General features: G+C 46.8%; 1 protein-coding gene across 1 annotated transcript; it reads left to right on the top strand.

The window, feature by feature from the left end:
* Positions 1-28968: 28968 nt before the first annotated feature.
* Positions 28969-81362, top strand: Cotl1 (coactosin like F-actin binding protein 1). Its single transcript, XM_004666037.2, has 4 exons — positions 28969-29193; positions 29392-29474; positions 58054-58211; positions 80723-81362. The coding sequence occupies exons 1-4, from the start codon at positions 29117-29119 to the stop codon at positions 80831-80833; spliced, it is 429 nt and encodes a 142-aa protein (XP_004666094.1). The 5' UTR covers positions 28969-29116; the 3' UTR covers positions 80834-81362.
* Positions 81363-103265: the final 21903 nt, after the last annotated feature.

Below are 103265 nucleotides of genomic sequence, written 5' to 3'. Positions count from 1 at the left end.
GGAGAAAGACAGATAGAGGGAGAGAGAGAGGATGGGCACGCCAGGGCTTCCAGCCACTGCAAACGAACTCCAGACGCGTGCACCCCCTTGTGCATCTGGCTAATGTGGGACCTGGGGAACCGAGCCTCGAACCGGGGTCCTTAGGCTTCACAGGCAAGCGCTTAACCGCTAAGCCATCTCTCCAGCCCAATTTTCCAGTATTTGTTAAGGTTTGCTTTGTGTCCATATATATGGTCTATTTTAGAGAATTTTCCATGTGCTGCTGAAAAGAATGCATACTCTGAAGCATTTGAATGAAATGTCCTATATATATCTGTTAGGTCCATTCCTTCTATGACCTCATTTAGTCCAGATGCCTCCTTATTTTTTCCCTGGTTGACCTGTCAATTGATGAGAGTGGTGTGTTAAAGTCACCCACTACCACTGTGTTTGGTGTTATCTGTGACCTTAGTTCTAATAGCATTTGTTTGGTGAATTTGGGGGCCCCCATGTTAGGTGCATTTACGTTTAGGATTGTAATGTCCTCCTGTTGGATGGTGCCTTTATCAGTATAAAGTGGCTTCCTTATCTTTCTTAACTAATGTTGGACTGAAGTCTACCTTGTCAGTTATTAGGATAGCAATCCCTACTTGTTTTCTAGGCCCATTTGCTTGTAACACCATTTGCTAACCTTTCACCCAAAGATAGTGTCCATCCTTTGTAGAAAGGTGGGTTTCTTGGAAGCAACAAATTGAAGGATCCTGCTTTTTAACCCAGTCTGCAAACCTACATCTTTTATTTGGGGTATTGAGGCCATTGATATTAAGAGATATTATTGAAAGGTGTGTATTCATTTTTGCCTTTTTTTTTTTTTTGTAGTTCTTCTGGTTTTACCTTAGCTGTCTTATGTTAACTAGTATTTGAGTATTGTTTGTTTTCTCCCAGTTCCTTATATGTGTGCTTTTCTTTTTCTTCAGCATGGAGGATTCTTTCAAGTATTTTCTATAGAGCTGGTTTTGTCTTCAAATACTACTTTAGCTTCCTTTTGTCGTGGAATGTTCTTATTTCTCTATCTATTTGAATGGATAGCTTTCCAGGATAAAGTGAACTTGGTTGACAGTTATCTTTCAGAACTTGGAATACATCATTTGAAGCCCTTCTGGCTTTTAAAGTTTGTGTTGAGTAATCTGTTGTAATTCTGATAGGCTTGCCTTTGTAAGTACCTTTATTTTTCTTTCTGACTGCTTTCAATATTTTTTCTTTGGTTTGTGTGTTTGGTAGTTTGATTATAATATGGCAAGGAGAGGTTCTTTCCAGGTTTGGTGTGGCTAGTGTTCTAAAGGATTCCTGTATCTCCATTGGCACCTCTTTCCCAATTTGGGGGAAGTTTTCTTTTATGATTTTGTTGAAGACACCTACTATGCCTTTGCAGTGAAATTCTTCTCCTTCTACTATGCCCTGAATTCTTATGTTCGATCTTTTCATAGTGTTCCGAATATCTTGTAATTCCCACTCATACTTTTCTATTAGTTTGTCCTTCTCTTTGTTGGACTGTATTAGATCTGCCACCTGGTCTTCTAGCTTAGGTATTCTGTCCTCTCCTTCATTCATCCTACTATTGAGATTTTCTACAGAGTTTTTTATTTCATTAACTGTGTTCTTTATTGCTAGTAATTCTAACTGATTTTTCTTTATTATTTCTATTTCCTTGTTTATGTCTAGCATTGATCTCTTTATTTCATTAAATTGGCATCCTGTATCTTCTTTGCTTCCTTTGATTTCTTCTTTGAGTTCTTTGAACATATTTATAATCATTCTTTTGAAATCTTAGGCATTTCCTCTAACTCATTCTCACTGGAGGTCATTTATGATGCATTAATGCTTTTTGGTGCATTTATATTGTCTTTATTTTTGGTGTTTCTTGTGTTATAATATATATATTTTTGCATCCTGGATTATTTAATGATTGGGTTTTGTAGTTAGCTGGTATTATTAGATATATCAATCTGATGTTATATATCTTCAGGGTAGGAGTGTAAGGCACTAGGTGTGGCTCTCAAGACTCTCAGATTATCTACAAAAGTGACCCTACATATTGGGTTTGCCTGCTATGAGAGTATTCAGGTAGGCTGAGAGGAACCAAATACATATAGTTTCTAAAATTTAACTAAACAATGTACACTTTCAATGAAAAACAGGACAGAGCATTTATGCAATAATAGGTATTATTACAACCAGATCTTCTGTCTGTCCCTTAGTCTGTATTGTTCCTCACCCACTCCCTTAATCCTGACAACAAGGAGGTTAAGATTTCTGGTCTGTAGAGGGTTCCAAGTCAGCTTGTGACCAGGTGAGACCCTTCCCTAATGTATAACAGAAGAGGAAACAAAGCCACTATAAGTCAAGAAGCAACAAATAACAAGCCCAAAATAAAGCTTATTTAAGAATGGTAAATCTTGGGCTGGAGAGATGGCTTAGTGGTTAAGCGCTTGCCTGTGAAGCCTGAGGACCCCGGTTCAAGGCTCAGTTCCCCAGGTCCCACGTTAGCCAGATGCACAAGGGGGCGCACACGTCTGGAGTTCGTTTGCAGAGGCTGGAAGCCCTGGTGCGCCCATTCTCTCTCTCCCTCTATCTGTCTTTCTTTCTGTGTCTGTTGCTCTCAAATAAATAAATAAATAAATAATGCTTTAAAAAAAACATTAAAAAAAAAAGAATGATAAATCTGACCATCTATCAGATTTAACATATAATTTATGTTGATCGGTACCATTAGCATTTCTGGTTCAGGCCTATATACCAGGTTTATTAGGTGTAATCCCAGTTACCTTTTGGGATGATTTTGGTCTCAGTTATGCTGCTTCTGCTTGGGTCCCACTGCTCTAGTTCTCTCACTGTTCCATGTGTTCTTCTACCTTGTGATCTGCTCCTCCATTGTTCACTGCCGTTCTCCCTTCATGTTTCTTGAGTTTGCAGAGAGCTCTGGTGTGAGTGGAAAATCCCCTCACCTGGCTTTTCCTGCAGCTCAAGCTGAGCCTGGCAGCTGGGTGGCATGCTGCCACTTCAGTCCCGCAGACCTGCTGGAGCTGCTTCTGCCAGCCTGTGCGGGCTCTGGATGCTCTGGATCTCTCCTACTTCTCCGCTGCCATTTCAATCTCCTATACACCTCACTTTTTAGTAAAAGTGTGTATTTTTCTGGGGTTTTTTTTTGGGGGGGCGGGGCCTTTTTCCTCCCTAGGCTGCTTTGGCATGGTACCTACACCACCATCTTAACCGGAAGTTGTTGTGGTTTTTTTTGTTTCTATTTTATTAATTTCTGCTCTAATCTTTATTATTTCTTCCCATCTACTGATTTTTGGTTTGCCTTGTTCTTCTTTTTCCAAGGCTTTCAGGTGAAGCATTAAGTTGTTTACTTTTGACCTTTCTAATTCTTCATATAGGCACTTAAAGGTATAAATTTCCCTCTTAGGAGGGCCTTCATTGTGTCTGAAAGGTTTTGGTATGTTGTGTTCTCATTATCATTTGGCTCTATGAATTGTTTGATTTCCTACTTAATTTCTTCATTATCCCATTCATCATTTAATATGTATTGTTTAGTTTTCATGATTTTGTGTATGCTCTAAGCTTTTCTTGCTATTGATTTGTAGTTTGATCCCATTGTGATCAGATAGAGTGCAAGGAGTTTCCTGTATTTGTTAAGATTTGTTTTGTGTCCTAATAAATGATCTAGTTTAGAAAATGTTCCATGTGCTGCTGAAAAGAATGTATATTCTGCAGCATTTGGATGAACTGTCCTGTATCTATCTGTTAGCTTCATTTGTTCTAATACCTCATTTAACCCAGATGCATCTTTGTTTATTTTTTGCTAGGATGATCTGTTAATGGATGAGAGTGGTGTGTTGAAGTCACCCACTACAACTGTATTTAGTGTTATCTGTGACCTTAGTTCTAATATCATTTGTTGGTGAAGTTGGGAGCCCCCATGTGAGGTGCACATATGTTTATGATTGTAATATCCTCCTGTTGGAGTGTGCCTTTAATCAATATAAAGTGACCTTCCTTATCTTTCCCAGCTAATGTTAGACTTAAGTCTACCTTGTCAGATATTAGGATAGTAACCCCTGCTTGTTTTCTAGGCCCATTTGCTTGAAACACCATTTTCCAACCTTTCAACCTAAGATAGTCTCCATCCTTTGTAGAAAAGTGAGTTTCTTGGAGGCAAAAAAAATTGAAGGATCCTGCTGTTTAACCCAGTCTGAAAACCTGTCTTTTGGTTGGGGTGTTGAGGCTGTTGATATTAAGAGATATTATTGAAAGGTATATATTTATTTTTGCCATTTTTCTTGTTTTGTAGTTCTTCTAGTTTTACCTTTGCTTTCTTATATGAACTAGTATTTGAGTATGGTTTGTTTTTTCCAGCTTCCTTTTATGTGTGTTTTTCTTTCTCTTCATCATGGAGGATCCTTTCAAGTATTTTCTGTAGATCTGGTTTTGTCTTCAAATATTCCTTTAGCCTTCTTTTGTTGTGGAATGTCCTTATTTCTCTGTCTATTTGAATGGATAGCTTTGCAGGATAAAGTAACCTTGATTGATAGCTATTATCTTCCAGAACTTGGAATACATCATTTGAAGCCCTTCTGGCTTTTAAAGTTTTGAATAATCTGCTATAATCCTGATGGGCTTGCCTTTGTATGTGACTTGATTTTTCTCTCTGACTGCTTTCAATATATTTTCTTTGATTTGAAAGTTTGGTAGCTTAATGAATGATTTTGTTGAAAATGCCTACTGTGCCTTTGGAGTGAAATTCTTCTCCTTCTGCTATACCCTGAATTTTTATGTTTGATTTTTTTCATAGTGTCCCAAATATCTTGAAATTCCCATTCATACTTTCCTAGTAGTATGTCTTTCTCTTTGTTGGTCTGCATTAGATCTTCTACCTGGTCTTCTAGCTTAGATATTTTGTCTCTCCTTCATCCATTCTACTGGTGAGACTTTCTACCAAGGGTTTTTTTGTTTTGTTTTGTTTTTAATTTCATTGACTGTATTCTTCATTGCTAGTAATTCTGACTGGTTTTTCTTTATTATTTCTATTTCCTTATTTCTGTCTTGTATTGACCTCCTTATTTCATTAAATTGGTTTCTTGTATCTTCTTTCATTTCTTTGATTTCCTCTTTGATTTCTTTGAACATATTTGTAATCATTCTTTTGAAATCTTTCTCAGGCATTTCCTCTAAATCAGTCTCACTGAAGTTCATTTCTGATGCATTAATACTTTTTGGTGGATTCATATTGTCTTGATTTTTTGTGTTTCTTGTGTTATAATATACATATTTTTGTATCTTGGATTAATTTAATCCTTGTATTCTCTAATTATCTACAGTATTATCAGTTGTATTATTCTACATATATATTTATATATCTTCAGGGTAGGAGCTTAAGGTGTTAGGTGTGGTTCTTAGGACTCTCATAGTAATATAGAAGTGACTCTAGATGTTGGGTTTGCCTGCTATGAGAGTATTCAAGTAGACTGAGTGGAACAAAATACAGGCAGATTCTAAAATTTAGCTAAACATGTACACATTGAATGAAAAGCAGCACAGATTATTTATGCAAGAGTACACATTATAACAACCAGATCCAAGCCGGGCGTGGTGGCGCACGCCTTTAATCTCAGCACTTGGGAGGCAGAGGTAGGAGGATCGCTGTGAGTTCAAGGCCACCCTGAGACTACAGAGTTAATTCCAGGTCAGCCTGGACCAGAGTGAGACCCTACCTCGAAAAACCAAAAAAAAAAAAAAAAAAAAAAAAAAAAAACCAACCAGATCCTCTAACAAAGTCACAGTCCCTTAGGATATGTATTGTTGCTCTATACCCTTAATCCTGTCAAGTAGGAGGCTAAGATTTCTGGTCTGTTGAGGGTCCCAAGTCAGCTTGTGACCAAGTGAGACTCTTCCCTAACGAATGACAGAAAAGGAAACAAAAGCACTATAGGGCTGGAGAGATGGCTTAGCAGTTAAGCGCTTGCCTGTGAAGACTAAGGACCCCGGTTCGAGGCTCGGTTCCCCAGGTCCCACGTTAGCCAGATGCACAAGGGGGCACACACGTCTGGAGTTCGTTTGCAGAGGCTGGAAGCCCTGGCACGCCCATTCTCTCTCTCTCTCTCTCTATCTGTCTTTCTCTCTGTGTCTGTCGCTCTCAAATAAATAAATTTAAAAAAAAGCACTATAAATCAGGAAGCAACAAATGACAAGCCCCAAATATAGCTTATTTTAGAATAGCAAATCCTACCATCCATCAGATTTAACATATAATTTATCCTGACATGGAAGGTGCAATTTGTACTTCTGATTCAAGCCTATATACCAGGCTTATTTGGTGGGTACTGACCTGGTGAAAGCCCGGCTACCTTTGGGGATGGTTTTGGTCTCAGTTATGCTGCGGTCCTGCTTAGGTCCCTGTTTGTTGTGCTGTGGGCTCAGGCAGGCTGGCTGGGTCACTGGATCGCTGCTCTGATCACCTGTGGTGGATGTTGTGTAGGTGAGCTCCCTTCCCCAGGCCTCTGGTGCTTGCTGTGGCGGTGGGGCAGGGGAGGCTGTGGATGGTGGCTGAAGTTTTCCCGCTGGTCCTCTTCCTCAGGAGCTGCTCCTCCGTTCTTCCCTGCCATCCTCCTTTCACATTTCTTGAGTTTGTGAGGAGCTCTGGTGTGAGTGGTGAATCCCCTCACCTCACTTTTCCTGTGGCTCAGGCTGAGCCTGGCGCCTGTGATCAGGCCGATCTGGTTCCACTGCTGCTAGAGCCACTTCTGCCTGCTTCTGTGAGCTCTAGATTCTGTGAATCTCTCCTACTGCTCTACTGCAGTTGGTATTTTCTTATACTCCTCCCTTTTTAGTAGAAGAGTGTATATTGCTGGGTTTGTTTTTGGCTTTTTCTCCCCTAGGATGTTTTGGTGTGGTTCCTTACACTGCCATCTTAACTGGAAATCTACTGTAAGACTTTTAATATGACCATTTAATTTTTTTTTCAATGTAGGGTTTCACTCTAGTCTAGGCTGACCTGGAATTCACTCTGTAGTCTCAGGGTGGCCTCAAATTCATGGCAATCTTCCTACCTCTGCTTCCCAAGTGCTGAGAGTAAAGGAGTGTGCCCCCATACCCAGCAAGTTGTTTTTTTTTTTTTAACTTCTGCTTTTATGGGTTTTTTTTGTCCCTATGGTTAATTATAAATAGGCTCTCTGGGGGCTGGAGAGATGGCTTAGCGATTAAGGCGCTTGCCTGCAAAGCCTAAGGACCCAGGTTCAATTCCCCAGGACCCACATAAGCCAGATGCACAAGGGGACACATGCATCTGGAGTTTGTAGTGGTTGGAGGCTGTGGAACACCCATTCTTTCTTTCTCTCTGTCTCTTTCTCTCTATCTGTCTCTCTCAAATAAATAAAATATTTAAAAATAAATAAATAAATAAATAGGCTCTCTGGATTCTAATTGTTTGTCCTCCATTTTCTTGGGTCAGCAGTCCCTATAGGCTCCCCTCTCTTTTTTTTTTAAAAAAAATTTAGAAGGTCAGTTATATTAATTTTATATTTTGACTTTTATATTACATTTAGATAAGGTTTAAATAAACAAACAAAAATTTATTAAACACGAATCTTGATTTTGTTAAACATTTAGTTTTTTTTCTAGTGGTCAGAGTTTAACAGTAGGAAATATAGATCTAGCTCAATTTAACTTTGATTTGAGACATGACAATATAAATAAATTTACCAACCTATTACAAAGAGTAAAATCTCAGTGCCAGCATGGTGGTTCACACCTTTAATCCCAGCCCTCAGGAGGCAGAAGTAGGAGGATCATTGTGAGTTTGAGGCCACCCTGAGACTACAAAGTGAATTCCAGATCAGCCTGGACTAGAGTGAAGCCCCACCTTGAAAAACAAACAAAAAGTAAACAACCAACAGCAGCAACAACAAAACCCCCAAAGAGTAAAGTCTGACCTATATGAACAATTAAGGTGAGAAGAAATATAAAGAAAGAAAACTTTTAAGTTAACCCATTTTACCACAGGCAACCCAAACCTTTTTTCAGTTTAAGTCCCACAACCTTTCTATACCATTTTCTTATCCTTTTAATAACATACTTCACAACAATCTCTTACCTTATAAAGTCTTTTCTGATCCAAAATTACGTCTCTTTCTGTAGAAGCAAGATTAAAATTTGGTATACAAATATGTCTATTATTGTAGTAAGCATGAATAAGCATGTTGTCAAAAGCATAGAGGTTAATTATTTTAAATATATTATCAACCTGGTTTTAATAATTTAGCATCATCTTAAAATATATGAGCATCAGAACAGTTAAATCACCATGAGTATTAGAACAGTTAATAATCATAATGTCATATATAAGGACAGATCTCATGAAGCATAGAACATGACATGAACGGTTGGTCAACATTAGACTTGACAACATGAAACATGGAGAGACAGCCCTTTAAGATTTTAGTTATATTTTAAATTGGTGAGGACTTAACAGGACAACAGCCATTTAAATTCAAAACAGTGGTTTGAATTTAAAGTTGACATTTTTTCCTTTGGTTGCTTGTAATGAAAAGATGGGGGAAAGGAAAAAAACCTAGAAGCTGTATAGTGATTTTAACTTTTAGCAAAGAGAAAAATTAGATACCCATATGAAGCAGAAGTTAAGGAGGCCCAGCAAAGACAGGAGTTTCCTTAAAAGGCAGTGTTTGGGGCTGGAGAGATGGCTTAGCGGTTAAGCGCTTGCCTGTGAAGTCTAAGGACCCCCGGTTCGAGGCTCGGTTCCCCAGGTCCCACGTTAGCCAGAAGCACAAGGGGGCGCACGCGTCTGGAGTTCGTTTGCAGAGGCTGGAAGCCCTGGTGCGCCCATTCTCTCTCTCTTCCTCTATCTGTCTTTCTCTCTGTGTCTGTCGCTCTCAAATAAATAAATAAATAAATAAATAATTTTTTAAAAAAAAAGGCAGGGTTTGTATTTGATATAGAGAAATGGCTCGAATTTTGTTTGAGTGAGAGAGACCCTGGCAAGTCACAGCCAGATGACAGAACTGTAAGTGACAGTTTTAGAAGGGACAAGATTTTAGAGGCTTTGGGTGACAGAGGAGAATTTGGCAGGTAGAACAAAAAGTACAAAGAGAAGGGCAGGAATTGAGGACAAAGAAGCCCTGAAGGTAAGGAACATCAGACCACTTGACATGTTTTCTGAGAAAGTTAGCAAGATCAATAAAAATATTAAAATCAAAAGTACCAAATTCAGGCCAGCAGTGGCCATTATCTAAGGAATATTGCAGCCAAATTTGAAAAGAGATCTGGAGTAATTTGGCAGGCAGGAGCTCAGGAGGTTTGAGCTTCTTTAAATTAGCCTTTGGACATGTCAATGGAGTGTCTTTTGCAACAGATAATTTAGAGCCTATTTTGGAGGACAAGAACTAGTGTGGTCAAACCTGCCACCAGGAACTTCTCCCAAGCTTAGGGAAGGCAAACAAAACCCAAGAATTAGGAGGGAGTGTCCTACACTCATAATGCTTGGGGTGTCCATGGGAGGTTCTTGGAGTCTCCAATTGTACACAGACTGAAAAGTGAGAAACTCCCAGAGTTTCTAAGGTCTGGGGTGGGGCACCTCTGTCTTGAAGTTGGATTTGATAAGGATGTGGATGCAGCAGATCACATGGCGAGAGGCCTCTAGTCTGGAGTTCATAAGTCTGGTGGGTAAAAGAAGAAAAGGAAGAAGCCTCCATCTATCAAACTGGAAAGACTGGAGGTTTCAGGTCACAAGTGGCTATTTATTTCAAAGTAGTGAGCACAGTGAGATTTTGTGCACCCGAGGGAGTGAAACATTGTCAGGGAGGCAGAGAGGAGAGAGAAAGAGAAAGGGAGGGCATGGCCTGCAAGCCCCGGAGGACTCTGATCTGAGACATGGGACAAGGTAGGACACAGGTCACAGTGTCAGATGATGTCAGCCAGGGTAAGGGACCATAGGTTTGTTGTATAGCAGATTCTTGCACATTAAAATATTCCCTTATAACCAGGCATGGTAGTTCTTGCCTTTAATCTAGGCAGAGGTAGGAGGATCACTATGAATTTGAGGTCAGCCTGGGACTACAGAATGAATTCTAGGTCAGCCTGGGCTAGAGTGAGACCCTACCTGAAAACAAAACAAAAACAACAAACAGGGAGCTAGGGAGATGGCTCAGTGGTGAAAGGCACTTGCTTGCAAAGGCTAATGGCCCAGGTTCAATTTCCCAGTACCCAAGTAAAGCCATGCAGGCATCCAGCAAACCTGCTTCACACTGCCCCTGGCCATTTCCAAAACACCAAACTGTGTTACAAATTCAGTGATCCTCTCCTGCATTTCTTATACTCCATAATACTAAGTACGGTGCTAACTTGTTAATCCAAGTGGGAATAAAGCAGATTTTGAAGAACAGAGCACTTCTTCAGCACTCAGGCCCCTTCAAAAGAGTATACATCCTTAGCCCATAACCCTAAGAACTGATTTCTTGATTCCTTAACAGGGTTTTGGGGGTGAAAATTAAGTTCATATACAAAAGTGTAATGAATATTGTGTAGGAAAGATGTCTCTGTGCTATAAACTTTTTTTTTGCAGGAAGATACTAAGGAACTGTGTCCTGGACTGTGATGCCCTGGTGCCATTAGCCATTCACATGCAGAAAGTCCTGTGAACTTGTGTTTCCTTCGTGTACCCCATGAGGCTGGTTATGATCTGGACCAGCTTAACGTTTTATATTAGGTTACTTCATTAGCTACTATAGTCAATATGATCAAATCTTTGTCTAATAGAAAGTTATTTAAATTTTACTTTTCTACTGACATTTCTAATGCTGGTGTAAATGTTTATCAATAAAGAATTACTTAAAAAAAAAGAGTATATATCCTTCCTGTTGCCCCAATGCAGGTCAGCTAACCCAATCTCAAAGGTTGTAATCTCTCATACAATTGCAGCTGAATGGGCAGAAGTTTCAGCCCAAAGATTTCATTTCATTTTTTTTAATGTTTTATTTTTGGTCGGGTGTGGTGGTGCATGCCTTTAATCCCAGCACTCGGGAGGCAGAAGTAGGAGGATTGCCATGAGTTCAAGGCCACCCTGAGACTACAGAGTGAATTCCAGGTCAGCCTGGGCTAGAGTGAGACCCTACCTCAAAAAAATAACAAAAATAAATAAATAAATAAATGTTTTAATTTTTAAATCTATTTATTAGAGACAGAGAGAGAGAGAGAGAGAGAGAATGGGTGCACCAGGGCCTATAGCCAGTGCAAAGCTACTCCAGATGCATCTGGCTTACATGGGATCTGGAGAACTGAACCTGGGTTCTTAGACTTTGCAGGCAAGTACCTTAACCACTAAGCCACCCCTCAAGTCCCAAAGATTTAATTTCTGTGCCATATCCCTCTGCTCATGCTAGTTCATTTCTGTGCAAAGCAACCCTGCACAAGCTGTCAGGACATGGGTATAACAGCAAACTTCTCATGCAAACCTTCTAGACTGGCCCAGGCAAAGCTATTTCCCATTCTCATTAGCCAAACCTCGCAGTCCTTCTTATTGCATTCAGGTCTTTCAACTCTGACCAGAATAGTCCATCAAGCTGTACTTACAGCACTACAAGGCATCTCTAAGGCCAAGATTTCAAATCCTTCCACATTCCTCTTGAAAATCAGCTCCAAAAGGCCAAAGCCACACAGTCAAGTTTCAAGCAGCAATAATACCACTCCTCTGGTACCAACTTTACTGTTGCAGTCAGGTTCGCATTGCTGGCAGAAATCACCTGGCCAAGAGCAGCTTGTGGGGAAAAGGGGTTTATTTTGGCTTACAGGCTCAAGGGGAAGCCCCATAATGGCAGGGGGAAATGATGGCATGAGCATAGGGTGGGCATCACCTCTTGACCAACATCAGGTGGACAACAGCAACAGGAGAGTGTGCCAAACACTGGCAAGGGGAAACTGGCTATAACACCCATAAGCCTGCACTCAACAACACACTGCCTCCAGGAGGTGTTAATTCCCAGATCTTCATCAGCTGGGAACCTCACATTCAGAATGCCTAAGTTTATGGGGGACACCTGAATCAAACCTCCACAGATGGGATATCTTCCAGTGAGTAGGAGGATGGTCATGAGTTCAAGACCACCCTGAGACTACAGAGTGAATTACAGGTCAGCCTGGGCTAGAGGAGACCCTACTTCAATAAATACAACAACAAAAAAAGAATGATTTGGGGGCTAGAGAGATGGCTTAGCGGTTGAGGCACTTGGCTGTGAAGCCTAAAGGACCCATGTTCTACTCTCCAGATACCATGTAAGCCAGATGCACAAAGGTGAGGCAAGCACAAGGTTGTACATGCCCACGAAGTGGTGCAAGTGTCTTGAGTTTGATTTCAGTGGCTGAGGCCCTGGTGAACCAATTCTCTCCAGCTACTTTTTAAAAAAGATTATTTTATTTTTTATTTTAGAGAGAGCAAGCGAGAAAGAGAGGGAGAGAGAGAAAGAGAATTGGCATACCAGGCCTCAGCCATTACAATCAAACTCCAGACACTTGCACCACCTTGTGGGCATGTGTGACCTTGTGTTTGTCTCACCTTTATGCGTCTGGCTAATGAGGGATCTGGAGAGTCAAACATGGGTCCATAGGCTTGACAGACAACTGCCTCCAGCCCCACTTTAACTTTAAATATGTATTTCTATTTATTTGTATGCAGAGAGAAACAGAGTGAAGACAGTGGGGACAGGGAGAGAGTGGGGGAGAGAGTGGGTGTGCCAGAGCCTCCAGTCACTGCAAATGAACTCCACATGCATGTGCCACTTTGTGCATCTGGCTTTACATGGGTACCAGGGAATCCAATCTGGGACGTTAGGCTTTGCAGGCAAGCACCTTAACTGCTGCGCCATCTCTCCAGCCCCATTTTAACTTCTTTATTGACAGTTTTCATTTATGAACATAATGGCCTTTGATCATGCTTCCTTCCATTACTTTCTTTGGTCCCATCTCCCTCATCCCCTTTCCACTGAACTCCTTCTTCTTTTCTACTAATTCCTATATTTTTATATTTTTAAACATTTTTATTTATTTATTTGAGAGTGACAGACAGAGAGAAAGAGGCAGAGAGAGAGAGAGAGAGAGAGAGAATGGGTGCGCCAGGGCCAGCAGCCGCTGTAAACGAACTCCAGATGCGTGCGCCCCCTTGTGCATCTGGCTAACGTGGGTCCTGGAGAACCGAGCCTCGAACCGGGGTCCTTAGGCTTCACAGGCAAGCGTTTAACCGCTAAGCCATCTCTCCAGCCCTATATTTTTATATTTTATTTTTATATCTTTATTTAAGAGAAGGAAAGAGGCAGAGTGTAAGAGAAAGAGGGAGACAGAGAGAGAGAATGGGCACATCAGGGATTCCAGCTACTGTAAATGAACTCCAGACACATGTGCCACCTTGTACATCTGGCTAAAGTGGGTCCTGGGGAATTGAACCAAGGTCCTTTGGCTTTGCAGGCAAGTGTCTTAACCGCTAAGCCATCTCTCCAGCCCCTTTTGTTTATTTTTTATTAGAGAAAGAGAGAATTGATGCACCAGGGCCTCCAGCCAGTGCAATCAAACTCCAGACACATATGCCACCTTGTACACAAGTGCAACCTGGCATGTTTGCAGCATCTTGTGCGTCTGACTTACATGGTACCTGGGGAGTCAAATACGGGTCCTTAGGCTTTGCAGGCAAGTGCCTTAAGTGCTGTCATCTCTCCAGCCCCCTCTTATTTTTTTTCTAAAAATATTTTATTTATTTGAGACACAGAAAGAGACAGATAAGAGAGAGAGAATAGGCATACCAGGGCCTCTAGCCACTGCAAACAAACTCCAGACACATGTGCCACCTTGTGCATCTGGCTATGTGGGTACTGGGGACTTGAATCTGGATCCTTAGGCCTCACAGGAAGCCCCTTAACCACTAAGCCATCTCTCCAGCTCATCCCTCTTCTATTTTTGTTGTTTTGTTTTGATTTTTGTTTTTTTGAGGTAGGGTCTTATTCTAGCTCAGGCTGACCTGGAATTCACCATGTACTTTCAGGGTGGCCTCAAACTCATGGTGATCCTCCTACCTCTGCCTCCTGAGTACTGGGATTAAAGGTGTGCGCCACTATGTCTGGCCCTCTTCTATTTTTAAAAATATTTTATTTATTTATTTGAGAGAGAGAGAGAATGAGAGAAAGAGGCAAATAGAGAGAATGGGTGTGGCAGGGCCTCTGGCCATTGCAAACAAACTCCAGATGCATGTGCCACCTTGTGCATCTGACTTTACATGGGTACTGGGGAACAAACCTGGGTCCTTTGACTTTACTGGCAAACACCTTAACCAGTAAGCCATCTCTCCAGCCCTGAAGTATTTTTAATTATTTATTTGCAAGCAGAGACAGGAAAAGAGAGAATGGGTGCTCCAGGGCCTCTAGCCACTGCAAATGAACTCCACACTCATGTGCCACCTTGTGCATCTGGCTTATGTGGGTACTGGGGAGTCAAACCTGGATCTTTAGGTTTCATAGGCAAGCACCTTAGCCATAAAGCCATCTCTCCAGCTCACAGATTTAATTTTAATAAAACACCCGAGCCGCGTGTGGTGGTGCACACCTTTAAACCCAGAATTTGGGAGGCTGAGGTAGGAGGATCACCATGAGTTTGAGGCCAGTCTGGAGCTACAGAGTGAGTTCCAGATCAGCCTGGGCTAGAGTGAGACTCTGCCTTGAAAAAGGCAACAACAAAAAATAAAATAAGACAAATATAGCTGACTCTGTAGAGCCATACATTTACACTATCACATTCAAACTACCACATATGGGTGCTGGGGAATTGAGTCCAGGCCAGCAGGCAAGTGCCTTTAACTGCTGAGTCATCTCCCCAGCCCTGTATGTGCGCATTTTAATTTTTATTAGCATGCATTATTTATACATAATGGGTTTCGCTGTGACATTTTCATACATGTTAGGTATTATGATCATATTCACCACCCTTACATTTTCTGCCCCACCCCCCACTCCTGCTGAACACCTTCCTTTCCCAATTAGTCCTCCTACATCATGCCTTGTTTTTGTTGTTGTTATTTTTCGAGGTAGGGTCTCACTCTAACCCAGGCTGACCTGGAATTCACTATGGAGTCTCAGGGTGGCCTTGAACTCATGTTGATCCTCCTACTTCAGCATCTTGAGTGCTGGGATAAAAAGCATGTGCCACCCGCTGCCCAGCTACATCATGCCTTTTAAAAAAAAAATTATTTTTAATTATTTATTTATTTGACAGAGAAAGAGAGAGAGAGAGAATGGGCAGGCCAGTGGCTTCCAGCCACTGTAGATGAACTCCAGACACATGCTCCCCCTTCTGCATCTGGCTAACATGGGTCCTGGGGAATCGAACCTGGGTCCTTTGGCTTTGCAGACAAATGCCTTAACCGGTAAGCCATCCCTCCATCCCCATCATGCCTTTTTTGCCCTTATTAAAAAATATTTTAGGGGCTGGAGATATGGCTTAGCGGTAAAGCGCTTGCCTGTAAAGCCTAAGGACCCTGGTTCAAGGCTGGATTCCCCAGGACCCTCATTAGCCAGATGCACAAGGGGGTGCATGTATCTGGAGTTTGTTTGCAGTGGCTGGAAGCCCTGGCACGCCCATTCTCTCTCTCTCTCTCTCTCTCTCTCTGCCTCTTTCTCTCTCAAATTAATAAAAATAAACCAAAAAAAATTTTTTTTAATTATCTTAGGTCTGGAGAAATGGCTTAGTGGTTAAGGCACTTGCCTGCAAAGCCAAAGGACCCAGATTTGATTTCCCAGGACCCACTTAAATGTGATTCCTGAAGTAGCACATGCATCTGGACTTTGTTTACAACGGCTGGATGTCCTGACAAGCGCATTCTCTCTCTCTCTCTCTTTCTCTGTCTTTCTCCTTCTCACAAATAAATAAAAAAATAGTATTTTAGCCAGGCGTGGTGGCGCACGCCTTTTATTCCAGCATTCGGGAGGCAGAGGTAGGTGGATTGCTGTGAGTTCGAGGCCACCCTGAGATTACATAGTGAGTTCCAGGTCAGCCTGAGCTAGAGTGAGACCCTACCTCAAAACAACAACAATATACATACATACATACATATACATATACATATACATATACATATACATATACATATACATATACACATACACATACACATACACATACACATACACATACACATACACATACACACACACACACACACACACACACACACACACACATATATATATATGATTATTCTACTTATTTGCAAGCAGAAAGAGGGGGGACATGCTGAAGAGCTACTGGCCTCAGGCCACTATAGTCCTCAGTGGACCATAGAACTTTCCTGGACCATAGCATAATAAGGGACTTCTGTTACAAAGCAAGCTCCTAACTCAAAGATCCGGACTCAAGCACCATCAGGCCACCTGGGCATGCAGATAGTCCTTACCATCCCTCCATTCTTCACTCCCAAAGATCCCCATCCCCTTGCACTTTAAAAAGCTCTAGTTCCCTACATTCAAACGCAGTAGTTCCTTCCTAGGAAAGCTACTGTCCCTCCTATAAAGAATAGTCTATGCTGGATTTTGTTCTCTCATATTTCTCACATTGATCCACTCCAAATGCATGCATCCCTTTATGCATCTGGCTTTATGTTTGTACTGGGGAACTGGACACAGACCTTTAGGCTTTGCAAGTCAATGCTGAGCTATCTCTCCAGCCCCATTTTCTTCTCCTCTTCCTCCTTCTCCTCCTCTTCCTTCTCCTCCTTTGTTTTGTTTTTCTGAGATCTCACTTTAGTCCAGGCTGACCTGGAACTCACTATGTAGTCTCAGGCTGGCCTACAACCCATAGGAATTGTCTACCTCAGCATCCCAAGTGCTGGGATCAACGGTGTGCACCATCACACACAGTTCTTTTTTTTAAATTTTAAATTAAAAAATTTTTTTTTTGGTTTTTCAAGGTACGTTTCACTCTAGCTCAGGCTGACCTAATTAGGGTGGCCTTGAACTCATGGAAATCTTCCTACCTCTGCCTCCCAAGTGCTGGGATTAAAGGCGAGCGACACTACACCTGTTTTTTCTTTTGTTTGTTTGTTTGTTTGTTTGTTTGTTTGTTTGTTTAGGAAGGGTCTCTGTTGCAGTCAGCTTCATATTTCATGCAGAAAACACCCAACCAATATCAGCTTGTGGGAGGAAAGTGTTTATTTTGGCTTACAGACTTGAGGGGAAGCTTCATGGTGGCAGAAAAAACAATGGCATGAGCAGAGGGTAGACACCACCTCCTGGCCAACATCAAGTGGACAATAGCAACAGGACAGTGTGCAAAACACTGGCAAAGGGAAGCTGGCTATAACACCCATAAGCCCACCCCCAGCAATACACCACCTCCAGGAGACTCTAATTCCAAAATTGCCACCAGCTGAGGATCCAGCAGTCAGAACAGGTAAATTTATGTGAGACACCTGAATCAAACTACCATGCTCTGTTCCTGGCCCCTATAAACTGATAACATTCTGAAGCAGACAGCTTCAGGTCGCTGGGATGCACCTCCAGACCAGACACAGTTTATAGGAGGAATGGAATTTATTGAAGCTTACAGATCCAGGAGAAATTCCATAGTGGCAGAAGAAGTTGGCCCCTTTCACTGGACCAAGCAAAGAGAGAAAGAAACCACCACCAATACCATAAGCAATCACACTCTAGGAACCCCATAATGGCAGAGCTCAGGCACTTTGCATAGCTTTAGACTAGAATTCCAAATTCACCCCCACACCTTAGGAATGGACCTTAAGATCCACCCACAGTGAACCTCGTCCAGCCATATCCCTCTGCTCACACCAGTCCATTTCTCCACAGTGCAACCTGCACAAGTTGTCAGGACACAGGCATAACAGCAAGCCTCTCACATATACTGCTTCTAGCTCAGTCCAATCTTTCTTACCCTTGTAAGCCAAACCTCACAGTCCATAGTTCTTACTGCATTCAGGTCTTTCAACCCTGACCAGAATGGTCCATCAAGCTGAACTTACAGCACTGCAAGAAGTCTTTTAGGCCAAGGCCTTCAATATTCCTCCCTCAAATCAGTCCCAAAAGGCCAAAAGCCACACAGTCAGGTTTCTAGCAGTAACAACCCCATTTCTCTATACCAAATTTACTGTTGCAGTTAGCTTTGTGTTACTGGCAGAAAACACCCAACAGAGAGCAGCTTGAGTGAGAAAAGGGTTATTTTGGCTTACAGACTTGAGGAAAAGCTCCATGATGGCAGAGAAAACTATAGCATGAACAGAAGGTAGACATCACTTTCTGGCCACCATCAAGTGGACAATATAGAAGCAGGAAAGTATGCCAAACACTGGCAAGGAAAAGCTGGCTCTAACACCCATAAGCCTGCCCCCAACAATATAGCACCTCCAGGAGGCTAAAATTCTCAAATTGTCACCAGCTAGGGGACCTAGCATTCAGAACACATAGTTTATGGGGACATCTGAATCAAACCACCAGAGGCTTGCTCTAGGCCAGGCTGACCTGGAACTAATTCTATAGTCCCAGGTTGGCCTTGAACTCACAGTGATCCTCCTACTTTTCCCTCCCAAGTACTGGGATTAAAGGTGTGCCCACCATGCCTACCCTCAATGGTTTTTGGTCTGTTTGTTTGTTTGTTTTTTTCTTGAGGTAGGGTCTTACTCTAGCCCAGGCTGACCTGAAATTCACTATGTAGTCTCAGGGTAGCCTTGAACTCATGGTGATCCCCTTACCTCTGCCTCCTGAGTGCTGGTTGTTTTTTGAGGGAGTGTCTCACTCTAGCTAGCTTAGGCTGACCTGGAATTCATTATGTAGTCTCAGGGAGGCCTGGAACTCACAGTGATCCTCCTACCTCTGCCTCCTGAGTGCTGGGATTAAAGGCGTGCGCCACTACACCTGGCCTGTTTTTTGTTGTTGTTGGTGGTGTTGTTTTTCTTTTTTTAAATTTCTTTTTATTTTATTTTATTATTATTTTTTGTTTATTTTTATTTATTTATTTGAGAGCAACAGACAGAGAGAGAAAGAGGCAGATAGAGAGAGAATGGGCATGCCAGGGCTTCCAGCCACTGCAAACAAATTCCAGATGCATGCACCACCTTATGCATCTAGCTTATGTGGGTCCTGGGGAATTGAGCCTTGAACCAGGGTCCTTAGGCTGCACAGACAAGCGCTTAACTGCTAAGCCATCTTTCCAGTCCTATATTTTATTTTTTAATATTTTCTTATGAAAGAGAAAAAGAGAGAGAGTTGGTGTGCCAGGGCCTCAAGCCACTGCAATCAAACTCCAGATGCATGCACCACATTGTGTGCATGTGTAATGTTGAGTGCATGTACCTTGAGTCCTTAAGCTTTTCAGGCAAATGCCTTAACCATTAAGCCATCTCTCCAGCCCTTTTTAACAATTTTATTTAGATGCTGAAGAGATGGCTCAGTGCTTAAAGACGTTTGCTTGCAAAGCCTAACTGCCTGGGTTTGATTCCCCAGTACCCACATGGAGCCAAATGTCCATTCTCTCTTTCCTCTCCCTGTTTCTCTTTATCTCTGATTGCAAATAAATAAAATATATTTTAAATTTTATTTATGGGACACACGTGCCACTTTGTGCATCTGGCTTTACTTGGGTACTGGGAACTCAAACTGAGTTCATCAGACTTTGTAAGCAAGGGCCTTTCATCTCTGAGCCATCTCTCCAGTCCTGATGTCTATTTATTCCCCCCCCCCGCAAGGTAGGGTCTTGCTCTAGCCCAGGCTGCCCTGGAATTTATTATGTAGTCTCAGGCTGGCCTCGAACTCACATGATCTTCCTACCTCTGCTTCCTGAGTGCTGGGATTAATGGCATGTGCCACCATTTTCAGCAGGGGATGGAGAGAATATGGGTATACCAAGACACTGAGGAATTGAACTCTGATCGTTAGGCTTTATGGACAAGAGCCTTAACCACTAAGCCATCTCTCCAGCCTTAATGTCTGTTTGTTTTTTTTTAAATCCAACCACTAGGGTACTTACGGGAGCATGAGTAAGAAGTTTCTGGAAAAACATGAAGTGAATTGATTGTCTTCCCTTCCTTTGGCCTCTCTCTCCTCTCTCTCTCCTCCTCTCCTTCATTCCTTTCTTCCTTTCTTGAGACAGGGTCTCACTCTGTAGTCCTGACCAATGTGGTCTACATTGTGAGGTCTTGGTCTTGTACTCTTGCCTCAGCTTCCTGAGTGTACTACCATGTTCAGCTGGTTTTCTTTTGTCCTCCTTCCCTCCCTGCCTGCCTCCTTCCCTCCCTTTCTTTCTTCCTCCCTCCCTTCCTTCCTTTCTCCTTATTTTTTCCTTCCTTCCTTCCTTCTCTCTTCCTTTTTAAAAAAATATTTATTTTAAGCCAGGCTTGGTGGCATATGCCTTTAATCTCAGCATTTAGGAGGCAGAGGTAAGAGGATCACCAAGAGTTTGAGGCCACCCTGAAACTGCATAGTGAATTCCAGGTCAGCCTTGAGGTAGAGTGAAACCCTACCTTAAAAAAAAAAAAATACAAAAAAACATTTATTTTAGCTGGGCATGGCACATGCCTTTAATCCTAGCACTTGGGAGGTAGAGGTAGGAGGATCACCATAGACTACATAGTGAATTCCAGGTCAGCCTGGGCTAGAGCAAGACCATACCTCAAAAAAACAAAAACAAAAACAAAACCATATATATATTTTAGGGTGCTAGAGAGATGGCCCAGTGGTTCAGCAGTTAAGGCATTTGCCTTCAAAGTTTAATGGTGCAGGTTTGACTCCCCAGTGCCCAGGTAAAGTCAGATGCATAAAATGACACATGCATCTGGAGTTCATTTACAGTAGCTAAAGGCCCTGGTGTGTTCATCTCCTCTTTCTCCTCTCTCTTTCTCTCCTTGCAAATAAATGATTTTGCTTTTATGGGAGAGAGAGAATTGGTGCACCAGGGCCTCCAGCCACTACAATTGAGCTCCAGACACATGTGCCATCTTGTATGCATGTGTGACCTTGTATATCTGGTTTTACATAGGTACTGGGGAATCAAACCTGGGTCCTTTGACTTTGTAGGCAAGCACTTTAACCAATAAGCCAGCTTTCTAACCCTCTTTCTTTATTTTCTTTAGCTTTGATATTTATTTATTTATTTGTATATATTTTTATTTTTTATTAACAACTTACCTGATTGTCAACAATACCCTTTCCCCTTTGAAACTCCACTCTCTATCATATCCCCTTCCCCTCTCAATCAGTCTCTCTTTTATTTTGATGTCATGATCTTTTCCTCCTATTATGATGATCTTGAGTACGTAGTGTCAGGCACTGTGAGGTCATGGATATCCAGGCCATTTTGTGTCTGGAGGAGCACATTGTAAGGAGTCCTACCCTTCCTTTGGCCTTTACATTCTTTCTGCCATCTCTTCTGCAATGGACCCTGAGCCTTGGAAGGTGTGATAGAGATATTTCAGTGCTGAGCACTCCTCTGTCACTTCTTCTCAGCACCATGGTGTCTGTCTTTCTTTTTGAGGCAAGGTCTCATTTTAGCCCAAGGAGCTGACCTAGAACCTACCCTGTAGTTCTAGGCTGTCCTCAGATTCATGGTAATCCTACCTCAACCTCCCTAGTGCTGGGATTAAAGGCATGTGCCACTAAATCTAGCTCTGGTTTCTTTTTCTTTCTTTCTTTCTTTTTTTGTTCATTTTTATTTATTTATTTGAGAATGAGAGAGAAAGAAAGAGGCAGATAGAGAGAAAGAGAGAGAGAATGGGTGTGCCAGGGCCTCCAGCCACTGCAAACGAACTCCAGACGCGTGCGCCCCCCTTGTGCATCTGGCTAACATGGGTCCTGGGGAATCGAGCCTCGAACCGGGGTCCTTAGGCTTCACAGGTAAGCACTTAACTGCTAAGCCATCTCTCCAGCCCTCTTTTTCTTTTTCTTTTTCTTTTTCTTTTTCTTTCTTTCTGTCTTTTTTTTTTTTTTTTAAGTAGGGTCTCACTCACTATGTAGTCTCAGGGTGGCCTTGAGCTCACAACGATCCTTCCATTTCTGCCCCTTGAATACTAGGATTAAAGGCATGCACCACCACACCTAACTATACACACATAGTATTTATATCTAGTGTGCCTTTTGTTTGAGACTGGGCAGAGGATGACCATGAACTTCTGATCTTCCTCTTTCTGCCTCCCGAGAGCTAGGATTACAGGGATGTGCCATTACTCCCGGTATATATGGTTCTGGGAATCAAACCCACGGTGCCCTGCATGGTAGGCAAACACTGCTACCTACAGAGCTACATCCCCAGTCTTTGTGTGTTGACAGAATGTGTTCAAAAGCAAGATTCTCTTGCAAATCGACTCTTACGAAGTCATTCCACTAGGGGGCGCAGCAGCAATGGACAGGACAATTGAGGGAGGTAGAAAGTGAGTTTCCCAGTCCCAACCAAGCAAAGCAGTTCCTGCCAGGTTCCAGGAATGCAAAACAGTGGGGATGGATGGGCTGGCCCAGGATCAGAGACAGCTTTTTTTTTTTTTTTTTTTGTGGTAATTTAATATTACGAATAAATAATGCCTCACAAGGTTAAAAAACAAGCAAAAAATAACAAGCTGGGTGTGGTGGCGCACACCTTTAATCCCAGCACTCAGGGGGCAGAGGTAGGATGATTGCTGGGAGTTCAAGGCCACCCTGAGACTACATAGTGAATTCCAGGTCAGCCTGAGCTAGAGTGAGACCCTATCTAGAAAAAAGAAAAAAAAAACATAAAAATAACCCAACAAACATAAATAAACTCTCCCTCCCATCTCTGTGCCCCTGGCTTGCACTTTGCCTCCTGCAGGTACCACAACATTTTTCTCCTGTATGCCCTCCCAAAGGTTTTTAATGCACCCGTAAGCATGTATGCTTCCTTCACTTTACCCCAAAGTCAGGCCTTCACTTTACCCCAAAGTCAGGCCTGGTCTCAGCATACTGCTGGGTACCTGACCCTGGTTATTCGCACCTTGTAGGATATTCCAGATAGCGTTTATATCGGCACACAGTCCTCTCTTTTGCTTTAGCCTGCCTTTGTGCAGTATCACAGTTACTACGCGTCCAGTCCCCTGTGGATGGGCTATCTGTTAGGTCACGCCTCACTTTCTGCTGTTGGAAGCCAAGCAATCAGTAACCTTGACTGTACTTTGCAGCTGTGCAGGGATGCCAAGAGCAGTGACTTTCAGTCTTAGCTGTGCACCAGAATCACCTGTGGGATTCAAAAACAACTCCCAGCACCCACGGCATGCCCTGGTCTCATGTTAACTTCAGAATCCCTGGTGATCCCAGCATCTGGCCAGGCTGGGTACCACTGATCTCCAGGGAAAATTGATTGGTTGAATCTGTCCAATTTGAAAATGTGGTGGATAGGGTCACATGGCCTTCAGTGGAGCCCATAGCAATCTATACCCCCGACTAGCAGCTCACGCAAGCGCCTTCTTCCCCAGAGCCTTGTCTGCAGGAGGCACTACTCATTGTTGGCATTTAAAATCTTTAAAAAAATATTTATTTATTCTTCATTTGACAGAGAAAGAGGGAGAGAGAGAGAGAGAGAATGGGCACTCCAGGGTCTCCAGCCACTGCAAACTCCAGATGTGTGCGCCCATTTATGCATATGGCTAACGTGGATCCTGGGGAATCAAACCTGGGTCCTTTGGCTTTGCAGGCAAATGCCTTAGCCACAAAGCCATCCCTCCAGCCCCATTGTTGGCTTTTTTTTTTTTTTTTTTTTTTATTGAGACAAGGTTTCACTCTAGCACAGGCTGACCTGGAACTCCTGCTGACTGTCCTACCTCAGCCTCCCTGGGACTGCAGGTGAGCCAGCACTCTCGCTCGTCATTGTCACAGCACCTCAGCCTTGCTTTAGCTTGACTTTGTGTCCGGTGAGGTGAGGCTGGGCATCTTTTCATGTGTTTAAGAGCCATTTGAAAGCTTGGTGGGGTAGCATATACCTGGAATGCCAGCACTTACGAGGTGGAGGTGGGGGATCAAGAGTTCAAGGTTGGGGCTAGAGAAATGGCTTAGCAGTTAAGGCACTTGCCTATGAAGCCTAAGTACCCAGGTTTGATTCCCTAGTATTCACGTAAGCCAGATATACAATATGGCCCATGCATCTGGAGTTCATTTGCAATGGCTGGAGGCCCTGATGTGCCCATTCTTTCTCTATCTGCCTCTCTCTCTCTAATAAGTAAATGTTAAAAAAATAAAAATAAAAGAGAGAGAGCTGGAGAGATGCTTAGTGGTTTACTGCTTGCCTGTGAAGCCTAAGGACCCCGGTTCGAGGCTCGATTCCCTAGGACCCACGTTAGCCAGATGCATAAGGGGGCTGGTACCCCTGGCATGCCCATTCTCTCTCTCTCTCTGCCTCTTTCTCTGTTGCTCTCAAATAAATAAATAAAAATAAATCAAAAAAAAAAGAGTTTGGCAGGCATGGTGGCACACACCTTTAATCCCAGCAGTCTGAGACTACATAGTGAATTCCAGGTCAGCCTGAACTAGAGTGAGACCCTATCTCGAAAAAACAAAAAACAACAACAAAATAAAAAATAAAGAGTTCAAGGTCAACCTTGGCCACATAGTAAGTTTAAGGCCTGCATAGGCAACATTAGGCCCTGTCTCAAAATAAATAGATAAATATATAAATAGGCCATCCTCAACCCATCTAACCATGTCCTGTGCCCATCTTTCTCATCCATTGTTTATTTATTTTTGAGGTAGAGTTTCACTCTACTCCAGGCTGACCTGGAATTCACTATGTAGTCTCAAGGTGGCCTTGAACTCATGGTGATCTTCCTATCTCTGCCTCTTGAGTAGTGGGATTAAAGGCATGCACCACCACACCCAGCTCCATTTTTACTTTTAGGTTGACATAACTGCATGTTATCAAGTTCAGTTCTTCATGAGTCAAGTGAAAAACATTTAACTGTCATATTTTTCTGTTTCACTTTGTAGGAAGTGGTATTTCATTTTTTAAAATAGTTGTCTTTGGGGGCTGGAGAGATGGCTTAGTGTTTAAGGGACTTGCCTATGAATCCTCAGGACCCAGGTTGGATTCCCCAGTACCCATGTAAGCCAGAAGTAAATAGTGACAGTTCAGTTGCAGCGGCTAGAGGCTCTGGTGCACCCATGCAAGTCATTCTCTTTCTCTCTCTTTCTCTCTACCCCTTTTTCAAATAAGTAAATAAAATTTTAAAAACATGCTTTTTGAAAGAGAGAGAGAATGAATATATGTCCACCAGGGCCACTTGTGACTATCAATGACCTCCAGGTGCACGTGCCACTTTGTGCATTTGGCTTTACATGGGTAACTGGGAAATTAAACTCAGACCAGCAGATTTTGCAAGTAGGTGCCTTTAGCCACTGAGCCATCTCTCCAGCTTTTCTTTTTTCTTTGAAGAAGAATACATAAATGTGTATGCCTTGGGCTGGGAAATGACTCAGTGGTTAAATATGCTTACTTTCTAAGCCTGATGGCCTGGGCTCAATTCCCCAGTACTCATGTAAAGCCAGATGCACAAAGTGGTGCATGCATCTGGAGGTTAGCAGTAGCAAAAGGACCTGGTGTGCCCATTCTCATTCTCTCTCTGCTTGCAAATAAATAAAATATTTTTAAAATGTTTTGTTCTTTGTTTCAAGAGTTTCGTATAGTGCAGGCTGGCTTTGAACTTACAATGTAGCTGGGGATGGCTTAGAACTCTTGATCCTCCTGTCTTCAACACCTGAGTGCTAGGATGACAGGCCTGCTCTACATTTGAGGTTTTTTTTTTTTTTGTCTATCTGAGCATGTGCATCTTTCTTTTGCTTTTGTGTTTTTATGTATGTCTGCATATGTGCACATGCATGTGGAGGCCAAAGCATAGCCTTGGGTGTCATTCTTCAGGCGCCATCCATCTGTTTTTCTTTTTGTGTTTTTTCTTTCCAGGACTCTCATTGGCTGGAAGCTCACCATGTAAGCTAGACTGTTGACCATGGAAGCCCTGGGATTGGCCCTTCTCCACCTTCCCAGCACTGGGGTTAAAAGTGTGTATCAGAGCTGGAGAAGATGGCTTAGCAGTTAAGGCATTTGCCTGCAAAGCCAAAGAACTCCGGTTCAGTTCCCTAGGTCCCACATAAGCCAGATGCACAAGGGGGTGCATGCATCTGGAGTTTGTTTGCAGTGGCTAGAGGCCCTGGCATGCCCATTCTCTCTCTAAATAAATAAAATATATTTTTTAAAGTGTGTATCATTACCAAGCATGGTGGCACACACCTTTAATCCCAGCACTCTGGAGGCAAGGTAGGATTGTCATGAGTTCAAGACCAGCCTGAGACTACATAGTGAATTCCAGGTCAGCCTGGGCTAAAGTGAGACCCTACCTCAAAAAATCAAATTTTAAAAAAGTGTCTATCATTACACCCAGCTTTTATTTTTTTTGTTTGTTTTTTGAAGGTAGGGTTTTGCTGTAACCCAGGCTGACCTGGAATTCACTAGGTAATCTCAGGGTGGCCTTGAACTCATGGTGATCCTCCTACCTTTGCCTCCCGAGTGCTGGTGTTAAAGGTGTGTGCCACAATGCCGATTTAAAATACTTATTTGAGAGAGAAAGAGATAGACTGAAAGTGTGAATATGGGTGTGCCAAGGGCTTCCTGCCAAGGCAAACAAACTCCAGACACATGCACCACTTTCTGCATCTGGCTTTATGTGGGTACTGGGGGATTAAACCTGGACTGTCGTGCTTTCCAAGCAAGAACCTTTAATCTCTCAGCCTTCTTTCCAGCTCCACCCCTTTTTTAATGTGGCTTCTGGGAATAGAACTCAGGTCCTCAGGCTTACATAGCAAGCACTTTACAGGCTGATTTTTAGCCCCTTCCTTCCTTCTTTTTTTCCTTCCTTCCTTCCTTCCTTCCTTTTTTTCTTTTTCAAGGTAGGGTCTTTCTCTAGCTCAGGGTAACCTGGAATTCACTATGTAGTCTCAGAGTGGCCTGGAACTCACAGTGATCCTCCTACCTCTGCCTCCTGAGTGCTGGGATTAAAGGCATGCACCACCACACCCAGATTTTAAAAATATTTTTTAAAAATTTATATATTTATTTATTTGAGAGAGAGAGAAAGAGGTGGGGGAGGATGGAAGAATGGGTGCCCCAGGGCCTCTAGCCACTGCAAACGAACGTCAGATGCTTGTGCCACCTTGTGCATCTGGCTTATGCTCTGTACTGGGGAGTTGTGTACTGGGGAATTGAACTCAGGTCCTTAGACTTTGTAGGCAAATGCTAAGACACTAAGCCATCTCTCCAGGGCCCCCTTTGAAATTTTTTATTTATTTTGAGAGAGATAGAGAAAGATGTAAACAGAGAGAAAATGAGTGCACCAGGGCTTCGGAAAACGAACTCCAGATGCATGTGCCACCTTGTGCATCTGGCTTACATGGGGCCTGGAGAATCCAACCTGGGTCCTTTAGCTTTGCAGGCATGCACCTTAATGGCTAAGCTCTACCTCCCGCCCTTTTTGAAAGAGTCTCATTATGCAGCTCAAGCTGGCCTTGAATTCACTATGTAGCTCAGGATGGCCTTGAACTTACAATGCTCCTGCCTCAGCTTCCTGAGTGCTCGGATTTCTGGTGTAACCTAACTTAGTTTTCTCTTTAAGTGCTGTGTCTGGAACTCAGGGCTCTAATAACATTGAGCCATACTCCTACAAGCAAGGGGTCTCATATTCATTCGACATTGTTACCGACCTTTTGAATTTCTATTTAGGATTTATTTTACGTACTTACTTAGCAAACAACAATGATCTTTATAATGTCTCTATTTGCTCACATGCATCATTTCAATTAAAACTGAATGCTCATGGAGAGGCTAACCCTCCAATGGGCATAGAAGGGGAGGAAGCACTCTCACAAAGGGTTCCAGGCCGGCCCAGTAGCCACTGGGCCTGGGGCTGGGTGCCCTTCGAGAGCCTGGCTTCCATGACTAGCCTTTCACCTGCCTGCACATTGGCCATCTACAAGTGGGTGAGGAGTAAATGAACACACAGTGAAGGAGACAGGGATGGCTGCCTGGGTGAGCTCAGGCTCCAGAGGGGGAGTCAAGCCATGCCTGCAAATAACCGCACTACAAAGTCAACAGTAATCCCACCAGCATGTTGGAAGCAGTCCACCTTTTACCCACTCCTTACTTAACAAGCTTCGTTCTTTCCAGAACTAAACACACTGGGGTGGGGGGCCTCGCAGCCAGCCTGGCTCCTCGGATTGGCTGAGTTAAGACTTACACTCGGAGGTGCTCGGAAGGGCCCCGCCCTCTGGGGGGAAAGAGAAGGGGAGAAAGAGGAAGGAGCTGCAACCAGGGGAGGGAAGAGACAAGAAGGGTAGAGAGGGGAAAAGAGGAGGAGGGGCAGGTCACTTGGGAAGGAGGGGATATGGAAGAGGGAGAAAGGGTTGGGAGCAGGATAAGCAAGGAGAAATAGGAAGAGGGGAGAATAAGAGCAGAGGGAGTGGGAGAGGGAGTGAAGGCGGAGAGAGGCAAAGGAGGGCGGGAGGAGCGGAGCGGGGGACGGAGGAGGGAGATTAGAGAAAATCCGAGAAGGTAGGGGGAAGGAGAGGGACTGGAAAGTAAGGAAATTGGCAGGGGATGGAGTCAAGGGAGAACCCTGGAGCGACTGGGAGTGGAGCGGAGGAAGGAGGGAGAGGAGATGCCGGCTGGGGCCGAGGGAGGGGAGACGGCCAGGGAAAAGCCCCCATCTCCAGCCCCCTTCCAGGAGTTGCGCAATCGACCCAGACTGGGATTGGCTGCTGGAGAATGAAGACGTCCCGCCCAATGGCGAGGACGGGCGGGACAGACGATGGCTCTGCGGGCCAATGGCGGCGGAGGGGAGGGGCGGGGCGCGCCACGGACTCGGGTCCCCTTGCGCGCGCTGGGTCCGCGGGAGTCGCCGGCGCCGCGCGCGGAGCTTGCAGGTGCTGTCGCTGTCGCCTTTGCCGCTGTTTGCTCAGCTCGGCGCGTGCCCGTAGCGCTCCGATCCCCGCAGCCGGCCCGGGGCGCGCTCGGTGGCTCCGGGCAGTGTCCCCACAGCAGCACAGCGGCCATGGCCACCAAGATCGACAAAGAAGCTTGCCGGGCGGCATACAACCTGGTGCGCGACGACGGCTCGGCCGTCATCTGGTGAGAACATGTCATTGATGTCCAGCCCCGCGCCCCGAGCCAGCCGCACGGAGGGTCACCCGGCTGTCTCCTGCGTCCTTCTTGCAGCCTCGGGGACCGGCGCTGGCCTCTCTCTAATGGCCAGAGCCTGTGAGATTGTCCTGGGCACCCTGCTCCGGCCAGCGTTGATGTGTGTCTTTTTCTTCTCCCAACCCAAAGGGTGACTTTTAAATATGACGGCCCCACCATCGTCCCAGGCGACCAGGGAGCGGAGTACCAGCAGTTCATCCAACAGTGCACAGGTAAGGGGCCTGCTGGGAAAGGGTGGCACCCCAAGGAGAAGCCGGTGGCCCTCCTGGGCGCCCAGGTGCTTAGGTGTTGGAGGCACCAGATCTAGGCTTCAAACTGTTGTATTGCTTATTTGTTGAGACGGGGTCTCACTTTGTAGCCTGGTCTTAAACTAGCCATCCTCCTGCCTCAACCTGCAAGAGCTGGTTTGATAGGTGTGCATCACCACGCCCTGCTCAGATCTGATCTTTGTAAAGCCTCAAAAAGCTGTCTTCCCTTGTGACCATCCAGGGCAGCAAAAGTGACCCTTTCGTGTCCCCCCTCCCCCTTTGGCAGGCCAGACTGCTCCCTCACCCCCTGTGGTTCACTGATTTCCAGGTCAGCTTCTGTAGCTCAGACTCCAGTGTTCAGCCCCCCACCATCCTCTCTGATTGGTCAGAAAGCCAAAAAAAAAAAAAAAGGACCCCTGGGGGCTGCTTGCTGGAGGAAGACTGTCTGCTGCGCTTTCCTTCCTTTTGCCCACCGTCATTGTCCTGACTGTTTAGGCATATTTTTCAGACTCGGATACAAAAGAGTGGATACCATATCATTCCATTTATGTGACATTCTCAAAAAGGCTGGGTGACCTGTGAAGTCCAAATAGTCATTTCCTTTGAGGTGGTAGCTGCTGACTCAGGGGCGGGCTGAGTCTCTGGGAGGCAGAAATGTCCTGCGTTTGGAAGTTGCAGGGGTTTGCACCGTGTGTGATTTACCGAAAGATCCGTCAGTTGTTTCTTGGGATCTGTGTGAGTACCTTGCTTCCCTGTGGACGTAGACCATGAAAGAATGGGCACGTGGCCTGGGTGGCCTGGATAGCCATAGCCCCTCAATAGAGGGACAAACCTGCGTGGTTGGTTCAGGAAGAGCCAGCATGGTGGCACACACTTGCCATCTCAGCACTCTGGTAGCAGAGTAGAGAGTTTGACATGCCAGCCTGGGCTACATAGCAAGTTCCTGTCTCAAAAAAAAAAAAAAAAAGATTTTTTTTTTCAAGGTAGGGTCTCACTCTAGCCCAGGCTAACCTGGATTTCACTATGTAGTTTCAGGCTGGCCTCAAATTCTGGTGATCCTTCTATCTCTACCTCCCAAGTGCTGGTACTAAAGGTGTGCACCACCATACCCGGCAAGATGTTTTTCAAAAGGATGTTTGAGACTGCCCGCCTCCCTGTCCTTTCCTCTTTGGTCTTTAGCTTGGGAACAAACTTTCAGACAAAGACAAGCCGCTTGGAGGTTAGGGCGGGACTCAGACAGATGGTGTGGGCTTGAATCCCACAGGGCTGCTTCCCAGCTGGGTGGGTTGGGGCAGGTCACTTATGCCCTGGGGACAGAGCTTCTCACCTGTCATCTCAGGGATTATTTTGAGATTGATTGAGCCCATGTGTGCAAAAATGCTCAAAGCTGGTCCTGTCACACCACAGGTTTGTTTCTGAAATAAAGACAAAAATCTTCCCAGAGTGGTGGCATACGCTTTAATCCCAGTACTCAGGAGGCAGAGGTAGGAGGATCGTTGTGAGTTCAAAGCCAACCTGAGACTACTTAGTGAATTCCAGGTCAGCCTGGGCTAGAGTGAGACACTACCTCCAAAAAAAAAAATTTTTTTTTTTAAGCTAGGGTGTCATGTGGTTTCCTTAACTGCTGTCTTTTTTTTCATTTACTGTTCTTCCCTCCTCTCCATTTCTCCCTACCTTTTTTCCTTCTTTTTTTTTCTTTATTGTATTACTACTATTGTAGACCTCTAGATCCCAGCCCTTTTTGATTTTTTTTTTGTTTTTGTTTTTTTGAGGTAGGGTCTCACTCTAGCCCAGGCTGACCTGGAATTCACTATGTAGTCTCAGGGTGGCCTTGAACTCATGGAGATTGTCCTACCTCTGCCTCCCAAGTGCTGGGATTAAAAGCCACCACACCCAGGGTCCCCCCACCCCTTTTGAAACAGGGTTTTAGGAAGTTGTTCAGGCAGGCCTTTAACACTCAATCCTCCCACCTTGGGCTCCTGAGTACTAGGTTTACAGGCTTGTGCCAATAGGCCCGGTTCCTTAATTTAGCTGCATTTTTCTCTTTTATTCGAGGTAGGGTCTCACTGTAGCTCTGGCTGACCTGAAACTCACTGTGTAGTCTCAGGCTGGCCTTGAATTCACAGTGATCTGCCTGCCTCTGCCTCCTCAGTGCTAGGATGAAAGGCATGTACCGCCATGCCTGGCTCTTAACCACTTTCTTGATTGAATTGCCCTTTGCGTTTAATTCAGAGTCTTTATGAAGTGTCTGCTGAGTGGTGGACACTACTAAGATGAGAGAGAGAGAGAGAGAGGGAGTGTTTTCCCAGTTAAGATTTCTCCTGGGAGTTGCCTCTAGACCTCTGTATCCATTGGTTCTGTAAATAATTCACTTAAAGAATCAGGAGCAAAAGTGTAAGTCAGACTAGGCGCAGGAGGCCATGGCGTGGCGTGGATGAGGCGGGCCTGGTTCGCAGACTCTGACTCCCAAGCCCTGTCTCGGCTGCCCTCTGTCCTTCTGCCTCTGCGGCAAACACTTCTGCAACGGGGACAAATGCAGACACAACTTTCTCCCCCTGGTCCCGCTTCACGGGCAGCCTAGCCGGTTATCAGGATTCTGACCAGGCAGTTTTCCTCCCTCCGGGATCCAGCTCTCCTCCAGTGGGTCACCCACCGATGGCCCTCATGGCCTGTGCTGCCTCTGAGCTCTTGTTTTCCCCACCACTTTTGCTGGAGAAGGTGACTGAGGAAGAGCCCGCATCTTGCTTCCTAACCCTGCCAGCCTGGTTGTTGTTTGGGGGAACACTTCCTTCCTCTGGTGGGTGGGTGCAGCTTTCTGTTCAGGCTCCCCTCCGCACACCCTTCGCTGTGGGGAGGGTGGGGATAAGGAACGTCTGGCTGACAGCTAAAAATGCTTAGCCGGCTGCTTGTTGATCCTTGTGAATAAGCCTTGGGATCCGAGGCTGTCTGCTGCAGTCTGCCTTCCCTCCCCAGCCATCTGCTGGACAAATGTCCCTGCAGCCTCTGCTTGCCACGTCTGCTCCTGTTCCCTTCCCTGCTGTGTCCTCCTGAGTCCAGCACCCCTCCGCAGAACTCTGACTGGTGACTTTCCCAGCACCGCACTTGCCCCGCTGGGTGTTAGCCAGCGGTGCCAGGTTGTTTCCCCTTCCACACATGTGCACACCCAGTCCCAGAGGGAGTAATTGCACACCACTGGGAAGTGGCAGGGTTTGGCCTTGGCTCTGGATCCCATACTCTTGGCCTCAAGGAAGTGGTTTCGCCCCTTGTGGGCTTGTTTAAGGGTTAGAAGGACATGTTTGCTCACTTGGGACATGGGAAGGGCGCTGAGTCCTTGCCAGGTGTTCTGGCAGGCCTGAACTGCAAAAGGCTTCTTTCCTCTTGTTTCTAGACTCTTGTCTCCTGCTCTCTCTTTCCGGGAGCTGCTTCCTGTGGGCTTCGGGGAGGTCCCCTCCAGATACTGACACCTCTGCCCCTTGTCTTCTTCCCCTTCACTTCCTCCCCCAACATTCTCCAGCTGCTCGCCCAGCTGCTTTCTCTCAGCTCCAGGCCAGGCCCATAGGTGCTGGCTTCTTCCCGGAAGGGCCCCTCCCAGGAGCTGTGTGTGGCCCCTTCCTTCTCACTACCCATGTCTTGGTGCCCCATAATTCAGCCCCCACAGGACAAGCCTTCAAGGTCTCCTTTGTCTCCCCGTCCTGGAGTGATGGGGGAGGGGGCTTCTTGAGTGGGGACCCAGATGGCTACACCAGCTTCAGTCATGGAGTGGGGTGGGACAGAATAAGCCCCTTGGCCAGCAAGTCCAGGGGTCCTGACCCACCATCCTTGTCCTGCCTGAGTTCATGTGCCTATCACTGAACCGCCAGTACTGAGCCTGGGTCACATATCCACCCTTGGAGTAGGGGAGGGGAGAACCCCACCCATCCAAACTGAGAGTCAGTGTGGGTGAGGGTGGCTTCTAAAAGAGGGCAAGCCTCAAACAGGGACACTGACCCACTGCCTTCCCTATCATCTAGAAATGCTCTGCCTCTCACCTGACCATAGTGTCAGTGTGCTGGGATCACAGAGACCCACCACACCTTCAGGCTTTGCTTGTTTGTTTGCTTGCTTTTTTTTTTTTTTTTTTTGAGGTAGGGTCTCACTGTAGACCAGGCTGACCTGGAATTAACTATGCAGTCTCAGGGTGGCCTTGAACTTACGGCAATCCTCCTACCTCTGCCTCTAGTATTGGGATTAAAGGTGTGCATTGCGACGCTCAGCCAGTATAACTCTTTTTAAAAATAAATTTATTGGGGCTAGAGAAATGGCTTAGTGGTTAAGGCACTTGCCTTCAAAGCCAAAGGACCCAGGTTCAATTCCCCAGAACCCATGTAAGCCAGATGCACAAGGGGGCACACGCATCTGGAGTTCGTTTGCCGTGGCTGGAGGCCCTGGCATGTCCATTTCTCTCTCGCTCCCTCTCTCAAATATATAAAGGAAAATAAAATATTTTTAAAAACTAAATTTATTTATTATTTACTTGCAAGCAGAGAGAGTAAGAGAATGAGAGAGAATGACCACTTGTCACTGCAGACAAACTCCAGACACGTGCCATTTTGTGCATCTGGCTTTCCATGGGTTCTGGGAAGTCACACCTGGGCCATCAGGCTTTGCAAGCAAGCACCCTTGAACCATTGAGCCATCTCCCCAGCTCATAACTTTTAAGAAATGAATCTTGTGTCCTCTCCCAAAATTGTTTCCCTTCTGAAGCTTTCAGTGTGTGCCTGGCTTTGTGCACAGTAGGCCCGCCCCAGGCAGGTGTGCAGTGGCCTCTGGCCTGCATGGGAGCGCACGCTTCTTGGCTTGGGTCTGCTTGCAGTAGCTGCTTGGTCCTGGGGAGAAGTAATTGCCACAGTACTGAGGGATGCAAACTATGCCAATGCCGCAGGTTCAGAGATGTGCCAGTTGTGTGTTCTGGAGCAGGTGAGTTGCCCACCATGGGGCAGGTCAGCAGGAGGGTTAAGGAAGCAAGTGCATGGTGCCTGGGATATTGGTGACCTCAGTGGGTGTTTTGTTGACAGGATATAGGTAATTCCAACAGTGACTGAAAGGTGTGAGGGGATGCCGGGGAGGAAACAGCTGAGCTGGGCTGATCCTGTCAGCACCACAGAGCCTGTGCCATCGGGTCCACTGCCACTTAGCCTGCAGCAGTCAAGGGAAGGGGGACCACCTGCCAGCCAGGCCACTGCCAAAAGGGCTCGCAGGTCTGGCATGAGTGGTGAGGTGGTGGCTCCTGCTATCTGTGAATTTTCGTTACTTGTGTCCTGTCCCGACAACACCACGGACAGTCTTGTCACATACTCGGAATCTGCCACTCGTGCAGAGATTGAAGCGAGACGTAGTTCACATGGTTCCCACTGAAGACATGTTCACTTGTTCATCTGTTCTGTCATTCATTCATTCGTTTGTTCAGTGTGCCTGGGTGGCTCCTCTGTGGGTGGCTTGTTCTGTACACTGAGGTATCACAGAGCTGATGTCATTGTCATCTCCCTGGGTGGACTGCTGCCCTGTTTGTGCCATGTTTTCTTTCTTTGTACATGTATGTGTATGTGTGTGTGGTGCATATGCCTGTAAGCCTATTTGCATGTGTGTGTACATGCATGTGGAGGTCCGAGGTTGATGTAGGTTGTCTTCCTCCATCACTCTTCATTTACTAAGACAGGCTCTCTCACTTAACCTCAGAGTTCGAAGATTTGGCTAGCCTAGCTAACAGCCTGTCTCAGCCTCCCGAGTGGTGGAATTAGAGGGACCACCATATCCACCTGGCATTTTTGTGGGTGCTGGGGATCCAAAGATCATCATGCTTGCATGGCAAGCAGTTTAACCACTGAGCCATCTCCCCAGCCCCTTGAGGTGCTTTCCTATGTGTATTTTCTGACCCATCTTGTAGTTGTTGGTTGGCCAGCCACCATGGCCCTTGCAGACCCATTTCCCACCTGTTTTTCCGGCTACCTCTTTATTTTTTAATTAATTAATTTGACAGAGAAAGAGGGAGAGAGAGAGAGATTGAGAATGGGCATACCAGGACCTCCAGCCACTGCATACAAACTCCAGACACATGTGCCCCCTTGTGCATCTGTCTAACGTGGGTCCTGGGGAATCAAACCTGGGTCCTTTGGCTTTGCAGGCAAATGCCTTAACAGCTAAGCCATTCCTCCAGCTCCCGACTGCCTCTTTAAAATGGCTCCATAGTGTTCTGGCTGTCCATGCACATTGTTTAGCCAGGCCTCTCTCTGTGGACTCAAAGCCTCTGCTGCAAGGAATTTTCTGCTGGAAAGAATCCAGGTTCCTGGAAGTACATCCAGTTTTCTGGTGACTTTAGAGCCCATGGATGAAGGAGCTGTCTCCTCTGGAACCATAGCCTTGCCTCATGGTGTTGCCTTGGGCAGGTCGCCTAGTTTCACTTTTTTTTTTTTTTTTTTTTTTTTGGTTTTTTGAGGTAGGGTTTCACTCTAGCCCAGGCTGACCTGGAATTCACTATGGAGCCTCAGGGTGGCCTCAAACTCACGGTGCTTCTCCTACCTCTGTCTCCCGAGTGCTGGGATTAAAGGCGTGCGCCACCATGCCCAGCTTTAGTTTCACTTTTTTTAAAAATATTTTTTGTTCATTTTTTATTTATTTGAGGCGACAGACACAGGGAGAAAGACAGATAGAGGGAGAGAGAGAGAATGGGCGCGCCAGGGCTTCCAGCCACTGCAAACAAACTCCAGACGCGTGCGCCCCCTTGTGCATCTGGCTAACGTGGGACCTGGGGAACCGAGCCTCGAACAGGGGTCCTTAGGCTTCACAGGCAAGCGCTTAACCGCTAAGCCATCTCTCCAGCCCAGTTTCACTTTTTTAAAAATACTTAAAATTTTTTTTGGTTTATTTTTATTTATTTATTTGAGAGCGACAGAGAAAGAGGCAGAGAGAGAGAGAGAGAGAGAGAGAGAATGAGAGAGAGAGAGAGAGAGAATGGGCGCGCCAGGGCTTCCAGCCACTGTAGACGAATTCCAGATGCATGCGCCCCCTTGTACATCTGGCTAACATGGGTCCTGGAGAATCGAGCCTCGAACTGGGGTCCTTAGGCTTCACAGGCAAGCACTTAACCGCTAAGCCATCTCTCTAGCCCAAAAATATTTTTTAAATTTATTTATTTTCGGGGGCAGATGGAAGGGAGGGAGAAAATGGGCGTGCCAGGGTCTCTAGCCACTGCAAACAAACTCCAGATGCACACATGCTACCTTGTGCATCTGGCTTTACATGTGTACTGGGGAATCAAACCTGTATCTTTAGGCTTTGCAGGGTAGTGCCTTACCCACTGAGCCATCTCTCCAGCTCCACTTTCCCTGATTCTCTGCCCACAAGATGAGGATTATTAGTCTTTGAGCTCCTCCTTATCCCCATTGACAATAGTGGGCAATGACAGGGCTGTGGAGAGGATACATTTACATCATACAGAAGTTCTGCATCACTGCCTCCTATAGACTGCAAACGTGGCCTTCAGGAGCATAGCACTAACTTGGGTGACCATCTGTGGTCCACTGATGTGTTGTCTGAGCTAAACTGTGTGTATGGATTAGTCCCTGGGGAAGGGGCACGCACAGAGGGAGTGTGAGCTGTGAAGAAAGCAGGCAGGTGCTGGGCAGATATTCTCCCCATGATGCTCTGGCTAGCCTGTAGCATTCAGCCCAGAGCTCCTCAGAGATGCAGGGACTGAGGCTTGTCTGTACAGCATCCTGTCCTTTGTGGGAGATCACTCCCTCCCATGTCATACTCATCCTGCCCAGGCAGTGTCACACCCATGGAACTGACACTGCCCCGCTCCACTGCGTAGGCACATGCCCTTAACTGCTGGCCGATTGGTTCAAGGCTGGGCTCTCCTGTAGCTCCTGGAGCCCAGCAGGCTGGCTCCTGGAACTAGGACTTTGGACAGGGCTGTTGGGAAAGAGGCCTTTTATCTTTTCTCTGGCTTACATCTGGAGAGGAGGAGGAAGGCTTGAACCTCACAGGGCCCCTCTAGCACGTGTAGAGAACCTGTCCTGTGACCGGGAGTGGAAGCAAAGGTCAGGGATGGAGGCCAGGTGGCATGGCTTACAGTCTTGATGCAGCCAAGCCCAAAGCAGCTTAGACCACAAACCATCAGGAGCCCATTGATTTTATTCTTCTCTTTTCTTTTCTCTCTCTCCCTCTTCCCCTCCCTCCTTTCTCTCTCCTCTCCCCTCCCCCCTCTTTTAGAGACAGAGGAGCTCAACCAAGTTGGCCTGGAACTCATTATGTATCCCAGGCTGGCCTTGAACTCTCACAGTAATCCTCCTGCCTCAGCCTCCTGAGTGCTAGATTTATAATCCTGAGCCACCACACCTGGCAGCTTAATATTTTCTTTTTGAAAAATATTTTTATTTATTTATTTGCAAGAGAGAAAACATGAGAGAGCTTGGGTGCTCCAGGGCCCCTTGTCACTGCAGCTGAACTACAGACACATGCGCCACTTTGTGCATCTGGCTTTACGTGGATGCTGGGGCATCACACCCAGGCCGCCAGGTTTTGCCATCTTCCCAGGCCCAGATTATTATTTTAGGTAATACTTGTAGGGTTAAGAGTCATAGCCCTCATAGCTTGGATGCTGGTCTCCATTGACTCCCACACTCTGTCTCCAAGTGCATGTACTTTGTGACAGCCCTTTGGGTTTCTGGCTTGGAGATGTTTGTGCTTGCCTTTGCGTTTAGTTAGCATCCATCTTCCTGATGTGTAGCTAGTGTCCCTTCTTCACAACAGCTCCATTAATCTCTCCTGAGTTGAAGCTTAGCTCCTGGAACTGCCCCCCCCCGCCCCCCACCCCCAGGAGCCAATGCAGAGTCTTGGGAGCTTGCTGGGGATTTCCCAGGTGTTCCAGACCCCGCCTTGCATCTGCCGCCTTTGCCTGCTGAGCCCACCAGAGTGCAGAACCCAGACCTGCCTCTTAGTGATCTTGTCTTTACTCTGCTGTCCCCTGCTCCTTTAGCATTGTAGGAGGTTGTGGCCTTTAGGAAATGCCAAGCGCCCCCTCCCCGCGCCCTGCTGGGCTGAGCCACTACTTCTCCTTTTAAACTTCGTTTGCATGTTTTTGCTTCCTTTTGCCACTTCTCCTTCCTGCAGGGAGGGAAGACACCGAGTGGGGGCCTCCACCCTCCCCTGTGGCCTTGTCTTCGACTTCCTGCCCTTGCTGCTTCTCAGAACTGACTTGGACCTGTTCCTGACCCCATGACCTGGCATCCTGGCCCATAGGGTGGCTTTCTGAGCTTCACTTCAGGTTGTGTGGTCCCCCTCCCCCAGCCCTTAGGAGCACTTTGTAGCTAGCTTGTTTGCCTGCCTTCTTTCTTTCTTTCTCTCTCTCCTTTTTTATTGAGGCAAGCCCAACAGACAGGCCTTTTTTTTTTTTTAATGAAAATGACGGGGGGCGAGGGGGGAGGGCAGGGGTTGCATGTAGAATTGGTGTGCCAGGGCTACCAGTCACTGTACTTGAACTCCAGACACATATGCCCCTTGTGTTCATGTGCAACCTTGTGCATGCGTCACCTTGTGCATCTGGCATACGTGGGATCTGGGGGATTGAACATGGGTTCTTAGGCTTTGCAGGCAAGCACCTTAACTGCTAAGCTGTCTCTCCAGCCCACGTTGTAACTCTTGTTCCTAGGGTCCTGGTGCTGTGACGTGACCTGGATGCCCCTCACTACATGCTAGCTAGCTAGTGTTCTCTTGTGTGTGCAGCACGTAGGAGCCTGGTCTCACATGTACCTGGATCAAGGTACATACATGTGCCTTTCTGGTGTTAGCATGTTTTCTCCTGTCTAAAAGGGACATGTGACAGGGACACCTGTAGGCAGGTATCATCTCCATTTTGCAGATAGGAGCCTGCCTGTTTCCCTATTGGTGGCCAGCAGTTGGAGGAGCTGCACACTGAAGCCCCACCTGCGTCAGAGGCTCCCGCCACCCTCTCTCTCTCTCTTCCCTGAGCCTGTGGACAGTCCTCCCTCTGCCTGTACCGTCTCCTTCCCTCTTGCTTTCCTGGAGGGCTTCTGCACATCCACCAAGGCCCAGGCGATTATCCCTTCTGCTCAGAAGCCTTCCTTATCCTTATGCAATGACCACATTTGACATGCTTATGTGTGTATCTTGGACTCCTTGGTGACATCCTGAAGGGAAGACTCAGCATCTTGGTGGTGAACCCCTGATCTTCATGGCAGCCAGCACCTGGCCTCTCTTTCCCCATGGGCGTGCTATACCCTGTCATGAGGTGCCTGGATGACAGGCGTCTCTGGTAAGCATTGATCTCCAGCCCTTTGCACTTTGGGAAGTGAATCCACCCTGCATGGGTTCAGATCTTGCCTCTACGCCTTGTGAGCTGTGTGGCCTTGGGCAGGTCATCTAGCTTTTCTGTGCCTTACTTGGCCCATGGAAGGAGTCACATTTTCTAGAAAGTCTTCTTGTGGGCTGGAGAGATGGCTTAGTAGTTAAGGCATTTGCCTGCAAGGCCAAAGGACCCAAGTTGGATTCCCCAGGACCCACGTTAACCAGATGCACCAGGGGCCACACATGTCTGGAGTTCGTTTGCGGTGGCTGGAGGTCCTGGTGCGCACATTCACTCACTCTCTGTCCCTCTTTTCTGTGAAATAAATAAATAACATATATATTTTTTAAAAAATATTTTTTGTTCATTATTTATTTATTTATTTGAGAGCAACAGACACAGAGAGAAAGACAGATAGAGGGAGAGAGAGAGAATGGGCGCGCCAGGGCCTCCAGCCACTGCAAACAAACTCCAGACGTGTGTGCCCCCTTGTGCATCTGGCTAACGTGGGACCTGGGGAATCCAGCCTCGAACCGGGGTCCTTAGGCTTCACAGGCAAGCACTTAACCGCTAAGCCATCTCTCCAGTCCTAAAATATTTTTTTTAAAAAAAGTCTTCTTGGGCCTGAAGAGATGGCTGGGCAGTCAAGGCATGTGCCTGCGAAGCCTAAGGACCCAGGTTCTTTTCCCCAGTACCCACATAAGCCAAATGCACAAGGTGGCACATGAGTCTGGTGTTTGTTTGCAGTGGCTAGAGGCCCTGGTGTGCCCATTCTTTATCTGCCTCTTTCTCTTTCTCTCAAATATATAAATAAATAAAATATTTTTAAAGATCCTCTTGGATGGCCTGTGTAAGACAGCAGCCTCGGCCACGTTCTGTCCATTGGTCTACTTTCTCCCCGGCACTATTTTAGGTTGAGGTTCGCAGCAGCCTTACTGGAGACCACGGTCTGGGTGCAGGTCAGGGTTAGGAGTAAGGGTATGGGTCAAGCGAGGCAGAAAAGGGAGAAACAGTGAGGGGAACATTAGCCATTAAGGCCATGAGCACTGGAGTGACATCCTGCTGTGCCACGGCTGGGACCTTGGAGGACCAGCTGGGCAGCCAGGGTACATTGTTACCAGTTGTGTCCTCCACTGGTTGAGGGTGTGCCCCAGGGCTTTAGGGTTGCACAGAGCAATGCCTTGTCTCTGTGGGGTCGAGCAGCATCAGAAGTTTCTGAGCTAGGCCATAAACAGAACGGCGCAATCCTGCTGAAGCCAGGGTCACTGAGTGCTCAGGCCACACACCAATCCCAAGCATTGGATGGCACATTAGTCACAAGGTGTTTTCTCTCTTTCTTTCTTTCTTCTTTTAAAATATATTTTATTTATTTATTTGAGAGCAAGAAAGTGGCAGAGAGAGAGAGAGAGAGAATGGGCATGCCAGGGCCTCCAGCCACTGCAAACCAACTCCAGACACGTGCACCCCCTTGTGCATCTGGCTTACATGGGTCTTGGACAGTCGAACCAGGATCCTTTGGCTTTGTAGGCAAATGCCTTAACTGCTAAGCCATCTCTTCAGCCCCACAAGGTGTTTTCTTGTAGAACCAGCAGTACCCAAGGTCACATACACCCAGTGGGAGCTGGAGCCTGGTTTTGGTTCTTGGTGCCACACTCATTAGCTGTGTGTTGCCCAGGGGAAGGAGGACTGTTTTCCCCCTTCCCCCTCCCTCTCCATCACCAGAAGGCCTACTGAAGCAATATCCCAGTGGCATAGGACAGCCTGGCCGGTAGCCCTGGCCTTGTGACTGCACAGTGCCTCTTCCTGCAGACCCTGCATCCCAGCTTTCCTCTCCCACTTAATTTTACACATTTTGCTTTCAGAATCAGCTTGAGACTCAGCATCAGCGGGCCTCCAGAGACTTGTTTCCCAGAGCCTGGATTTTATATTGCCATTTAATATTTATATCATCAGCGCACTTTGAAATTAACTTGCCATAGATCCTCCTCTTTTTTTTCTGTACTAGGGTTGGAGCCCAGGGCCTCAAGTAGTTGGAGAGAGACAGACAGACAGACAGTGGGTGCACCAGAGCCCTTTGCCACTGCAACAAACTCCTGACACAAATACCACATTGTGCATCTGGCTTTACATGGGTATAGGGAAATTGAATCTGGTTGGCAGTTGTGGTAGTTGAATAGATGGTCCCTAATATAACAGTGGATTTGGAATTCTAATCTAATGATTTGCAAAGTGCCTCAGTTCTTCCTGGAGTTCCTGAAGTGTGCTATGTGGTGTGGCTTTGTTTTTTTTTTTTTCCTCTGTGGCTTTTTCTCCCCCTATTGGTTCTATGAGAGAGGGCCAACTTCTTCTGCCATTATGGAACTTCCCTTGGATCTGTAAGCTTCAGTAAATATCCCTTCTTCCATAACTGTGCCTGATCTGGAAGTTCATCTCAGTGACCTGGAAGCTGTCTGCTATCACAGGCTTTGCAAGCAAGCACCTTTAACCACTGATCCTTCTCTCAAGCCCTTCCTTTTTGAAGTAAGGCCTCATTAGGTTTCCCAGGCTGGCTTGGTTCTTGCAGTTCTCCTGCCTCATCTGCCGTCATCGTCTAGGCTGCCCTCGAACTCCCAATCGTGCATCACCATGCCAAGATCAGGTCCTAGTTTTCAACTCTGCTAATCCTTTAGTCATCTTGTACCTCCTGCTGTTTTGTTTTGTTTTGTTTTTCCAGGTAGGATCTTGCTCTAGCCCATGCTGACCTGGATGGAATTCACTATGTAGTCTCAGGGTGGCCTCGAACTCACAGTGACCCGCCTACTTCTGCCTCCTGAGTGCTGGGATTAAAGGTTAAAGGTGTGTGCCACCATGCCCAGCTCTGCTTTTTTTTTAAAACCTTTTATTGACAGCTTCTATAAGTATAGACAATAAACCATAATAATTCCCATTCCCACCCTCATTCTCCCTTTCTCAAACCCACCCTTCATCAAATTCCCTCTCCCTTCCAATTAGCCTCTTTTTATTTTGATGTCATCATCTTTTCCTCCAAAAATGAAGTCCATTTATGTAGGTAGTGTCAGACACTGAGGTCATGAATATCAAGGCCATTTTGCATCTGGAAGAGTGCATTGTGAGCAGTTCTCCCCTTCCTCTGGCTCTTACAGTTTTTCCACCACCTCTTCTGCAATAGTCCTTGAGCCTCCAGTTGTTTTTGATCTTACCTCCTCACCAAGAAATAACAAGTTGGGCTGGAGAGATGGCTTAGCAGTTAAGGCGCTTGCCTGTGAAGCCTAGCATTCAATTCTCCAGAGCCCACATAAGCCAGATGTACAGAGTGGCACATGTCTGGAGTTTGTTTGCAGTAGGTAGAGGCTCTGGTGCGTCTATATTCTCTTTATATCTGCCTGCTTCTCTGTCTCTCAAATAAGTAAATAAATACAGAAAGGAAAAAGAAGAGGAGCTGGTGGTGTCAGCTGTGAGTGTGGCTGGGAGGAGGGACCAGGCATGGGTTCTACCTGTCCTCACAATGCAGGAGGAGTGGAGAGCCACTGCCCAGGAGAGAGGCAGAGCTGGGACTTGAACCCAGGTCCCTCAGGCCACTATGGTTTGGTATTGGCTGTGCCTTCCTGTGGGATCACACTGGACTCTGTGTGTGTTTGTCCATCCAATGCAGGCCTCACCCAAGCCACCAGCCTTCTGTAGATGCGCCAGCCTTCCCCTCTCCACCATTGAAAGACAGGTGTGGCCACACTGGGCCCTTCCTGCTAGTTCTTTGCTGCTCTCTGGGGTCAGTGTACACTGGCACCTCCTACCCAACTGGACCAGCTGAGATGGGACTGGAAATCACTGATGGCAAAGGAGGTGGATCAAGGCTCTTACTGAGCATCTGCCCGCTGGGTGCTTGGCAATAATGAGACAAGGCGTGGAAGCTGGAGGAGTCATTTGTGACCCTCTTAGCTCTCACTCTGCACATGCCTTAGTTGATGTCCTCCTGGCCCGTGGCAGGTCAGAGCTAGAGAAACAATGGAACTCCCCCCAGAAGTGTCACTCAGGAGTTCTTTGACTGTATCCCCCTCACATTACTAGCCTGAGCCCCCCTCCTCCTTACCCGACTAGTTGGGTGAATGCCAACTCGTCCTTTAAGACCCATATCAAACATCATCTCCTCCGTGAAGCGCCTGTTCGCAGCCCCCAGGTAGAGCTCAGCTCCTCCCTTCTTCGATGTTCCCCGCAGCACCAGCAACAGCTCTGCTACCGTGTTGATGTCACTGTCTTCCCACACTGTGTTTTTGTCTGTTTGGCTGTGTCTTTTGAGAGCAGGGATCAGATCTTACTCAGCAAAGTCCCTGGGTCTTAGATTGTCCATAGTGTGTCAAATGACTGATAGCAAAATGACAGAAGCAGACACCAAATCCCACACAGGCCCCAGAGTGTCTCACCACAGATTGTGTGGTGATGTACTCAGAGCCTCCACTTTCATTTAAGGAAGTAGGAAGTGAGCATTTAAGGGAGCTGCTGCTTTGTGATGGGGAAGCCTGGGCTGTCTATAATCTGTGGCTCTGAATTGGTGAGTCTCCTGCACAGTGTGACCTGTATCTCTGTGCCACCCGGTCCTGCTCTTTCTCAGACAGAAAGCTGTGTCACTGGAATTACCCAGTTAGCCAGATTCATGTGGGGAGCTTGCAGCTTTGGGGATGGGTGTCAGATCTCAGATGGTGCAAGTGTGTGGACACAGTCAAAACCATGAGCAGGGGCTGGAATGATGGCTCAGCAGTTAAGGCACTTGCTTGCAAGGCCTAATGATCCTGGTTCGATTCCCCAGTACCCACATAAAGCCACATATACAGAGTGGCACATGCATCTGGAGTTCATTTGCAGCAGCTGGAGACCCTGGCGTGCCTATTCTCTCTCTGTCTCTCTCAGCTTGATAAATAGGCTAGAGAGATTACTCAGTACTTAAGGTGCTTGCCTGTAAAGCCTAACGACCTGGGTTTGATTTCCTTAGAACAGGTAAAGCCAGATGCACAAAATGGTACATGCATCTGGAGTTCAGTTGCAGTGGCAGGAGGCCCTCGTACAACCATTCTCTCTTCTCTCTCTCTCTCAAATAAATAAGTATTAGGGCTGGTGCACCCATTCTTTTTGTCTGTTATTCTCTGCTTGCAAAAAAATAAAACAAGATATTTTTTCTTTTTTTTAATATATTTTTTTGTTCATTTTTTATTTATTTATTTGAGAGTGACAGACAGAGAGAAAGACAGATAGAGGGAGAGAGAGAGAATGGGCACGCCAGGGCTTCCAGCCACTGCAAACAAACTCCAGACACGTGCGCCCCCTTGTGCATCTGGCTAACGTGGGACCTGGGGAACCGAGCCTCGAACCAGGGTCCGTAGGCTTCACAGGCAAGCACTTAACCGCTAAGCCATCTCTCCAGCCCAAATAAAACAAGATTTTAAAAAACTCTGAGCAGGTATGTAGATAGTCACCCCTGGGCTGGGGGCATGGCTCAGCAGGTAATGTGCTTGCTTGTAAAGCCTGAAAGCCCAGGTTCAATTCCCCATGGAAAGCCAGACACACAGTATGGCACATGCTTCTGGAGTTCATTTGCAGTGGCAAGAGTCCCTAGTGTACCCATTCTCTCTTCTCTCTCTCTCTTAAGTTAATAAATATCAGGGCTGTTACCAGTTAAGGTGCTTGCCTATAAAGCCAAAGGACCCAGGTTTGATTCTCAAGGACCCATGTAAGCCAGATGCACAAGGTGGCACAAATGTCTAGAGTCCATTTGCAGTAGCTGAAGGCCCTGGCGTGCCCATTCTCTCTCTCTATCTGCCTCTCTCCCTCTCTCTCAAATAAAAATAAATAAAATTAGAAAACAAGTATTTTAAAAAAAGAAACAGTCACCCTTGCATGCCAGGATCACATCTACGAACTGTCTCTGCCCATGTGCCATGCAGAATAGCCACATATGAACAGAGATTTTATTTCTGGATTAATGTATTCTCTTTATTTATTTATTTATTTTATTTGAGAGAAAGAGAGAGAATATAGGCATGCCAGGGACCTCCATCAACTGTAAATGAACTCTAGATACATGTGTCACTTTGTGCATCTGGCTTATGTGGGTCCTGGGAAATTGAACCTGGGTCCTTTGGCTTTGCAGGCAAGCACTTTAACTGCTAAGCCATCTCTCCAGCCCTCTTTATTTATTTATATTATTTATTTGTTAGTTAGTTATTTTTTGGTTTTTCAAGGTAGGGTCTCACTGTAGCTCAGGCTGACCTAGAATTCACTATGTGGTCTCAGAGTGGCCTCGAACTCACAGCCCTCTACCTCTGCCTCCCAAGGGCTGGGATTAAAGATGTGTGCCACCATGCCTGGCTCCTCTTTATTTATTTTTTATTTTTTTTTAATTTTTATTTATTTATTTGAGAATGACAGATAAAGAGAAAGAGGCAGATAGACAGAGGGAGGGAGAGAGAGAGAATGGGAGCCCTAGGGCCTCCAGCCACTGCAAATTAACTCCAGATGAGTGTGCCCCCCTGTGTATCTGGCTAACATGGGTCCTGGGGAATCGAGCCTCAAACCGGGTCCTTAGACTTCACAGCCAAGCGCTTAACCACTAAGCCATCTCTCCAGCCCTTTTTTTTTTTTAATTGATTTTTTTTTTTCAGTGTTGGAGCTTGCCCATGCTGGGCAAGTGTTCAACCACTGAGCTATATCTCCAACCTGCATCTTACTGTTTTCTTTGAGATAGTCTTACTCTGAGGCTCTGGCCAGTCTTAAACTTACTATCCTCCTGCCTCAGTCTCCTGAATAGCTGGGATTACTGGCCTGTGCTACCAGGCCTAGCTATTTATTTATTTATTTGTTTATTTATTTATTTATTTATTTACTTACGGTAGTATCTCACTCCAGCCCAGGCTACCTGAAAATCACTCTGTAGACCCAGACTGGTCTTGAACTCACAGTGGTCCTCCTACCTCAGCCTCCCAGTGCTGGGATTGCTACCATACCCAGTTCATCTGTCTTTTATTTTTCTGGACTGGGGATGGGGCTCAGTTGGTACAGTGCTTGCCTAGCATGAACAAAACTCTGAGTTCATCCCTGGCACTGCATAAAGAGGCATGCATGGTGGTGAACACCTCTAATCCCAGTACTTAGGAGATGAGGCCGGAAGGATCAGAAGTTTAAGGTCATCCTTGGTTATGTAGAGTTCAAGGCCAGCCTAGGCTATTTGAGGCCTTATTTCAAGGTGGGGAGGGGGTGGAGATTTTCTACATAATTGAGCGGGAACAGAGGCATTTTAGTAGCCAACTATCTCTCTTCAAGTCCAAGCCAGCTTGAGACTATGCCCCTCAGGCTCACTGATGAATTGGTTTTTGGTTCTGAGGGCAGAACCCACAGCTTTGTACTTGGCAGACAGACCTTTTGCCATTGAGCCATATCCCCTGCTCCCCTTAGTGCCTCTGTGAAGGCAGAAAGCCTTGACTCCTTTGCAGCTGCCCCTCTTGGCTGCCCCTTTGTGGCCCTGGAGGAGCCCCCCACTGTGGTGTGTCCCTCCCCTTGGAGCTGTGGCAGGATGTCAGTTCTGCTTCTCCCCATCCACCCAGCCTCACCTTGAGCCCCAAAGCTGACTGCTCAAGCTCTTTGATGTGGGGTGCTGTTCCCTGCAAGCTTATTTGTGTAACAGGGTCAGCTGCTGAGGGAGCTGCTATCTCATGCTCTGGGCCAGTTCATCTTGCCTTCCTCTTTCTCCTTTCCTTTGTCTTGTTCTGAAGTTCAGTGAGTGGGTGGAAATTACGAAATCATTTTATTCTTCTCTTTTCTTGCTAGCCCACAGTTCATCAAAAGATGAGAACAGGGATGGAGAGATGGCTTAGCAGTTAAGGCCCCTACCTGCAAAGCCTAAGGACCCAGGTTTGATTCCCCAGTACCCATGTAAAGCCAGATACACAAGGTGACACATGCATCTGGAGTTTGTTTGCAGTAATCGGAGGCTCTGGCATTGCCCATTCTCTCTCTCAATCCCTCTCTCTCTCTTTCAGTTGCAGTTTCTCTGTGTGTGTCTTTCTCCTTGAGAATGTGAATAAATACAATTTTTAAAAAGATTAAAACAGATGCTGGGGATGGTGGCTCAGGCCTGTAATCCTAGCATGAAAGAGATGAAAGCAGAGGATCTTTATAAGCTTAAGGCCAGCCTGGGCTATAGCGTAAGAACTTGTGTCAAAAAAACCAAAAAAAATCAAAAAGATTTGTGTACCAGCTGGGGATGTAGCTCATGGGTAGAGTGTTTCCCTAGCATGAGGTGTTTTTCCTTTGAAATATATTTTAAATTTTTTCAAGGTAGGGTCTCACGCTAGCCTAGGATGGTCTAGAACTCACTGTGTAGTTCCAGGCTGGTTTTGAACTCACAGCAATCCTCCTACCTCTGCCTTCTGAGTGCTGGGATTAAGGTGTGTACTATCACACTGGGCTTGTGTTTTTTTTTTTTTTTTGGTTTTCTTTTTTTTCAAGGTAGGGTCTCACTCTAGCTCAGGCTGACCTGGAATTCACTATGTAGTCTCAGGGTGGCTTCGAACTCATAGCGATCCTACTACCTCTATCTCCCGACTGCTGGAATTAAAGGCATGCAGCACCACTCCCAGCCCACACTGGGCTTCTTGAGGGGGGGGATTAAAATTAATTTTTATTTATTTATTTGCTAGAGAGAGAGAGAGAACGGGTGTGTGTCAGGGCCTCCTGCCATTGCAGACAGACACTAGATGCACGTACCACTCTGTGCATCTAACCCTACCTAGGTGCTAGGGAATTAAACTGGCCTTTAGGCTTTGTAAGCAAGTGCCTTTAATGGATCAACCATCCACCCAGCTTGAGGTGTTTGCTTCCTAGCACTGAATACACCCTGTGCTGGGAATCACGGTGGCATAAACCTGTAATCCTTGTACTCAGGAGGTGGAGGCAGAAGGATAAGAAGTTCAAGGTCATTTTCTGCTACCTTATGAGTTTGAGGTCAGCCTGACGTCCCTGTGATAAAAAGTTGATGGTTGGGCTGGAGGGATGGCTTAGTGGTTAAGGCACTTGCCTGCAAAGCCAAAGAACCCAGGTTCGGTTCCCCAGGACCCACATAAGCCAGATGTGCAAGGTGGCACATGTGTCTGAAGTTCATTTGTAGTGGCTGGAGGCCCTGGCGCTCGCGCATTCTCTCTCTCTTTCTCTCAAATAAATAAAAGAAAACTAAGTTGACAGTTCTTTCTCCATGGTGGAATTCTGATTCTTGTATATTTGTGTTTCTACATATTCTCCTCCTGTAGTTGTTTAAATCATTTCAGAGTGTTAGAAGGAGGTACATGGTGACTCCTCCATCCCAAGGGTTTGTCTTCCAGCTGGGACGGGCTTTGGGGACAGCAAAAAAAGGAAGCTAGCGAGAATGCCTTTGCAGGAAGTCAAGACCACCAGTCAATGCAGATGCACCGTCAGGGACATCCCGGTGCAGGTACTAAGGTGAGAGAGTAGGTCACATGCCTGTAAAACTCTTGGGGGCTGCCGGGGCCGGGAGATGAGGACCTTGCTTTAAGAACTGCACTTGTTGACCATGGCGCTTTTCAGCAAGCAAGGAAGGCCATCTAGTTCCTGATCGCTTGGGTCGCCAGAAGCACCACAAGGTGACAGCTAGCTCAGGTGTCAACCTTCTGATGAGGTTTGTCATTGTGGCATGTGTGTGGTGTGCATGCACACACACACGTGCACATGTACACACACATCTACGGAGAAGTTTCCTTCTGTCCTCAGCCACACTCGTCATGTGTGTCTGGGGAAGTGCCAGCAGGAAAAAGCTGAGGGTGTGTGCTCTACCCGCCGTGGATCCACTCAGGCTGGAGGAAGGGGACGGAATGAGGCTATGGAAGGAAGGGCTGCTTCTTCCTGCTGTGCTGTCCTGGGTGGGCTGAGAGGCCGCAACTGGGCAGTGACAGCCCAGGTCTTCCGGAGGGTGGTGAAATGCTGCTGAGATGGCAGATCTCGTGGCCCAGCCTCAGCTGACATCCCCGTCTGCTCAAATCCCCATTGGCAAACATTTGCAAGCATGATGTCATCCCTGGATTTTTGAAACCCTGTCAGCAATCTTGCTGAGTAAACCATTGCCTGATAAGCTCCCAACCAGTCACCCTTCCTTGGCTCCCTCCCCCCATTGTTTAAATGACATCATCCTGGGATTCTGGAAGGTTCCTAATGAACTTTAGGGTGTGAGGTGTGTGACTTATTCTTCATCTATCTTGTGCCAGGTCCTGGCCAGTCCTTGAGACTCAGGGTTTAACTAGGTGACTGCTTGTGGCTCTAGAGGGGACGGTGCCACTCAGGGGAGGAGTGATTAATGTACTCTCAGAGGGCAGCCAGCAAAAGGGCCACCTTGGGAGAGGTCTGCCTGGTACAGAGAAACTGGCCAGCGACCAGGGAGGGTGGCATTGAGAGGAGAGACAGGCCAGGAGGGCTGACTGTGCCAGAAAGCTCTGCACTTGGCTGAGCTTAGGCCCAGGGACTCCATCGACTCCCCCATGCAGAGGCGTTGGCAGGAATGGGTGGTCCTGGTCTGTGTCACAGTCATTGGGTCCAAGTGACAGGACTGACTCTGGAACTCAGAAACAGTTACCATAGAAACAGACACAGATGTTGTTTTATGCAAAGCCCAGGAGGGAGATATCTATGATGGGTCACCTGCCTCCTCTACAGGTCAAGACTGCAATTACTATTATTATTATTATTTTTTTTTTTGAGGTAGAGTCTTACTCTAGCCTAGGCTGACCTGGAATTCACTCTGTATTCTCAGGGTGGCCTCGAACTCATGGCAATCCTCCTACCTCTGCCTCCGGAGTGCTGGGATTAAAGGCATGTGCCAACATGCCTGGCCAAGACTGAAATTTAATGACACCCTATGGTGCCCGTTTTCTGATCACACTACTCGTAACAGTGCCCAGACGCTCCCTGGATGCTGAGGGGTGTTCCCAGCTGTGGTGGCTAGTGATGACATCAGTCTACTGTGTTTACACCAGCCACAGGGGCTATCTCCAGGTCCTAGAGCGTTCGAGGGCAGCCTGGACTGCACAGCAAGAAATAAAGGGCTGGAGAGATGGCTTAGCGGTTAAGCGCTTGCCTGTGAAGCCTAAGGACCCCAGTTCGAGGCTCCATTCCCCAGGACCCACATTAGCCAGATGCACAAGGGGGCTTACGTGTCTGGAGTTCACTTGCAGTGGCTGGAAGCCTTGGCATGCCCATTCTCTCCCTCTCTCTCTCTCCCTCTTTCTCTGTCTGTCACTCTCAAATAAAAAAATAAAAATAACAAAAAAAATAAAAAAAAGAAATAAATAATAAGAAAAGTACAAAGGGCTGGAGAGATGGCTTAGCAATTAAAGCCTGCCTGCACAGGTTCAATTTTCCCAACCACCCATATAAAGCCAAATGCACAAAGTGGTGCATATGTCTGGAGTTTGTTTGCAGTGGCAGGAGGTCCTAGTGTGCTCATACTTCCTCACTTTCTCTCTGGCTCTCTGCTTGCAAATAAATAAAATAAAGTTCTGTTTGTTTTTTTTTCCTGAGTTGCGGAGAGCGCGGTGTGAGGGGAAGCTCCGGCACCTGGCTTTTCCTGTGGCTGGAGCCAAGTCTGGCGGCTTTCTGGTGCGCTGCTGCCGTGGTTGGCGGAGCTGCCGGGGCCGCTTTTGCCGGCTTGTGAGGGCTCTGGTTGCTCTGGATCTCTCCTACTTCTCCGCTGCTGCTGCTTCAATTTCCTATACACCTCACTTTTTAGTAAAAGTGTGTATTTTGCTGAGGTTTTTTGGTCTTTTTTCCCCCCAGGCTGCTTTGGCGTGGTACCTACGCCGCCATCTTAACCGGAAGTCTCTCTCTTTTTTTTTTTTTTAAGTGCCCTGTGTGGTATTGCACATCTTTAATCCCAGCAGTAAGGGAGGCTGAGTTTGAAGGAGTCCCATAAGTTTGAAGCCAGCCCAGGACTTCATAATGAATCCCAGGTCAGTCTGGACTATACTCAGACCCTCAAACAAATTAAAAACAAAAAATTGAAAGCCAGGTGTGGTGGTGCACGCCTTCAATCCCAGCACCCAGGAGCCAGAGGTAGGAGGATTGCTGTAAATTTGAGGCCACCCTGAGACTGCATAGTGAATTCCAGTTCAGCCTGGGCCAGGGTAAGACCCTACCTCTAAAAACCAAAAAAGAAAAAAAAAATTGTTTTGGAGAGATGGCTTAGTGGTTAAGGCATTTGCCTGCAAAGCCTAAGGACCCAGGACCCAGGTTTCATTCCCCAGAACCCATGTCAGCCAGGTGCACATGGTGGCTAGAGACCTTGGCATGCCCATTCTCTCTCTCTCTCTCTCAAATAAGTAAATATTAAAATATTTTTTAAACCGGGCATGGTGGCACACGCCTTTAATCCCAGCACTCGGGAGGCAGAGGTAGGGGGATCACCATGAGTTCGAGGCCACCTTGAGACTACATAGTGAATTTTGGGTCAGCCTGGGCCAGAGTGAGATCCTACCTCGAAAAACCAAAAAATAAAAAAAATTAAAAGACTTCAAAAGCAGCCTATTTCCCCAATCATATCTGCCTTGAGCCTGAAGAACTTGGTGTTGCATGAAAGAACTCAGTCACCAAAGGCCACATACGCTATAATGTCACTTGTGTGAAATGTACAGAGCCAGCAAAGCCAGCCAGAGACAGAAGGCATGTTAGTGGTTGTTGGGGGCTGGGACTGAGGGAGAATGGGGGTGACTGCTCGTGAGTATGGGTTTTCTTTTGGGGTGATAAGTATGTTCTGGAATTAGGTAGTGGTGATGGTTGTAGAACATTGAGTGTACTAGGAGCCACTGCACTGTGTCCTTTTAAAGTAGTCATTTTTTTTCACCAATGAAAACATAAGACATCTGTATAGGCTGCTAACTCAGCCCATTTATGATTTGGAGGGAAAAAACCCAAAAATATAGAATATCTCTTTTAGTGAGCTGACACTTTAAAAATAAGAAAACTGCCGGGCGTGGTGGCGCACGCCTTTAATCCCAGCACTCGGGAGGCAGAAGTAGGAGGATCGCCGAGAGTTCGAGGCCACCCTGAGACTACATAGTGAATTCCAGGTCAGCCTGAGCCAGAGTGAGACCCCACCTCGAAAAAAAAAAAATAAATAATAAGAAAACTGATTTTTTGGTCCAAAGTCATGAAATGTAAGCACGGTTAACTGGGGTTACATAGCAAGATCCTGTGTCAAGACAAAAATAAAAGAAAGAGCAAGGAGAACAATGTTTTATGGTTATTTTAGATAAGGTGACTTTAAATTTTCAGTTGAAGGCTGGAGAAATGGCTCAGTGGTTAAAGGTGCTTGCATGTGAAAGCCTGACAGCCTGGGTTCATTTCCCCAGTGCCCACATAAAGCTAGATGTACAAAGTGGTACATGTATCTGGAGTTTGCAGTGGCTACAGGCCCTGGCACACCCATACTTTTTTTTTCTCTCTGTCTCCCTCACATAAAAATATTATTAAAATTTTCAATTGAAGGCTCAAGAGATGGCTCAGTGGTTAAAGGTACTTGCATGCAAAAGCCTGACAACCTGGGTTCAATTCCCCATGGTCCACATAAACCAGATGCACAAGGTGGCACATGCATCTATAATTCATTTGCAGGGCTGGAGGTCCTGGTGTGCCCATTCTGTTTCTCCCTCTTTCTCTCCTCTCTCTCTGTCAAATAAATAAATAAAACATTTTTTTCTTCCAAATTTTTATTAACAATTTCCATGATTATAAAAAATACCCCATGGTAAGACCCTCCCTCCTCCCACTTTCCCCTTTGAAACTCCATTCTCCATCACACCCTCCCCCATCTCAATCAGTCTCTCTTTTAACTTTGATGTCATGATCTTTCCCTCCTCTTATGATGGTCTTGTGCAGGTAGTGTCAGGCATTGTGAGGCCACAGATATCCAGGCCATTTTGTGTCTGGAGGGAGCATGTTGTATGGAGTCCTGCCCTTCCTTTGGCTCTTACATTCTTTCTGCCACCTCTTCCGCATTAGACCCTGAGCCTTGGAAGGTGTGATAGAGATATGGCAGTACTGAGCACTGCAGTCATTTCTTTACATCACCATGATACCTTCTTAGTTGTCCCAAGGTCACTGCCATCTGAAAAGAGAAGATTACCAAAATGAGAGTAGCAATAATATAAGGGTATGAACATTAACAGAAGTGCTGACTGGGCAGTTTGATAAGCATAGTATATACATTTAGCCAGACAACAGCAGACGTTACACCCCTAGGACTCATGACTACCCCTGTTTTAAGTTTTTAGTATCAGGGATATATTCCCTCCCATGGAGTGGGCCTCCAGTCCAATTAGAGGGCAGTTGGTTTCCCCCATAACAGACGCGCCACTATTGCACTCGTTGGCTCATTTGGCCTGGCTGGCCAAATATAAGGCTTGCAGTGTCCACTGTTGAGTATCTTCACTGGTGATTTCTCTTTCTCCCATTGAACTGCATGCAGAATGGCTTCTTCTAGCGTTCTGTCAGCTGGTCTACATGGAGGAGGTTATCAGCTCAGTTCCAGCAGGATTTCTCAGTGGCCTTGCAGACCAAGTATGTGGAGTCTTCAGCAATAGGGTCTTACCATCTATTCCTGATGGGAAACCAAGGGCTGGAGAGATTGCCTAGTGGTTAAGGCACTTGCCTACAAAGCCAAAGGACTTCGGTTCAATTCCCCAGTACCCATGTAAGCCAGATACACAAGGTGACACATGCATCTGGAGTTTGTATGCAGTGGCTGTAAGCCCTGCCATACCCATTCTCTCTCTCTCTCCCTCTTTCCCTCTCTCAAAATAAATAAAAATTAAAATTAAAAAAAAATTTTTTTAATTTCACTTGAGAGCTGGAGAGATGGTTCAGTTGCTAAGGTGCTTGCCTACAAAGCCTAACAACATGAGTTCAATTCCCAGTACCCACATAAGGCCTGATGCACAGTGGCACAAACATCAGGGGTTCATTTTCAGTGGGTGCTGGCCCTGGTGTACCCATTCTTTTATTTTTCTGTCTCTCCTCTCTCTATCTCTCCCTACTTGCAAATAAATAAGTAAAAATATTTTTAAGGGTTAGAGAAATGGCTTAGCAATTAAGGCACTTACCTGTGAAGCCTAAGGACCCAGGTTTGATTCTCTAGGGGCCATGTAAGCCAGATGTACATGGTGGTGCATGTGTCTGGAGTTTGCTTGCAGTGCCTGGAGGCCCTGGTGTCTCCATTCTTTCTTGCTCTGTCTGTCTGTAATAAATAATTGAATAAATAAAAAATTTAAATATACATATAGTTTTTGTTTGTTTTTGTTTTTTGAGGTAGGGTTTCATTCTAGCCCAGGCTGACCTGGAATTCACTGTATAGTCTCAGGGTGGCCTCGAACTCTCAGCGATCTTCCTGCCTCTGCCCCCCCCGAGCTGGGATTAAAGGCATGCGCCACCACACCTGGCTAAATATCTAATTTTTTAAAAGTTTAATTGAGCAAATATGGTGGGAAAGGGGGAAAAAAAAAAAAAAAAACAAGCCCATATTCCAGGTGAGGTAGCCCAGCTTTAAAAAAATTTTAATTTTATTTATTTGAGAGAGAAAGAATGGGCACACCAGGGCCTCTAGCCACTGCAAATGAACTCTAGACACATGTGTACCTAGTACATCTGGCTTATGTGGGTACTGGGGAGTCAAACCTGGGTCCTTAGGCTTCTCAGACAAGCACCTTAACTACTAAGCCATCTCTCCAGCCTGGTAGCCCAGCTTTTGGGGCAGAGTCAGTGTCCTCAGAACAAGGTTAGAGTCTCCTATAGGTGGTCTGTCTTCATGCTGGTTGCCTATACCTCTTACCAGGCCTGTGAATTGTCTCTGAGGCCATCCTTCTGCCTCCACTGCCTTGTGCCCTCTAACCTCTGAGGCCCCTTGGTGATTCTCCACCTTCCCATGGCTATGGGGCTGGTCGTGTAAAGGAGGGACATAGCGTGGCCACACATGTGTTCTTGTCCAGTCACATGACCCCTGCGGCCTTCTTCTGGCATCTGCCTGACCCTGAATTGGATGTTGAAAATGAAAGTGACCGCGTGGTCCCCACCTCCCCTTCCTCAGAGCACCACTATGTGATACAAACTGACAAGTGCTGTGTCAGGGAAGCGGTGACCCTGACGTGTTCTCTTTAAGAAGGAAGTGCTGGTGGCAGCAGAGTGTGCTACACATGGAAGATGTGCGTTTCCCAGTCTCTGGGGACAGAGGTTCTCATGAGACCATAGAGCCGGCTCTCATGTCCTCATAGAGCCAAGGCTCCATGTCTGCCTCCTTGAGGTGACACTAGCAAGGAGGTCTGTTGGCCGAAGGCTCGTGTGGCCTTCAGACAGGCTGTGGCCCTGGGACTTGCTGTTCCCTCACATGCTGTGGAGGTGACATGCCTGGAGCGCCCTGGCATAACTGCAGGAATAAAGGTATCTTGATACACACTCACCCATGACACCCACACATAAACATCACCCCTCAGTGTGTCTTCTGACAGGTGCTGCTGCTCCCCAGGGGACATCTGGAAGCACTGCAGGTGGCTTTGGTTGGCACAACTTAAGGGCACTCCTCACATCTAGTGGGTGGAAGCCAGAGAGACTGCCCAACACCTTGCCATGCCTAGGATGACACCAACTACAGACCTGTCTGACCCCAAGTCTCTCACGTACACACACGTGCACCATCCCCACCAAGAACCTCTAAACACTGTGGTGGGTGGAGCCGCAGGCGATGGAGGACTTTAGCAGAGGAGAATGTAGAAGATATTCTAAAGTGACCAAATGAAACTAAACAGATGTAACTCAAGGGACTGCCCCCCCCCCCGATTGTTTTAATAGACATGGGGTTATATGACATACAAGTATAGTGTGCCCAGCAGGGAAGTGTCACAGATCGCCAGTGGATCTCACGGTGTTGCCATAAGCTACACCTAAGCTGCATCCCAGGCACCCCTGTCCTGATAGGCTCCTGTCTCCATGGGTGGCTTTCTCATCCCAAGTACCACCTTGCTAACTAGATGAAGGAAGAAGAGCTGGCAAATTTCTTTCTTTTTTCTTTTCTTTGAGCCAAATTTCACGAAGCCAAGGCTGTCTCCTGACACTGTGTATGAGGCAGGTCTTGAACTTGTGATCCTCTTGCCTCCACCTCCCACGTGCGGGGATGACAGGCATCTGACACCACACCCAGTTTATTTGGGGCTGGGAATTGAACCCAAGGCTTTGTGTGTTTTGCATAGCGTTCTAACAATGAAGTCACATCCCTGGCCCAGGTTGGAGTTTCTTTCTTTCTTCCCCCCCCCCCAGGTCGGGTTTCACTCTAGCTCAGCCTGACCTGGAATTCACTATGTAGTCTCAGGGTGGCCTCGAACTTGTGGCGATCCTCCTACCTCTGCCTCCTGAGTGCTGGGATTAAAGGTGTGTGCCATGCCACCACTCCCACTTTCCTTCCCTCCCTTCCTTCCTTCCTTCCTTCCTTCCTTCCTTCCTTCCTTCCTTCCTTCCTTCCTTCCTTCCTTCCTTCTCTCCTTCCTTTCCCTCCCTTCCCCTCCCTCCCTTTCTTCTTTCTTTTCTTTTCTTTCTCCAATTCATATATTGTCTATTTGCAAGCAGAGTGGGTGAGGGGAAGAGAATGGGCGTGCCAGGGCCTCTTGCCACTGCAAACAAACTGCAGACACATGCATTACCTTTTGCATCTGGCTTTACATGGGTACTGGGGACTCAAACCTGGGCCACAGACTGTGCAAGCAAGAGTCTTTAACCACTGAGCAATCTGTCCAGCCCCTGGGTTGAAGTTTTTTTTTTTTTTTTAATTTTTATTAACATTTTCCATGATTATAAAATATATCCCATGGTAATTCCCTCCCTCCCCACCCCCACTGGGTTGAAGTTTTTATGCCTAAGTAAGAGCTGTGGCCTGAGCCTTGACTCTGGAAAGTGCAAGGAGACAAACAGCTGCCCATATCACCCTAGGAATGTCACATGACCTTACCTGCCACCATTTCCCATCTGTGAATCAGGCATCACAGATAACATTGCCAAGGCCCCTGGTAACACGCTTTCTCCCTGCGGTCTCACTGGGCACACACTCATCTCACAGCCTCTCCTAGGGATGTGGTGTTGGAGTGTCTCATGAACACTCATTCTCTGCTCTGTCCTCAGATGATGTCCGGTTGTTTGCCTTTGTGCGCTTTACCACCGGCGACGCCATGAGCAAGAGGTCCAAGTTCGCCCTCATCACGTGGATCGGTGAGAACGTCAGCGGGCTGCAGCGTGCCAAGACTGGCACGGACAAGACGCTGGTGAAGGAGGTGGTCCAGGTAGTGCCTTCTCCTGTGTTCCTTAGGGGCTGGGAGGCTGCTCGTCACCAAGGATCACCACCCCGCAGGGTCAGATAGCATGGGATAGACTCATGATATAGCTGTGTCTTGGAACAAGCTGTGGCTTTGGATCAGCAGAGCGGCTGGTAACATGTGTCAGGGGCCAGGGGGATGGCTCAGTGGATAAGGCTTGCCTTCAAGCATGGGGACCTGAGTTTGATCCCCAGAACCCACATAACAAATCCAGGCGTGGTGGTGCCCACCTGTAACCCAAGTTCCAGGAAGGTGGAGACGTGAGTGTACCCCGACTTCTTCCCCCAGCAAATATCAGACACTTATGGCACTGTTTGCATCAGGCTGACGTAAGTGACTGGGGAATTGTACTTAGGCCGCCAGGCTTTGCAAGCCAATGCCTCTAACCATTGAGTCATCCTCTAAGCCCCCTCCCCTCCCGCCAACTGCATTTTCTACTCCTGTTCTTCAAAAGGTTCATTTTCGGAAGCTGGGCATGGTGGCACACACCTGAAACCCTAGCAGTCAGAATTCTGAGGCAGAAAGCTGGTGAGGCCAGCCTGGGGCTAGAAGTTAGGAGGTTCACTGGGGTTCTCTGATCTCTGACTAAAAGCTGGACCTTGTCCATGGCTGGGGTTAAGGGTCAGACTCAGAGAGGGACTTGAGCTCAGAAACAGGAAGTCTGGAGTTTCTCCCTGAGTCAGCCTTTGGAAAAACAAACCAGATAAACTCCCCTTCCCCAGCCAGCAGCCAGCAGAGGCTGTGTGGTTCCAGGGTGACCGTGGCCCTGAGTGCGGGAATGTGCTGAGCGGACAGCATACCAGCTGTTTCACCGCACTGCACTGCTGTCTATTGCCAGCGGGGGCCTGGACAGCTCACCCGCCCCATTGTTCTGGTGCCTCCGCAGGCTGCTGGGGACAATGAAGTGGCCAGCAGTGGAGACTGCCAAGTGCTGGCTGGCCAATGTGCGTTAGAACCAGAGTCAATCACTGCAGATCAGGCCTGCCTTGCAAAATGCAAACTGCTCTAATTCACGGCCTCTTTCCATTTGTGTTAACTTATGACTGACTTTTGCTATACCGAGATGGAACCCAAGGGCCTCATACCTACTAAGTTATGTGCTATCATTGAGTCATACCCTCAGCCCCCATTTGTTCCTTTTTTGGAGGAGGGTTGTTCAAGGTAGTGAGTCACTCTAGCCCAGGCTGACCAGGAATTCCCTATGTAGTCTCAGGGTGGCCTTGAACTCACAGCGATCTTCCTACCTCTGCCTCCCGAGTGCTGGGATTAGGGCATGCGCCACCATGCCTGGCCATTTGTTCATTTTTGTTGTAACCTGAACGTCTGCAATGGAAACAGCTCTATGTTGGGCACAGGGCAGAGCCCACAGAGGGGCTGTGCCTTGCAAGCATGAAGACCTGAGTCCTCAGAACCCACATGAAATAAAGCCAAGGAGATGGCATGCACCTGTAGTCATGTAGCTTGCTGGCTAATCAGTTTAGCCTACTTGGTGAGTTTCAGGACAATGAGAGGCTCTGTCTCAAAAAAAAAAAAAAAAAGAAAAGAAAAAGAAAAAGGCCGGGCAAGGTGATGCACACCTTTAATCCCAGCACTCGGGAGGCAGAAGTAGGAGGATCACCGTGAGTTCAAGGCTACCCTGAGACGACAGAGTAAATTCCAGGTCAGCCTGAGCTAGAGTGAGACCCTACCTCGAAAAGACAAAAACCCCAAACAAACAAAAACAAAAGGTAGAAAGTCAGACCAAGGCTTCTGGAGTGTTTGGAGATGGTTGTTAAGGAGAATCTATTGCCTCTAAACCTGGAACAGACCTGCTGGAGTCCCAGGACCCTCCCATTATACCAGTGTGGTAGTAATGCTAGTGATGGTAGTTTATCAGATCCCTGACATGTGCCTGACATCTTTCCAGGGACTTTCTGTGAGTTGAGTCACCTAACTTTCTGAGGCCTTGTCACTGGTTTCCCCCTTTCACACCTAAGGGACATGCGTAAGATGCTTATAGCCTCCCCCAGCATCCTTCAACCCTGAGGGACTGTTTTGAGGTCGTGGCATGCCCACTCCTGCACACACATGACACACACATACACAAATATGTACTTTAAGTTTAAAAAAAATAAGCTGGGTGTGGTGGCGCACGCTTCTAATCCCAGCACTTGGCAGACAGAGGTAGGAGGATCACCATGAGTTTGAGGCCAGCCTGAGACTACAGAGTGAATCCCACTCAGGTCAGCCCGGCTAGAGTGAGACCCTACCTTGAAAAACAGACAAAACAATGCAAATTTGTAAGCAGAGAGAACAAGAGAGAAAGAATGAGAATGAGGGAGGGAATGGGTATGCTAGAGCTTTTTGCTACTGCAAACAAACTCCTGATGCATGCACCGCTTTGTGCATCTGGCACAATGAGAATGAAACCAAGGCCGTCAGGCTTTGCAAACAAGCACCTTTAACTGCTAAGCCATCGCTCCAGCCCTTAATTTTTTCTTTTTAAAGATGAGGTACAGGGGCTAGAGCGATGGTTTAGCAGTTAAGGCACTTGCCTGCAGAGCCAAAGGACCCAGGTTCAATTCCCCAGGACCCATGTAAAGCCAGATGCACAAGGTGGCACATGCGTCTGGAGTTGGTTTACAGTGGCTGGTGGTCCTGGTGCTTCCATTCTCTATCTGCCTCTCTCTCTATCTCTTTCCTCCCTTTCTCAAATAAATAAATAAAAATAAAATTATAAAAAAGATGAGGTACAGGACCAGTGCTTAGAGTATATGAAGATCCTATGATTTATTCATAACCGTCAGCTGGTATTTACTAACAGTGAATATCTTTGAGGATACGTGTTGTCAGTTTTAAAACAATCTGTTAAATTATTCTTTGGGGAAATTTCCCAAACAGGGGTATGGCTGGAAACAAAAATACTATGCAGCTGGGCATGGTGGCACACGCCTTTAATCCTAGCACTCAAGAGGCATAGGTAGGAGGGTCACCATGATTCAAGGCCAGCCTGAGAATACAGAGTGAATTCCGGGTCAGCCTGAGCTAGAGAGCAAGATCCTACCTTGAAAATCCAAAATAAATAAAATAAAGCTATGTAAAAACTTTTAAATTTAATTTTTATTTATTTTTTCTTATTAAAAAAATTTTTTTTGAGGTAGGTTTTCACTGTAGCTCAGGCTGACCTGGAATTAATTCTCTATGTAGTCTTGGGGTGGCCTCAAACTCAGGTGCTCCTACCTCTGCCTCCCCAGTGGTAAGATTAAAGGCATGTACTACCACGCATGACTCAATTTTTTAAAAATTTTTGTTCATTTATTTTGTGTATATGTTTGTGTGTGTAGGTGCATGTACTTGCATGCATGTATGTGGAGGCCAAAAGACAACTTCAGATACCCTCTACCTTTGCTTTTCTTTGCTTTTCTTTTCTTCTGGAGGGGAGAGGGGTTTCAAGGTAGGGTTCCACTTTAGTCCAGGCTGACCTAGAATTCACCATGTAGCCTCAGGGTGGCCTCAAACACTCAGCAATCCTCCTACCTCTGCCCCCCAGTGCTGGGATCAAAGGCATGCGCCACCACGCACAGCTGCACTCCACCTTTTCTTGAGGCTAGGCCTTTCATTGGTCTGGAGCTCACCAATTAGCTTAGACTGGCTTGCTGGTGAACTCCAGGGAAGCTCCTGTCTCTGTCTCCTCTGTGCTGGGATTACAAGTGTGTGCCACATTTTACATCTTACAGCCAGCATTGTACGTGGGTTCTGAGGATTGAACTCATGTCCTCATAGTTTAGCTATCTCCTTTATTATTTTGGGCTGGGTACACAGCTCTTTTTTGTTGTTGTTTGTTTGTTTTGGTTTTTCAAGGTTGAGTGTCATTCTAGCTCAGGCTGACCTGGAATTCCTTATGTAGTCTCCTTGAACCCACAATGATCCTCCTACCTCTGCCTCCGGAGTGATGGGATTAAAAGGTGTGCGCCACCACACCCAGCCACAGCTCTTTTTTTAAAATTATATGTTATTTTCACTTAGGGGGGTGGAGAGAATGGGAGCACCAGGAGCTCTAGCCACTGCTAACAAACTGCAAACACATGTGCTACCGTATGCCTCTGACTTGCATAGGTACTGGGGAGTTGAACCTAGGTCCTTAGGCTTTGCAGGCAAGTACCTGAACCACTAAGCCATCACTCTAGCCCAACATGCTCAATTTTGACTAAGCAGATGTTGACTGGACCTAGATTTGAACTCTGGCTTGTCAGATGACCACTGGGCAGGTGCTCCTTGGAGCTCTGGGTTAAGGATTCTGCAGTTAAGTCTGAGCTCATGGAAATGTGCCAATATTGATTTGTGATGTCTGTTGCGGATGCAGGAGCAATGTAGCGTACTATGGCCTTCCCTGACCTGGTGCTCAGGGACAGCTGTGCTCAGGGAGGCAGAACACTGATTCCAGACAGTCTCCCAGATGCTAAGAGTGGAGGCTGTGGCCGGTTTCCAGGCACGTGATGAACTACCCTGAGTTGGTGTGACCACACTTACAACGTTCTCTTGTGACACCTGCTTGCTCGCTGTTGTTAGATCTCTCTGCGCCACCTGTGCCCTTGTTTCTTCCCTTCCCGAATCAGTTGCGTCATTCCTCAGCAGAGAGGGTGATGGTTGTAGTCACCTTCACCTTGCTGGGACAGGACAGCAATACAGAGCAGCCAGTGGGAGGAAAGTTGTTTATTCTGCCGTATAGTCTAGAGAGGTCGCTTCATGACCACAGGGGAAAGATGGTAGGGAAGGCTGAACATCCCTGTCTCAGCAAGTGGACAACAGCAGCAGGAGAACGAGCTGAGCTCTGGCAAGGGGCAGCTGCTTTAGCACCCCAAAACCCACCACCACTAACACACCTCTTCTAGCAAGGCTCCACCTCCAAAATTGCCGCCAGCTGGAGGCCAAGCATTCAAAGCACATTAGCTTATGGGGGAGGGGGGCATCTGATTCAGACTCCCACAGTGACCAGGTGCCTTTGTTCCTGAATCTGTCAAATGGCCGTCAACCTCTCCATCTGAGGAGTCATGCCTTTAAGATCCTGCTCTTTTTGAGTTAATTATATTTTGCATGTTGGGTCTTAAGAACTTGGTCTTTCAGGCATTGAGTAGGTGTAGGCGAGGGGTGGGGAGCTGCCCGAGGAGGTCTGTGGGAGCCCTTTATGTGCCCAGGCTCCCACCAGGTGGCCCTTTGTCTGGAATAAAAGGCTGCTGGGTCCTGATGGCTTTTCTGGGCACTACAGGGCCTTTGGTTCAGAATTCATTTTCCCCACTGGGGGAAAGGTGCATGACTGCAGCCCCCGGGTGTCCTGCCCACCACCCCCAGCTCATGCATGTGGGAGAGATTCCACAGCCTACATGCCACAGTGGGGGTTAGGATGGGTGTGGTGAATCCACAGCCTTCACCTTGAACCATGTTATGATGCCAGCACTGGTTCTGTCCCTGGCATCCCCACGGGCCTCAGATTCTGGCATCCATAATGGAATGTAGTCCCTATGCTCTGTAAACTTAGGTGGGACCCCTAGATGGCAGATAGAGATTGGTCTTGGGGACCTTTCTATACAGCTCAGTTCTCTCAGGAAAAGAACACTGGCCCAGAGACATTGAGTGCCGCCTTCTCAGAGCCCTTGTTCCCTCCTGCTGTCAGGTCCTCAGGGAGCCATGGGCACCATAAGTCCCCAGGATATGGCAGTGTGATGCTCAGCAGTTGTGTCTACCCTGGCAGCCTTCTTCCTTCTTCTGCAGCTGCCCAAGGGCCTGGCTTTGGGTCTTGCAGTGGGATGGCCAACTTTCCTGCCAAGGTAGAAGCCAGCACCCTGGGTGCCTCAGTTACCCAAAATAATCCTGGGCTTTCCCTTTGTTAAGAAATGAACATGCTGGGCATGGTGGCTCACGCCTTTAATCCCAGCATTTGGGAGGCAGAGGTAGGAGTTGCCATGAGTTCAAAGCCACCCTGAGATGACAGAGTTAATTCCAGGTCAGCCTGGACCAGAGTGAGACCCTACCTCGAAAAACCAAAAAAAAAAAAAAAAAAAAAAGAAAAGAAAAGGAAAAAGAAATGAACATTGGGGAGGGGAGCAGCGAGGAAGCTTCCTGAACCTCCCCTCCAGATCCCCTGCAGTCTTGACATTGGAGACAAAGTCACTGTGGCTTAAAATGTCAGTCAAGAAACCGGGCTCGGTGGTGCATGCCTTTAATCCCAGCACTCAGGAGGCAGAGATAGGAGGATTGCCGTGAGTTCAACGCCACCCTGAGACTACATAAGGAATTCCAGTCAGCCTGGGCTAGAGTGAAACCCTACGTTGGAAAACCAAAAAAATAAAAATAAAAAAAAAAAAGGTCAGTCAAGGACCAGTCAGGACCTGCCCCATGGGCAAGCCCTTGGTGTGTCCCTAAGGCCCTTGCAACAGCCCCAGGACCGGAGTGCTGTTCTGTTTGCAAATGAGAAAAGACTCCTACAAGAAGAGGTTGGGTTCCCAAAGAGGTCTAGACTCCTGAAGGCATATAAGATAACTTTGGCCAAAACCCTCTCCCTGGGCTGGAGAGATGACTTAGCAGTTAAGCGCTTGCCTGTGAAGCCTAAGGACCCCGGTTGGAGGCTCGATTCCCCAGGACCCACGTTAGCCAGATGCACAAGGGGGCGCATGCATCTGGAGTTCGTTTGCAGTGGCTGGAGGCCCTGGCAGGCCCATTCTCTTCTCTTCTCTCTCTCTATCTGCCTCTTTCTCTCTCTGTCTGTCACTCTCAAATAAATAAATAAAAATAAACAAAAAAATTTGAAAATAAAATTTAAAAAAAAAACCCTCTCCCCCTCATGCTGTGCCACAAAAGCTTGGATTTAAACCAGGCAGTTGGGAGTCATTTTAAAAAGAGGCAGTTTATCAAGCATGGGTGTGGTGGTGCACACCTTTAATCCCAGCACTCACGAGGCTGAGGTAGGAGGATCACTGTGAGTTCAAGGCCAACATGAGACTACATAGTGAATTCCAGGTCAGCCTGGGCTAGAGTGAGACACTACCTCAAAAAACAACAAGAAGAAAAAGGCAGTTTAGGGCTGCAGAGATGGATAAGTGGTTAAAGCACTTGCCTGTGAAGCCTAAGGACTAATTTTTTTTTTTAAAGATTTTTAAAAATTTGTTTTATTTACTTGAGAGAAAGAGGGAGAGAATGGGTGTGCCAGTCCTCCAGAGGCAGAGGTAGGAAGATTGCCATGAGTTCGAGGCAACCCTGAGACTATAGGTCAGACTGAGCTAAAGTGAAACCCTACCTCAAAAAAACAAACAAAAAAATTAAAATTAAAAAGAGAATCAGCTTGGGCAGTCATCCCCTTTATGTGTGCCCTGATGGCAAGGGTCGCACAGGAGAATGTTGAACTTGGTCTATTGTTTGTCCCTTTACATTCCGCCTCTGATATGGCACTATGGCAAATCTTTGACTCGTGAAGAACATTGTCTAGGGTTTCTTTGTCTTCAGCTAAGGGGGCATACTGAGTCTGCAACAGAACTTTTTCTATTCCTAATATATCTACCACACACATTAATGATGCAAGGTCCTCTGGTAAAACCTAAGAGCAGGAGTATCAGGGATCCAGCAGTAGCAGAGATAAGGGTGGTTAGCCTCGGCGACCGACTAAGCATAGACTGAAACGAAGCATTAGTGGCTTGTCTCTGGAGTTCTCTTTCCTTGACGTTCTCTCTGACTAAAGCCAGTGTATTTCGAGTTATCCCTGACTGGTTGGCCTAAAAGAAACAAGTTTTGCCTAAAGCCATACATAGGCCCCTTTGTTTCATAAAAAGTAAGTCTAATCCTCTTCGATTCTGTTTCTGCTAAACAATCAACTTCTTGTTGCAGTCAGCTAATGGAACTTTTTAAGTGTCTTAAGTCCCGGTCTATTTGTTCACTAAGCAGTATGATTTTTGTCTCCTATCACCAGAGAGGCAGTGCCTCATGCAGTTGACCCCACAATTCCAGCCCCTACCAGTAAGGGCACAGGAATTGGAGCACCTCTTTTGACCCTTTTTGGCAGAGCAGTAAACATAGCCATGTGTTCCCTACCTGGTGTTCCATCATGTAAGCAGACCTGGGGCGTAACATGAGTTAGTCTACATAATTCTTCCTGATCTTCAAAAAATTCCAGACTTGGGCTGGAGAGATGGTTTAGCGGTTAAGCGCTCGCCTGTGAAGCCTAAGGACCCCGGTTCGAGGCTCGGTTCCCCAGGTCCCACGTTAGCCAGATGCACAAGGGGGCGCACGCGTCTGGAGTTCGTTTGCAGAGGCTGGAAGCCCTGGCGCGCCCATTCTCTCTCTCCCTCTATCTGTCTTTCTCTCTGTGTCTGTCGCTCTCAAATAAAAAAAATATATATATATTCCAGACTTGTACAAGGTGTGAGGCCAACTGTGCAGGCAAACCAGGTAGCGGGTGGACTTTTAAGAAGGGCATGTTCATTTTCTTCTGGCTTTATTTCCAGGGTCATTTCACAATATTGTTGAAAAAGGGAGAACTGCCGAGGATAGGTTGAGGACTTGAGACATAGTCCTCTTTCTCTAATGTCTCCTAGGGTTATTACCGGGTTAGGTCCTCCCCAAGAGCATTCTTTTTCCACCCTGGGATAATTGGTTTTCCTTTTCTGTAGTTCTCCTTCCCCTGTTGTACTGTTGGCACTCATTCCTACATAATAGGGAGGCTTTGGGTTTAAACAGAACCAACAGCCATTAGTTAAATTTGAGTTAGTTGCATTGACAATGGAGTACATTGTGTCTAGCAAAAAGGATGGGATCGGGTGACATCATTCCAGCAGGAGCGTAGGGAGAGTTGTTTTTATCATTGGTCTGAGGTTATTTCTTTTCCCAGAAGAGTAGGCTTGACTTCAGGTGGGTCCATGAATACCTCCCTGTTAGGTCCTATAGGCTGTCCTGGGGGAACTATCTTAACTCTTTGGATAGTAAACTTGGTGCCTGGGTCTCGCCCCTGTTGGTACTTTTGGATTCCCCAAGTTCTCCCTGTGTCCCATTGCCCACTGCGGAGGGTGATAGTTATTGGGTTGCAGTACCCAGGGGCCTCACAGCTATTGTTGGATTCTGTCTTAAGGGATGTGAAGGGGTCTCTGTCCACCCAGGGTGCGATGGCTTCACATCCCCAGCCTCCTCAGTGATACTGATTAAACCTGGCAGGATGATCCTGTCAGCAGAACAAGCATAGTATTCAGCTCCCCTTATGGCCTTTTCAAAGGTGGGGAGGGGTTCCAATGTGTTAAGTGGACTCCTCCAACTGCCCCGTGTCCCTATTCTCCCCGTGGGGGAAGCCCTCCTGCTCCCGAGCTCTCACAGCTTCCAAGTGTTGGCCATAATTGGCACAGGTCTAGTTTAAGTGTTGGGGGAGCAGTGAGGGTTCTCTCTGTCGACTTGGCCTTTAATTCCCCTGTCAGAGTATCCTTTAATTCCCATTCCCAGGTCCTAGGGAATGTAAGGGTTTTCCTGGCTGGTAAGCTTTAAATAGTGTAACAACAGTAAGTCTATGAAAAAGAGAGTCTTACCTTTAGTGGATCCTCCGGGTGTTACTGGACCCACCCTCTCTCGTCTTTCTTTAGTCCTTCCAAAGGGTCCTCAGGAGTTGTTGCCTTTTTTACTTGAGAGTGTGAATCCAGGTGCATATCACGTTCTCTTTCACAGCCATTGAAGTTGTCAAGATGCCCTGGTGGGGCCCCTTCCAGCAGGGGTCCAACGTCCCAGTATAGTGGCTCTTGATCCAAACTCTGCCTCTGGGCTGAAAGGGATGGGGGAAAACAAGGGGTGTCTGAAAAGTAGCCCTGACTGCAAGAACAATGGACTCCTGGACTCTTTGTAAGGCTTGGATAGAACGAAGAAGCCTTTCATTAGTAAAGTCAGTTATCTGTTCAAGACCTATCTGGGGCAGGATGGGAGGGGGTTTTCCATACATAATTTCAAATGGAGTCATCCCTTTTACATAAGGGGCACATCTGGCCCTTAATAGGGTGAAGGAAAGGTGTCCCACCTATCCTTCGCTGGTCTCTATGGTTAATATAGTTAGAGTCTCCTTTAAGGCCCAATTCATTCTTTCTGCCTGTGCTGAACTTTGGGGATGATAGGCGCAATGTAATTTCCAATTAATCCCCAGCATCCTAGTCAATTTCTTAGTGACTTTTGACACAAGGCAAGCCCATTATCTGATCCTATCCCGAGGGGCAACCCATAGCAGGGGATTATCACCTCTAACAGTTCCTTAGTCGCTATTTGGGCTGTCTCAGACTTGGTCAGGAAAGCTTCCACCCATCCTGAAAAGGTATCAATATAAACGAGCCAGGCGTGGTGGCGCATGCCTTTAGTCCCAGCACTTGAGAGGTAGAGGTAGGTGGGTTGCTTTGAGTTCGAGGCCACCCTGAGACTACATAGTGAGGTCCAGGTCAGCCTGGACTAGAGTGAGACCCTACCTCGCAAAAAAAAAAAAGGTATCGACATAAACAAGAAAATATTTATATCCATACTGACCTGGCTTTACCTCTGTGAATCCACTTCCCGTTATCTACCTGGCTCTGTTCCCTGCTGTCTCCTCCATTGGTGGTTCCGTACCAGAGAAGGCATTTGTCTGTTGGCAGGCCTGACAGAGAGTGGTGGTGTCCTTGATTACTGAGTCCATGTTATGGGAAGAAAACAGCTTTTTTTTTTTTTTTTTTTTGATTTTGTTTTTCCAGGTAGTGCAGGTAGTGTCTTGCTAGCCCAGGCTGACCCAGAACTCACTATGTACTCCCAAGGTGGCCTCGAACTCACGGCAATCCTCCTACCTCTGCTTCTCGAGTGCTGGGATTAAAGGTGTGCGCCACCATGCCTGGCTAGAAAAACTCTTTTCTTATTAGTTCAGATAACTTATCACTTTCCCAGTGAGTTTATTCATGTAGTTACTCAGTCAGTCTTCACCCTAGGGCTTGGTGCAACAGAACTTGTCCGTTCTCCAGTTGATACCATCCTTGTGCCGTCTGTTTCTTTGTCAGTGAGCAGTGTTCTCTGTGTGTTTGGCCATTCAGGAAGAGGGGGTGCTAGGAAAGTGACCAGACAAGCTGAAAGATGCTGAGAGGTCACACTCTTTGTTGTGAGGTCTGCCAATCTGTTTCCTCTTGCTTCTGAGGTCTCCCCTTTCTGATGGCTTGGACAGTGGATAATGGCCACTTTAGCAGGCACCCAAATGGCAGCCAATAAGTCCAGGATCTTATTTTTATTTTTATTTTTTTTAATTATTTTTATTTATTTATTTGACAGCAACAGACAAAAAGAGAAAGAGGGAGACAGAGAGAGAGAGAATGGGCACACCAGGGCCTCCAGTCACTGCAAACAAACTCCAGATGCGTGCGCCCCCTTGTACATCTGGCTAACGTTGATCCTGGGGAATTGAACCTCAAACAGGTGTCCTCAGGCTTCACAGGCAAGTGCTTAACCACTAAGCCATCTCTCCAGCCCCTTATTATTTTTAATGGCTTTACCTTCTGGGGTCAATAGTTGTCGCTTCCGGTAGATGGCCCCATGGACATGAGCCATTGCAAAAGCATAACGGCTGTCTGTGTAGATGTTTATTGTTTTGTCCTTTCCCGATATCAGAGCCTTGGTCAGGGCTATCAGTTCAGCCTTCTGAGCTGATGTACCCTTAGGCAGAGCCTCAGCCCACAGGGTCTCCTCCATGGTCACCACAGCTGCCCCTGCATACCTGATTCTATCCTGAACAAAGCTGCTGCCATCAGAATACCGCATCAGATCAGGGCCTGGCCAGGCCACATCTGTCAGGTCCGGGCGGAGTCCCTGGAAGGCAGAGGTGATCTCTAGGCAGTCATGCAGAGGAGCTGAAGCTCCATTGGTTTCTGGATGCAGAGTAGCTGGGTTCAGGGTCTTGGTCTGGCAAAATTATATCCTTGATTGATCTAAGAGCAAGCCCTGATAGTGGGTTATGACAGAGTTGGAGATCCATCAGTCTTGAGTGGGGGTACTTTTTAAAAGAGTCTCTATCACATGTGGGGCTGTAATTAATAAATTCTGGCCCAAGGTTGATTTGTCAGCGTCCTTGGTCAGAATAGCAATGGCTGCTGTGACCCATAGACAGGGGGACCATCTGGCAGCTACCAGGTCTAGCTTCTTAGACGTAGGCCCCTGGGCAGTGCCATGGCCCCAGTTTTTGGGTCAGGACTCCTGGCTGTCCCCCTTCTTTTCGTCCATGTACAGGTGAAAGGGTTTTGTTAGGTCTGGGAGTGCCAGGGTAAGGGCTGATGTCAGGGTCGACTTTAGTTCATGGAATGTTTGTTCCTCACTTTGGGTCCAATTAAAATCTTTTTCTTGCCCTCTTGTGGCCTTATATAGAGGCTTGGCCAATTTAGCAAACCTTGGGATCCAAGTTCTGTAACATCCCACAGTTCCAAGGAATTCATGGACTTGCCTCTTAGTTTGAGGCATGGGGGTTTGGGCGATGGCCTGAATCCTCGAGGCTGACAGCATTCTCTTACCTTCTTGGAGTTTGTATCCCAGCTAGGTTGTCTTGCGCACACACAGTTGAGCCTTCCTGGCTGATACACGATAGCCTAGATGTTGTAAGTTGTGCTGGAGACGCTCTGCAGCAGAGAGGCATTCGTCCTCCACTTTTGCAGCTAGGAGGAAGTTGTCCAAGTATGGTAGGAGAGTTGCTTCAGGCGTTTCCTTGGGAAAGGGCTACAGGTCTATGAAAAGCTCATCAAAGAGGGTGGGGGAATTTTTAAATCCCTGTGGAAGCCAAGTCCAGGTTAGTTGCCCACTAGTGCCTTGTTCTGGGTCTGTCCATTCAAAGGCAAAAATGGGTTGACTTCCCTTTGCCAACGGGATACTAAAGAAAGCATCCTTTAGGTCCAGCACCGTATATATTTGCCTTTCAGGTGGAATCATACTGAGCAAAGTGTAAAGGCTGTCTCGTAGGGCCTTGTGCCTTCTGGAAGGTAGCCACCATAACCTTAGCCATTTTCTTAGCCTGTCTGTCACTCTGAAAGAAGATTTCCCTCAAAACCTTCTATTTTCTGAATCTTCTTTCTAATATCCAGAGCAGACTGAGTTACAAAAGCAATGTTAATAGCTCGCCTATTCTCAGGGGCCTCAGGATCTATGGGGGACTATGTCCTATATGCTTCCTGCAGCCTTTCTAAGAAAGCAGCGGGGGACTCAGTGGGCCCTTGGGTCACTGTACTCACCTTAGACAGCTTTGTGGGGTGCCAGGCGGCTGCCTGGAGACCACCCATTGGAGTCCTGCGAAAGAGGTTAAGGGACGCCCTACCTTCATTGGTGTTGGGATCCCAGTCCAGTCATGTGGAAGGGAAAACCTTGATAGTATGAGGATTGTCTGTGGGACAGCCATCAGCCTCTAATACTAGTTTCTTTGCTTCCCTTCTGATTCTTTCACATTCCTTTGTGGTGAAAAGAGTCTGCAAGAGTTGATGACAGTCCTTGCATGTGGGCTGATGGGTATAAAAGACTGTCTTGAGAAGAGATACCAGATTCTGGGATTTTTCTGAAAAAGAGGGATTCTGCCAGGTATGGGGGTGCACGTCTTTAATCCCAGCACTCAGGAGGCAGAGGTAGGAGAATCCCTGTGAGTTTGAGGCCACCCTGAGACAACATAATGAATTTCAGGTCAGCCTGAGCTAGAGTGAGACCCTACTTCGAAAAAAAAAAAAAGAGGGATTCTGATTCTTCCAATTGCACAGGTCGCTGGTAGAAAAGGGAGTATAAACCATAAACATATGGAAGGCCACACACCGGTGTCGGATTTGCCATCAGGAGAGCCTGTCAATGCCCCGGCCAGTGGGGAGTTAAACAAGGACCCGAGGGGAAATTAACCTGGATGGGAGACAAGAGACACAAAGAAGGAGACCAAGTCTATATTCTGATCAAGGTCTCAGACTTATTCAGGCAAGCACAAGCTTATATACAGCAAATAAAACTTTCCAGACATTGCCTACGTGCCTAAAGTCTGCTCCACAAATGCCTCTGTGTCTGAAGACTGTTTGCCAAGGCCATAGGATAAGGTCTCTGTGCCAAGAGATCCAAAAACAGCTTCAGTTCTCATGGTCAAAGAGCAGCTACAGCTCCCAACATCTCCTCCCTTCTTTTATACAAAAGACGGGGAGAGCCGCTATTCAGCAGTGGGCTTTAACCAACTGGCGGAGTATTGACCTGACACCTTCCGTGGGCTGTCATTTTCTCGCCCCACAGTCTTGCCCCTTGTTACCTTTTGGGGAGGGGAGGCAGGGCCTATATGATCATATTAAGTGTGGTACCAACCTCCATGCAAGTCAGGTTTTTCTCTCAGGGAATTCAGAAGTGGTCAGAAAGGGACCTTCCCTTGCGGTGCTTTGCCTCGCACTCATGTTGGTGCCCATATCACACTCACTTTATTGTGAGCTGATATGTATAGGTCTGAATCCTATGCAGCTCCTAAAGGAGGGGAGTCAAGGACGTATTCTATAATGAATAACTTGGATCTCTGCACAAATATTCACAATAGACTTCATTAGACACTTGAAGAAAATAGGCAATAGGCATAAGAGAAGCAGAAAGCAAACTCCCACAGCTGCAAAGCTGCCTATCCAGGAACTTAGAAAGTCCCAACCAGGCAACATAGACTTAATTGCAGCAAGTAAATCATTAGCAGCCTTAGTGGCCTCAAAATCAAGATGACTGTTCTGAATAGCTAAAATTTTTCCAAGGCTTTGAAGATTTAACAGGAATCATAACAAATGCAGGTTGTTTGACAATTATTACAGTTCCAGAATCATGAAAAATACAATTGGACAGACTACAATTATCACAGATAACATTAAACATTTCCTCAGACCTGTGATACCAGGTAATTATATTCCCTAACATCAGGGCATAAGGTGGTGTAACACAGGCCATAACAGTTCCCTTTGGAAGGCTATTTGAATCATTGCTGTCACATGTAACCTTGATACCTCCCATAGCAGCAGCAATTTTCCACACATAAGTTTGCTGATGTCCATTGTCTAACCACCACAATCCTGAGGACAGTGTAGTAGCCTAATCATTAACCCATTCAGTTTTACTCTCTATAGAGCCTGCTGATCCTGACCAATCCTTAACATATCTAGTAGATCCAGAAACATTATACCTGATAAATTTTTTCCCTTGAAATGTGGATCCCGGATGAGCCCCCATACATTATGGGGTCCAGTGTTACACAAGTAAGACCACTGACTCACGGAATACAAGGCAAATTTTCATTGAGCCAGGGCTGATGCATCAGGACTGAATCCAATCCCTGAGATCGGGATCTCTGAGTGCAGCCCTGAAATGCTCCAGGAGTCAGCTTTTATTGTAGAAAACCACATGTTAGTTACAAAAGCAAGACAAAAGCAAAACCACAAAGATAGTTTTAAACAAGAGTCATGGTACATTGCATCGGGGCCATTTTATACAGTGTAGACAGCAGGAAGCACATGTGTACAAGTAAGGCTAAGTTTCTTATCTGTCAAGAGAATCAGCTTGGGTAATCATCCCCATTGTGTATGCCCTGAAAGCAAGGGTTACACTGGAGAATGTTTAACTTGGTCTGTTGTTTGTCCCTGGTGGACAGCATACCTGAGGAAGACATCCAAGGTTGTCCTCTGGCCTCCCCACCCCCCCACTTTTTTTTCATGGACTAAATATTATTCATCCAAATATGCTGAAAAAGAAAAGTGTTCCACTGTGGTGAAAAGGGAAGGTTCCTGTCCTGACCGTCATGGAATACACTGTCCCTGGACAAAACAAGGATGGTCTTTCTAGTGCCACAGATGGCCCCTTATGCTTCGGACTCTGTCAGGTTGTTTGGGCTGCCCTGGGCTGCTGACGTGAAGATGGTGGGTTGAGCAATGAGCTGCCTAGAGCAGCCCCCCTTGGACGAGAGGAGTAGAGAGGACAGACCTGATGTGAGTACTTGCCCCACAGCTCCTGCCTGGCATTCCTGTGTGCTGTGAGCTGAGTTTCTCGCCCTCTCTGGGTTTTATTTATTTATTTATTTATTTTTGCTTTTTCAAGGTAGGGTCTTGCTCTAGCCCAAGCTGACCTGGAATTCACTATGTAGTTTCAGGGTAGCCTCAAACTCACAGTGATCCTTCGACCTCTGCCTCTCAAGTGCTGTTATTAAGGGAATGTGCCACCATGCCCAGCACACTCTCTGGTTGCTTTCTGGTCATCTGTCAAATGTGGAGGTGACAGACAGGGCTAAGTGAGTTCTTTTTTCTTCAGTTCTATCTTCCCTCCCCAAGTATTGCTTTGTACTTTTCAAATTCCCTCGTGAGCACCTGAGAAACCATCACCCAGAAGTCTGGGGGATGATCCCAGCCTCTGACCCTTCCTTGGGACCCTCCCCTTCCACACCTGGCCACCCTTGGGCTGGTCAGCTGTAGAGTTCTGTGATAGGCAAGTCTCTAGCCTGGTGCTCCTCTGCTTCTAGACTGCACATGTTATTTCCCAACCTAGCCATTCCCAGCTGCCTGCTGCTCCCTTGCACTGGTTTGCACTCCTGTGGTGTACCTGTGACATACCCCATAGCCAAACTGAGTATCAGGGAATGACTCTATAGGGGCCTGTGGATCATGTGGCATATTAATTAAAGGCTGAGATGGCCACACATGGCTATGTTGGGTTAGATACTGTTATGCTTTTACCTGCTCCTCTTACTATTCCAGTGTGGCCTCAGGGACCACCCATCTCTTCATCTGGTAAACATTTTGTTCAGCCCTGCCTGTTCTCATGGCCATTGGGTGGCTGTGTGAGGAGCCATGAGTGTGCTGGGAGGTGGCCTGTTCGCAGATAACCTCATGGTGATTTTCACCCATGGGCACAGCCAGCAGCTCTCACCACTCCTGGTCTCAGTGTCGAGTGTCAAGTCTCTGGGCCAGGCTTCCTCTGCCCAGTGATGTCGCTTGGTTTCTGCACTTTTTGCAAATGTACCATTAAGGCTACTCACCAGCAGTACCTGCAACCCCCCTACATGCCTAAAGCTGATTGCTCAGCAAGTCTGCTACCAGGAACAGAGGTGGAGGGTGTTCAAGTTGGTGTTTACATTTTTAAAAATATTCACTTATTTTTATTTGAGAGAGAGAGAGAGAATGGGCAAGCCAGTACCTTATCAGCCACCACAGACAAACTCCAGATACATGTACCACCTTGTGTATCTGACTTTATGTGGGTACTGGGGAAATCGAACCTGGGTCCTTGGGCTTTACAGGCAAGCACCTTAATCACTAAGCCATGTCCCCATCTCTTAATTTTTTTTTTTTTTTTGTTTATTTGAGAGAGAGAGAGAATATGTGTGTGCCAGGGCCACTCACCACTGTAAGTGAACTCCAGACACATACGCCACTTTGTGTCTGGCTTTACATGGGTATTGGGAAGTTGAACCTACACTGTCAGACTGTGCAATCAAACACCCGTAACAGTTCTGCCATCTCCCCAGCCCCTCAAGTTGTTTTTAAAAATACTTTTATTTGGCTGGAGAGATGGCGTACCAGTTAAGGCGCTTGCCTGCAAAGCCAAAGGATCCAGGTTCAATTCCCCAGGACCCATGTAAGCCAGATGAACAAAGTGGTGCATGTGTCTGGAGTTTATTTACAGCAGCTGGAGGACTTGGCATGTCCATTCTTTCTCTATCTGCCTTTCTCCCTCTCTCTCTGTCTCTCATAAATAAATAAAATTTAAAAATACTTTTATTTGTTTATTATTTATTTGGGAGGAGAAAGCAGAGGAGAGAAATATGCTTGCCAGGATCTCTTGCCACTGAAGCTGAACTCCAGACACATGTGCCACTCTGTGCATCTGGCTTTTACATGGTTACTGGGAAATTCAACTCAGGCCCTCAGGCCTTGCAAGCAAGTGCGCATAATAGCTAAGCCATCTCCCCAACCCCTGAAGTTGGCTTCAAGTCCTTTTTTTTAAAAAAAAAATGTTTTATTTATTTATTTGAGAGAGAGAGAGAGGCAGATATAGAGAGAATAGACATGCCAGGGCCTCCAGCCACTGCAAACGAACTCTAGATGCATGTGCCCCCATATGCATCTGGCTTACATGGGTACTGGGGAATTGAACCTGGGTCTGTCAGCTTCACAGGCAAACACCTTAACTGCTAAGCCATTTCTCCAGCCCAAGTCATGGTTGTTGTTTTTATTTTTTGGGGGGGGGGTTGTTCAAGGTAGGATTTCACTGTAGTCCAGGCTAACCTGGAATTCACTGTGTAGTGTCAGGGTGGCCTTGACCTTATGGTGATCCTCCTACCTCTACCTCCCAAGTGCTGGGATTAAAGGTGTGTGCCACCACGCCCAGCTCCAAGTCATGTTTTTAAAAAATATTTTATTTATTTATTTAAGAGAGAAAGAGGCAAACAAAGAGAATGGGTGCACCAGGGCCTCTAGCCACTACAAACTCCAAACGCATGCACTACCTTGAGCATCTGGCTTACATGGGTACTGGGAATTGAAACAGGGTCCTTAGACCTCACAGGCAAGCACCTTAACTGCTAAGCCATCCCGCCAGCTCCAAATCAGTCATTTTGTAGAATCTGTACCCGAGAGGATTTGGAGCCTGGAGGCCTTCAGGGTTGTCTGAGATATGTCAAGTAGCACCTGCTAGCTCCTCCCCATGGGGGTCCTCAGGAAGGAGCAGATGCCACCCCTAGTTAGGGTGAGGACAGCCACTATCACTTGGGCATTCACATGGCCCTACTGTCCACAAGGTGATAGGTGGGCGTCCATGGTAGGGTCGGTTGAGTGGAGATGGGGCCACCTTGTTTGGAGGGGTCAGGAGTAACTCCCAAGCACTAAGGATGCACAGGGGGTGGCTAAATCCTAGGAGGAGTGAAGGGAGGTTGGAGGACTGGTAAGTGGACCCAGGTGTTAGGATGGAAAGCTGAGGGATGGGGTATTGCTCCTGGAGCCTCAATTTCCCCTCCTGTGGGCTAAGGGGTGAGAGGAGATGACCTCTCATGGCCTTCTTGCTACAGTCAGTGCTGTGGGGAGATAGGAGGATGCTGAAGAGCATGCCCTTGCTGCCATCTATCCACACCTCTGCACTCACGTTCTGGGCAGCAGGCGCTTATAGTGGATTGTGCCAAATGGCAGAGCCATGGCCAGGCCTCTTGTTCAAGGGTTGAGGGCAGTGGGGCCAGATGCATCAGCCCCAGCTGGGCTAACCTGTGAATGAGGTAGCGAGTCAGAAAATCTGGGGTCTGGTTTCATGGGACCCCACCAGCTATTGTAGCTTTGGGAATGTATAAAGGCCTGTCTTGGTCATCAGAAAAGGAAAATATTGCAGGGTGAGGCAGGTGGGACTCAAACTCTGCTGTTCCCCTGAGATCTTTGGGACATGTGACCTGCATCCTTGGGGTTTTCCACAATAATGGGTTCCCTGGAGGACTTGTGTTGGCCTCTGTAGACAGTGACAATAAAAACATGTCCTCAGCAAAATCCCCTTGCATTCTGTCTTCTGTGGGCATCAAGGGAAGAGGACGCCTGCTGGGGCTAATTCAAAAGGGTGTCACGTGCATGGTGACTTACCCACCATGTTGGAGTCACTTTGTTTTCCTTCAGAGGGAACGTGGCTCCTTGGTCACACACCTCTGTGTAACTTAGAAGTAGTTATATACTGGTTTTTGTTGTTGTTGTTGTTGTTTGTTTTGTTTTAAACATGTCTCTAAGTTTGGGGCTGCTTTTGTTTTATAGTTTGAGAGCACGTGTGCATGCGTGTGTGCACGCGCATATCATAGCACATGTGTGGAGGTTAGAGGATAACTTTTGGGTGTCGATCCTTACCTTTCATCTTAAGGCAAGGTCTCTCTCTCTCTCTCTTTTTTATTTGCAAGGAGAGAGAGAGAGAGCATGCAAGGGCCTCTAGCCACTGCAGACGAATTCCAGACACATATGCCACTTGTGCATCTGGCTTTACGTGGGTATTGGAGAATCAAACCCAGACCATCAGGTTTTGCAAGCAAGTTCCTTATCCACTGAGCCATCTTTCCAGCCTGAGACAGAGTCTCTGTCTTGTTCCCAACTGTGAGCCCACGAGCTTCAGGGTTCTGCTGTGTGTGCCTCTCTTGTCGCTGGAGGTATGCTGGGATTAGATAAAGGTACTTTACCCTTGAGTCATCTTCCTAGCACAGGTTTTGTTTGTTAGGTGGGCTCTCAGTATGGCTTACTACATTCTGCTGTCTTGTTTGCTTCTGCCTTGCTTGTGGTTTTTTAAAATTTTATTCATTTATTTAATGGAGAGAGAAAGAGGTAAATAGAGAATGCATGTGCTAGGACCTCTAGCCACTGTAAATGAACTCCAGATGCATGCATCACATTGTGCATCTGGCTTTACGTGGGTACTGGGGAATCAAACCTGGGTTCCTTGGCTTTACAGGCAAGTGCCTTAGCCAGTAAGCCATCTCTCCTGCCTTTTTTTGTCTTCTTTCTTTCTTTCTTTTGTTTTTTAAAAAATGTCTTGTTCTAGCCCAGGCTGGCCTCAAACTCACATCTATCTTCCTACCTCTGCCTGAGTGCTGAGATTAAAGGTGTGTACCATCATGCCCAACCTTTTAGGATATTTTTTTAAAGCAGCTTTAAATTATCCACCACAGAACTAACTCATCCATGTGCACAGTTCATGGCTTCTAGTAAATGTGCAGTTGTGCAGCCTTGACCGCATCCAACTTTAGAACATTTCTGTCGTTTCCTGCTCCCATTGGTAGCCCCTGGTCACCGTGAATCTTCCTTCTGTCTGTATCAATTTGCCATCTGGGGGGCATTTTGCATCGGTGACCCTCAGGCAGTGGTGACCTCACGTCTGGCTTCTCGCACTCAGCATCCTGTTCTGAGTAGTTCATCCATGTTGCAGCAGGCATCAGAATTGCACTCCTTTTCATGCCCATGGGAAGCCACATCTTGTGTCTCTTCTCATCGGTTGATGAGCACTTTGGCCGCTGAGATCGTGCTTGTGCAAGTCCCTGTGCAGGTGCTCACGTGGCCCTGTGTGCTCTCCTGTCTCTCAGGCAGCTCCACTTGCCAGGCCAAAGCTAAAGGCTTGGGGATTACAGTTGGTGCTGTGGTCTGGCCACAGTACCGCAGAACGTGGTACACATACACACTTAATAATGGGGTGTGTTTGAGACAGGGTCTTGTGTAGCCCAGGATAGCCTGTGAATGCTGGGAGTAAGGTATGCACCACCACTTTCCCACACCCTACAGATTTTTGTTGTTGTTCTTGCTGTTTTCGAGGTAAAGTCTCCCTCTAGCCCAGGCTGACCTGGAATTCACACATGGTGATCTTCCTACCTCTGCCTCCCAAGTGCTGGGATTAAAGCTATGCACCACCACACCTGGCTTCACCTTTGTGATTTTTAAAAATATTTTATTATTTATTTATTTATTTATTAGAGAGAAGGGGGAGAGAGAGAGAGAGAGAGAGAATGGGTGCACCAGGGCCTCCAGCCACTGCAAACAAACTCCAGATGCGTGCATCATCATGTGTATCTGGCTTACGTGGGATCTGGAGAATTGAACCTGGATCCTTAGGCTTCTCAGGCAGGTGCCTTAACCACTAAGCCATCCCTCCAGCCCATCTTTGTGATCTTTTAAAAAAGTTATTTCTTTTAGAGAGAGAGAAAGAGGCAGAAAGAGAGAGAAAGAGAGAGGGGGCACGCCAGGGCCTTCAGCCACTGTAAACAAATTCCAGACACATGCTCTCACCACCTTGTGAAACTGGCTTACATGGGTCTTGGGGAATCAAACCTGGCTTTGGCTTCACAGGCAAACTTCTTAACCTCTAAGCCATCTCTCCAGGCCACCTTTGTGATTTTTAAGATAAAGTGTCACTATGTAGCCCAGGCTGACCTCAAACTCATGACAATTCCCCTGCTTCAGCTTCCCAAGTATTGGGATCACAGGCATGTACCACCATGCCTAGCTTTTTCTCCTCCTCCCTCCTCTGCCAGACTTCTCCCCCTTTAACCTGTCTCCATGTTAAACATTTGCTAACACATCCGTCTGCCTTGCTGATTTCATCTGCTCTTACCCTCTGCTCTTCTCCATGACTTTTGTTTGTGTCAGACTCACAGTGATCTTCCTACCTCTGTCTCCTGAGTGCCAGGATTAAAGGTGTGCACCACCACACCCAGCCTCCATGGGTTAATCAGAGAACATTGAAAGGGATTTGCCCAAGGTAGCATAGACAGGAAACAAAGGGCAGGAGGCACATCCACGTCTAGCCCCAGCCTGTGTCCTAAATGGTGGGAGGACAGTGTCCCTGCTTTTCTGCTCTCTAGCCTGTCACTTTTTGGCACCCAGCTCTGCGGCTATTTTCATCTTGATCCTTTGTGGATGTATTGACCCCAGGACCTCCCTTCTTGGGGCCCGAGCAGCCCTTGTGGAACTGTCCCCTCCTCCCTCACGGGACCTCTGCCTTTCCCTTTGTCTTTGCAGAATTTCGCAAAGGAGTTTGTGATCAGCGATCGGAAGGAGCTGGAGGAAGATTTTATCAAAAGTGAGCTGAAGAAGGCTGGAGGAGCCAATTACGATGCCCAGACTGAGTAGCCCCAGCCCTGTGCCCCTGCCAAGCCATCTGCCTGCTCCTCGGGGAAGGGGCCACGACACCAGCCCTCCAGGGAAGGGAGAAGTGCTGAGCGGTACTGGCCGCCACCTGTGCCTGTGGCCCTAGCCCCCCCCTCTGCCTCCCTCATGCCCCTGCCCTGGCCTGTCTCACAAAGCTCATGAAACATTTTTCTTTGATCTAGCGCCCCCCCTCTTTCATTCTAAAGAAAAATAATTTTGGTGCCAAGGTCATGTGTGCCATCACATTCCAGGTGCCTGCGTTGGTGGGTCCTGGTCTGGCATTTCCCTTACGCTCACTGTGGCCTGTCTACTGTGAACCATCCTGGCCTCCGTGGCTGCTGGGAAGTGGCCCTGGTGCCATCCCCATTTTCCATGGCCTCCTACTTACTGCTAAGCTGGCTGTTGTGCCAGGAGCCACCTGCAGCCTTCCTGAGCTCACACCTGCCCCCCCAGACCTCCGAGACTTGGCTCCAGACCCTGCACCCCACCCCTATTCAGAGTCACCTAAGCTGCACTTCCAGCAGAGACAGTATTGCTCGGTGGTGAAAAGTTTAGGTTTGATGTGGACCGAGTTAGAAGTGACAAAATTTGCCTTAAAACCTGCCTGGCAGTGGCTCTGCCTTGTGGTCTGAAACTACCTTTTCTTTTGAAGTACAAGGAAGATCTGAGTCAAGGTGTGGCAGGAGGAGAAGTTCAGGGTCAACCTCAAGGGCTCCCCGGTACAGGGATGCTGGGTAGAATGTACATTTCTACACAGAGTTCCCTGTAAACAGCGAGGCTGGCGTGGTGCGCCTCACAGCACCCAGAAAGTGTGAGGCCGGAGTCGTAGGTCAGCTCCACCAATTCAAAAGGATCGCTTTGTTTGGCTTTTAACGAAAGATGAGATTGGCTTGGTTCCTTGTGAGCACACATGCGTGGTAGCGTTCTTGCTCCATCCCTCCTCGCTCCTTCATGTTGGGAAGAAGGCTGCTTGTACTGGGATTCTGAACACCATCTCTGGCACTCAGTTTACAGAAATAAATGTTGTTTTTCAAAAAAAAAAAAAAAAAGTTCAGTTCTGTGATTTGTGCACTTCTTCCTTAACTGTCACTGCAAAGGTCCTGATCCTCCTTCAGAATTAATGACCACTTTCAGTGCCAAGGGTGAGATACCTACCAATGGGTTGTTGGCTAGAGAGGTGCCTGATGCTCTCAAAACGTTACAGGCCATTGCCAAGGCTCTTGGTTGCCCACCAGAACTAGATGGTAAGACTTTATTGCTGAAGATTCCACATGCTTGGGCTGCAGGTCATTGAGAAATCAAGCTGGAGCTGAGCTGAAAACCTCCCTGTAAGACCAGCTGACAAAAATCTAGAAAGAGCTACACTTCATGCAGCTCTATGGAAGAGAGAGGTCATCAGTGGTGTTAAATAGTAGTGGACCCTACAAGCCTTAATATTGACCAACCAGGCTGGGCAGGACAGTGCACACCTTTAATCCCAGCACTCCAGAAGCAGAAGAAGGAGGATTGCTGTGAGTTCAAGGATACCCTGAGATGACATAGTGGTCAGCCTCGGCTAGAGTGAGACCCTACCTCAAAAAAATAAACAAAACAAAAAGATTGACCAACCCAGGCCAAATGTGTCAAATGGTGCAATAGTAGCATGTCTGTTACAGTGGAAACCAGCTGCTCTCTAACTGACTGGAGGCATATTCCATGGGAAGGAATACATGCCTGGTACTGAAAACCTAGTCAAAAGCCCATGACTAGGGGGCTGGAAAGATGGCTTAGCATTTAAGGCACTTGCCAGCAAAGCCTATAGACTCAGTTTCAATTCTCCAGTATCCACATAGAGCCAAATGCACTAGGTGGAGCATGCATCTGGAGTTTCCTTTGCAATGGCTAGAGGCTCTGGTACACTCACTCTCTATCTATCTATCTATCTATCTATCTATCTATCTATCTATCATCTATCTATCTATCATCTATCTATCTATGTCTGTCTTTTTCTCTCAAAGAAATTAATTAAATTTTTTAAAAGTCTGTGATGGGCTGGAGAGATTGCTCAGCAGTTAAGGCACTTGCGATCCTCCTTCCTCTGCCTCCCGAGTGCTGGGATTAAAGGCGTGCACTACCATGCATGGCTTGCTTATTTTTTTATTTAATTTTTATTTAGTATTTTAAAAATATTTTATTTATTTGTTTGAGAGAGAATGGGCACTCCAGGGCCTCCAGCCACTGCAAACTAACTCCAGACGCATGTGCCACCTTTTTTATGTGGGTTCTGGGGAATTGAACCTGAGTCCTTCGGCTTCACAGGCAAATGCCTTAACTAAGCCATTGCTCCAGCCCATTTTTTACTTTTTATTTGTAAGGAGAGAGAGGCATTCCAGGGCCTCTTGCTACTGCAAACAAACTCTAGATGCATGTGCCATTTTGTGCATATGGCTTTATGTAGATACTGGGGAATCAAACCTAGCCTGTCACGCTTTGCAGGCATGTCCCTTTAACAGCTGAGCCATCTCTCCAGCCCCTCCCCACTTTTTAAAAACTTTTATTTTGAGACAAGTCTCACTGAGTTTCCCAGGCTGCTCTTGGACTCCCTCTATAGTAGCCCATGCAGACCTTGAACTTGTGATCTTTTGCCTCAGCCTTCCAAGTAGCTGGAATGACAGGCCTGTGCCACCATGACTGACTTTAAATGTGCTTTTTTTTTTTTTTAAGGTTGGGGTATTGTGAGGTAGGACCTCACTCTAGCCCATGCTAGCTTTGAATTGTGGGAATGCCCCTGACTCAGCCTCCCAAGTGCTGGGATTTCAGGCCTACTCAACCACTCCCAGCTTAGTTTGTTAAATACTTAACAACCATGAGAAATGGGTGGTGTGTTTGTTCACATTTTAGGAAACCTGAGATAGAGAGACTAATCTCCCCCCACCCCCCACACACACTGTTAGAACTAAACCTCCCATGTGCTGTGAGGAGGAGCTCGCCTTCCAGATGCAAAGCCATGGAGGGAGAAGGCTGCAGGCAGGAAGCCTCTTGTCCAGGAATGCCCTTGGGACTTTTCAGACACCTGCCTCAGCCAGTTCTAAATCTCCACAGGTGATATCAGCTGACCTTGGACCCATTTACTCATGGCACGACATCCCCACCCCCTGCTCTCTCACAGGGGACCTTAAAGAAACAGGCTGTGTTTTCCCAGGCTGAAGCTTCCTTCAGACCCACAGCTCTGTCAGAAGTCCTTTCCCTGAAGGCCACTCAGCCTCCAGGTCTCTCTCCCTTGATCCCTATTCTCCGCTCAAACCTGCGGTCACAGGGTAGAAATGAACTGAGCTATGATTTGAACCCAGGTCTCTTGATGCCCAGCGCTGGAACTCAGGGGCCTATGAGAGGGGCTGGCTTTCACATGGCAACCAGACAGCAGGTTATGATACCCTTTGAGAGGCCAGCCCCATCCTCTGGCTTCTCAAGAAAGGACAGTGTGTTCCTCCACCTGGCTGTGACAGTCTTCCTGTCCAGGGCCTACATGGACTACTGTAGAAGGAGTTCTAGACCAGCCTGGGAATCTGTGTCCTTCATACACCCAACTGAGAATGAGAATGGGGATGAGAAGTTTCCAACACAGCTGGGCTTGGATGGTTGGAGTAGAGAGCAGGAGGATACAATGGTAGGGCAGACCCCAGCACAGAGCAAGAAAGGTCTCTACAGTGACTAGTCAAGACCATGACCAGGCTCCCAGTGGCACAGGGTTAAAGGGCATCCCCACCCCTGGCCAGCCCTAGTTACATATGGGTTCTAATGCCCCTTCATTTGTCCTGAGCTAGGTGTCCTCAGGCAGGTTAACCTCTCTGAGCTTCAATTTATTCATAGGCAAAATGGACATTAAGGGCTTAATTAAGGATCAGGGAGCATTGCCAGGGGTGGAACCCTGTGTTCTTATTACCTCACCCCTGCCACTGGCTCTGTGAACTGCTTTTTTCTGTACCTAAATAGAGCACACAGACTTGGAGTGACAGACAGCCTGGGCTCACTTGGTAAGCTGTCGTGTCACTGTCACGCTCTGATGCTCAGGCCCTTGGTCCTCTGAGCAAGGATCCATGAGTATTTTGGAAGTATAGATGCCTCCATTCCAGGCCAGGGAAACCGGGATCCTAGATTCAGGTCAGCACCTGGTTCTGCAGTAGTGACTGAGTCCCAGGCAGGCAGGTCTGTGGTCTCCAGCAGGCAGGCCAGAAAGACAGGTCTGGGCCTGTGTCCACAGGTCTTCTGCTGAGCCAAATCTGCAAGGGTGAGTGCAGGCAGGTGCTTCTGGAGCATGTGCCAGGCACTGACAGAAGTTGGGGATTCATAGCCAGGGAGTGCATAGTGAGTTCCAGGTAAGCCTGGGCTAAAACGAGACCTTACCTCAACAAAAACAACAAAAAAAAGTTGGGGGACTCAGGGTCAGACCCAGTCTACTCTCAAAAAGTGCATGCTCAGCCTGCCCCACGCCGTACAGAGAAGTCCACAGATTCTATGAGAGATCAACAACCTTGTATCCGACCAGGCGTCCACTAGGGCTTCCCTGGGGGAGGTGGCACTGAGCTGAGGGCTCGGAGAGGAGTGACAACAGTGGACAGAGAGCAGGTTACAGGTCCTGTGGACTGGTTTGCAGAGGGACAGCTCAGCTCTGCAGCAAATGTTGGCATGTCACAGAGAATGGAAGCAGAGGCCTTGAGTGACAGGACTATGGAGTCTGCAGAGCCCAAAGGCCCTTATGTTGGGACAGATACCCAACCAGAAGTGGCTCATGAGAGAAAGGGTTTATTTAGCTTACTGTCTCAGCGAGGGCGGGTACAGGGGCTGGAGAGTTTCATCAGGGCAGGGAAAGCAAGTCAGAGCAGAGGCTGGGCATCACAGCAGCTGGGAGTTTGCAGTAAGAGTGAGCTTGCTAATGCTGTCAAGCTGGGCTAATAATAAAGCTCAAGGTCTATCCCCAGTGACACACCTTCTCCAGCAAGGTTCCATCTCCCACATTGCTACCAGCTGGGGACCAAGTATTCACAACACATGAGGCTCTGGGGTATATCTCATTCAAAGCCCCACACCCTGAACATGCTCTGAGCCTCAAAGCTGCCTGCCGGTGCTGCTGAAAGATGCCCATCTGGCTCCTGCCCTGATTGGCCTCCTCAGGCCTGGTGGAATCTGGGTTCTCAAATCACCTGCTTAGAGATACTGGCTTCATTCTCTCCTTGGTCCTAGCCACCACTGCTGGGAACAGGTCACTCACTGGAACACCATGGGGGTGAAGTGGCAGGCACTGCCCTGGATTTAAAAGGGGCAAGCATTCAAGAAGGGCTCAGCCGGGCGGTTTTTGGTAGTAGAGTCTTGGTTTGAGTGTAGACAGATGGACTGGGCTCAAGGTCCAGCTGGCCCTCTCTTGTGACCAGCAGCTACAGGGTTATAGGTTGAGTACCTCCATGTGGTCCCCAGCATGAGGCCTCAAAATTGTTAGAGATTTACATGAAACCCCCCCCCCCGCCACTGAGTATGTACCCCAAGATAATCAATTAGCTCTTTTCCCGGCCTCCACAGACCCTTGGCCTCATTTCATGATGTCCTATTTGAGTAGAAGTCACACATGCCCCATTCATGGGGGACACAGGCTTCCTTCACTCTTTTTTTTTTTTTTTTGGCTTTTCAAGGTAAGGTCTCGCTGTAGCCCATGCTGACCTGGATTTCACTGTGTAGTCTCAGGCTGGCCTTGAACTCATGGTGATCCTCCTGCCTCTGCCTCCCGAGTGCTAGGATTAAAGGAGTGTGCCACCATGCCCGGCTTACTGGGCTTTTGAGAAGCTAGGGAGAGCGGCTCAGTGCAACTCAGTATTGCACAAGCACAAGGAACTGCATTTAGATTCTGGGCACCTACATAAAAGCTGGATGTGACAGTACAAGGGATCCTTGGGTCTGGCTGGCTAGTCTAACTAAATTAATGAGTTCAGTGACAAACGGTCTCAAAAGTAAAGTTGGTTTGGATGTGGTGTTGTACACCTTTAATCCCAGCACTTGGGAGGCAGAGGTAGGAGGATCACTGAGTTCAAGGCCGACCTGAGACTACACAGTGAATTCCAGGTCAGCCTGGGCTAGAGTGAGACTTTACCTTGAAAAACAAAACAAAAAAAAAAAAAAAAAAAAAGAAGTAAAGTTGAGGCATGGTGGCACATACCTTTAATCCCAGCACTTGAAAAGCAAAAGTAGGAGTGCTATACATTCTAGGCTAACCTGAGACTACAAAGTGAATTCTAGATCAGCCTGAGCTAGAGCAAGACCCTTCCTCATAAAACCAAAAAGAAAAATAAATAAATAAAAGGAAAGTTAGGAGCTGGAAAGATGGCTCAGCAGTTAAAGGCACTTGCTTTATACCTGACAGCCTAGGTTCAATTCCCCAGAACCCATGTAAAGCCAGGTGCACAAAGTAGTGTATACACCTGGAATTCATTTGCAGTGGGAGACCCAGGGGCATCCATTCTCTCTCACTGACTTTCTTTTCCTGTTTCTAAATTTTATTTATTTATTTATTTTACACAGAGGAGGAGGGAAAGAGAGGAGGAGGCAGAGTGAGAGAAAGAGAGGAAGAGAGAGAATGGGCATGGTAGGGCCCCTAGCCATTGCAAACTAACTCCAGATACATGCATTACCTTGTGCATCTGGATTATGTGAGTTCTGGGGAATCAAACCTGGGTCTTTCGGCTTTGCGGGCAAGCACCTTAACTGCTAAGCCATCTCTCCAGCCTCTCTCTCACTCACTTTCTCTGTGTCTGTCTGGCTCTCTCACATAAATAAATAAATATATTTTAAAAGAAAAAATACAAACACACACACATATATACACAAATTAAAAAAAAAAAAAAAAAGCCACACTCTTTACTGACCCCAGGCTGCCTCAGGCACACTCTCCTGCCCCCTGCTCCATCCTGTCCCCACCAGGGAACTTTCCTGTGGTGGAGTGGGAAGGGGACCTATACATCTTCAGCAAGGTGCATGCTACGAAGCCAGCCATGGCCACATGTGTATTTCTTACTCCACTGCTGACTAACCCCAGGGAACACTTGTGTTTCCCAAATTTGCCCAGCCCTTCTGTGGGCTCCTGACACCCTGTGATCTGGGGCATATCTGGGGCTGGAAGGGAGGTCCAGCTCCAGAGAACCTTCCTGCCTGGGGGAAATGCCTCCTACCATCCCTGCCCTGGGGATGGGTGTCCTCAAAATAGTCTCCCTGCGCCCTCTCCATAGTAACCCACAGAAGAATGACAAAATGAGAGCTGAAAAAGGTCAGCCACTCATTAAGAAACAAGAGGCAGCGGGCTGCAGGGCTCACAGCTCAGCACTGACCTGATTCTCTTAGAAGATTCTCTAGATCATTTGAAGTGTGCTGAAAGGTGGCTTCCATAAGTTATGCATGTGCCCAGACCCTGTCATTGCTAGATTGAGGAATGTGGCAGGTGTCAGCGGTGATCAGAGAGCGAGGAGAGAAAAAAGTGTGTCAAGATGGAGAATGGGACTAGAGTGAGGGGCCATAGCTAAGGGACTACTGGAGCCACCAGGAGGAGTCCCCTGGGAGAGAGGGGCGCTGGAGAACTGGCTAGGCCACACCCTGGTTCCTGGGCACAAGATCCAGCTTCAGACAGAACTCTCTCAGCTGGGTTAAGCAATAGTTTGCTGTGGCTGGCTGACATGAAACCCCCAACCCCCGCCATTCTGGAAGCCTCTCCAGCATGGGTACACTTGTGTCCCAGTGCCTGGTGTGACCTTCACAAGAGGCAGTTGCTCAGGTACCCTGAGAATGAAGAGGGTGTGATCTGGGGTCCTATGGGAACCTTGCAGACAGCTCTTCTGTCTTCCTGGGCCGGGGCACTGGGGAGCTGCCAGGCAGTGGTAAGGCAGGGGGCGGGGAGGAGGCCCCTTGAAAACCAGGGCCAACAGTTCACCATGGGGCTTTCCGGGAAAGCCAAGAGAGCTGAGGCAGACACTAGCGTGTCTTTCTTTGCTCCTTGGCTCGTCCCCAGCAGTTCCCATGTATGAGGTCACTTCTGGTGACATGCCAAGCCATGGAGGATGTGCACAGTCAAGGGACACTCCAAATCTTTGCTAAATCCCAAAACATAAAGGCAGGTGCTCAAGACAACGCTTACAGCCATGAGCACACAGCAGTATCACACAAAACTTTCAACCAAACACAAAATCAAAAAGTATTTTTTATTTCCACATGAGTGTACTAGGCCCTCTTCCAAACAAATACCAGACAAATGCACCACTTTTTGTGTCCAGCTTTATGGAGTGGCTGCGGAATTATACCCAGGCCCACAGCATTTGCAAGTAAGCATCTTTTTTTTTCTTTACAAATTTTTTTATTAACAACTTCCATGATTATAAAAAATATCCCATGGTAATGCCCTCTGTCCCCCCCGACTTTCTTCTTTGAAACTCCATTCTCCATCATATCCTCTCCCCCTCTCAATCAGTCTATATTTTATTTTGATGTCATGATCTTTTCCTCCTATTATGATGGTCGTGTGTAGGTAGTGTCAGGCACTGTGAGGTCATGGATATCCAGGCCATTTTGTGTCTGGGGGGAGCATGTTGTAAAGAGTCCTACCCTTCCTTTGGCTCTTACATTCTTTCTGCAACCTCTTCCGAAATAGACCCTGATCACTGGAAAGTGTGAGAGATATTGCAGTGCTCCTGTCACTTCTTTCCAGCACCATGGTGCCTTCTGAGTCGTCCCAAGGTCACTGTCATCTGAAAAGAGAAGATTCTCTACCAAAAGTGAGAGTAGCATTAATATAAGGGTATGAACATTAAGAGAAGTGCTTACTGAGCAGTTTGATAAGCATAGTATATACATTTATCCAGGCAGCAACAGACGTTACACCTCTAGGGCTCGTGACTACCCCTGTATTAAGATTTCAGTATCAGGGATGTATCCCCTCCCATGGAGCAGGCCTCCAGTCCAATTAGAGGGCAGTTGTTTTCCACAATGACAGACGTGCCACTATTGCACCTATTGGCTCACTTGGCCTGGCTGGCCAATTATAAGGCTTGCAGTGTCCATTGTTGAGTATCTTCATTGGTGATTTCTCTTTCTCCCCTTGAACTGCATGCAACATGGCTTCTTTCAGCTTTCTGTCAGCTGGTCTACATGGAGGAGGTTATCAGCTCAGTTCCAGCAGGATTTCTCAGTGATCTTGCAGCCCAAATATGTGGAGTCTTCAGCAATAGGGTCTTACCATCTGTTCCTGGTGGAAAACCAAGGGCCTCAGCAATGGCCTATAATGTTTTGGGGGCATCAGGGACCTCCCTGGCCAACAACTCACTGGAGGATATCCCATCCCTGGCACTGAAAAATTTCTAGCTACAATCTATGGCTCCTGAGTGTTCCATTGTCCCAAACAGTAGGTTTCCATATGATTTATTTATATCTTCTTAGATTTTGATTAGCCCTTCCTGCACCTTTCCTTTACTCAGTCTCTTCCTCTGACCTCACTTGGGCCTTTTCACCCCCATTAATCTAGTCTTCTACTTACATATATACAATACCATCCTATTAAGTACCCCCTTTCTTCCTTTCTCTTCCCTTCATATCTCTTTTATAGCTTACTGGCCTTTGATACTGAGTTTTCTTCCTACTCACACAGAAGTCCAATTATCTGTAGCTAAGATCCACATATGAGAAAGAACATGCAATACTTGGCTTTCTAGGCCTGGGTTACCTCACTTAGTATAATCCTTTCCAGATCCATCCATTTTCCTGTAAATTTCATAACTTCATTTTTCTTTACTGTTGAGTAGAACTCCATTGTATAAATGTGCCACATCTTCATTATCCACTCATCAGTTAAGGGACATCTAGGCTGGTTCCATTTCCCAGCTATTGTGAATTGAACAGCAATAAACATGGTTGAGCAAGTATCTCTAAGATAATGAGAAAGGAGTGCTGGGTCATATGGTAGATCTATTTTTAGCTGTGTTAGGAGTCTCCATACTTATTTCCACAATGGCTGGACGAGATTGCATTCCCACGAACAGTGTAGAAGGGTTCCTCTATTTCAACATCCTTGCCAGCATTTATGGTAATTTGTTTTCATAATGGTAGCCAATCTAATAGGAGTGAGATGGAATCTCAATGTAGTTTTAATCTGAATTTCCCTGATGACTAGGGATGTAGAACGTTTTTTTAGATGCTTATATGCCATCCATGTTTCTTCTTTTGAGAACTCTCCATTTAGCTCCATAGCCCATTTTTTTATTTTTTATTTTTTTAATTATTTATTTATTTATTTGAGAGCGACAGACACAGAGAGAAAGACAGATAGAGGGAGAGAGAGAGAATGGGCACACCAGGGCTTCCAGCCTCTGCAAACGAACTCCAGACGCATGCGCCCCCTTGTGCATCTGGCTAACATGGGACCTGGGGAACCGAGCCTCGAACCGGCCCATTTTTTAATTGGCTTGTTTGATTTCTTATTATTTAACTTCTTTGTTTTGTTTTTTTGAGTTAGGGTCTCACTCTAGCCCAGTGAATTCCAACCTGGAATTCACTATGGAGTCTCAGGGTGGCCTCGAACTCACAGAGATCCTCCTACCTCTGCATCCCAAGTGCTGGGATTAAAGGCGTGTGCCACCACGCCTGGTGTAATTTTTTGAGTTCTTTGTATATCCTAGATATTAATCTTCTATCAGATGTATAGTTGGCAAAGGTTTTTCCCATTCTGTAGGTTGCTTCTTTGCTTTATTCACAGTGTCCCCTGCTGTACAAAATCGTTGTAATTTCATGAGGTCCCAGCAGTTAACCTGTGCTCTTATTGCCTGAGCAATTTGAGTTATATTCAGAAAATCTTTGCCAAGACCAATATGTTGAAAGTTTTCCCCTACTTTTTCCTCTAGCAGTTTCAGAGTTTCCGGTCTGATGTTAAGGTCTTTAATCCATATGGACTTAATTCTTATGCATGGAGAGAGAGAAGAATATATTTTCATCCTTCTACAGATACATATCCAGTTTTTCCAGCACCATTTGCTGAAGAGGCTGTCTTTTCTCCAATGAGTATTTTTGGCATTTTTATCAAATATCAGGTGGCTATAGCTACCTGGACTTATATCTGGGTCCTCTATTCTGTTCCATTGATCTACATGTCTGCTTTTGTACCACGCTGTTTTTGTTACTATGGCTCTGTAGTGTAGGTTAAAATCAGGTATGGTGATACCACCAGCCATATTTTTGTTGCTCAAAATTGTTTTAGATACTCTAGACTTTTTATGAGTTCCAAGTCAGTCTGGGCTAGAGTGAGAATCTACCTCAAGAAAGAAAGAAAGATATATTAATGCTACTCTCACTTTTGGTTGAGAATCTTTCTTTTCCAATGGCAGTGACCTTGGCACGACTCAGAAGGTATCATGGTGCTGGAAAGAAATGACCGCACAATGCTCAGTACTGCAATATCTCTATCACATCTTCCAAGGCTCAGGGTCTAATGTGGAAGAGGTGGCAGAAAGAATGTAAGAGCCAAAGGAAGGGCAGGACTCCTTACAACATGCTCCCTCCAGACACAAAATGGCCTGGATATCCATGGCCTCACAGTGCCTGATACTACCTGCATAAGACCATCGTAAGAGGAGGAAAAGATCAAGACATCAAAAGTAAAAGAGAGACTGATTGAGATGGGGAGGGGGTATGATGGAGAGTGGAGTTTCAAAGGGGTAAGTGGGGGGAGGGAGGGTATCACCATGGGGTATTTTTTATAATCATGGAAGTTGTTAATAAAAAAATTTTTTAAATGAAAGAAAGACAGGCTGGAGAGATAGCTCAGCAGTTAAGGTGCTTGCCTTCAAAGCTTAATGACCTGGGTTCAGTTCTCCAGTGCCTACATAGTCACATGCACAAAGTGGCACATGCTTTTGGAGTTCATTTGTGATGGCTGGAGGCCCCAGCATGCCCATTCTCTCTGTCTCTTTCTGCTTACAAATAAATATATAAATAAGCATTTAAAAAAAATAAAATGCTAGCACTTGGGAGGCAGAGGTAGGAGGGTCACTGTGAGTTCAAGGCCACCTTGAGACTACATAGTGTATTCTAGGTCAGCCCTACCTCAAAAAAACACAAAAAAGTAAATAAATAAAATGGCCTTTCAGGAGCAATGACTGCCATACTTTTTGGATTCAGCTTTCTAGACTTTTTTTTTTTTGGGGGGGGGGGGGTTTAACGTAGGATCTCACTCTAGTCCCAGGCTATCCTAGAATTAACTCTTTAGTGCCAGGCTGGGCTCAAACTCACAGATCCTCCTACTTGCACCTCAAAAGTGCTGGGATTAAAGGTGTGCACCACCGCTGCTGGCCTTCTAGCCTCTTTAAAGAGGCAAACATCCTTACTGTCAAACAAACACACTCTATCAATCCTTACATGCTCCTCACTTGTCACTCTGTGGTGAGCGTGTCACATCAGTGACTTCTGTTGACTATTAATCATTTATTCTGTGCTTGACAGGGTCTCACCCTGTAGCCCAGACTGGCCTCAAGCTGGTCATCCTCCTGCCTTAGACCCCCGGGTGCTGGGATGACAGGCACGCACCACCATCTTTTCTGGTGGGTTATATTGAATGGTTGTACACTAGCTTACTTAGCTACATTTCTTAGATGAACTATTTACAGATGGAATCAACAAGCGACTGACCCATAAGCCAGACTTGACCCTGATGGGACAACCCACTCATGGGCACTTCATAGCTGTAGTGAGCAGTGTGCCTTGAACTAACACAAAGCTGGTGTCCTCAAAATTGTATAGTGCACAACCTGTGTAATAGTGCCCACCTGACATTTTGAATTGGTTCCTTAAAAAAATTGAAAGAAGCAAGGCATGGTGGCACATGCCTTTAATCCCAGCACTTGGGAGGCAGAGGTAGGAGGATCACCTCAAGTTCAAGGGCACCCTGAGATGACATAGTGAATTCCAGATCAGTCTGGGCTAGAGGGAGACCCTACCTTGATAAACTAAAAACAAAATAAAAATTAATTTAAATATTGGGCTGGAGAAATGGCTAAGCCTTTAAGGTGCTTGTTGGCAAAGCCAAAGACCCAGGTTCGGTTCCCCAGTAAAGCCAGATGCACAAGGTAGCACATGTGTCTGGAGTTTGCAGTGGCTAGAGGCCATGGCGCGCCCATTCTCTTTCTCTGTCTTTCTTTCTCTTTCTCTCTCTCTCTCCTCACAAATAAATAAATAAACAAAGTAGTTTTTTAAAAATTGAAAGATTAGCTGGGCATGGTGGCACATACCTTTACTCACAGCACTTGGGAGTTCACAGTGGGAGTTGGAGGACAAAGTAAGACTACCTAGTGAATTCCAAGTCAGCCTGGGCTAGAGTGAGACCTTCCCTCAAACAACCAAAAACAAAAATTAAAAGTTAAAAAGAAAGAAAACCCTGCAGGGTGTGTGGTGGTGCACACCTTCAATCCCAGCACTTTGGAGGCTGAGGTAGGAGGACTGCTGTGAGTTTGAGGCCAACCTGAGACTACAGAGTGAGTTCCAGGTCAGCTGGGCTTGAGTGAGACCCTACCTCAAAAAAAAAAAAAAAAAAAAAAAAAAGATTTTACATGTAGATCCATCTGTCAACTTTTCTTAGCAACTCTGACTGTCCTATAATATTGGGTTTGCATTCCTGCAGAGTAACCAGGGGATGAGACTAAGCTATGGCTGCCTGCCCAGGGGGTCCCTCTCTGCCCACCCACAGTCACTGACTCTTCTTGCCATTCTTTCTAGAGTTCCTTTCTGTTAGCTGTGTGGCTACTGGAAGCGTGTGAGCATGTCCACCCCTGGACATTGCTTTTAAATATCTCAGTGACTGGGGGAGGAGGAGATAGCTCAGAGGTTAAAGGTGCTTGCTTGCAAAGCCTGAAGGCCTAGGATAGAGTCCTCAGTACCCACATAAAGCCAGATGCACAAAGTGGTACATGTGTCTGGAATTTGTTTGCAGTGTCTAGAAGCCATGGTGTGCCCATACTCACTCTCTCTCTCTCTCTCTGCCTTTCTCTTTTACTTTCTCTCAAATAAATAAAATATTTTAAAAATTTGAGCTGGCATGGTAGCTCACGCCTTTAATCCCACCAGCACTAGGGAGGCAGAGATAGGAGGATCATTGTGAGTTCACAACCACCCTAAGACTACATAGTGAGTTCCAGGTCAACTTGAGCTAGAGTGAGACCCACCTCCTACCTAAAAAAAAAAAAAAGTTTTTTAAGGGGACTGGAGAAATGGCTTAGCGGTTAAGGTACTTGTCTGCAAAGCCAAAGGTTCATCCAGGTTCGATTCCTCAGGACCCACGTAAGCCAGCTGCACATGGTGGCACATGCATCTGGAGTTAATTTGCAGTAGCTGAAGACCCTGATGAACACATTGTCTCTATCTGCCTCTCCCTCCCTCCCTCCCTCCCTCCCTCCCTCCCTCCCTCCCTCCCCCCCGTTTTGTTTGTTTTTCGAGGTAGGGTCTCACTCTGGTCCAGGTTGACCTGGAATTAACTCCGTAGTCTCAGGATGGCCTTGAACTCATGGCAATCCTCCTACCTCTGCCTCCCGAGTGCTGGAATTAAAGGCATGCGCCACCACGCCCAGCCTTCTCTCTCTCTCTTAAATAAATAAATAAATAAATAAATAAATAAATAAAATTGAAAAAAAAATTTAAGTAGCTGAAGGAATCACTTTCCCAAGCAACAATAGATGAGAACCACACTTCATGAAAACAGCCAAGATGGGAGGTTGCTATGGCAACCCTGGTACCACACTGTAGATGCTTCAGGGATGATGCAGAACTTCCCCCAAGAAGCAGTACCCCGCCCTGAGCCTCAGACTCAGCTCTGGGGCTGCTGCTTGCCTACAGTGTGGACACTCCTTTCCCCATTGTTCTGGCCTGGGGAGAAAATCACAGACTCTGGGGCTTTGCACACTGAGTCTTGGGGTCTCTTAGGTAATAGGAAGTTAGGGCAGTGCTATGAATTACCTCAAAGCTAAAAAAGATGAAGCTGGCTTGGACAAGACTATCAGAAGCAGCATTTTGTTGTTGTTGTTTATTTGAGGTAGGGAATCACTCTAGCCCAGGCTGACCTGGAACTCAGTCTGTATCCCAGACTGGCTGCCAATTCACTCTGTAGCCTAGACTGGACACCAACTCACAGTACATTGAGAAGAAAGTTCACATGGCTGAATCTCATTTTATTTAAGAGTTTGGTAATATCTGCGGCTATAGGAACATCTAGCCTCCTATTTTTGGCTATACCCAAGTGTGAAGCCTTTCCCCTGGGCACCCTCTAAAACGAGGGGACAAAACTAACATGGGCGCTGAAGTAGTCAGCAGATCTCAGAACAGACAGGTTCCTCCTGATAGGCAGATTCCTAGTGATCAGGCCCTGATCAAGGCACAGTCTACTGCTGACTGGGAGAGGGGCTTGAGGAGAGGGCATGGCAGTGATCTCTAAGCCAGTGAGGATCCCTGGCCAATCCTAGGCACAGATGTAGGATGCAAAGGGGCAACAATATGAACCCTGCCAAGGCCTGGACGGGTGGAAGAGGCTGTAGGCGGAGGGGATCACACTCTTGGGTCTCACTTAGGTATGGCCTTGAGGCCCTGAGCAGAGCTCCAATAGGCCTGTTTGGGCTTCTGGCCCCAGGACTATGGTGTTTGGATTAAATGAATAAAATGTCTCTCATATTATTTGGCCAGCCAGGCCAAATGAGCCAACTGGTGCAATAGTGGCACGTCTGTTATGGGGAAAACCAACTGCTCTCTAATTTAACTGGAGGCCCACTCCATGGGAGGGAATACATCCCTGATACTGAAAACCTACAACAGAGGTAGTCATGAGCCCTAGGGGTGTAACATCTGCTGCTGTCTGCCTAAATGCATATACTATGCTCACCAAATTGCCCCATAAGCACTTCTCTTAATGTTCATACCTATATATTAATGCTACTCTCACTTTTGGTTAGAGAAGCTTCTCTTTTCAGATGACAGTGACCTTGGAATGACTCAGAAGGCATCACGGGACAGAGGAGTGCTCAGCACAGAAATATCTCTATCACACCTTCCAAGGGTCAGGGTCCATTGAGGAAGAGGTGTCAGAAAGAATGTGAGAGCCAAAAGAAGGGTAGGAATCCTTACAATGTGCTCCTCCAGACACAAAATGGCCTGGATATCCATGACCTCACAGTGCCTGACCCTACCTACACAAGACCATCATAATAGGAAGAAAAGATCATGACATCAAAATTAAAGAGAGACTGATTGAGAATGGGAGGGGATATGATGAAGAGTAGAGTTTCAAAGGGAGAAAGTGGGGGGAGGGAGGGAATTACCATTGGGATATTGTTTAAAATTATGGAAGTTGTCAATAAAAACAAACAAATAAAATGTCTTCCATAGCTATGCTCATGTGTTTTGAATACTTGGTCCTCAGCTGATGGCAATTTGGGAACATTATAAGGCTTTTGGGAGGTGGAGCCTTTCTGGAGGAGGTGTGTTTCTGGGGGTGGGCTTCGGGGTAATGCAGTGTAGATCCAAGCCCAGGACTTCCTCCCAGCTGACAAGACAAGGTGTGACGTCCTGCTGTCTATTCCTGCCGTGCTTCAGCCTGGGACAAAACTTCCCCTCCAGACTGTGAATGGAAATAAACCCTTTCCTTCTATCAGCTGCTTCTGGTCAGGGATTTTGTTCCAGCAAAGAAGTAACTGCTAGTCACCAAAGTCGGGGTAACTTGTTTATCAACAAGAGAAAGCTAATAGGCATTTCATGTTTGAGGCCAGCCTGAGACTACATAGCGAATTCCAGGTCAAGACCCTACCTCAAAAAAAACAAACAACCTATAAAGCTAATAGGCATGTCAGTGGCTTCTAGAATTCCTTTGCTTGCTCTTTGTCAGCATTTCTGTCTACAACCGACTGAAGCCCACTTTTCATACTAGTTTCTGTGGGGAGGGTTTCTAAAAGTTTTGTTTTGTTTTGTTTTTTTGAGGTGGGTCACACTCTAGCTCAGGCTGATCCAGAATTCACTCTGTAGTCTCAGGGTGGCCTTCAACTCATGGCGATCCTCCTACTTCTGCATCCCAAATGCTGGGATTAAAGGTGTGAACCACCATGCCCAACTTTCTAAAAGATTTTTGTGGGAGGCAGAGGTGGGATGATCACTGAGTTCAAGGCCAGTTTGGGACTACAGAGTGAGTGCCAAGTCAGCTTGGGCTACAGTGAAACCCTACTTTAAAAAAGAAAGAAAGAAAGAAAGAGAGAGAGAGAGAGAGAGAGAGGGAGAGAGGGAGGGAGGGAGGGAGGGAGGGAGGGAGGGAGGGAGGAAGGAAGGAAGGAAGGAAGGAAGGAAGGAAGGAAGGAAGGAAGGAAGGAAGGAAGGAGGGTAGGAGGGAGGGAAGGAGGGAGAGAAGGAAGGAAGGAAAAGAAAAAGATTTTTGAACCAGGCGTGGTGGTACACACATTTAATCCCAGCACCCGGGAGGCAGAGGTAAGAGGATCACCATGAGTTCAAGGCACCCTGAGACTACATAGTGAATTCCAAGTCAGCCTGGGCTAGAGTGAAACCCTACCTCGAAAAAAAAAAGATTTTGGGGCTGATCCCTCAAATCAGTCACATAATTGATCAAATTCCCCTCCCAAAGCCATGTGCTGGTTTATATGATTTCCACCCCATTCCTCTGTCTGGTCCAGGCTAAAACTTACTCATCCTTCTCCCTAAAATACATGTCACGGGGGCTGGAAACATGGTGTAGCAGTCAAGGTACTTGCCCGTAAAGCCTAACAACTTGCGCTTGATTCCCCAGGCTCTCCATAAAAGCCAGATGCACAAAGTGGTGCATGCATCTGGAGTTTGTCTACAATGGCTGGAGGCCCTGGTGTGCCCATTCTCTCTTTCTGCTTGCAAATAAACAAAATAATTTTTTAAAGGACCAGAGCCATGCATGGTGGCACATGCCTTCAATCCCAGCACTTGGGAGGCAGAGGTAGGAGGATTACCATGAGTTCAAGGCCACCCTGAGACTACACAGTGAATTCCAGGTCATCTTGGGCTAGAGTGAGACCCTACCTCAACCCCCCCCCCAAAAAGCAGACAAACCCATCTCAGATAAGTTAAAGGAAAGGACAGATATCTCAAGGCTCTCATCTGACCTCTACATGTGTGCCACTGCACATGGATGCCCATATGCCCCCACACACATATGCAATACATATATCATACATACAGAAAAGAACTTTTAAAACAAACCCTTAGGCTGCTGTAGACGCAGTATGGAGCCATGTCAGTGGCCCTCCTCCATGGCCCTGACAAGAGGGACCACCTGTCCACAGGTCAAGACCCCTTCCCCGCCAGCTGGTCTCCGCGGGCTTCTCTGGGCAGGGGCTGAGGAACAATGACTCCTAGCTTCAGCACAAAAGGAAGGAGGAAATGAGGCTGTGCACCCAAGGACATGACAGGGAGAGGTGGGGACAGTAGCCAAGGGAGGCCCTTCTTGCTGTGGGCAGCTGCCACCTCCACACTCATGTGGTTGTGTTTTCCTAAGACTCTTTACTTCAAAAAGAGCCCCATATTAGTATATTTATATAAAAGTGACTGACATCTCTCCCGAACACGCCCTCCTTGTTCTGCCCCACAGGGAGGGCTGGGACATGGGGACCAGGCAGCCACGGCCTCCACACTGGCCCATTTGCCATCAGAACAAGGAGTACAGGGACAGCAGGACTCCAGATTGCTAGAAAAGCTCAAGACAGACGCACCGGGCTTTGTCTCCATGCCCACAGGCTCCTGCCAGGCCCTTTAAAGAGTCTAGAACATTCTCTTCAGCTGCCTGAGTCCCTGCGCCTGTTTCCATGGCACTGTGGGTATCTAAGCAAGCCTAGTGTGTTGTTTTCCTTGGAGCATCTGGGGCGGCCCCCCCATTCAGCCCAGCGCCCCACCCACCCATGTGACATGGAGAAGCCTGGTCCTGGAATTGTCTCTGTGGATTTATGAGCCCCCAAGCAGATGCTGTGGGAAGGTCCTGACCTCCCCTGGGACTTGTGCTGAAGGCGCTGGGGGCTGGGGTTATTGCTGAGCTCAGGGAAAAGAAAGAAAGCCCCATCCTCAAAGCCTGGCCCGGGGAGCAGGGGGTGCACCAGCTGTCAGGGAGGCTGTGGTGCCAGGGGTCACTCTTATAAGCCCCTGGGAGCTTCTAACCTGGACTGTGGACTTTATTCTCACAGGGACAAAGCCTCAGGCACAAAGGTCAGAGCGATGTTAGGTCAGGGTCTCCGGTTTCATGAACTCCAGGAAGGCGCTGACCCTGGGTTGCCTGCAGTTCCTGTACCTCTGCTGAGAAACCAGGGGTGCCGTATTGTGGGGGCTGCAAGACCTGCCCTGGGCCTACTGGCAGTTCAAGGAGGGCTTTCCCTTAGATTTTGGGGCTGCTGTGTGGCAGCATTGCCTTGGGGGCTCAACTGGTGCCGGTCTCCTAAGTGACCAATGAGAAAGTATGAGACCATTCTACAGAAGAGGAGGGCTGGAGGGATGGCTTAGCGGTTAAGGTATTTTCCTACGAAGCCAAAGGACCCAGGTTCAATTCCCCAGGACCCACTTTAGCCAGATGCACAAGGGGCGCACACATCTGGAGTTCATTTGCAGAGGCTGGAGGCCCTGGCATGCCCATTATCTATCTCTCTCTCTCTCTCTCTCTCTCCCCCCTCCCTCCCTCCCTCTTCCTCTGTCAAATAAACAAATAAAAAGAGGAAATTGAGGTACAAAGAGGCCAAATTTCTTGCTTGAGGAGGTGGTGGAGCTGGGGCTTGAACCCAAATAAAGTGGCTCAGCAATCCAAATTCTGAGTCACCTCTCCTTTCTTCTCTCCTTCCTTCCTTTTCTTCATCTCTTTCCTATGGCCTCTGCAGCCATCCATCCAAACACTGGCTACTGGAGCCCTTACTGGGGTCACTGACAGTCTGTTGATGTCCCCCTTTCTCCCAGGACCCATAGGAGTCACAGTGATGTTGTCAACACCCACATCAGACCCCAAGCTTCCTCAGCCCAAGGCCCTGGATGATCTTCCAGCCACAGGTCACCCTGCAAGGCCAGCACTGATTGCCACTGGTGTCTCACTGACCTCCCCACCCATCACGCCCTTCCTTCACCGTTCCTGACAGGCAGGCCTCTGCTTTGCACCTGCATAGCGCAGAGTTGCCTCTGGTCCTTTGTACATCTCCCTCCCTCTGTCTGGAGCAAGCTGGTCCCCATGTGTTCATGCTTGTGCTTCATCCAGGCAATCCTCTGCTGTGTCTTATTTACTTGTTTATTTATTATTTATAAGCAGAGAGAGAAAAGAGAGAGAATGGGCACACCAGGGCCTTCAGCCATTGCAAATGAACTTCAGATGCATGTGCCACTGTGCATCTGGCTTTACCTGGGTACTGGGGAATCGAAACCTGAATTGTTAGGCCTCCTAGGCAAGTGCTTTTACTGCTGAGCCATCTCTTCGGCCCTGCTGTGTCTTTTCACCAGGGTGACGTGCCTCAGTCATGTTCAGAACAGCGCTGCTCCAGGCCTGTTACTATTTTCTCTCATAGCACTTGTCACTGCTGTACACTCTGTTGTTTGCTTATTCATTGCCCAAGTTTCCGGCCACAGTGGCATCTCCAGGATGGCCACAGTTGGTTTGATTCACTCTGTCCCAGCACCAAGCAAAACTTCAGGCATGGCATAGGGACTGAAGAAAAATTGTGGGGTGTTTGAACTTAGCACTGTATTTGTGACTAGTTTTTTTTTCTCTCTCTCTCTATAGATAAACAGCTTCTCATGCTTCAAAAAATAATATGCAGTCTACAGAGGTGACTCAGTGGTTAAATGTGCTTCTGCAAGCATGAGGGCTGAGGGGGCCTGAGGCTACCTGAGTTCGAGTCTCCAGATCCCACGTAAACAGTTGAATGTAGCCACAAACCTGTAACCCCAATCCTGCAAAGGGGAACAGAGACCAGGGAATCACCTGGCTCATGAAAAGCAGCAGCTCTGGTGTCAGTAAAGAGTCTCTGGCTCAGATAAGATCGAGTGGAAGACAGAGACTGGGAATAGAAGGAACATAGCTCAATATAATAAAGGCTGTTTATGACAAGCCTATAGCCAACATATTACTAAGTGGGGAAAAACTGGAAGCCTTTCCACTAAAATCAGGTATAAGACAAGGATGTCCATTGTCCCCACTTTTATTTAATATAGTATTAGAAGTCTTAGCCATAACAGTAAGGTAAGAGATACCCATAAAAGGGATACAAATTGGAAAGGAAGAAATCAAATTATCATTATTTGCAGATGACATGGTTCTATATATAAAAGACCCTAAAGACTCTACCAGAAAACTGTTAGAGCTGATAAACACCTACAGCCATGTAGCAGAATACAAAATAAATACATAGAGATCAGTAGCATTCCTATATGCTAACAACAAACACACAGAGGATGAAATCAGAGAATCACTCCCATTCACAATTGCATCAAAAAAAAATGAAGCACCTTGGAATAAACCTAACCAAGGAATCCCTACAATGAAAACTATAAAACACTCAAATGAGAAATTGCAGAAGACACTAGGAAATGGAAAAACATCCCTTGTTCCTGGATTGGAAAAATCAATATTGTGAAAATGGCAATCTTACCAAAAGCAACCTACACATTTAATGCAATCCCCATCAAAATTCCAATGGCATTCTTCATGGAAATAGAAAAAACAATCCAAAAATTCATTTGGAATCATAAAAAACCTAGAATATCTAAAATAATACTGAGCAACAAAAGGCTGGTGGTATCACTATACCTGATTTTAACCTATACTACAGAGCCATAGTAACAAAAACAGCATTGTACTGGCACAAAAGCAGACATGTAGATCAATGGAACAGAATAGAGGACCCAGATATAAGTCCAGGTAGATATAGCCACCTGATATTCAATAAAAATGCCAAAAATACTCATTGGAGAAAAGACAGACTCTTCGGCAAATGGTGCTAGGAAAACTGGATATGTATCTGTAGAAGGATGAAAATAGATTCTTCTCTCTTTCCATGCATAAGAATTAAATCCAAATGGACCTTAACATCAGACCTGAAACTCTGAAATTGCTAGAGGAAAAAGTAGGGGAAACCCTTCAACATATTGGTCTTGGCAAAGACTTTCTGAATGTAACTCCAATTGCTCAGGCAATAAAACCACAGATTAACTACTGGGACCTCATGAAATTAAAAAGATTTTGCACCGCAAAGGACACAGTGAAAAAAGCAAAGAGGCAACCTACAGAATGGGAAAAAATCTTCGCCAGCTATATATCTGATAGAGGATTAATATCTAGGATATACAAAGAACTCAAAAAGTTAAATAATAAGGAATCAAACAAGCCAATCAA

The sequence above is a fragment of the Jaculus jaculus genome, chromosome 1, assembly GCF_020740685.1.
Source record: "Jaculus jaculus isolate mJacJac1 chromosome 1, mJacJac1.mat.Y.cur, whole genome shotgun sequence".
In the NCBI taxonomy this organism is placed as follows: Eukaryota; Metazoa; Chordata; class Mammalia; order Rodentia; family Dipodidae; genus Jaculus; species Jaculus jaculus.
The sequence above is the reverse complement of the archived record's forward strand: the minus strand, read 5'-3'. Positions and strand labels throughout refer to the sequence as shown.

Bases quoted from the DNA above. Each gene is read 5' to 3' on its own strand.
- Cotl1 (XM_004666037.2), top strand. From the start codon at position 29,117: ATGGCCACCAAGATCGACAAAGAAGCTTGCCGGGCGGCATACAACCTG. The intron at 29,475-58,053 runs GTAAGGGGCCTG...CTCTGTCCTCAG, and splicing joins GTTCATCCAACAGTGCACAG to ATGATGTCCGGTTGTTTGCC. The intron at 58,212-80,722 runs GTAGTGCCTTCT...TTGTCTTTGCAG, and splicing joins TGGTGAAGGAGGTGGTCCAG to AATTTCGCAAAGGAGTTTGT.